We start from the raw sequence: 144,179 nt of genomic DNA, 5'->3' as shown, positions 1-144,179 counted from the left end.
GCAACCTTGAAGGAACACCACATACTGGCTAACTCCTCATGACTTGCTCAGGCTGCTTTCTTATACAACTCAGGATCATCTGCCCAGGGAGGGTTGGTACACCCACAATGGGCTGGGCACCCACATCAATCATGAATCAAGTAGGCACCCTACTGCCTGGCTTACAGGCAATCTGATCAGGACATTTTTTCAACTGAGACTCCTCTCCCCGGATAACTCTAGTTTGTGTCGAGAAGACAAAGACAACAACAAAAACTGAAAAGCAAAACAAGATGAAAGAGAAAAGCAACCCAGGCCACTCTCCAAGGCAGTATCTGAGCAGGGCAGCATGACTCCAGCTCCCTGCAGAAACACTCTAGGGTCTCCGCCTCTCTGGTAAAAGTGTCCTTCCTGGAGACTTCCACGTGAGAAGCAGTCTAGACCCTTCCTGCTCTTGCTCTCCTTGGAGTAGGCCATGCTACTATAACAAAGCCACACCCTCTAATAGTGCTACTCTCTATGAGTTTTGGGGGGCCATTTAGCTTCTGAGCTCTCCCATCTTTTGAACAACCAGTTTCCTACCTTAAATGCCATCTGCTTCAGATACTCACTCTTCTTTCTCTTTCCCTAGTCACTCTTTTCTGCTATGCTGACCTACTCCGTTATGACTGACTTAGGAGCTGAAGCTATTGGAAGCCTACTGTAGAGCCCGTGGCAGAGGCTAAAAGCTGGAGAATTTAGAGACACATCTTTCCCCAAGGAATTATCAGGCGCTGCATTGACCCTTGCATTCCACAGGGTGGCATCTTGATTTTCCACATCCTTAGCAAATCCAGCCTGTCCTGATATGTTCAATGTGAATGACTGGCCTCTGTCTCAAGCAGAGCTTTGAAAGCTGCCAAGCCTGGAGACACCTTCATCATGTTTCCCCAGCTATTATTACAACAGTAAGCTACTGAGCGGATTTCTCCAACTACTGTGTTTTCTCTTCTTTGTTCTTTGGCTCTTTCTTTCTTTATTATTTTTTTGTTTGTTTTCATTTATTTGTTTTTGAGACAGGGTCTTTTTTTTGGGGGGGGGGTATTTTTGGTTTTTTGAGACAGGGTTTCTCTGTAGCTTTTGGTGCCTGTCCCGGAACTAGCTCTTGTAGACCAGGCTGGCCTCGAACTCCCAGAGATCCGCTTGCCTCTGCCTCCCGAGTGCTGGGCTTAAAGGCGTGCGCCACCACCGCCCGTCTGAGACAGGGTCTTATATAGTACAGGCTTGCCTCAAACTCATTGTATAGCAGAGAACAACCACAAACTTGTGATTCTTCTGCCTCTATCTCTGGAGTGGGATCATAGGTTTATGACAGACAGTCTGGGGCTTCAGGCAAGCCAGGCAAGCACTCTACCAATTGAGCTACATGGAAGTTAAGGTTTCTATTGTTGTGAAGAGACACCATGACCACCGCAACTCTTTTAAGGAAAAACATTTAATTGGGGTGACTCGCTTACAGTTTCAGAAGCTGAGTCCATTATCATCATCGCAGGGAACATGATAGACATGATGTTGGCTACATGTTGACCAGAAAGCAAAAGGAAGTGGACTGTGACACTGAGGGAAACTTAATCACAGGAAACCTCAACGCCTGCCTGCACAGAAACACTTCCTCAAATAGGGTCACAGCTACTCCAACAGTCACACCTCCCAATAGTGTCGCTCCCTATGAGCTTATGGGGGCGGTTACACTGAAGCTACCACAGTGGTCCTCCATGTACGTCTTCTCAAAATCCCACTTGCCTGTCTAAACTATCTGGGGAAAGAAGGGTGTAGTCTGGAGGAGTTTCCAGCAGTTTGTAGGTACGGACTAACCTTTGGGAGAGGAGAGAAGAGAGGCGAGGAAACAAAAACTGAGACTTACCTGGGGTCAAAATGCCTGTTGAGTTCCAGGGCCACACATTCTGCCTAAGTGTGACGTCCGTGCTGAGTGGGTTTCCAAGGCTGCTGCATCAGTACCTCCACCTCTAGTTTGGCTATACAGCTAAGCCTTGCCTTTGCAGCAGACGGCAAGCTGCATGGGCAGGCTCACAGCCCTGTGTGCCCAGGACTTCTCCAGCACCACAACAGGTAGGAGTCAAGCATTTTCTCCCTCAGCCCAGCAAGGAGCTGTTTGCCTGCCCAGCTCAGAGAAATGGGGGTGTGGCTTTCAGGTGGTGAAAGGTTACCCGATAGTTCCCATATCAATCACTTCAGTCAGAGAACCACCGTGAGATGACCTGGCAGCTAAGTGGGGGGAAGTAACCCCTAAAAAGAAAAAGAAAGAATCCTGTTAGTCATGGAGCTTTTCATGGGAGCCACAGAGCCGGCTCTTGCTGTCTGGGAGAATAATAAAACCACAGCCCTGTACTGTATCAACTTCTCAAACAAAAGCGACTTCTCAGACTGAAACAGCCTGGGATTTCTGATCTGGATTTAGTTTTCACTGGGGAAATAATTCAAAAAGGGAGCCAGAGCCTCTGAAGAAAGTCAAAGAAGCAAAGAAGCTCACTATTCAAAGAAGAGAACCCAGGGGCTGCCAGGCAACTCCTCTCTGCCAGCTATTCCGTGCCCAGTGAGCACACAGCAGTCTCCGCGACCTGGAATTTTCCCACGGTGAGCCAGCAGCAGCAGAGATCCTGGTGAATGCCTGTGCTGACTTTTAGATATCGGAAAGTAGGGTACAAAGGAAAAAGTGAAAGTGAGAGGCTGTAGAGATGGCTCCGTGGTTGAGAGCACTCGTTCCTCTTGTAGAGGACCTGGATTCAATTCTGGGACCCATGTAGCTCCCAACTATCCGTAACCCCACTTCTACGGAATCCAACAGACATGCAAGTGGTGCAGATACATATGTACAAAACACTCAGACACTTAAAGTAAAATAAGTAAATCTCTATAAGAATACATGGAAGAAAGATTTCACCCCAAACTTAAAAGCAACACCGTAACATTTTCAAGGCATGAACAACAGGCCCCAAAGCACACTGACTACGAGAGAGACATTAAGAATAAAGAAACACTGATTGGAAAATTGTTTAAAGGGGGAAGAAGCCTCAGAAATAAAGCAGTACTACCATACAAGAAAAAGCATGGTTTATCCAAATAAAAAAGTAGATGTGGAGTTGGCTGTCATGCTGCCTGCCCTGATACCAACCAGCACCCAAGGACTTAGGCAAGAGGGCTCTGAGTTCCAGTCAGTCTGGGCTACACAGCAAGGCTCCATCTCAAAGGGCCTAAAACAAAATCAAAAGCATTGCCAAGCCTGATTCAAGTCTCCTAAGCAGCAGGCTGTATGAGGCAGAGTGCTCCCTTAGCCCCCGCCCCCTGTCCGAGTCAGTATTCTAGTGTGCAGTTGCTATGAAGAGACACCATAACCACAGCAAGAGAAACACATTTAATTGGAACTTGCTTACAGTTTCAGAGGTTTAGACCATTATCAGCATGGCTGGGAGCATGGTACCACTCAGGCAGACCTGGTGCTGGAGAAGGAGCTGAGTGTTCTACATCCAGATCCACAGTATCAGGAAGAAGGAGCTACTGGGCCTGGTTTGGACTTTTGAAACCTCGAAGTCCATCTCCAGAGGCACACTTCCTCCAACAAAGCCACACCTCCTAATCCTTCTCAAGTAGTGCCGCTCCCTGATGACTAAGCATTCAACTATATGAGCCTATGGGGCCATTCTAATTCAAACCAGCACACCATTCCTCACGCTGCTTGTGACTTTTGGTATTCTCTTTCTCAAAGGCAGCATGAACACTCAGACTTTGCCCAGGAAAGAGTGTTCCTCTAAATTATTCATGCCACTTCCCAGAAGCATTTCCTGTGTTAGTCCTAGTGAGAGGGAGCAATGCTCTAACAAAGGACTCCTGATAAAACCTCAGTTATGCAGAGATTTGTCTGCTTCAAGCCAGGTACTAATGCCATGAATCTGATCACCTTTATAGTTGCCATTTACACTCTATGGGTTGGATAACAATGTTTTTGAAATGCTGACTTCCAAAGTTAAGGATCTTAACTTTCAACTAAAATATCCATGTATCTAAAAATACTTTTGATCTTACTTCCAAATTTTGTTCTTACATTTGTGTCTTATTTTGTATATCAATAATGACATAAAAAAGTTTATCTTAATACCCAACCCATCTTTCTAAATCGCTGATTTATCTGGCCACACTTTTGTTTGTGCTGCAGATAACTGAGAAAATGTTTTACCCAGACCCTACTCTGGTAGGTCCCACCTCTGGTGGATCCTGGGGAGACCACTGCAGTAATGCCCACAACTGCACATAAGGCACAGGGCATGTAGCCTTGCTCCTCTTCCTACCAGTAGGTGAAGTGGCCTCCCCTCTGTTTTTATCTGGGATGGACTTTGTGTTTGCTTTGGATAGTAGACTGGCAGAAGGGACTCAGAGTGACAGCTAGGCTTAGGCCTCAGGGAGCTTTGGGAGTTCTATTTTCTGTTCTTGGAGACCCCCGGCTCTGTGTAAGGAAAGCCAGACTATTCTACCAGAGTCTTACAGCCAGCACCAACTCGTTGGCTGACACCAGAGACTGTGAGATGGTCACATTAGATCCTGCATTCCAGTCAAGGACAGTCAGCACCTGGAGAGAAGCTGGCCTTTCCATTCTGTCCTGCTCACAAGTCAATAAGGAAATTACTGCTTGTCATGATTGTTCTTAGTTATCCATTTGACTGCATCTGGAATTAGCCAAAACCCAAATGGCTGGGCATACTTGTAAGGTATTTTTTTTTTTTTTCTTAATTAAATCATTTGAAGTGGGAAGACTAACTCCTAATCCAGATCTTTGAGATGGGAAGATCCACCTTCAACTCTGATCCTTTCAGGTGGGAAAATCCACCCTTAATCTGGGCCACAGCTTCTGCTGGCAGCCTATGTGGAGGGCATGGAAGAAGAAGGCTGTCTGCCCTCACCTTGCTAGAAAGTCCATTCCTTCACAAGAATTAGAGCCTATTTCTTTGGAATTCCCGTGTTTACTGAAGACCAGCTGAGACAGACAACCGCATGCCATGAGAAACCTCCTTCAGCCAATGGCCTTTGAGAGGCTGGACCAGGTTGGGCGTGGCCTTGGGTACCAAAAAAATGTACCCCCTTCCCTTCCTCCCCCCCCCCTCCTTCCTCCTCCTCCTCCTTCTTCCTTCTCTCTCTCCTCTCTCTCTCTCTCTCTCTCTCTCTCTCTCTCTCTCTCTCTCTCTCTCTCTCTCTCTCTCTCTCTCTCCTGGATGTTAGATTCGGTTCCTGTTCCCCCTTTGTGCAGAGGACTGTGATTTGTGAGCTCCCTTTTAATTAAAAAAAAAAACCTTATTACTTAATTTTGAGTTAGTGTGAAATTAATTTATTCGCGCTCTACTTCATCTGCCGCCCAGCGTGGTTACAAGCCCGCACTTACTGGAACCGGCATCACCCCTTCCCACCAGGTCTCTCCACATCAGCAGCATGCTGCTGCAACCTCTCCAGCCGCTGGGGGATTTTCCGACAGCGATCCCTGCAGCGTCATATCCACCCGTTAGAGGCTCGCCAGGCTTTGGGTTTCTTTTTTATTCTGGTCACCTAAAAACTCTCCGTGTACCCCATGACACCTGAAAGTAATTTTAGAAGATGACGTCCCTTCTCCCAACAAAGTTTGTTCTCAGGGTTAGGGACATCAATTAGGGGTTGATTATAACTGGTATAAGGTTGGGTCTTGGGGTGGAAATTATGAAGACTCAGGGATCTCTTTGGGGAAAAAAGGGGAAATTGGATGGGATAATAGGTAGATTAGTGTGAGCTTACTCACACTAGTAGTAATAATGAGTAATAGAATAAATACTTGTGAGCTATTGTTTATAGACAATTTATATTGGTTTAGGTTCTTCTATATTGATACAAATTCAATTTATATTTGTTATATTGAATATGCTCCTATTTCTGTTTACAATATTTGTACACCAATGCAAAGTTATTTTGTCAGATTGCATGCATGCATGTCTCTACCTCTGTTTAAGACATTTTATATATTGATACAATTTTAGGATATATTTATCATATTACATTATACATTTCTACCTCTGATCAAGATATTTATACATTGTTTACATCTTGAGGCCATTGTCCTCATTTGTTGCACAGTTGTTTAAAAATGTTAATATTCTAATATGAAGTCTTAGTCTTTAAATTATACAGGTATTAAGTATTATAGGTCAATAGTCATCTATGTTTGTTATACTTATTTATATTAATCAGGTTCTTTAGATACATAGAGATTGTATTCTGCATAGGTAAGTAATCTTCAACCACTTAAAAAAATCTATAAAATAAGGCATTTAAATAACTTAGGGTTCTATTGATGTGAGACATGATTGCTCCTGTCAATTCCCGAGAGAATGTTGAACACTGAAGACACTCCACTTGGAGCTTGTTTTCTTCTTGGCAAAACTGGCCTTTGGGCAATGAACTGCCCATGCCTCAACCACTGACAAAACGCATGATGTCCAGACAGGACAAGCAGGACATACACAAAAACACTGTCAAAACCTTGCCAAGACAGGGTAAGACGGTTCTGAAAAATTTCCTGCCTCTGAAAATGGTCTGTCAGTTACACTAGGCCTTAGCCAAAGTTGGTTGCTCCAACATTGCAAATGAGACTTTGGATGATTGCTCAGGTAGGCAGTTGTCTCTGTCATTTGTTGCACATTTTAGAAGCTTCTTAATTGCACTTCCTGCCTACACAAGTAATATTATCTCCCTTCTCAGGCCTTATCTGGGGTTGAAGACTAGATAGCCATAGTTACTTTCCTCTTATGACCTATCCAAGCCATTTTTAATACAAGAGTTAGACTCCTTAGGATAAAATAATTATTAAAACATTTAACATATGTTTTTTGCTTAATACTGTTTATGCTTGTTATAATTCTAATTTTTATACTTGGTATCTGTTCTTATTGTATATAGTTTTGTATTGGGTTTGGAGCTCTCTTAATTAGACAAAAGTGGGAGGTGATGGCCTTTGAGAAACTGGACCAGGTTGGGCATGGCCTTGGGTACAAAAAATGTGCACCTCTCTCTCTTTCTCTCCTGCCTGGATGCTGGATTCGGTTCTTGTTCCCATTTGTGCAGAGGACTGTGATCTGTGAGTTCCCCTTTAATAAAAAATCCCTTATGATACTTGATTCTGAGTTAGTGTGGAATTAATTTATTCATGTTCTCCTTCATTCATTGGCTGAACAATAACTGGATTCCAGGACCTTCCATTTGGAGACAATCATTGCCGGAGTAGCGGAGTCACAGTCTGCACATTCTGTGAACTATTGTAAAAAATCCCCTTTACAACAATAAAGGACACTAAGAGAGACATACACAGATCTAATCTACATGGGAAGTGAAAAAAGACAAGATCTCCTGAGTAAATTGGGAGTTTGGGGACCTTGAGGGAGGGTTGAAGTGGGGAAGGGAGAGGCAGGGAGGGGAGCAGAGAAAAATGTAGAGCTCAATAAAAATCAATTAAAAAAGAAAAAATCCCCTTTATAATATGTGTGTGTGTAGATACATATATATGTTTTGTTTTTCTGGAGAACGCTCACTAATACAGATTTTTGTACCAGAAGTGGTTCTGGTACAAGGTTTTTTTTGAGTATCTGGAATAGGCTTTCCATTTTGCCAACTCCTACAGTTACCAAAGCCTCTTCGGTTACTGACGTCTCTCCTGGAAGCTTGAAGAATCCTGAAGTCCATGGTATGAACTATTTGCAAACACGTTTTGGTTATCTTGATTCACCAGTTGTGAGAGGCAATGAATTTGTTGACTCTTCATACAGAACTTTTGACAATTTGTAGAAAACTAAGAAAAATGACGATGCATGTTGATTGTTCCTAGCATCTCTGGATAAACTGACAAGTGAACTCTGTGATGAGATTAACCAGCTTCTAGCATCTCAGAGTACAGTGAAGGCTGAAACTGACGGGCTCCAGATGCACAGAATCAGTCTTAGATGTCTAAGTGTGCTCTGGATAGGAGTGTTCTCTCTAGCAGCCAGAGTTCAAAGCTGTGGAAAATCAGCCGAAGCCCTCATTATAAGGTTGACTGAATTACAGAGGAAATTCAAGTCCCAGTTGCAGAGGATGTCAGCAGTTAGAGTGGATTTTAAGGGTGGATGATAATGGCGGAAGAAGCACGAACCTGGACCAGGCTGAGTTTGTGGATATGGACACACTAAGGGGAGATTCTAGGTTTAGTATGGAAACTCGCACAGGAAAAAAAAGTGCCAAATGCTTCTTCGAATGTGGCTGAAGCGTTTGTCAAATGATGGCCTGCTGAAAAGGAGTTTGAGATGCCCTATATCCCTTGGCTTAGCAACGATGAGGGGATTTTAAGGCTCAGGGAAACTGCAATGCTAGAATGCGTAGGTGGTGTGAAACCTAATCCTCCACCATGGCAAGGCCCAAGAAGACACGCCCTTCACTAATCCTCTAAGACACAAAATGGTGAGGGGGCGCCAGCTTTTAGAAAAATTTTGTTGTAACCTCTTTCCGTGTGCCAGACCTTAGGTTTGCAGATGCTGCTGCGCAGTTGGGTGAATTAGGTGCAGTGGGTTTAACTGGGCCCCAAAGTAAGCAGGGACCAGGTGGCAGCACTGAGTTGCCAAAGGTGGTTATCATAATGAGCAGTACAGGTAAAACAATGTCCATAAGGGCCTGCCCTGCCATGGTCAGCACAGGCAAAGTGAATTTAGTGACAGCATGATTCATATGGACCTTGTGCCTAATCAATCATGGTGTTTCCAGGCATGAAATAGACAAGAAGTTTATTGCATTTTTCCTTGATCTATATAAGTGGGAAAATTCTCAAACAAATGAAAGAAAGACCACATTGGACCACGGCAAAAGGGAGCCTCATGAACCAATTTCCAGACTTTAGCCAGCTTGCAGACCCAGTACCCTCTGAATAGAGCGGTGGCTAGGTTTCTCTGAAGAAGGACCTTGATAAAATACCTAATAGTTTTATTATGAGCCTTTTCTCAGCCCTTCCCCAGAGGGACCTTTGGCCATTTACAATGGTAACCGCACACTGCGGGAAAGGAAATAAGCAGACTTTCCGGGACCCATTGGTTTCTGGTTCTGAATGGATGCTGATTCCGGGAGACTCCCAAGAAACATCATGGCCCCCCAGCTAAGGTAGGAGTTTATGGAGGTCAGGTGATAATGGGGTTTTGGCTGAAGTCTGACTCACAGTAGGTCCAGTAGGTCCCCAAATTCATCCTGTGGTTATTTCCCTTATATCATTGGGATAGATATACTTAGAAATTGGCAGGATTCTCCCATTGGTTCACTGAGCTGTGGAGTGATGGCTATTGTGGTTGGAAAGGCTAAATGAAAGTTTTAAATTTGCCTCTGCCAGGGAAAAGAATGAGTCAAAAACAGTATCACATCCCTGAAATAAATGAAGAAATTAGTGCCATTATCAAGGACTTGAAAGATAAAAATTTAGTTCAAAGGGATTTTGATTATCTCTCTCTTACACAAATATATCACATTGGTTTATTATATTGGTGACATTATGCTGATTAGACCAAGTGAGTAGGAGATAACAACCACTCTGGACTTGTTGATAATACCTAAGTGCCTCAAAGGTGCATCACAATAAATCCAGGCAATATTCAAGGGCCACCGACCTCAGTGAAATTCCTAGGAGTCCAGTGGTTTGCAGCATGCAGGGTTGCTCCTTCTAAGATGAAGTTATTATGCCTGGCCCCTCCCATCACCAAGAAAGAAACACAATGTTTATGAGGCCTATTTGAATTCTGGAGTGTGGTGGTCTGAATAGGAATGGCCCCATAGACCCAAGTCTTTGAATGCTTGGCCCTTAGGGAGTGGTACTATTAAGAGATAAGGCCTGTTGACCCAAGCGAGGCTTTGTTGGAGGAAATGTGCCACTGTGGAGGCAGGCTGTGAGGTCTTATAAGCTCAAGTCTGGCCAGTGTGACACAGTTGCTTCTGCTGCCTTCAGATCAAGATGTAGAACTCTCGGCTCCTTCTCTGGCACCATGTATGCGTGCACTCCACCATGAGTATAATGAACTAAACCTCTGAAACTGCAAGTCAGCCCCAGTTAAATGTTTTCCTTTGTAAGAGCTGCTGTGGTCATGGTGCCTCTTCACAGCAATAGAAACCCTACGTCAGGGAGATAGCACATTCCTCACTTGGGTGTGTTGATTTCCGGGAAAGCTGCTAACTTTGAATGGGGCCTGGAACAGGAGAAGCTCTCCAACAGGTCCAGGCAGCTGTGCAGCTGCTCTACCACGTGGACCATATGATCCAGCAGACCGGATAGTATGGCTATTTGGAGTCTTTGGCAGGCCCCTACAGGTGAACCACAGAAGAGGCCTTTGGGCTATTGGAGCAAGGCCCTGGCATCATCTGCAGACAGCTATTCTCCCTTTGACAGACAGCACTTGGCCTCCTGCTGGATTTTAGTGGAAACTGAACATTTGACAATGGACCATCAAGTTACCAGGCGATCATCATGTGCTGGGTGTTATCTGATGCACACAATCACAGACTACAGTATGCACAGCAGCAATCCATCATCAAATAGAAGTGGTATATGCGTGCCTGGGCTCAGCAGGTCCTGAAGGCACAAGCAGGTTGCAGGAAGAAGTCCCCAAACGCCTACAGCTTCTACTCCAGTTGTGATGCTGCTTTTTGCCCAGCATGCATCTATAGCTTTGTGGTGGGATGCGCTATGGTTGGTTGAAGAGATGACTGGGGCCTGGTTTACTCGTGGTTCTGTAAGTTATTCAGGCACCACCCAGAAGTGGACAGTTGAAGTGGTACAGTCCCTTTCTAGGACAACCCTAAAGGACACAGGTGAAGGAAAATTTTTACAGCGGACAGAACTTTGGGCCGCATAGAGTTATAAATTTTGTTTGGAAAGATAACCAGATGTGTAATTGTTCATTGATTCTTGGACTGAAGTCAATGGATTGGCTGGATGATCGGGCCTTAGAAATAGCATAATTAAAAAATTAGTGAGGAAGACATCTGGGGAAGAAGTATATGGATAGATCTCTTGGGTGAAGGATATTCAGACACTTGTGCTTCATTTAAATGTTCATCAAAAGGTGACTTCAGCTGAGGAAGAGTTCAACAACCAACCAGATAGGATGAGTCACCCTATGAGCAATCAACTTCTTTCCACGGCCTTCCTTGCCTTTGCCCACTGGGTCCATAAACAAAAGGGCCATGGTGACAGAGATGGGGGTCTTACATGGGCTCCACACATGGACACCACTCATCACAGCTGACCAGGCTACAGCTGCTGTTAAGGGCCAGGTCTGCCAACAGCAAAGACCAACTGAGCTCCAGCTATGGCACCATTTCCTGGGATGACCAACCAGTGACCTGGTGTAGGTTAGCTACTCAGGACCACTTCCTCTATGGAAAGGACACTTTGTCCATACTGGCGTAGATTTTGGTTATGGGTAATGCTTCTGCCAAAACCACCATTTGTGGACTTACAGAATGCCTTATCCACCATTGGGTATTCTACCAAGTATTGCTTCTGACCAAGGAACTCCTTCACAGCCAGAGAAGTGCTACAAGTGAACCCACATTCACGGAATTCACTGATCTTGTCAAATTCTCCACTATCCCGACAGCTGGCCTGACAGGAAGATGGAACAGCCTTTGGAAGACACAGTGCTAATTAGCCGCAGTAGCCTGGAGGGCTGGTTCTCCAGGAGCAGGTTTATGCTGTGAATCTGTAGCCAATATATGGCATCATTTCTCCTATAGCCCAGATCCATGTGTCCAGGAATCAAGAGGTGAAATAGAGTGGTTCCCAGTGACTCTAGTGACCCACTAGGAAAAAATTGTTTTCTGCTCCTGCGATCTCAAATTCTGTTGACCTAGAAGTTGTGGTTCCAGACAGGGGAGTGGTTCTGCCGGAAGCCACAAGAAACATTCCATTGAACTGGAAGCTCAGGCTTCCCCTGGTCACTCTGGGCTTCTAATGTCCTTAAACCAACAAGCTAAGAAAGGAATAACAGTGTTACGAGGGGTAATTAATCTAGGTAGATTATCAAGGGAAAATTGGATTGCTTCTCCACAGTGGAGATCCTTTAGGGTGTCTCTTGGCACTACTGAGCCCTGTGTTTAAAGTCAATGGAAAAAGGGTGGTGGTGGCGCACACCTTTAATCCCAGCACTTGGGAAGCAGAGGCAGGCAGATCTCTGTTCTGTTCGAAGCCAGCCTGATCTAGAAAGCAAGTTCCAGGGGAAGGGAAAGGAAGAGAGGGGAGGGGAGGGGAAGGGAGGGGAGGGGAGGGGAAGGGAAGGGAAAAAAGCTATAAAAAAAAAAATCTTTGCCAGGCGGTGGTGGCACATTCCTTTAATCCCAGCCAGCACTGGGAGGCAGAGGCAGGTGGATCTCAGTAAATTCAAGGCCAGTCTGGTCTACAAGAGCTAGTTCCAGGACAGCTAGGACTGTAACACAGAGAAACCCTGTCAGGATGACAAAGGGCACACAGACCCATCAAGAATGAAGGCATGGGTCACTTCTCCAAAAAAAGAGCCAATACCTGCTGAAGTGCTCTCTGGAGGTTGAGGAAATCCAGAAGAAGAGCCATGTTGTCCTGGCTGTTCCTGATGTGTTTCTATAGTGGCATTTAGGCCTCTGGGTTGGGGAGGTTATAATTCTAGGTACTGGTATCCAGCATTGCCTTTGTTGGGTGGGTGTTTTGTTCCTTGGTTTCTGTTGCCCTCTGGTTCTTAGGAGAGTGTAGTGGCTGTGTGTTGTGTGGCAAGAAACTCTTTTGGGATCCTGATAGGTGTGGCCAATGGAGTTCCAGGCATGATGTATTTCTAGGTATGGGGAGCTGACACTTAGAAGGGGGGGAACCTTAGGAGGAGAGGCTGAGGTGCTCACAGGAGGGGCGAAAGCAGGGTGCTCCACCAGGGTCTGCTTAGTACCTTGGGAATGGAGACACAGAGTGAGGAGAGGCCACAGCAGTTCAGCTCCAGAGCTGGCGATGAAAATGACAGGCTGATTAAGGTCACGTGACCACTTGCAGAAATGAGGGTTATAATTGATATGAGTGTTTCCATCATATGTTAAGAATGTATTTGGAGCCAGGTGGTGGTGGCGCACGCCTTTAATCCCAGCACTCGGGAGGCAGATGCAGGCGGATCTCTGTGAGTTTGAGGCCAGCCTGGTCTACAAGAGCTAGTTCCAGGATAGGAACCAAAATAGCTACAGAGAAACCCTGTCTCAAAAATTTAAAAAAAAAAAAAAAAAAAAAAAAAAAGGAATGTATTTGGGGTTTTTTGTTTGGTTGGTTGGTTTGGGTTTTTGTTTGTTTGTTTGGTTGGTTTTCAAGATAAGGTTTCTCTGTGTAGCTTTGGAACCTGTCCTGAAACTCACTCTGTAGACCAGGCTGGCCTCTAACTTCCAGATCCCCCTACCTCTGCCTCCCAAGTGCTGGGATTAAAGGCGAGGATCAACACTGCCTGGCTAAGAATGTGTTTCTAATGTAGCATCAATTAAGAGAATATCAGTGCCTTTCTCCAGTAGGATCACACAGATCTTCCCCTCCAAACCTCCTCCCCCAACTCACTGTTTCCCCCCCTGCTGGTGCTGACCAGCAGGCTTCCCCTGGGAACCAACAGGCCACTCCCGCCAGGGCCGCAGGTGGGGTAACTGTAGATCTTCACCTCTCCCTCAGTCCCCAAGCTCAATCCTCCAGGCTCGTCCCCAGCTCTGCAGCAGGCCTCCCCTGCTTCCCTATCCCCATCTCCAGTGAATCACACCGATCTTCCCCTCCTCACCTCCCTTCCTTCGCTCATTGCTGTATCACAACCTCCAGTTGCCGCGGGCACTCCCTAGGAATGGCTGGCCAGGTTGGGCTAGCCAAGACAAACAGAGCGGCAAGTAGGCCGGCAGGTAGGTGGGCTTTAGACCTTCGCTCTCCCTCGGTCCTCCAAGTTCATCCACCATTTTCATCCCCATCTCTAGCAGACCACCTGCTGTGGCCTTCCCTCACCCAGTGGCCCTTTGCTAAACAGACCCAGGTGGAAAGCCCTGCTTCCCTCTTTCCTACAGAACACCTCTGCCTCTCCTAAGCCCACCCCATTCCTAAGCAGCAGCTCCCAATACCTAACAACACACCTTACCTGTAACCCTCAGCAGCTGCACCTATCAGTATCCCAGAAGAATTTCTTACCAGGCAACACAGACCAACCACACTATCCTAAGAACTAGGAGGGCAACAGAAACCAAGGAGCAAAACACCCACCCAACGAAGACAATGCCAGATATCAGCACCTAGAATTAAAACCCTCCCAAACCCAGCCGCCTAAATGCCCGATATAAACCCATCAGGAACAGCCGGGATAACAAGGCTCCACTAGAGCCCAACAACCCTGTCAGAGCAGGCCCCGAGTACTGCAACATAAAAGAAGCACAATAAAAAGACCTTAAAATAACCCTTATAAATATGATAGAGGTTCTTAAAGAGGTAATGAATAAATCCTTTAAAGAAATTTATAAAATCACAAACAGTGGGAGGAAAAGAATAAAACAAAGGCCTGAAAGCGGAAGTACAACCAATAAGACCCGCAAACCGAGGGCAACCTGGAAGTGAAAAATTTAGGAACTGGAACGGGAACCTCAGAGCAAGCCTCACCAACAGAACATAAGAGATGGAAAAGAGACTCTCAGACTTTGAGAACATGCTAGAAGAAATGGACAATTCAGTCAAAGAAAATGTTGAATCTAAAAATTCCAAGCACAGGATGTCCAGGAAATCTGGGACAGTATCAAAGACCAAATGTAAAAGTCATAGGAACAGAGGGAGGAAAAGAAACGCAGATCGAAGGCATAGAAAATATTTCCAACAAAATCATAGAAGAAAATTCCCCAGATCTAAAGGTGATGCCTATCAAGGTACGAGAAGCTTACAGAACATCAAATAGACTGGACCAGAAAAGAAAGGCCCCTCAGCACATAATAATCAAAACTAAACATACAGAACAAAGACTATTAAAAGCTGGAAGGGAAAAAGTTGTTGTTGTTGTAGTTTGGAGGCAGGGTTTCTTTTCTCTGTGTAAAAACTCTGACTGTCCTGGAACTCACTTTGTCGACCAGGCTGGCCTCAAACTCACAAAGATTGGCCTGCCTTTGTCTTTTGAGTGTTGGGGTTAAAGGCATGCACCACCACTGTCCATGACAAGCACTTATTATTATTGAAGCCTGTTATTAATAGGGAAAGTGTGGGTATGGTGGGGCAGAGAGGGTGAATATGAATCTCAATAGTACCTACTCACTTGTTTAGTAAGTTTAAAACTGTTCTTGGCCGGGCAGTGGTGGCACAAGCCTTTAATCCCAGCATTTGGGAGGCAGAGGCAGGCGGATCTCTGTGAGTTCGAGATCTAGTCTACAAGAGCTAGTTCCAGGACAGACTCCAAAACCACAGAGAAGCCCTGTCTTGAAAAAGAAAAACAAAAAACAAAAAACAACAACAACAAAAAACTGTTCTTAAAAATCAGTTTACTGGGGCAGGCAAGATGGCCCAGCAGAGAAAGACAACAGTTGGGAAACATGACCACCTCAGTTAGATTGCCCAGAAACCACATGAAGGAGAAAGCCAGCTTCCATAATTTGTCCTTTAACCCCCACACTCACACTACGGCATGAATGTGTGCATGCACACACCAGGAAACAAACAACTGTGAAAATTTTTGCTTGCTTACAACAGAAGTGTGCCACAAACTATTACATAATTAACTTGTATAAATGTATATTCTCATAAAAACCAATATATGACAAATACTACTTTACAAATACCTTAATCTAAGTCCTGGAGGCACATGCCTAAATATTTCTTCTGAATAAATTTATTTGGCCCAGTCATTTGAATAATATGAATTTATTATTATGTGCCAGCAAGGGACTGCATTTCAGTGACTCTATGAGCAAAATTCCCAGAGTCAAAATTTAGAGGGAAGAGAGGTTTTGCCCTTGTCCACCAAAGCTTAAGAGTCACAGGAAAACTGTTTCACGCATGCAGAAGTCTAAAATATGTCATATTTGCATGTTGACAGCATGCAATCCTTCAATAACTAAAAACCATTGGACTTGACATCTAACTAGAAGGAATAATTACTTATAATGAAATGAACAGGTAGTACCTATTGTTAAGAACAGGTAAATCATACATTTAAGCTAAAAAGCTGGTTCAAAAAAGAGATTTTTTATACCAGGTATCAATATAGCAAAGGCCAAATACACCCATTTTCTAAGGTTAGAGAACACCTTCAGTTAGCGAAATGTGTCATAGAACTCCCCTCCAACAACACCCAATGTAAAGTTTCATAATCTGTATTTCAACAGTTGAGCCAATTCTCCAGCCTCCTGTAACTTGTATTTTGGCATTTCCATCACCAACCACCACCCTAAACAAACAAACAGCACCATAGCTTGTGCAGCTGAAATCCCTGCTGCTTCCTATAGTGGTGATGTGGTACGCTCACACCAAAGGCATTTGTATTTCACTTCAAAGACATTCTGCAAAGGGCATTTTCGTTGAGTTTGACTTCCAAAGTCTGAATTACTATCAATGAGAAGTATTCAGGTTAAACAACCACCTGGGAAAAGACCCAGTGTAATAGACTGAATGTATCCTGCTACCAAGATCATATGCTGAAGTCCTACCTGCCCCCCAATATGACAACGTGAGAAGGTAGTGAGATGATTAAGTCATAAAGGCAAGGGGTCCTTGTGAATGGGTAAGTGGTCTTGTAAGAGCCCCCAGAGATTTCTCTTTCCTTGACAGGAAACACCATAAAAAGGGCATTCTCTCTCAGATGCCAGATGTGGGTCACAGAGCCTAGAGCTTCCTGGAGCCTCTACGACTGGGAAAGTGTTAAGTCAAGCGATTCATGATATTTTGTATTAATAGCCCAAGCTAACCTAGGCGTGGGGGAGTATTTACATTTGTGATTTCATTGCGTTGCATGGGTCCTTCACCTGTTTCCCTTTATCCTATAAAGTTCAACTAAGACCCAAGCATATGCAGTCCTTCTCCCCTGCTCTGTGTGGACCATTTTCATACTCGCCCACGAGCTGCAGAGATCTGCCTATTTCCACCATCCTACAGCTACATGTGTGTGCTATGGCACCCGGCTTTTGCATGAGTGCCAATGATCTGAACTTAGATCCTCGTGGCTGCATAGGCAAGCACCTTACGCACCGAGCAATCTCCCCAGCCCCCAGGCTGTAGTCTTTAATAGGATGGTTAAGGTATGTTTCAGGGAAGACATGAGACAGAAGCAAATTTTAGAAGAAAGTAGGGGAGTTGTCATAGTTACCTTCAGCTGTCAACTTGACAGAGTAGAGTGCCCCGGGAAGAGGGAGCTTCAACTGAGGAATTGCCTAGACCAGGGTGACCTGTGGGCACGTGGTCTGAGAGGCATTTTCTTCATTGTTAATTGATGTAGCGGGTCCATCCCACTGTGGGCGGTGCCATCTCCAGGCAGTTGGCTATGGGCTGTATGAGAACGGTAATTGCTAAACTGGGTGGCAAGCCAGTAAGCAGCGTTCCCTGTGGCTTCTTGTAAGTCCCGGCCTTGACTGTCTGCCTTGCCTTCCCTTGATGATGGGATCGAACCTGTAAGCTGAACTACCGCAATTTCTCCCCAAAATGTATTCAACTAATTTTGGATTTTATAGGAACCCTCTTAAGAGGCATTGAATTTTTAAAGAAACCTTGAACGTTTTTGTTTGTTTGTTTGTTTTTCAAGACAGAGTTTCTCTGTGTAGCTTTGGAGCCTGTCCAGCCAGGCTGGCCTCAAACTCACAGAGATCCGCCTGACTCTGCCTTCCAAGTGCTGGGATTAAAGGCGTGGGCCACCACTGCCTGGCAGGACCTTGAAGTTTTGAAGGGTCTTTTAAAGCTCACTATGTTTTATATTGTGTTATTAATATGACATCTTGTAGAAAAGAAAGGAAATGTTATGGTTTAAAGCTCTGTGTTTGCATGTCAAAATTGACAAAGGGTAGAATATCATAGCTTCAAATTGTCAACTTGACAAAACCTAGGACTCTCAACCAAAGAATTGCCTAAGTCAGATGGCCGGTATCCGTACGGCATTTACTTAATTGCTAATTAACGTCACAGGGCCTAGCACACTATGAACGGTGCCATCCCAAGCAGGTGGGCCTGGGCAATATAAGAGAGGTGACTGAGCGTGAGCTCAGCATGTCATCTGCGCATCTGCTTCAGACTCCTGCACTGAGTTCTGCCTTGGCTTCTCTTAGTAAACAGCTCTAACCTACAAACCTTTCCTCCCCCAAACTGATTGTGCCCAAGGTCTTTATCTCTGCACCAGGAAGCAAACTAGAGCAGGAGTTAATTCTGCAGATGCTGGAAGAAAAATATTCCAAGAAGAAAGAACTAGAGCAATGACCGTCTGGGGGAAATATACTCTTCAAGACTGAGAAATGTCCAAGAGGCCAGTAGGTGTGGAGCAAAGGGTATGAGAACTGAGGAAGAGAAGAGAGGGGAAGCAGGGAGCACGAACTTCATAGAGCCATGGGCCTTGACTGTACTTGACTTTTACTTGGAGAGAAACAGGAAGTGGGAGTTTAAGTAGAGGAAAGCCATGATCTAAGTGTTCTGAGATTTATTCTGGCTAATTCTGAGAATAGAATTGTTGTATGGCCAAGATAAAAGCAGAGAAACCTGTTAGGGGGTAATTATAGTGAGGGATGTTGTGGCTGCCAGCCAGAACAGCATAAACCGTGGAAGGCAGATTCTGGATTTTGAATCTGGATAGGTAGGATACGGGGTGTAAGTGACAAAGAGGAGCCAAGAATGATGCCAGGGATTTCATTCTGAGAGGCCACTACAAGGGAGCTATGAGCCGAGGAGAGAGAACAATGGCATAGGAATGAAGAGCAGTCAGAATGAAAGCATGTAACATTATTCAGACTTAGCGGGTTGTATTTATATGTTTAGGAACACACACACCATCAATTAAGAGAGGAAAAAAAGGCTGTGAATTTGAAAGTGAGAAAGATGGGGATACATGGTTGAAAGATTTGAAGGAAGGAAAGGGAAGGTGGAAGTTATATGATTATAATTATAAAAAATTTAGGAATGCAAATAGCAGGACTTGAAGAAAGTATACAAATGTGGTTGCTTGGCAACCTTCCATTGGCACTTTCGGGTAAGACAGAGCAAGCACAAGGAGAGTAGGTGTCTGTGAACTGAAAGAAACTCTGAATTCTGCAGAGGGGCACATTTCAGATACACTCGTTGCTTTTTTCCAACACTCCTAATGTAACAGCAACATTGGAAGAAGAAAAAAGATGCACAAAACCAACATCTCTGAGACTAAAAGTAATTTAAAAGATTTAAACTCAGAAAAAAAAAAGAAAGAAAGAAATGAAGGGAGGGAGGGAGAGAGAGAAGAAGAGAGAAAGTGGGCAGTGGCGGCGCACACCTTCAATCCCAACATTCAGGAGGCAGAATCAGGCAGATATCTGTGAGTTCAAGGTCAACCTGGTCTATAAAGCCAGCTTCCAGAGAAAATCCATCTCAAAAACCAAAACCAAAACAAGCAAACAAAAAGGCAAATTCTAAAGATGAAAAACTTCCAAAAAATGCTTAAAATGATTTATCTATTCCTATGTATATAAATAAGAAATAGACAGAACTATAATGGTTAATCTTGATTGATAGGATTTTAAATGAGCACTAGACTCGTCCATGAGGTGTTCTCCAGACAAGGGTAGCTGAGTTGAAAAGACTCTAGTTGTAAGATGAAACAAACCTCCTTCACTTAAGTTGCATTGACAAGGTATTTTTTTTCACAGAAAACCAATTAGTTTAATACCTTAATTTTAAAGTAGTTCATTGTTCCAAGTTTCTGATCACTGTTGGAGTCTTTAGTGACTAATAATCTTTTTTCTCATAGAAGGTTTTGCCTGGATATTGAAGGCTGCTGACTGTTACCTTGGTTGCTGAAAGTTGGGTGGACACAGCACTTTCTTCAAACAAGAAAGACATCAGTAAAGTCTGCCCGATATTATGACTTTCCTTCACAAAGTCATTCTCTGTAACCTGTGGGGTTCTTTGACAGCATTTATCCAATTGTTTGTTGACACAAGTTTTCAACCAAGACTGGCGTGGAACTGAGTAATAGCTAAGGACAACTGTGAACACGTGATTGTTCTGTCCACTTTCAAGTGCTGGAATTATGAGAGAGTGTCACCACACCCAGAGATAGATAGATGATAGATAGATAGATAGATAGATAGATAGATAGATAGATAGATAGATAGATGATAGATAGATAGATAGATAGATAGATAGATAGATGATAGATAGATAGATAGATGATAGATAGATAGATAGATAGATAGATAGATGATAGATAGATAGATAGATAGATAGATAGATAGATGATAGATAGATAGATAGATAGATGATAGATAGATAGATAGATAGATAGATAGATAGATAGATAGATGATAGATAGATAGATAGATGATAGATAGATAGATAGATAGATAGATAGATAGATAGATAGATGACAGACAGACAGATGAATAGATAGATAAAGTCAGTATTGTCAAACCCTATCTATCACTGCTTTAACCAACCGAGATGATGTAGTATTCAAATCTGTTGTCATTTCAACATAGTTCTCAACATCTTCACCAGGAATAAACTTCTTGAGGTAAAGCTCAGACTATTTTCTTTGCTCACCTATAAGAAACAACTCATCCACCGAGGCTTTATTGTGAGATTGCAGTTCCATTTCCAGGCCCTTTCCTTCTGCTGCGATTCTCACTCCGTCCGTATGACTTCCTTCCCTGAAACTGCGACACCTCAGACATCTGTGACGATGTTCCTCATGCTAATGGAATAAAATCACCTTAATACTAAAGAGTTTTCTTTTCTTTGACTTTTTACTTTAGACCTCACAACTTTTTGATTCATCCTGTTGACCCGGAAGTCATCAAAACTGGTAAGAAGTGCAGCTTCACCTGTCACACTACCAGTTGGTTTTGACTACAAAATATTAGAAGACTCAGTATGCATACACATACATACCCCCTTCATGAATAAATTCAAATAAAATAGCATGGTATTTCTATTCCTTTCATAAGAGGAATGTGAGCTCAGTAGCAGACACGTGGCCTTTTATTTTCATATTTGTGTGCCACCAAGAGTAGCAAAATATAGCAACCCCGGTTTACTCTTATTGCTGCATAAATTTTACATGATAAAAATTTTTAACGGCTATTGCCCGGCTCCATCAGAGGAATTATTGTCTAGGTCTTCCTTGTGAAATATGTCTCTTAAATAGTAAAACTTGACGTCAAAATCATTCCTTGTTTTATGGCTACAGAATAGCTGTTGAGCTGGCAGGCATGAAAACACGATCCTCTGTGTACACCTCCATCTGGGGCTGGAGTTAGAGGCAGCTGTTAGGTGTCTGATGTGGGTGCTAGGAACCCAGCATGAGCATCCGTTCTTGCTGCTAAACCATCTCTCTGACCAAAACAAACCAACCCCTAGAAACTTCAATCTTTTCCTCTGCAGCTTCCTCTCTTCTTTCTGCCCTTGTAGAACTGAAGAGAGGTAGAGTCATACTATCGATAGACATTGGCTAGGGGAATACAGGACTGGTTTTTGTCCACATAAACCATTCAATCTTTATATCATCAATAAGACGCTTCATTTTTATAGCATTTGGGTGATCGTTTTCATTATATCCACTATTAGCTGTTTGACTCAAGAGGCCTGGCTTTCAGCTTCCTCTGGTCTCTCTACATACTCTCCTCCCTTGACTTCACAATTTCTAAGTTTTGATCTAAAGTGAGAGGTGTGTGACTCTTCCTTTCCCTAGGACACATACAGGGCAGTGGAGAGCTACCAACCGGGGTAATTTCAGTGTTGTGTCGCAGGGGTTAGGGAGGCTGGAGCAGAGGAGGACACAGAGCATGGCTGATCTTTGCAACAGCCCAAACATGATGTTTATTGATTGAGCGACCGATATGAGTAGGGCTCGTGGGCCCAAAGCAGCTGTGATGCTGGCCTCAAGGACCGTTGACTGCAGTTCATCATAACAGATAGGATAATGATGAAAAAGTATGAAATACTGTGAGAATTACTAAAATGTGACGCAGAGTCAGAGAAAGATAATGTGTTTGTTCAGACAAGATTGTCACAAACCTCCAGCTTGAGGCGCTGGGGGTGAGGGATCTACAAAACATAACAAAGCAGGTGCAGCACACTAAACTGAGACATGCTTGTAATTCCTTGCCTCTAAGAATCACTAGAAAAAAGTCCTTAGTGAGGACCTTGCCTGCCGATTCCATCTGTCTCCCCACATCTGGACTCTCTCTTCTCCATGTCAGCCTCTTCCATGTCCTGTGTTTTTCTTCCTCTCTGCTCAGACCGATAAACAGAGAAAGGGCCATATTAGGGCCAAAGAGGGTATTGAGGCTAAAAGAATGAATATAACTTTGTTCCTGGTTTTAAGGTACTTATAGATTATAGATTAGATAATTGCATGAATGGATAACAGAGTGCGTATCACATGGCAGGTGCCTTGCCTCTGATACAGCTCTGACATGAAAAAGACAAGTCTAGGCAAGCCCTGGGGGAAAGAGAGGCGTGTGTTTTAAAGTCTTTTGGCTTCACCTTGTATTATGCATCTTTCAGGCAAGAATCCCTGGCTATGGCGACCCACTTATGAAGCTTCAGCTATAGCTTTCCACATCTCATATGATGTAGGCCACGAGAGCATATGGTATTTGTTTAATCTTGAACTAAAGATGGTAGACCACGTTATATAAAAGTTCTGAAGATGATTCAGTTCCAGCTTCCTGTGAAAAGCACAAGAAATTCTGACACACAGTTACAAAAGCATTCTACTGGTCTAGCTCAAAACCTTGATTGAAAAAAGGCAAAATGCTTAGCACAATGCCAGGGACTAGATCAGGGACAGCAGTGTTTCCATAGCATCAACAGTTACATATTTGCAGGTTTGGTCCATGAATAGTCAACACTGAAAGATCACAGATCTGTTAAGAAGACTGCTTATCACTTTTCTTTATATTTGAGACCATATATGCCCAAGGCTCTCTTATCTTCAAAACAACTCAGAACTGAGGATGTACCTGCTCCAACCAATGGTTTGTGATAGAACAGACTTCTTGAAAGATTTGTCTATCATCTATCTATCTATATCTGTCTACCATGTATCTAGCTATCTGTATACCTATTTGTATATCTACCTGCCTACCTATCTGCCTAGGGGGCGGAGCCGTGTGCCACAGTGAACACGTGGCAGTCAGAGGACAAGTCTGTGAAGTCCTTTGTCTCCTTCCACCACTTGGACCCTCAGATTTGAACTTAGGTTCAGGCTTGACGGCAGGTGCTTTTTCCAGCTGAGCCATCTCATCAGAATTATTTTTATCTGATTCACAGACGGAAGCCCCTTGTCCTGAGGAGGCACAGACATGCATGCTCTCCTCTATGTCTGGTTGTTAAGGAGACATTTCCTGGAAAATGAGACATTGTAGTTTATACAACGTTTACCAGCACAGACAGCAAATCACTGTCATTTTGGACAGGCCTCCTTTAAAGAACATACCAAATAATAAAACATCAAACATCCATTAAGTAGATGTCTTGCTAAGAAAAGTCTACACAGAAAGGGGACATTCATACTCAAGACTGTTGGGTAAGGCTCTTACTTGTTATGGAGTAATCTCTTTGTACAATGTAAAGATATGTCATTCAGATTGGTTTAATAAAAAGCTGAACGGCCAATAGCTAGGCAGGATTTTCAGGGCAGAGAGGATGCTGGGAAGAAGAAGGCAGAGACGCCGAGGACACTGGGAAGAAGGCAGAGACGCCAAGGATGCAGAGCAGCCAGGATGGCACTGTGGAGATACTTAATAAAGCTGTGAGGCAGAAAACAAATTCATAGAAATGTGCTAATTTAAGTTAAAAGATCTGGTTAGGAAACAAGCCTAAGCCATCAGCTGTAGTTTCATAATTCATAATTTCATAATAAGTTTCCATGTCATTATTGGGGGAGCCAACGGTCCCGATGAAAAATCTGTCTACAAATGACATCTAACGTGGAGGTGTGTATTTCCACATAAGACCTGAGAAAGCTTTTTTAAAAAGGTTCCAAACACATTTAAAAAAAAAAAAAAAAAAAAAAAGGAGCCAAACATGTCTCCCAGCCACTGGCTGCAGGCTTGAGACACCAGCACACCATGAGCTAAGCTGCATGGCGCTTTAAGATTTTGCTCATGAAGACACAAAAAAGTCACAGATATGCAGTAAAGAAGGTTCAGACTGAAGAAAACCTCTAACAGGTTGTACAGTGTTTAATAACATGCATAGGTTTAAGAGAAACAGAAGAAGGATATAAACAGTCATAAAAAAAATAAATAGTAGCTGGGCAGTGGTGGCGTACGCCTTTAATCCCAGCACTCGGGAGGCAGAGACAGTCGGATCTCTGTGAGTTCAACCTGGTCTACAGAGCGAGTTCCAGGATAGACTCCAAAGCTACAAAGAAACCCTGTCTTGAAACAAACAAACAACCAAAAACTTTAAATGGCTTGAACACATTGCACAATCCATGCTTGCTTTAATATAGATTGTTTACATGTTACCTTTAAACATTTATGTGTTTTTAGAACAAAAGAACCAGACACCGATGAAAATAAGCAGCCCAGGTGATCTGGCCTCAGAATGTCTCTGTTGCAGTTTCCTCAAAATTCTGCATCCAGAACAACTTTAAAGCTGCTAGCTGAGATGGCCCAGCCTCACAGACTATTCTAGCCAGGACTTGACCTTTATCTTAACCTCCTCAGGGTCCCCCAAAGATGCTAGTGCCCCAAGACAACAGGAAGCAGTTTAGATAACACAATGCCTGTATTCCCAAGAGGTGAGGTGGATGGTTTTTGGTCATTTGGTGGATTATATATGTTTTTTATTGTTTAGAGGGTTTGGTTACAACTTGTTATTGGGTGTAGTTAGGAAAAATGCTAAGCAAAGGAAATTAAATTTAGGGATCTTTTTGAAAAGACAAAGGGAGATATAGAAATGATAGAATAAAAGGATAGGTCTTTGAATCTACTTTGAAACTAAAAAATGCAACTACAAGTCTTAAATATTTTACATTGTATGGATTTTTTTATATTGACACAAATTTAAGGTTATTTTGTTATACTGTATATATGCTTCTACTCTTGTTTAAGATATGTTTGCATATTGATACAAATTTAAAATTATTTTTGTTACACTTTGTTATATTTTTCCATTTCCTGCTTAAGGTATTCTACCTATGTTAGGAGGGAGTCTGCTTGTTGGTTCCCGGCTGCTCAGCCCAGAATATAACTCCTGTGTCAGGGTATTTGACACCTTCACAGAGATATTCATGCAGGCAAAACATGAATGCACAGGAAATAAAAATAAGTAAAATATTTTTAAAAGCACTTCTTTTCAGTTCTAGAGAATGTTTTGTTCAGTTCTAGAGAATGTCTTGTTCAGTTCTAGAGAATGTTTTATTCAGTACTAGAGAATGTTTTGTTCAGTTCTAGAGAATGTCTTGTTCAATTCTAGAGAATGTTTCATTCAGTTCTAGAGAATGTTTCATTCAGTTCTAGAGAATGTTTCATTCAGTTCCAGAGAATGTTTTGTTCAGTTCCAGAGACTGTTTCACACAGCACAGTAATTAGAATTAATAACAATGTATCATTCATAGCAGAGTGAATCTTAACTGTTCTCACTACAATCATTTTTAAAAAGAATGTTTGGTGATGAAAATGCTAACAGCTTATTGAATCAATCCACACACATCAAAACATCACTCTATGCTTTGTAAATATACACATTTTTTATTTGTCAATTATATCTTCACAAAGATCGAGATTATAGAGGTGTCATGCTTTAGTCTTACTATCGAGGTAAATACAGTTTCAAAAAGTAACAACATTGTACTTCTCTCCTCCTACCATCATTTACACACAAATAAGAAACATTTAAATTTTCACCAAGGTGAATTTTAAATACACCTATTCTCTCCTTTGTTCCATCTGTAGATGCTACTGGTGGAAATGTATTGGAAAAAGAAAACTTGAGAAAGTCTCCTTCAGTGTCTGGATACCTCAACATGATGAGTTGGAGGACACATGGGAACGCTACATTACAGGCTAAGCAATCTGTTGTAGTGGGAGCTGTGGTGGGCTGCGTTCCCGCCCAGCTCCGCACGGCTAGCTTTGCACCCGAAATAATTACACGGAAACTGTATTCTTTTAAACACTGCTTGGCCCATTAGTTCCAGCCTCTTATTGGCTAACTCTCACATCTCGATTAACCCATTTTTTTTTTTTTTGGTTTTTCGAGACAGGGTCTCTCTGTAGCTTTGGTGCCTGTCCCAGAACTAGCTCTTGTAGACCAGGCTGGCCTCGAACTCCCAGAGATCCACCTGCCTCTGCCTCCCGAGTGCTGGGATTAAAGGCGTTTTAATAATCTGTGTAGCCCCACAAGGTGTGGCTTAACCTGCGTCTGTGTGTGGGAGAATCATGGCGACTGACTGACTCGGCTTCTTTCTCCCAGCATTCTGTCTGTCTACTCCACCTACCAAATTTTCTGTCCTATCAGGGCCAAGGCAGTCTCTTTATTTAACCAATGAAATTAACACAAAACAGAAGACTCTCCCCCATCATTCTGTTACCTTTTCAAATGCAGAGACTGGCTGTGTCTTCCTTATATTTTATCCCATACCTGGGTTTGAGTCATCAGGATTCCTGTTAGGGCTTGAATCTGCTATGATCTGTTTTCCAGTGTCACCAAGACATCTCCCATGACAACAAAACCTAATACAGAACAGTTTCATCAAAATGGATATGAACTTCTGTGTTTAGACCGAATTGCTGACCATTTGGTCCGTTTTATGTATATACAGAAAAAAGTCTCAAGTATTCTTAAATATTTTCTAGTGTTTCCAAAATGCATCCTATGATGAATTATCGTTTACTTCAATCAACGTAAAGTCCCAGTTCTCTGGTCCAAGTGGTAATCAGTGTGGACTTGGCTCTCTGCTTTATTTCACTAAACTTCGGGTGGCATGGATAAAGCCCTAGAAAAAGGAACAAACGCCCAGAGAGCCACTCGGAAAGGTGAGAACCCCTCTCTCGCTCTGTGAGATTGCTACTAGACTCAGATGATTTGACTCCCAGCATCAGAATGAGAATGGTATGGACATAAGCAGAATTTGGAAAGGATTATAAACCAGAAAAATTGTTAATACACAATTCAACATCTCAGAATTACCAACACTGCTTATGACTTCTTAGAACAGTACCTCTTTCTTTGGTTCCTTTCCAGATGCCTTAGCAAAGGGTGGAGGGAGAGAAGCTTGTTATGAATAACTGCATTATGCGGCTGGTGAAATAGAAATTCATTTAATGAAAAGGAAATCTGATTGGAAATGGCAGTCTCCTGCCTCACCCTGGCCTTGTCTTGCCAGCGCCCCCCTGAAAGGCAGCCGTGTGGAAACCGTGCTTTGGGGCAGAGCTGCAGACGAGAGTGCAGCACCTTTGTTCTCTCCTCCTTGGCACGCCATTCAGAGCCCTTTCCGTTGCACAAACATTCACGTAAAATAAAACTCATAAGATTTAAAACTAATTAAATAACAAAGAACAAGGCGCTAAAACGACCAAGTGACGACCTGTGTACATGAATGACCAGGACTTGGAGACCACTGAAGGTAACTGGAAAGTGAGCAGAAGCCAATATTGGAAGACCGTTCTGCCTTTCTCAGGACAGGAGGAGCTGGATTCAAAACTCTCAAATATTTAGCTAAATGTTCGGTATACATACTCCTTGTGTACTCTTTTTCTGAATCTGGGAATAATGTGCAGGTATGGCCTCCAGTTCCTTCAACAGCTTTCTACTTGGTCAGCTCAGGTGTTTTCCTGTATCCACTTCCTGTCTTCCAAAGGTGATAAATTATCTCAACTGCTATTATTTTTTTTTCTGCCCCTATGTAAGTGGGGGTGGGGGCCTTCATTCATTTCTTTTCTTCTCTTATCTTTTTTGAGACAGGGTTTCTCTGTAGCTTTGGAGCCTCTCCTGCAACTAGCTCTTGTAGACCAAGCTGGCCTCGAACTCACAGAGATCCACCTGCCTCTGCCTCCCCAGTGCCGAGATTAATGGCGTGCACCACCACCACCTAGTTTATTTTCTAATGGATACTATAACTAATAACACAAACTTAATGACTTAAAACAAAACACATTTATTATTTATAGTTCTAGAGGTTTGGAGTTCAAGATCCATCTCATTATGGAAAAACCAAGGTAGTGAGTGGCAAGTCTGCTTACCTTCTGGAAATCCTCCCAGACACTGCTTCTTTTGGCTTTTCTAGCCCTGGGAAGCTGACTGAATTCCCTAGTTCATGGCCTTATCCTCTATCTTTGATGCCAGCAGGAAAGCAAATTCTATTTGACAAATGCCCACCTTTTCCTTTTTTCTTTGTAAGGATTGGTGTAATCACCAAGCCACACATCCCAGGAGAATCTCCCCATCTCAAATTATTTACTTAATCGTATCGACAAAAAATTCTCTCTACCAGATAACACAAATATTTAGGAGTTTTGATCATTAGGACATGGTCATCTGTAAGGAACAATCCGAGGCAGTCACAGTGACCTTGTTCCCTGGACAGGGTTCTGCAGATTGGCAGAGAAAGACTGGTATGGGAGGCGGGTGGCTGGCTGTTTCCCTCCTTTGAAAGGGTGGAGCAAGTCGAGAGATGAGGCCCAGCAGAGAACACACACCCTTTACAGTCAACTACACCTTGGAGCACTGGGACCCTGTTCTTTGGGGTCTGCATTTGAGTCATGCTACTGCCGCTGCTGCTTGTAGTACCACAAGGATCTTTGTCTCTCACTGTCTTGAAAACTGCATAAGTGATTAAAGATACTCAAACTCCCCTTAGAGCTCTGCAACTCCTTTCTTTGCTATCTTCACAGACACTCTGAGGCTTTTGAAACCTTGTGTTTGTATAACAGTGTCTTTGGGGAGACCACTGCTCTGCCACACACAAGGTCTCTTATTCCTTTACTGTGGAGGGTCAGAAAAAAACAGAGCAAAAACATAGGCTCAATCACTTTGACCAGCAACCCAATAGTTTATGTTCTGACTCCAGTCACTGAGACTCTTCTTACCTCTATTTCTGATATAAATATACCAAGAGCATAAATGCCATAATAGAAATAAGCGAATCTCAGTAAAGCGCTCAAGCCATTCATGAGGTTATTACTGGCTTCAGAAGTGTTTTTATAAACCCCACTAGTGCTTGGGAAAGAAACTGACAGGAAAAATGAGAAGAACATGGGTAAAAGTGAAAGAAGAAATAAGAAGAGATGAAACATATTTTAAAAGATGTGCAAATAAATATTATGAAAAAGGTGTCACTTAGTATGTGGGTGCTAGCTGTGTAGCAGTAGACAAGGATGACAAAAAATGGAAAGAGTGAGGCAATACATTAAAAAAAGATGATTTAGAAAGCTAGAGGGAGGGTTCAATGGTTGAGGGCACCTACTGCCCTTGCACGATTCAGTTCCCAGCATCCACATGGTGGTTCGCAACCATCAGGTAATCCCAGTTCTAAGGAAGCCTGTGCTTTCTTTTGGCCTCCCCAAGTACCAGGCACACATACAGGGCATACACATACATGCAGGAAAAATATCCATATGCATAAAATATTATTATGTTATTGTTGTTTGGTTTTTTCAAGACAGGGTTTCTCTGTGTAGCCCTGGCTGTCCTGGAACTAGTTCTGTAGACCAGGCGGACTTGACCAGGCTCAAGAGATCCACCTGCCTCTGCCTCCCAGATGCTGGCATTAAAGGTGTGTGCCATCAATGACTGGTCACAAAAATTATTTTAAAATCTTTTTTAAAAGATAATTTATAGCTGCAAGTTCTACACTCAAATCTTAATTCTCAAACTCATAGTCTGATCTTGCACAAATCCTTTAAGTCTTTTCATTATATAGCAGAGGAAATTGAAGCCCAAAGACATCGGCAATGAGGCCACAACAGGAAAACCCAGTAGCTAGAAGGCAGCCTAAAGAAAAACATCTTCACTGTTTCAAAAAGGGTGAACTAGTCTAGCCACAGAAAATGTGTAACGTGTGGGTATTATTGCAAATATTCTACAGAAATATCCCTTCAATCTTTCAAAAGAATTTGCTGACTCTTCCTACTTGTTAATACCATACTAGGCATGAAGGACATGGTGAATAAGGCGTGAATAATATATGATATCTGCCCACACAGAAGTTAGAGTTACTAGACACTGGACAAACAATAAAAAGTAACTGTGGCAGGAGCTTTGATGAAAATAAAGTTCAGGCACCTAAGCCAAAGTAAATTACTTGTTGGCATGGGGCCAGTGGAAAGATTTTAGGTAGGGGCCTCACATTCACCAGTACCTCTCAGAATTCAACAAAAGAGCAGGGCCTCTTGCAGCCAAGATGGAGGAAGAACTTGGGAAGGGAGTTTCAAGCTTCCTCCTCTTGCTTGGAAGAGGGAAAGGGTCTCTTGGAGGTTTTTCACCTAACTCGAGTGTCGAGCAGGGAAATTGCAAGAGAGCTCACTTGAGAAGACAGTGTTTCAGTTGCTATGGTTCCTGCAAGTCATGGATTAGATTACTTTGCTTACTTTTCAAAGCAAGCTTCCCTTCCCCCATCCCTGCTGTATTTAACAAGCAGGACTTGGAGCCCAGAAGTCAAGTGCACAGACTGTGGACAAACTGCCGCTCGCCAACTCCACAGATCCAGACATATTTCCTCTGTGATGTCTCTGTAAAGTATTCCCAATATCAATATTTTCTTTCACTGACTTGTTATTACAAATAAATTAGATAATACATTAAAGAGTGTCTGGAGCAGTGGCTGCCACAAAGGAAGCATTCAGTAAATCTTTGTTACTATTACTGTTTTTAATTGCCAACCGCTGGCCTTTTAAAAATTTTCAAGAAGGATAAGGGCCATTTGAATTTACTTTAGACAATGTTTTTAGTTGTAGAAACAGTGGAGAACAGCAACAGAACCTTACCCTCTGGTACTTGAAATAATACTGCAAAGCGACCAGAATCTTGCTGATCACTTCTGCAATTCTGACTCCAAGAAGAAAGAAAGAAGATTTGATTGAACAGATAAAAGGCCTGGCCAAGGTCAAAAGTATGAGCAGAAATGACCACAAAACATGATAATGTCCTTGGGTGGACAGCTTATGATCATCTCCTTGGTTGGGACAAGTGATATGCACAACATGTGTGTGTGTGTGCCCCCATTGGTTTAGCCAGTAATAAGCTCATAGCATTAGCCAGTCTTAATAAAAAGGACCCCCAACTTTGACCCTTCTGCACATCTCAGAAAAGGCCACTATAGCACACCACTCAGCAGTATTTCTCTCGTGGGATCCCTTCCACACTCAGAAGTCTTCCTTGCTTTTCCTTAATAAACCTAACTCACTTTGTTGGCTCTTCTGTCTGTTATATCTCACATCAACGTGAGACAACAAACCCAAGAGTCGTTGGCTCAGGGTGAATCTGTCGACTGTCGATCATCTGGTACCCTCATTCTCTGGGTTCTGCTGACCAGCATTCAGAAAGGGCCCCAGCATTCTCAAAGATCTGCCTACCTCAGGATGAATGGTATGGGGGTTTGAGTAAGAATGGCTACCACAGATGCACAGATTTGAATGGTTGGTCACCAGGTAGTGGCACTATTAGAAGGTGTGGCCTCTGAAGTAGGTGTGGTTTGTTGGAGGAAGTATATCACTTGGAAGTGGGCTGTGAGGTTTCAGAAGCCTAAGGCAGGCCAGTGTTTCTCTCTCTTCCTACTTCCCGCTCCTTCTCCAGTACCATGTCTGCCTGCATGCTACCATGCATCCCGCCATGACAATAATGGGCTAAACCTCTGAACCTGTAAGCCAATCCCAGTTAAATGTTTTCCATAATTAGAGTTGCCTTGACCTTGGTGTCTCTTCACAGCAAGAGATACCCTTAAGACAGATGGTGTAACTGAGTCGTTGGCATAGGCGTCGTGTGGATGGGGGCATTCAAGAAGCAAGAAACTGCCTGAGCAAAGCAGTCAGAAACAAGAGCACATGCAAAGTCTGTAGGTGAGGCCTCGGAGAGTTGCCAGGCCTTTACAGTCATGGAGATTGGCTGGGCAGTGAGAGCAGAGGTAAAATGAGGAGATATAAGGTCATGAAGGATCAAAAGTAAGAGTGTTGGCTTTTACTCTGGGCAGAGAGGGGAGCTGCTAGAAACTCTTAAAGAGTCACGGTATAATGTGTGCCTGCTTTATATTCTTTATTAATGACAGGGGAATGGCAGGCACCCAGGCAGAAGTCAGAACACAACTTTGGAGAGTTGGTTTGCTCTGCCCCCATTTACGCTCTTTCTGGGGATCAAACCCAGGCAGTCAGGCTTCTGAAGTGATTTACCTTTAGGAGTTATCTTGCTAGCCGATGCTTTTGTTTTAATATAGCCATCATGGCTGTTATGTTGAGGACAGAATATAGGTTCGGGTTCTTTGTCACATGTAACAGTGGTCTGGAGCAACAGGCTTTCGGTAGAGATGTGGAGTATTGTCTCTGAATTTGTCAAATGCAAATGTACTAGATATCGTTGATGTATTTATTGCCGCTATATATTATATATAGTTAATGTACTTATATATAGTTTTTCTTATATTAGTTATAGCTTTTTTATTTTAGACAGAAGGGGAAATACAGTGATATTTTATTTATGTTTTATAAATAAAGCTTGCCTGAAGACTAGAAGGTAAAATTAAGCTACTAGAGGCCAGGCAGTAGTGACACACACCTTTAATCCCAGGATTTGGGAGAGAGAGGCAGAGGGACTTCTGTGAGTTCAATACCACCCTGGGCTGCACAAGATAATGTAGAAACAGATCCAGGTGGTGTTGGCTCACACCTTTAATCCTAGACTAGGGAGTCACATGCCTTTAATCCTAGTACTACAGAGGAATGTAAGGCGGGAGAAGACAGGAACTCGTGCTCTCTCAGACTGAGGATTTCTCTAGTGGTTTGACTGCTGTGCTTTTCTGATTTTCAGGTTGAACCCAAATATCTGTCTCTGGGTTTTTATTATTTGTACTACAGCAATGGTCATCTATGTTGAAGAGAGAACATGATTTGATTAGGCACCCTATGAAGGTATGAAAGAGTGGTTGAGTAGTAAAGATGTGGTGTGTCCTTGTTAGAGGGGGTGTGATGTGGGAGTCTTCTGTTTTGTGTTGATTTCATTGGTCAAATAAAGAAACTGCCTTGGCCAGAAAATTAGGTGGGCGGAGTAAACAGAACAGGATGCTGGGTAGAAGGCAGTGAGGGCAGTCACCATGATTCTTCTACTTGAGACCGATGTAGGCTAGAATCTTTCCTGGTAAGCCACCACCTCGTGGTGCTACACACATTATTAGAAATGGGTTAATCAAGATGTGAGAATTAGCCAATAAGAGGCTGGAACTAATGGGCCAGGCAGTATTTAAATGAATACAGTTTCCATGTATTTACTCTGGGACTAAGCTAGCTGTGCGGGAGCCGGGTGGGACAAAAAGCAGGCCTGCTCGCCTCATCACTACAGTGGTGTTTCACTGGGTGGGCTTTGAGATTTTAAAAGTCCAGGCCATTCCCAGTAGCGCCCCACCCCCACCCCTGCCGCTGCATCATGGTTGTTGTCTCAACATGTATGTTCTCTGTGATGGAAGAGTGTGTGACCTTGTTGGAGGAAGTATGTCAATGGGGGTGGGCTTTGAGGTTTAAAAGCCCAAGCAGACTCAGTATCTTTCTTCCTGCTTCCTATACAGATCCAGATGTAGAACTTTCAGCTTCTATGTTGTCTGCCTGCAGGTCACCGTGCTCCCCGTGATAAACCAACCCTATGAAACCAGAACCAAGCCCCAACTAAATCCTTTCTTTGATTAGAGTTGCTGTGGTCATGGTGTCTCCAGAGCAGTAGAACAGTGACTAAGACACTCTCAGCTACTGCTCCAACACCACACCTGTCTGCCTGCTGCCATATTCTTCTCCATGATGGTCATGGACTCTACTACTCTCTGGAGCTGTGAGCCCCACAATTGAATACTTTCTCTTAGAAGTTGCCTTAGTCATGATGTCTTCTAACAGCAATAAAAAAGTAAATAAGACATTATACATATAAGAGTCAACAGTATATTATGTAATTTACTATTCAGTAGTGAAAACATTTGAGCCATTCATGGTGTTGAGACTCTTAAAGAAAGATATTTAGGATTTTAATTGCCATATTGGGACTTAAGGAAATCTTAAGGAGAAAATCCCTTACATACTTCATTTTGATTGTGGGAGAAACCAAGAAGGTAAAGCTAGACTCAAAACAGACAAGTTACAGATTAGTTTGACAACAAATAGAGCATTTGTCATGTCAGGGAATGGTTCTAGATATTGGCTTCTAGAATTTTAGCAGGGGACCACCCACCATTAAACATAAAATGTAGCAAATTTAACAGTGTGTTTGATGTCACATCCAGAGAGATTGAGAGAGAGAGAGAACAAGGCAAAGGGATTCCAGAAAACTGATGTGAGGCACATGGGGCATCAAGTTGCAGTTTTAATTTGTATGAGAAAGGCCTCAGTAAGAACTTTAGACCTGCTTGGTGGAAAGATTTGAAGGATATAACAGTGTTGGTTCTCTGAAAAACAAACCTTTTGAGTAAAGAAACAGCCCAAGGTGCCAAAAGCACAAAGTAAGGAATGGCATGACATGTTTCTTAGGATGTTTTTATAACAATCCAGGAAAGAGATGAAGGTCGGTAGTAGGAACCAGGCTCACTTGTACTAGTGAGAGCCAGTCTGGAGACATATTTTAAAGATACCAATGAAGTTTCCTCCTGGAATAGATGTGGGACAAAGAAGGGTCCTATGTTGAGATTGCTGAAGCTGTCTGATGGGAATAACCATTCTATTTGGAGAGATTAAATTTCAAGTCTAGCAGTCATTTGTTCTGCCTTACATCGTCACAGTCTTGCTTGTGGCTCTGTGGGGCCTTTGACTACTTTCCTTCTGCTGCTGGACAATGACTCCAGGCAGATCCAACAGCACTCTGCCTCGTGCCCAGGCAACACGTCTTTAAAGTGTTGAACATCCACACAATGTGGAGGGATGTGTGCGTTACTGAGATGCAAGGAGAATGGTGTAAGCATGCCTTTGGCTCAATCTTAACCTTTCCTCCTGTCTTCTGAGATTCTGCTCTCTAACAAACTAGCACAGATACTTTTGCCTCAGGTCTGCCTTCTGGGAGAACATAGTAGTGACAACATCTAAATGGATATGAGAGGAGGATGTTGTTGAAATGAGTCACAGTTTGGGAGAGTGATTTAGGAACATGAAGATTTGGGTGCTGTGATACTGGTAGACACTGTGGTCAATGGATACCATCATGATATTGGTTGAAAGCACAAAGGAAAAAAAAAAAGAAAGAAAGCACAAAGGAATATCCAAAACCAGACAGTTGAAAGATTTTGGTCCCTGGGGACAGCAGAGACAGTCAGATCTATTTATTGTTACCATTCTGGTTTCTAGAGAAGTGCATGGCACCGAGCTGGTGCTCACTAGGTAATTTTAGGTTGAATGAAGTAGATCATTGGAGCCTTAGGATTAGTTAGGGAAGAAAATCAAGTCACAAGGAGTGATGAACCTCAATAAGCAAGTCCAAGGAACTTGAACCCCTTGAAGCTGAAAAGTAGGTCTAACAGTATAAGCAAGAGAGAAAAATAACAAAAAGGGAAGTTGTGGTTAGAGAAAGGCTCTCAAGTACACTTTCTACTTGAAGCCTTTTATAATTGTCTCATGGGATGTCCCCCACCCGTGTCTCTTGAAGATATTGCATCTTTTACTGTGTCAAGTTATGTCCACGTGGCCTACCTACTTTCCCCTTTCTTCACCCCCAGTATGGACCCTAACTTCCAATAGAGACTGAATTTGAAAAAATGGAGGTGACATGAAGGCCTAGAAACACAAATTGTGTGTTTGTACGTTTGGCATTCTTGATTTATATCTGTGGTGTACAGATGAAGCTAAGCAGAGTATACATTAGAAAGACTGGGTCTCAAATGCAGATTATGCCCAAAGTACAGAACAATAAGTCGCATTGAGTGAATAGAGATGGATGAGCAATGTGGTACAGAGGCTACTAGACGGGACATGACTCAGCTGTTTCACCCCCATGCGCTAGTGCAATGCAGGGAGAAGGGCAGAGCAGGCCCGCTGCTAAGACACACTTTAGCACCAGCCAATGTGCGGAAATGAGGTCTAAATGAATGCCAGTGTGAACAAAGGGGAAGGAAGACACAAAAGCAAGCTCCATCGCTGCTACAAACACGGTCCCAAAACAACTTGGAGCAGAAAGGGTTTACTTCAGTTCACAAGGCAGGAACTGAAGCAGAGGCCACAGAGGGATGTTGCTTAGTGGCTTGCTCTCCATGGCTTGTTCAGGTTGATTTCCTATACAGTGCAGGGCTACATGATCAGGGCTGAAACTGTCCTCAATGCCCCCATCAATCATTAATCAAGGGAATGCCCCATGGACTGGCCAAGAGGCCAAGCTGATGGAGCCATTTTCTCAGTTGAGATTTCCCTGTCCCTTACGATCCCAGCTTGTGTCAAGATGACAAAAAATAATAATGAGCACAGAGGGTAACATAGGACACAGATGGACAATTCTAAGATGTTAGTACCGTATGTGAGGTAACACAGGACACAGATGGACAATTCTAAGATGTTAGTACAGCGGGTAACATAGAACACAGACGGACAATTCTAAGATGTTAGTACCGTATGTGAGGTAACACAGGACACAGATGGACAATTCTAAGATGTTAGTACCGTATGTAAGGCCAGAGTAAGAGGAAACACTGCTCTTAGTGCATCTCACATTTACCACCTTATTTCATCATCATAACAGTTTGAAGAGGTAGGTGCTATTTTCATTATTTTACAGATGGGGAAACTGAGTCATGCTGAAATCCTACCCACCAAAATGTTGGAGGGTCTTTTGGAGCTGAATGAGCCATGAGGAGCCTATCTGAATGTCATACCTAGTTTGTTTCTCTATTGCTCTGATAAAATGCTGACCCAAAGCAATTTAGGCAGGAAAGGCTTTATTTCTTCTGACAGCTTCTTCATCAAGGGAAGCTAAGGTAGGAGCCTGGAGGTAGAAACTGAAGCAAAGACAATGCAGAAATGCCGCATACTGGCTTGCTCTGCATGACTTGTTCAGTTTCCTTTCTTTTCTTTTCTTTTTTATTATTTTATTACTTTAAAAAATACCATTCCAAATTCCTACTCTCTCCCTTCCTCTCACGCCCTCCTTCCCTCCCCCCTCCAATCCTAAGAGGACAAGGCACCCTGCCCTGTGGCAAGTCCAAGGCCCTCCCTACTACATCTAGGTTGAGCAAGGTTGATCCAAAAAGAATAGGAACCCAAAAAGTCAGTACATGTAGTGGAGACAAATCCCAGTGCCACTATCAGTGGCTCCTCAGTCTGCCCCAACTGTCAACCACATTCAGAGGGACTAGTTTGTTCCCATGCTTGTTCACTCCCAGTCCAGTTGGAGTTGGTGAGCTCCCTTTAGCTTAGGCAAACTGTCTCAGTGAGTGAACCCCTCATGGTCTTGACCTCCTTGCTCATATTCTCACTCCTTCCTCTCTTCAACTGGACTTCGGACCCAGGACCGTCTGCCCAGGGGTGGCACCAACCACAGTGGGCTGGGCCCTCCCCCATCAATTGTTAACGAAGAATATGCTCCCAGACCAGTCTGATGGAGGCAATGCCTCAGCTGAGCTGAGCTCCCCAGGTACGTCTAGGTTTGTGCTGTTGATAAAAATAACCAGTATCTATCCTTACAGATTGATTTAATGTATCTTTGCCTGGTGCCCATGGATGCCAGAAGAGTGAGGAATGGATGAAGTCCTAAGTGAATGTGTATTGTTGATACAATCACAGCCATGTCAAGGATACCAAAGCCTCAGATCCATGGGAATGGTAAGGCCTCCCCTTTGTTTTGAGTATGGATATTGACTAACGAAAGATTGTATTTTAGCTAAGATCAGAATATGCATAAGGTACCTACTGCAGCTTTCTCATCCCCATGACTACAGCCTCAGACTGCTCCCCTACCGGCCTCCTCTTTTATGCTATATATAATAAGCATGCTGTTTCCCCTTGTTTGTGGTGCATTCTCCATCCAAGGGCAAGACCTAGCCCATCCCAGCTTTAAGTTACTTGTGCCTGTTTTTTCTTCATTCCTTGTCACTCCATACAGGTCAACTCTTAAAGCCATTCAGGTTAAGGTAGAAAATGGCAACAGATGCCCTGGAACTCGAGTTACAAGCCATTGCAGGCTGCCAAGTGGGTGCTGGCAATGAACCCAGTTCCTCTGCAAGTGCTCTTAATCGCTGACCCATCTTTTCACCCAGTCAGTACCCTTAAAAAAGGAACCTGTGAGTTCTTGACCGCTTTTTCACATTGTGGGACTGCAAGGAGGAAATGGCAACTTGCATCCTAGAAGACAGACAGGTTCAGAGTCTAGCCATACACATAGTCTGCTCTGACTTCCAGAATCCAGAATTGAAAGAAGCTTGTTCATAAGCTACTAAGTCTAATGTTTTATTACAGCATCCCAAATTCACTAAGAGTAGTATTTGAATCCAAAGATGTTATTAAAAAGATAGTCTGGGCCGGGCGGTGGTGGCGCACGCCTTTAATCCCAGCACTCGGGAGGCAGAGGCAGGTGGATCTCTGTGAGTTCGAGACCAGCCTGATCTACAAGAGCTAGTTCCAGGACAGGCTCCAAAACCACAGAGAAACCTTGTCTCGAAAAAAAAAAAAGAAAAAAGATAGTCTGGAACCACACAGAAATCAGTTTGTTCAAAAAATATTTAATGAACACTGTTATATTCTAGACATCATCTTGCTAGGATGGGGAGAAAGAAAAGCAGGCAGTAAAAAGACGGGGGAATCCTGCCCTGTACACACATTACAAGGAAAACGAACAAATAAATTATAGATATGATGAATCAGAAAAGAAAGTGATCGAGTATGACCTGATAAGAGTATTCTGGGGCAAGGGGATGGCAGTACAAATGCCCTTAGGTGGGACCTACCCAAGAAGGAAGGGGGAAGCACCTATAAAATAGAGACTAGTTAATATGGCTGGGGAGCAGAGAGTAAAGGGAACAGCTGGAGAAGGCGGGAGAGACACGTCCAGATAATGAAGCATTAGCCAGTGTGTACTAAGCAAAATGAAACCACTGAAGGTGACTGCAGAGTGACAAAGGCAGTCTGGAGTGAGGCGATAGCAGTTTGGAGAACGTGGACAGTGGCTCCGGCAGGATTACAAGAGACGAAGGTAGCTTAGCAAAGGGATGGTGAGTGACATGGGGACAGAAGTCGTACACCCAAGTTTTCAGGAAGCAGACAATCCAGGCAGTGCTCACTTGTGTCAGAAATGTGTTAGGTTTCTGGCGTATCTGAATGGGTGTCTTTACTTAGGACTGTGGGGGGAAGGACAGGAGGGAACCTGACAACTCAAGCTCAGTAAGACCGGCATATGCTGGTCATCCATCCACATGGAATGGAGCAGAGGGTGCTGGAGACAAATTCAGAGTTCCAGGGTGAGACCTAATGAAGACCGGAGGATAGGAGAGAAAGCATTTAAAGCCAGCAGAAGAGGATGAAACCACCTAGGAAAGAGACTATGGTGGGACTCTCTGAGCTCAGATGATTCCAGCTCAGAAGCTAGCTAAAGGAGAAGCTAGTTGTTGAAGAGCAGAGGTAAGAGAAAGCTGGAAAGAGAAGAAGGAAGAGTGTATTTGGAAGAGGCCCAGGAGGGTCAAGTGCTGGGGCAGGACAATCTTCTAACAGGAGAAAACTAGATAGACAGGAAGAGTGACTATTCATATAGTAGACAGGTGGAGCTCTGACAAGAACTTTGGGAGGAAGCTTTTTTTCTTACATTATTTATTTATTGGCTACATATACTACTGTGTACTATGACTAAGTGCTGAGGTCAAAGGGCAATTTATGGGAGCTGGTTCTACTATGTGGGTCTGGCAAGCGACCCCAGATTATCAAGCTTGGTGGCAGGAGCCTTTATCCACCTCACCAGTCCCTGAAGAATGTTTTTAAAGACAGGAAGAGGCATTAGCATGTTTACAGTTCTGGTTAGAAGCAAAAGGAAAGTCGATACTCCAATGCAATGTCCCTGGGAAAGCAGGCAGGGATAGGACACAGAACGAAGGCAAACTTCATTACAAAAAGCCAGTAAGGGCCAGAGTCCAACAGGAACAAAATTATATGGAGAAGGCTGAGCGGTTCAACATTAACAACAACAAAAAGTTGGAGAGCTGGTGGTGGGGCACCCCAGAGAGCAGTTGCAGTAGCTTTAAGGCTACGGAAGTCACACCGTCAAGTTCTAGAGGTGTAAAGGGTGGAAGCCGCAGCACCGCGCTGCAGCTGCACGCTACCGCTGCAGAAATGGCTGAGAAAAGGCAACACAGGATGTTGTTTGAAAAGAAGTCAGGCAGGTAGGGCGAGGGTCTACTTCGAGAGTTAACAGCAGCATCGGCCAGAGCAGATCACTTCTCCGGCCTCAGAGGGAGGACAAGGTACCCTCTGGCTTTGGCTGTACGCTCAGCGAAGCTGAAGCTCAAGTGCCACGTGTTTCGTAGCTTTCATCCCGGTTAAAAAAAAAAAAAAAAATCAGTTCGCGCCCCAGAAGGCAGTTTCAGCAGATTCCCCCGGCCGCTGGCCGGCTTCTGCCTGCCCTTCCAGCGCCGGGCCCTCGCGGCAGTCAAAGTTCCTGGGCGGTTTGCTTCCGCCTCAGGATCAGACCGTGTGGGGGTTTCCATCAAGCACCCGCCACCCCGGGAATCCCCCCATCTGGCCACACACGAACCCCGCTTCCTCTAAATCTCCTCAGCCGGCGTTTGAAGCCTCCGCACGCCCGATTGAGGTTTGGACGTTCCTCCCGAGCCGGTCTCAACCCGCCTACACAGACCTTCCACCGTCAATCCCTCGGCTGCGCCCGAAAGGAGCCGAAGGCCTTCGGCAGGTTCCGCCGCCAGCGCGGAGGCGGGGCCTCTCGAGCGGCTCCGGGCCGAGCTCGGCTATTTCCGTGAGTGGCCGCTGCGCACTCGGCACTGGGCGGCGCTGGCTGGCTCCCTGGCTGCGGCTCCTCAGTCGGCGGCGGCTGCTGCTGCCTGTGGCCCGGGCGGCTGGGAGAAGCGGAGTGTTGGTGAGTGACGCGGCGGAGGTGTAGTTTGACGCGGTGTGTTACGTGGGGGAGAGAATAAAACTCCAGCGAGATCCGGGCCGCGAACGAAAGCAGTGACGGAGGAGCTTGTACCACCGGTAAGAGGAGCAGGAGGAGGAGGCAGGAGCCGGAGAGAGCCGGGGGGACGGAGGGGGGCCGGGGAGGCGCCGGACACCAGCGCTCGGGGCCTTCCCCTCGCAGGAGGGGCCGCGGTAAAGATGGAGCCTCCGCCCGAGCCCCACAACACCGCCGCCGCTCGCAGCGAACAAAGAATAATGGCGGCGGACTGGAGCCAGCGGCGGCCGGGCGGCAGCGACTCTGCCTGCAGCCAGCGGCGGCGCTCATGGCGGGGGGCGGCCGGGGCGGGGTGCGAGCGAGCGGGCGGCCGGCCGCGGCAAGCTGGCGCCCGCGTTCCCGCCGCCGGCCGGGCCGGGCCAGGCGCGGAGCCGGAGCCGGAGCGGAGCCGCCCCGGGGGAGGCCGCCCGCCCGCCGCCCCCCGCTCCCGGTTCGCCGCCGCCCGCCCGCCCGCTCGCCTGCCCCGGCTGTGCCGGGCTAGCAGCCCGGGCCGCCGCCTGGGTGCCCGTGGGGGGTGGAGGAGGAGGAGGAAGAAGAAGGCGACAGTTGAGGGCAGAGGAGGTGAAGGTGCTGCCGCCTTGGCGGCGGAGCCCGCTCGGCGAGCGGACGAGCCGCAACGTCCGACCTGCTTTCCTCTCCGCTCTTGGTGCAATAAAGTTCGAAACCCAAGGTTTTCTCTGGTGCTGTATTTTGTTCTTGCCCCTGTCCCCTACTCCCACGCGGTTGGAGAAAATGCTGTTTTCTGCCCTTGGCTACTCGAAGGGAGATTTTTGGCTATTTTCTTCATTCCTCGGTTTTGTGGATGAATAATTAAAACAAAAAAACAAAAAAATCAGTAGTCATGGAAATGCATTCTTTTGGGAAGGAAAGGGGTGCTAAGAAAACATATTTGTAATAACTTTTTACAGAAACTGTTGGGATCTTGTAAAAGGGAAGCTGGTGTTTGAAAACAGTTTCGGTTTTAACCCTTTTCAATAAGATAATAATCACTTGAGGGCCATCACTCTGAAACTCTTCTAAGAAACGAATATTAGCTGAGGTACTTTTTTGCTTGATATCATTGGTGGGAGGCAGTCTTGCCAAGCTTTGAGTCATCGGATCTCCCCTTAATCTTGCTCACTCCTTGCTGTGTTTCTCACACACTTCTGTCTAAACTTTAATAGAGGGAGGATCGAAATAATTCTCACTCTAAAAATAGTCATTATTTGTGTATTGCAGTAGGTAATCCCAGTCTGAGGTTGTGGTGTATCTTTTTTCCCTTCACCTAGAACATTGGCAAAGGGGACTGTCAAAAAGTCATCGACACATTAAAGATTGAAAGAGCATTGCAGTATGACCTATTTAAACCTGCCATATCTTCTCAAAAGTTACAGTGGGATTGTAGCCTCCCCTTGCATCACATCTGCCTTCTAAAGATTTAGCATAAGATATATATATATATTTTTTTTTTTTTTTTGGATTTTTCGAGACAGGGTACTATTGTGCCATCTATTAAAATTTTGTGCACCTACTCATTATTTCCTGACTTCAAAGCAAAATCCCAAGTAATTATTTTAGTTACTTTGAGAGATGCACAGTTTGTTTTTAAATAACCAGTTGTGATTGATGCATGCAAGACCTTTGGTTAGGAATAAATACTGATTGATAGTAGAGTCATTGTGTTTGATTTTTCTGTGTCAGTCAGGACTCTGAAACTTTGTTACATTGTTAGTCTTTAGCACTTCAACAATTTGCTATTGTCAAGAAAATTAAGATGGGGTGAGGGGATGTTCCCATAGGATTAAGAAGACAGTTCTGTGTCCACACAGTGAGGAATTTACACATGGTAATGATGTTGGTAAAGTAGTTCTTACAAACCAATAGAGATGATACATGAAAATGAGTCTTTCCTTAGAAAAATAAGATTTTCCCTGGTGTGTCCTTTCGTCAATCTTGACCAAAAGATATTTTAAATTTTATCTTTGGAGAATCAGATTGACTGAGCAGTTGCAGAGGAAACTTGGGACACTTTTTGTCTGCCTTAGTTTTCAAGCATTCACCTGGAACCTGGCCTGCATTGTAATTCCATTGGCTCCTAGGGGCCAGGAAAAATCAAGCTGTGCCTTCTTCCTCTCATCCATTCATTCACTTACTTTTTATGCTGTTTATTCATGGACATGTGCATGTAGGAACTAATGAATTAGCCTGGCAAAGGTGGCATACACCTTTAATCCCAGCACTCTCCAAGGCAGAGACTGGCAGATTTATGAGTTCAAGGCCAGCCTGGTACACCAAGTGAGGGAGTTCCAGGACAGGCTCCAAAGCTTGTCTACAGAGAAACCCTGTCTCGGAAAACCAAAAAGCAAGCTAATAAATTATTTTTTGAAAGAATGTATCTAGTGGATACTAAAGGAACATTTTCTTCTGGAGTTTGAAACTAGTATTAGCCACTTATGAAACTTCACTCAAGAGGCTGAAGAAACAGAAACCCAATCCATAAATTTCCTTTTTCCACTTTCAGAAGCTAATGTATCAGCTCTAAATTAGCAATTTTTATTTTCTTAGAAAAGTAAAAGTGTCTCTTCTAAGGCATTGTTTTTGTTTGTTGTGAGTAGTTGTGGAGGATCAATTATGTATTTTTAAAATATCATCTCATGCCCTTTTTAATCAGAGATATTATTTGTGACAATGCTTACACTGAGTCACTGAAAAGTAAAATGCTGATTCCATAGACAGGTAGATTGGCAGTTGCAGCCGTATAAACTTTGCAGTTATATATTCATATAACCATCTTTCTTGCTGTGTTACTTCCAGAACTAACTTTTGTATTTTGAATGGTTAGAGCTCAAATCTGAGCTTAAGACTACAGCAAATATCAGAACATAGATAATGACACCAATTCCTTGTGCATGTGTGAACGTGGCTGTACTGTTGTGACACTTGACGGTAGTCCATGGTGATTTGAATATTTGACACTTGCTGTGACACACATTTGAAAGTGTGTCTATTTGGTGTGGAAAACTACAAGTCTGGGTTTGGATCCCAGCGTTGCCAGTCCTGTCATGTGCCTACACTTGGGAATTTTGTGACCAGGGGAAAGTGTCTACTTTCTCTGCCTCAGTTTCCTCATTTGTACAGTTAGAATAATAGCGTATTCTTTTGGTATTTTTAGATAAGTAGAAAGGACTTTTCCTTCAGCAAATTGTAATGTTCATCTTACCTTTAACTTCTACCTTTGGGGCCTTTCACGGGTGTCTTAATTTCTCCAGACTTACTGTGTTTAATACACTGGGCCAGAAAGTCCCACAAATCCAATGAGGAATTTCACTCTTTACTCTCAAGGAACTGCTGGGAACAGTTATTTATCATTAGAAAATAATCAAAGAAAAGAGAGCACTCTTGGTGAAGTAAAAAGCAGTTCTTTTTTTGTATTTTCAGTTTTGTTTTTAAATTAATTATTCAGATGGTTATAGTACAGAACATAAAGTATAGCAAAAATAGCCCATGTGTCTTCAGAAGCACTCTCCATACACAAGTAAATGTGTGTGTGTTCTTCACACAAATAGTAGCACACAATGCAGACCTGTCCGTCCCTCTGACACTCATTGCCTAGGCTAATTATAATGACTGCAATTGGTTTGTATAAGCACTTAAAGACCGTTTTAAAAGATCTTTAAATTTTATGTGTGTATGTATGTATGTGTATGGTTGATTGTATGAATGGGCACTGTGTGTGTTCAGGAGCCTGAGATGGTCAGAAGAGAACATCAGATTGATCCCCTGGAACTGGAGTTTCTTGTGAGCCACCATGTGGATGCTGGAACCAAACCTGGGTCCTCTTCAAGAACAGTAAATGCTCTTAACAACTCATCTCTTCAGCCTGGGTCTTTTTATGAAAGTATTTTTTAAATCTATTAACCTTTAGGTGAGCTGATTCTTTTTCTAGATCATACATGACCTTGTACATTATAATGCCACCAAGCTTGGTAGTAGTAGTGCACACCTTTAATCCCTGCACCCAGGGGGCTAAGGCAGCTGGATCTCTGAATTCAAGGCCAACCTGTTCTACAAGTAAATTGTAGGCAGGGCTTCATAGTGAAACCTGGTCTCAAACAAAAACTTTATTTAAGCAAGAATTATTTGAGTGAAAAATAGTGGGGTAGTTTGTGAGAGGAAGTGACATTTAAACTGCCTTATTTCTCAGCTCCACTTTATAAAAGCCATTAGTTAAAGATTAAGATGTATACAGGGACATGCGAGATGTGTAATAAGTTGATTCAAAAGGTGAGTGTAATCTGACTTTGACTTTGTTTCATTAAAATTATTACCATCCTGACCTTTCACTTATTATTTTAATCAAAAAAGTATTGGCAGTTTTCTCTATTGATAAAATAAAAGTGTTTCATTTAGTGTTTCTGTTTTGTTTGGAAGGCAGGCTGATTCTTTTATATTTATTTTGGTTGTCTGAGAGAGGGTCTTGTGTGTAGTCTAGATTATGCTAGAACTCACTATGTAGCCCAGGCTGGTCTCGGACTTGAAATCATTCTGCCTCTTTAATTTCTTAGTTGTAATTAGTATTTCTTGCTTAAATAGAAAATGAATAGTTTGACGCACAGCTGTCTCCTGAGAACCACGTTCCACACCCCTCCCCCCCCCCTTTGAAAGTCCTAGTTGGTTAGCTGGACTAAGTAAAATACATTTCAGCCTCAACAGAGAACGAGTCTTAATATCTTTTTGTTTCCTTCTTGGCTCCTAAGAGCAGCATTAAGCTATATTGCATTTTATGTGTTCATGTGACAGATTTTCTAGACAGCGCATCCCACTTCTTTCTTTAGTTATTAAGTAAACCTGTCATGATAGACTTCATTGTTTGTAGATATAAGTTGAGAATGAAAGTGTTGTGGCCATACAGCCTACAGTTTTATAAGACTGTTACTGTCACTTGGAGGTTTCCTTAGTATTATAAAATATTAACATGCTATTTTTACCTGCTGCATGATTAAGGTGTGCCCAGGGCGTTTATACAGATTTGATGATGAGAATAGGTAGAGTTGTTGAAGGTTCTAAAGGCGGATGACTTCTGAGTATTTGCAAACCATCAGTAAGGCAAATGTTTTCTCAGTGTGTTTGAGTTGTTTCCTGGGGTAGAATCAGCTCATTGATACACAAAAACTGATAACATGAAATGGCTATTTTGTTAGTTCTTCCTTCATTTTAATGTTTCATTAGAATCATTGTTCTTGGTGTTGTTCTGTTTGTGTTTGTTTTGTTCTTGAGTCATGTTCTCTGTAGCCCTGACTGTCCTGGAACTTGTCCTGTAGAGCATGCTAGCCTTGAACTTTGCTTCCCAAATGTTGGGATTAAAGGCATGACTGGCTTAGAATTGTTGTTTTAAAATAAGTGTAAGCTTATTACATCTATAAATGTAGTTTTTTGAAATTATGAATAAGGGTAGCCATTTAGTTTTTTCCAAAATTCATTTCTTCCCTTAATTTGTACACACTCTTAAGTTCTGATTTTTTTGTCTTATGTTTTTCTCTTAATTCTTTCAGACAAAAACATTGAAAATACATTTTATTATATTTTGCCTAGATATTTGATTATCTATTGAATTACCTAAAGAAAAAAAATTAACATCTTTCATATTCTCATTCATTTTAGCAGATAAATATAAAGTGGTACCTCCCATAATACATACTTATCTATAATTTATTCACACATTAGACATTCTAGCCATGAAACATTATCCAGAACTATGAAGTAGTTCTAGTGGCTGTTTACACAAATCTCAAAAGAGTAGTTAGGACTGGCCGTGTAACTCCATGAGAGCACTAGTCTGTCATGAATAGGGTTTGATCTAGACAAATCAAAGCAGGGTTTGGGGAGGAGGTCATCTAGGGGATTTACAGAATTTTTTTTTCCTGAAAGGAGAAAAGATTGATCCTTGGGTGAAGAACAGTAAATTAAAAGCTGGGCAGTGGTGGCACAGGCCTTTAATCCCAGCACTCTGGAGGCAGAGGCAGGTGGATCTCTGTGAGTTCAAGGCCAGCCTGGACTACAGAGTGAATACCAGGACAGGCTCCAAAGTTACAGAGAAACCCTATCTCCGAAACCAAAACAACAACAACAAAAAAAGAAAGAGTAAGTTGATTGGGAATAGCTAAGTAATGACCTTGATGCAGGAGTCAAGGGTAGATCAGAAAGTAACCAGCCAGTAATGATGGAAGCTTTCTTTCCCGAAAGTTAATGGATCTTCTTTGATACTAGGATTTGTTTCATGAGTTTCAGTTGTATCCTAATAACCTGGATATTTGCTTGTGAGATTCTGGTTGCAGTTATGATGTAGATGTAACAGACAATGTTTAATTTAACCAGGACTTAATAAAACATTATTGAGAGATTTACCCCTGCTTGCCTTAGCAATGACAGGAAGAAACATGGAGGCATCCTATTTTTCATCACAAAGTGATAATTATTGCTTATTTAAAAGCATTTATATTCTTAATATTTTCTTTTTTGTCTCTCCTTGTTGCTTGGCTGGCCTGGAATTCACTTTGTAGACAAGGTTGGCATTGGATCTAGAGATCTACCTACCTCTGCCTCCTGTGCTGCTGCCGGGATCGAAGGCACGCCTCACCACTAACAGCCATTATTACTCTTAAGGAGGTTTCTTGATTCAGTAGAAGCATTATAGTTCACTGCAAATAACAATAGTAATATTCTGCTGTTATGTGTTGCTGTTTATCAACCTAATTTGTTCATGGAACATTTGCTGATCATCAATTCGTAGTTGGTAGAATAATCACAGGAAAATGTATTCAGGTACTTAAGAAAATTCTTCCTGGATAGCAAGTGAAGATTGTTCAGGTGCTATAAGTAGAATGTACATGTTCTGTCTCTCACCCACAGAGAGCTTGAAGTGCACACTGTAGGGGATGGTGGTACAAGGACACCTCACTGTTGTCATGAAGAACTACAGAGTTTTGAAAATTCATGTGGCAAGTTTTGGTGGGCAGGCAGCATTTCGATGGAATATTGAAGAATTTGTATAGGTGGAAGTGAAAAGAGTATATTCTAGGCAGTAAAATATACTACAAAATGAGGACAGTGGTGTTCAGTGAACTTGCTATATATACAAATTGGTGAAGAGAGTGTTAGGTCACTGTGGATTGACAGTATAAGGAATCCTGAATATGAGTCACAAGTTTAAGTTTTATATAAGAAACAAGAAAGATACATATTCAGATAGAAAATACATTGAATTATCTTAAAAGGCAGATTTCTTGACCTCCAGTGTATTGTAAAAGATATTATAGCTTCTCTATCAGCTTTATTGAAATGTTATTTACTATATATAATCCACCTGTTTGATAGATATAATTCAGTACTTTTTAATGTTGTTACCAAATTGTGCATCTGTTGCCACAGTCAGCCCTGGAACATACTCATTACTTCAGAAAGAAACCATCACCCTCTAAAGTCCCTACACAGCAGCCTTAGACAACTGCCAATCTGCTCTGTGCTTTATAAATTATTTGTTTTGGACATTACATATGAATGAAATCATTTGATGCATTCTTAATAGTAGCGAGCTTCTTAGCATAATATTTTCAAAGTTCACCCATATAGTATTTATCAGTATTAATTTTTATTGCCAAATAATAGTCTATATTGTACTCATTATTTTACTCATTAGTTCTTGAACACTTTGACTAAATGATACAAAGTAGACATAGTTTCATTATCTTGCCTAGATACCAAGGAAAGTGTTGGACCTTATGTCAATCCAGTTGCAGCTGTTTGAGGAACTGTCAGGACATTTTCTAAGGCTCCTGCACATATTCTATATTCCCACTAGCAGTGTATGAAGGCCGTAATGTCTCCATGTCCGTATTAACATTTGCTATTCTATTTTCTCCATTATATCCATTCTGGGTGCCAAGAAAGCTATGTCATTATGGTTTTGATTTTTATTTCCCTAATGATCTTAGACATCATTTCATATGTCTTTATTGGTTCTTTATGTATCTTTGAGAAGTATCTATTTAGATCCTTTGCCTGTTTTCAAAGTGAATTATTAATGTAGGTATAAGTGCCTTACTAGGTACATGATTTACATTTTCCTCTCTCAGTCTATTGATATCTCTCTCCTCTCCTCTCTCTCTCTCTCTCTCTGTCTCTCTCTCTCTCTCTCTGTCTCTCTCTCTCTCTGTCTCTCTCTCTCTTGATCTCTCTCTCCCTCTCTCTTGATCTCTCTCCTTTCTTTCTTTCTTTCTTTCTTTCTTTCTTTCTTTCTTTCTTTCTTTCTTTCTTTCTTTCTTTCTTTCTTTCTTTCTTTCTTTCTTCTCCTTTGTCTTTTCAAGACAAGGGTCTTACTGTAGCTCTGGCTGCCCTGGAACTCATATGTGCTGGTCTCAGATTTATAATACCTTTCCTGTGCCTCCCTAGTGCTGGGATTAGAGATGTGTGCTGCTACATCCTACTTTATCGCTTTCTTCATGTTATTATTTGAGGCATGGATAGTTTCATTTTTATTTCTAGTTCATCAGTTCTTTTCTTCTGTTGCTTGTGCCTTTAGAATCTTTGACTTGTTTTTTCAAGATGGAGTTTCTCTGGCTATCCTGGAACTGCGTTTGTAGACCAGACTGGCCTCAAACTCAGAGATCCATCCGCCTGTCTCTGTTTTCCAAGTGCTGGGATTAAAGGCGTGTGCCATCACCACCTCGCTGAATATTTTTCCTTCTTTTTCTTTTAATTGTCATATTTTCCAAATAACTCTGAAAGCCCAACAAACAATACCATTGTTTAATGAAAAGCAATTGAAGTCTCTAATGTATGTGGAGCTATGTTCTGCCTCCTGCTCTTCTCCATTGGTCTGTGTCCATATACCTTTTTTGGAGTGACTGGTGAAAGAAAACGAAGAACCAAGAAGTGACAATTTTGAACATAACATAATAATTGGCTACTTTCTGAGTGAATTTATGGTGTCAGCTTGGATTAGTGTATTTACTTAATTGTTCTATTTGGGAAATTCACTTTTAAGCTTACATGAGGTGAGTGATACTGCGTTCGTTTTCTTTTAGAAATACTGAACTGTCCTTTGAAGTGTAAAGGATGAACTCACTGTCATAGGAAAGCATTTTTTTTTGTAGCATTATCTCTGGAAGAAGATTTCAAAGCTTTTATTTTATTAATAACTACTAAAGTTTGTCTCTAAGAAATTTCAGTTTTAATTTATAAATAGATCAGTTGGGGTAAAACATTCTAGCGTAGGTCATCGAAAAATGAATTAATTTTTTATTTCATTACTCAGATCTGTATCAATAGAGAGATAACAATAAGTGCCATGTCATATAACCCCCTCCCCAATTTCTTATATCCCAGTCATCATTTCCAAATGGAAGTTTGTGGTTTTAAATAGCTAATTAAATAGTAATATTTGTTTAGAGGGAATATTTATAAGGAACTAGGCCATAAGTTTGCTTTATACTTGCAGAATTTCTCTGTGTAGCCCTGGCTGGCCTGGAACTTGCTCAGTAGACCAGGCTGGTCTTGGACTCAGAGATCCACCTGCTTCTGCACAACCACACCCGAGTACTGAGATTAAAGGTGTGCACCACCAGGCTCGGTTTAATTGCAGATTTTTTTTTAATCCTTTTTTTTTTTTAACTTAAAGAGGAAATTTATTTTTTGTGATTTAAGGTGTTTTGTACTTTGAGTTTTTATTAATTTTGATGTTTTATATAGTAGTGTCTTCCTTTAAAGAATAGTATTGAAGTTGTGTTAATCAAAATAATAATGAAAAAGTATGTCTACCTGGAAGGTTGGCTTGATGTCGATTATTTCAAGACTAAAGATAAAAATACTGAACTTCAAATGTCAACTCAAAACCATACATAAAGAAAATACCTTGTATAATAATACTATAATGGTGAATGAGTGACATAATGTATTTGTCCACATTCAGTGTGTTACACCAAAAATAAACCCACATGTAAAAAATAAATACATACAATACAAATACATAAAATTTGTGCCATTGTCTACATGCCATTTGTCAGCTTCACAGAATGTCCGTGTCTGCTTTAAATATAGTCTTCTAGAGCTTTGGGTTTTGTTTTGTTTTGTGGGTTTTTTGTTTTTTATTTTTTCCATTTACTGACGGACTGGTAAGCAACATATAATTAAAGTGATTTGCATATTTCTTTATATTCTGTAGGGTTTCAATGTTGGCTATGTTTACAGTTCTCCACTTTTATAATACTGATGACTGAGAGGATAGCCCTGAAGCCTGTAAGTTCCTGACAGACCTCAGCATCTCTACCTGTCTGTGAGCCAGGATGTGTGTCCTATGACCCACGCCCTAGCAGCGGTCTAACCTTAGGGGACTGAGTTTTCATTGTCCGTATCTGACTTGTAAACATTTCACCAAGAAAAGCATTTCAAGACCTACTTCAAAATAATTAACACTGCTCCTTCAACTTACAGACCTCTTAAAAGGACATGACAGTCAGTGTCCATTAAATGTAGTGGTCTCACACATCCACATCGAATAGAATACTGAACATTTAACTTCCCGTCATAACTTTGGGGTCTTTACAGTTTGGGAACTGAATTAATTTATAAACCAGAACTTCAAATGTAAAGACTGCTTCACTCTTTCAATATGGAAACACTTTTATAAAAGTATTTACTTTTTGAAGGTGTATAGTCCTTGTTTCTAAGAAGTGAGCTTCCTGCTCTGTCTTGTGGCACTTTACCTTTAGACGTTACCTAAAGGGTCAGCTTCATGAAAAGCTGTATGAGATGAGTGTTTGCAAATGAAGTTCACTGGGAAGAGGTGGGATGAAAATGTTGCCCTGGGAGACCAGGCCAGTGAGATGGTTCACGAGTAAAGGTACCTGCTGCCAAGCCTGATGACCTGAGTTCAGTCGCAGTGACCTGCTAACAGAAGGTGAGAATCCACTATAGAGTTGCCCTCTGACTGCATTCTTGCGCATGTACATGGTAAATAAATGTTTTTTTTTTTAAGTCACTAATACCATCATTTGAAAAGAAACCAAGGCCTTAGCATGTCACTTGCTGCATAGTTGCAGCTGCCTGCCAGGCAGCACTGGTCTGTTGTTACCCAGACAAGGAAGCTTGTTCTCAGAGCCGCATGGAGGCTCACCTGAAAGAAAATGAGAAAGCAAGATGAGAAACTTGGAGTTTTCAACTTTCTTCTTGAAAAGAACTATATACTATATATTCATAAATGACTGCTATAAGTTACACAGTGTTTACACAAATCACATAACACTTCCCTAGTTCACTCTTGCTGAATACTCACTTTGAGAACTCTTTTTCCTAAGCTATGAAACTTTTTAAGACTGGCACTTCCATAACATGGTAATTACAAAACTGCAGTAAGCCATAAATACTGAAATTAAAATTCCTCTGAGTTAAGCAAATAAATCGGGATTTATTAAATAGTATTGCAGTGTTGCTGTCTGCCGTGTCCACGTGGAGTGGTGGTTAGGTTATGCTGGTGTTCACTGTTGCTACAGATTGTCTTTGAAGTATGAAAAGTAAAGCCTTTCTAGAATTTATTCAAGGATTTACCGGTGTGATGTGGTGTGTGTGTGTGCCATGTGTTTCTGGGTACCTGCAGCAGCCAGGCGAGTGTGTCTCATTCCTAGAACAGGAGTTACAAGCAGTTGTAAACCATCTGATGTGTTGGGGGTAGCTAATGCTGACCATGGAAGAGTAAGCAAACACTTTTAACTGATGAACTCTCTCTCCAGCCCCTAGAATTAATTTAAGTCAATATGTTACAATCGCCTTCATGTTACAACTTTTTTTTGTCTTTTGGTATCTGGAGAAGAGATTTAAGTGTAGATTTATTTTCTATTTAAAAAAGACCTTGTTTTGAAGGGCTCAGAAGTTTTGAGAACAGAATTTAATCAACTTGGTGTAGGTAGCTATTTATTTTAGTTGATCTCATTGCCTGTCTTCACTCATTATTGAATCTCGGCTTTAGACAGTTGGGGTTAATGAGTATTGAGTGGGGTATGTGTCTAAAATGGTGTGCATATGATGACTGAACATGATTTTTTGTTGAAATAAGAGCGGCAGGGTTGCGTCCCCGTCACCCGGCCGCCCGCATGGCTTTACCTGAAATAATTACACGGAAACTGTATTCTTTTAAACATTGCCTGGCCCATTAGTGCCAGCCTCTTATTGGCTAGCTCTTACATATTGATCTAACCCATTTCTAATATTCTATGTAACATCATGAGCTGGCTTACCAGGAAAGATCTTAACCTGCGTCTGTCTGGAGTGGGAGAATCATGGCGACTCCTTACTCGGCTTCTTTCTCCCAGCATTCTGTTCTGTTTACTCCACCTATCTAAATTCTACCCTATCAGAGGCCAAGCAGTTTCTTTATTAATTAACCAATGAAAGCAACAGACCCACCTCCATCATTTCCCCTTTTTCTGTTTAAACAAAAAAGAAAGGCTTTCACTTTAACATAGTAAGATTACATATAGCAAAACAGTTATCAAGCAAGAATTACAGTTACAATATTTATATCTATTTTATCTTTTATCATAACTAAGGAAAACTATAATCATTATCTATTCTTCAACTCCATCAAAGACTCCAGAAGGATATAATATTACCTAAGCAAACAAGAAATCCAAAACTCTAGAAATGACAGAGACATCTCGCTGCCTGTACAGTCACCCAAAGTTCTTTTGTACCGTTGGGGCATCCATCTTCAGCCTTCAGGCCCATAGTTTCCAGCAGACATTTTCATCAAGCAGGAAATTCCAAAGACAGTTCAGTCACTATCTGCTGTGTCCTGCAGAATGTCTCACAGACTCTTTCATGAGTCAGGAACCCCAAAAGACCATTTCACCTTCAGGCAAGTTCAGTAGTCCTCTCTCTGCGGGTTCTCTGTGTCCAGCTTATGCATCAGTCCAGGCAAGAGCAGTTTCTTACCCAAATAGCTATCAAACTCCATAAGGAGCCTCTTCGATGCCCATCTTCCTCTTGAAGTAGATTGGTGCTGCCAGGAGCAGACATGTCTCATTGTCATGAAAAGTCCTAAGTTATTAAAACATTTAAATGCCATATTCTGCAGTCTTTGAAAGATATGAAGAATGCCTATCTAACTGAAATATATCTCTATATATCTAGAAAATCTAACTAACATGACTACAAGTTTGACTATTATTGATGATTATCCATTAGCAACCTATATTTCCTAATTATACATTACATTTTAAATGAACTATACAATCACAATACAGTAATCAAGATCAGAAATACATATACATATAACAAAATTGACCTTAAAATCCATACCAATGCAAATTATTCATATCTATATCATATCCCCCTTTAAATGTAAAAGAACATTTATAAACCATATTTGGGAACATGGGCGCAGTTTTTCTCTCCAAACTGCTTCATGCTGAATGGGGGCGCTGTTATTCAGATCTTTCATAGTGTAACCTGTGTGTCAGGGTCATCTCGGTTGGCAGTTGAGTGAAGTAATTTTCTGAAGGTGTTCACAGCAACCTTTCAGGAGGGCGTGGTCTATCATACCATATTGGTATAGACGCAATCCACAGAGTCTCATCCTCTGTGAAAACAAAAGAAGACCCTCTCCAAAGCATCATATCCTTAGACCCATATTCTGAAATCATAATACCCTTATGTCCATTCTGGTTTAGCTTGACAGCCCCATATAATGAAATGTCTCTCTGTACTTAGCTCCTTCAGAGTCAAAAATTTTAAAGAAAACACAATAATACAAAGAATCTAGACTCTCTGTGAATTTTCCATTTTTACGTGGCTTATTTTTCTTTATTTCTTTTAATCTATAACTATCTGTACTCTGTCTCTTTAAAGACTTTACCCTTTTTTTAAAGACATTAACTTTATTCTCTATATTTGTTTTTTCTCTCTCTCAAGCCTATGTACAGTCACCAACACTGTGGTCTTTTATGTCTGAATCTGTTTTATTGTGAATCTATAATTTTTTTACTAGCCAGGAGCATTTCTTAAAATGTTAAGCACTTCTTAAAAACTTAAGTTGCACCATGTACAGGTAATACCTCCGGTGTCCTGCTCAGTCTAAACCTTAACTGTGCTGTTATTATGGTAATTACGGTAGTTCCTGCTGAGACCAGCACAGTTCAGCATGGCGGAGCTAAGCCGCTCCTGCCTCAGAACCATTTGGTGCCCCTGAGCCACACACAGCTCCAGGCACACAGCACACATTGCCATCAAGCAAGCCATAGCACTTTACTCCAAATGCTCCATTCAAAAGCTCTGTCTCCCGCAGGAGCCAGACAGAGATCGCAATGGCGGCACAGCCCAGAAAGCCGGCATTTTAAAACAGCCAGTTTTTTCCTGCTGCTGAGTCAGGACAATTTCTTTGCGGCACGCAACCCACAAACAGCAAAAAGCTGTCTTAAATTCTCTCTGTGTCCTTTTTAAGCCCTCTCAGGTTTTACGTGGAGTTCATTAGCACGTTGGGTGCCACTCTGTTGAAATAAGAGCGGCAGGGTTGCGTCCCCGTCACCCGGCCGCCCGCATGGCTTTACCTGAAATAATTACACGGAAACTGTATTCTTTTAAACATTGCCTGGCCCATTAGTGCCAGCCTCTTATTGGCTAGCTCTTACATATTGATCTAACCCATTTCTAATATTCTATGTAACATCATGAGCTGGCTTACCAGGAAAGATCTTAACCTGCGTCTGTCTGGAGTGGGAGAATCATGGCGACTCCTTACTCGGCTTCTTTCTCCCAGCATTCTGTTCTGTTTACTCCACCTATCTAAATTCTACCCTATCAGAGGCCAAGCAGTTTCTTTATTAATTAACCAATGAAAGCAACAGACCCACCTCCATCAATTTTTTCTTACCTGGTTTCAGTGAAGGGCGCTGTATTCACCAGGAACTAGTAGTCTCCGAAACTTGGAACATTGCTCAGTTTTGAGTATTGACTACATACATTTCAATTCTGGTAGACTAGACATATCAAAACAGACAAATAGCAAATGTTTTGAGGTAACAGCCAGGAAGAACTTTACAGGGGTAAAGCACTTTAGAGGAGTGCAGGCAGTACCATACCACATGGTTATTGACTGTGAGATAACCTCTGTCATACAGAAGCTGGACTTTTTACCATTTTTCAGTAGCACTTCAGGAAGAAGCACCTATCAGAGGTGGAAGAACAGGTTGGCAAGACTTTTAATTTTAAATTCTTTGAAAACCTAAAAACAAGTACAAAACAACTAGAAATTACTGTATCCCATGTAAGAGTGGGTATACTTTTGCAAAACGTTTTTAGTTAATGTATTTATAACAACAGAATTGTAAGGTTTATTTTAAAGATCTCTCTCTCTCTCTCTCTCTCTCTCTCTCTCTCTCTCTCTCTCTTTCTGTGTGTGTGTGTGTAGGTGTGTGCATGTAAGTGCAGGTGCATGCTGAGGCCAGACATGTCAGATCCTAGAGCTAGATAGAACTAGAGCTGAGCGTGAGCTGCTGGAAGGCAAGTGCAGGCCTCTGAATGAGCAGTGCACACTCTTAGATGCTGAGTCATCTCTAGCCCTAGACAGTTTTAAAATTGCCCCAATACGCCTTTTCCTCAAGTTGCCCTGGAAACCTCAGAGTTCTGTTTATGTGGTTCCCTTAAATCCCTGGAATTTTAGGAGATGAAAATGAGTTCATGAGCTTGTTCTTCTGCTGGGGAATTTTTTCTTGTTTTTAATTGAGGTCATTTCCATCTTAACAAACAGCATGTGTTCCATTAGTTAGAAGTTCATTTCTTTGAACTTTTATCTCATGTCTTGAACAGAATTAAATTTGTGAATTTAGAGGCTTAAATAGCCGTGTTATGAGGATGGATTTGTTCTCTTTTTATAAAGATTTATTTTATTTTAAATACATGCCTGCATATGTGAGACAAACATGTTTGTGCAGGTGCTAGCAGAAGCCAGGAGCCAGCCTTGGGTCACTGACGTTGGAGATACAGGTTATTGTGAGCTGCCTGATGTGGGTGCTAGCAACCAGATAGGGCTCTGCAAGAGCTGTCAGTATGTACTCTTCACTACTCAACCGTCTACAGCCCCCTGAAAACGGATTTGCTTTCCAAAACTTGTAGACTATTGAGGATTTAAAGAATTGAGGTTGTTAGGAAGATGAGAATAAAAATGAAGAAAAAGTGAAGGTTCACAACCGCCTTTTCCCTTAGTGATTGTAAACGTGGCGTTGATGAGCTTTCATTTGTGTTAACTCGGTGTAGACAGAGAGGTATTGCTGCCAAAGTTATTTCTGATACAGCACATTTCTGTGTAGGTGCCGCTTAGAACTAAATGCTACTTGTTAGGACAGGTTCAGTGGTCAGCCTTCGTAATACTGAAGAATATACCACAATATACCCAAAATACTGCCACTATTTTTACTGGTCTGGTATTCCTGCACACTTCTACCATCTGCCGGGGTAGATATTTTATTTGCCTGCTCTCTTGCCCTGCTTCTGCACAGCAGAATATAAACTCTATGGGGAAAAGTTGTCTAAAATTTCATTCTGTTGTTTTCTCTTAGTAGTTTGATCAATGCTCAGCACAGTCAGAAACAATGTTTTCATATAAGAATAATGTATATAATGTAAATTGATAAAATTTAAGGCTATTTTTAATAAAGTATATATCAGTAAAGGGAATTATTTTGTTGTGAGTTAGCCCGTTGCACTTTAAAAATTCCTAGTCCAATAATTTTAAGAGTTATGATTTTAAAAAATACCACTGTGCCCGTGGTGGGGTGGTAGTGATGGCAGTCAGAGGATGACTGTGGAGTCAATTTTTTTGTTTGTTTGTTTGGGGTTTTTTCTTGTTGTTTTTCCTACCTTTGAGAGGGTTTCCAGGGATCAAACTAAGGTTGCCAGGCTTGCATGGCAAGCAGCTTTCCTGCTTTGTCTCCACCCCAGGGCTAATTTTTATGTTCTTACTTGTTCAGGACCCCACAAATTGTTTCTGATAGGTTAATCTGTGTCTGGATATGACAGTTGGGGTGATGAAAAATGTGAAGATTGTACACATGTTGCTACACAGTCTGTTCTTCCCATACTAGAGGACATAAATAGGCACACGTTTTGAAGTGGGACATGAATGATCCTGTCAGCTCAGTCCAGCTGGCAGGTTTCTGCTGTATGCCTTCAAGGTGAAAATCAAAAGAAGAATATCTGTTGTAGTTGAGTCCAAGAACCTTCTCATCTGCATGAAAATTCTTACCAGCACTGTTTCCTTATGAAAGACACAATTTTGCGTTGCCAATTTGGTTGGTATCTGTTTAAGCTAAAAGTTAACAGTTTAAGCTTGATCGCTGCCCTGAGTAAGGGCTGGTAGCCATCTGCATGAAGTGATAATAAAATGCTAGCAGTTTAGTTGGGGGCTTGTAGCCCTTGGAAAAATCATAACTTCAATGAGAAAATATTATCTAATTAGAGTGGGGAAATAAGAAAATCATAGCCCTGTTTTGAGTGTCTATGGCTGTAACTACTTAAATTTTCTGTTCTTTTATTATGATTTAGTACTGAATCCTATTTTCTAAGCCAAAATCTCATAAAGAAGCCTTATACTTTAAGTTTTTTTTTTTAAAAAAATAAAGTAGTCTCAGTGTGTTGTAAATAGAAACAGAAAATGTGACCCATGTGCAGATCGCCTTTGATCAGGTGGTAGAGTGAAACTGTGTGTGGATGGCAGCGTAGCTGTAGAAGCACGCACGCTTGGGGTGAAGTCTTTATGAATGATTGTGTACATTTTGTCCGCTAAGGGAGCATTATAGTGTTCATTTGTTGCTCCTGAAATGAGTTCTTTGTTCCACATGTCATTTCCTCCAGGTCAGAAGTATAGATAAATTTGGGATAGCTAAATTGTTTTAATTGTTTTATTTTTACATACTATATTTTTAAAAAAAAATTTAGAGTATAACTGTTATGATAATTTAAAGTTTCATGAGGGATAATAACCAGGTTATTTCAGGTTTTTTTCCTCCATTTGTAAATAGAGCAAACAGTCAGCCAAAATGGTAATTTTAACGTGAGATCTGAGAAAATGTCAGTGGGTATCTCCAAATCACTATTGAAATACAGTTTTAGTCAATAGCTCAGAAATGTTACTCATGATGTTTGATGTTGATATTTTTTCTTTAAACTGTGCAAACACTCTTGAATTTTTAGAAGGAAAAAAAACTCTCCAACCAGTACTGTTAGTAAAGTATGTAAAAAGAATGCCAGACACTTGTCACCCTATAAAAGTCCTGTAGTTGCCACTTCCAGCTGAGCGTTTATTTCTCACACTCTTCCCATGGATGCAGCTTGACATCTATTGTTTTCCGCTTTGTCTGTGTGTGTGCTTTTAACGTAAATGAGATTCCTTTCCATTTAATGTCATAATGTTGTAGACAGTTCTCTTTTTACTAAAGTAATTCTTTTCATAGGTCTCTTAAAGATGATTTTATGGTCTTAAAAAACAAATTCTACATCAAATACCTTTTAACTGCATTTTTGTAAAAATTTCATACTGCCTCAGTATTTCAACTTTGATGATTTTGTGGCGCTCATAGCAGTTATTTTCCCAGTGTCTTGAGGCTTTATGACTGTTTTAAATAACCATTTGTCAAGTCTGTGACCTTTTTACTTTGTCGTCTGTGTTTTATGGATGCTAGTATTTCTAACTTTGTATATTAATTTCTGAAGAAACATTTTATCGTCATTTTAAACTTATAAATAAATAATGATGTATTAAATATTTGATACATGTTGATAGTATTATAATGATCCTAAGGATGTGTCAATTTTGATTCTTAGTTTTAGAGTTGTTTGGTAAAGCATTGAGATTTTTCCGTTATGTGAGGAATGAGTATAGATATTGCTCATAGTACATTCATTTTTGTCTGGTAATATGTAGGCCTTGAGTTAGAAGAGGGATGCACCAGGAGTATTCCCTTCCACCACCAAACAATATTTAGAAAGGGTTGCTTCTTGTTACCTGAACATTTACTAATCTATTGTACCCACTGCTGCTAGGGGCTCTGCTCCACTGACTTCTGCTGCCGTTAGGTGCCAGAGCACTATACAGATCTGCAAAACTCTTAGCAAAATGGGCTGTCCATGTGCTAGAGTTCAGTATTGACAGTAAAGTATTTCAAAATGTGTTTTGCTTCTGTGTTGCACTCTGCCATGACTGAGGAGTGGAGTCTCTGATGCGGCTCTGGCTTTAATCTTACCTTTTTACCTCTGTAGTCCACTGTATGGGCTTTTGAAACTTGGGCTGATTTGCCTTGGTACCTTTTGTCTACTAGTGCGTGGCTTACAGTTGCTCTGCTTCTTGCTCTGACAGGAGGAAATGCCTAGAGGAGGGACCTGACGCTCGCCCTGCTCTCTACCCTCTTTCTGAACCTGACCGGTGCAGCTTGAGAGAATGAGCTTTGCTGCCCTCTGCCCTCCTCGTTAGTAAAGGAAGAGTCATGAGAGGGACCATCCCTATTTCCTGTTAGCAAGACACATCCAAGGAAGACTTTGAATTTCTTCATTGTTTGTTGTTTGAAGGTACTAGGTTTATAGCTCGGCAGATTTGAACAAATTGAGTAAAAGGTCAGCCCTATTCTGTTTTAAATAGATTTCTAAGTGCATTTACTAACCTAACCATCACATAGACCTATTTATAACTTTAAGTTTGCCTTTAAAGTCACGAAAGTACAAAGCACTGTAGTGCTTGTAACGTTCTTCCATATTATTGTAGGTAACTAAATGACCATGGAATCTGGAGCAGACAACCAGCAGAGTGGAGATGCTGCTGTAACAGAAGCTGAAAACCAACAAATGACAGCTCAAGCACAACCACAGATTGCCACATTAGCCCAGGTATAAATACACGGAGAGATCCAGGCGGTGTCTCTTCCAAGAGAATATCAGAATGCCGAGTCACTGTTAGTATTAGCGTATGTTTAGAAATGATAGTAATGACTAATTAACAGTAAAATGCATCATTAAACATTAATATAGTTTGTGTAGTGACATGATCCAGAAATAATTACTTTTTTACTAACAAATTAATTGGCCCTCTCAAGGCAATAAAACCTTCATTATGACAGCTGCCTCGGTTTTTTTTGTTGTTGTTGTTTTTGTTTTAATACCACACATACTTATTTTGGGACCTGGAGGTGCAGATATATTTGGAAACCTAAGTTTATATAGTCTGATACTAAAAAGCAGATTAAGCAAGCAAATTGAATCAGTCCTAAGAATGATAGCAGTCTCTCCCCTGTGCATTCTAAGTACATTTAGTCTGGTTTTGTTTTAAGTATCCTGTTCTTAAGGCCATCATCTCTATACTTACTGTTTTTCTCTCACCTGTTTATTCTTTATTAACAAATCTTTACCTCAATATTCATGAAAACAGTGCTTAATATAAAAACCAAATATATATAAACCTGTAGGGTAAGACCGATACTTCCTTTCCCCATTTTTGGAGACAGAATGTCTCTGTGTAGCCCTGGCTGGTATCAAACTCGAGAGATCCACCTTCCTCTGCCTCCACAGTGCTAGGGTTAAAGGTGTGCACAGCCATGCCTGGCTGGTTCCTCTCTAAAGTGAAGCTCCCGAGAAAAATAATCCTGCCAGAGGCTTTACTTTGCCCTAGCTCAGCTAAGAATCTGCAGTGGAAATGACTGATCAAAATAAGTCCTGAGAAATAAAGGGCTCACCACAGGTGGGATGAGGGTGGGTGTGAGTCAGGTATTGGAGCTCCAGCAGGAACAGAGTAGGCAGGCTGCCTGTCTTTTCTCGTAAGAAAACACGGTTTCCCCTGCAGATCTCAGGTAAGACAGTTACTATATCAGACGAGGCAGCACTTGGTGAATACAGGCTTAGTACAACATACTCAGAGAAGTTGGGGCTCATCTGGGCATTTAGCTAAGCAGGTTCCTTGATGATGACAGCCTCCAACATGTGTTCTTCTGGCCTGGTTGTTCCCTCAATATATATATATTCATCTTGGGAGTTCTTTCTGTTCTCATGACTTTCTTCGGGAATTTGTATTCTTGATAAGGTAGAGCATGAAAAGATTAGCTGGCATAAGAATTCTTGGTAAGAAGACTTTCTTGAAAATTATCTGTTATTTTCTATGGTCCACTTAGTGTTGTTTACAAAATTTGAGATCAAGTTCATTTCTTATATCTAGCATATTATAAAGTACTTTAGGTCTCTACATATAAAAAGTATTAATAAATTGGTTCATTTCTGTTCTCTGTATTTAATCATCCCCTCTTACAGTGAAAATTCACATCGTCACTTTGGGGCAGTTTCTTTCAGTTAATTGGTGGTTGTTTTGTATGTCTTTTAGGATCCTTGTGATCCAGTTATTATGCTTCTGGAACTGTTTTTGTTTGTTTGTTTCTTTATTTTCCTCCTGTTTTCTTTGCTGCTTTTCATCCTTTTTGCTCTGCTTTTTGGGAGGTTCTTCTATACACTCCATCCTACCGTTTGAATCTTTATTTTGCTAACATGTTTCCAAGAGTTGTGTTTGCTCCCTGGGTAGTCCTTTGGTGTTTCCGTAGTGTCTCTCCCTTTTCATAGAGCAGTGTCTTCTTTTATCCTCAGGGGAAGGGGTTTGTTTGGGATGTAGTTTTCGTTTTTGTCTTGTTTTGGTGATTATTTTTAGTTTCTCTTTTTTAGATGCTCATATAGCTCTTCATCTTCATTTCCATTTGTTTCGGTCTCCATCTTTCCCAGTAGAGGCATCCACCAAATTCTTAACACTCTGGATGTCTGTCTAGGATTAAAGTGGGGAAAGATGAGGAGATAGAATTGTTTGGTAGAACTTGTACTTAGCACATGCAAAGCTTTGGGCTCATGCCTCAACATTGAATGATAAGTAGATAGGTATAAATGACTAAGAAGCTACTTTGGAAGCTTCGTGGATATATTTGGAGTCCAACAGCTTAACTTAACTGTAGGGAATGGTGATCTTAACTGTTAGTGTCTTGAACCTTCTCCTTGAGTTTGACTAGGCCCCCAGAGGCAAGGGAGAGAAAGGGCTGGGATTTAATAGTGACCAATCGTTCTGGTGTTACGTGGTTAAGACCCATTATCTGTAGTACTTCTCCACTGTTCTCCTCTTTGGGCCAGACTTTTCTTCTACAGGGATTGAAAGGATCCATTTCTTCCTTAAGAGCCTCCAACCCCCCTTTTACTCACTTTCAGCCCTTCTCTTCATGCCGCCTCTTACAGTGTTGGAGATCCTCAGCACCTGGTTTTCTGTGGTACAAATCAGGCTTTCTCTTCCTCCATGAATTGGCCATCTGTGGTCTTCTTAGTTTGTTACTATTAATCCATGTGCTCTTCAGCCTAGAAAACTCTGTTGCCTCCTTTCCTAGTTTCTACATTTATATGATTATACATATAAAAGTGAAATCAATTTCATGAAATATAATTTGGAATTCAGAAGGGAACATGCTCAGTTTATCATTAGGCAGCCCTCCAGCATTGAAGACTTAAAAGTGAAATGTGTAGTCAAAAGTGAACTTTAAGAAAGCTTTTCTCCTTTCTTCTTGTCTTGTTACAATTACATTTTTTATTTGCCCATCTAAGTTCCTTGACAAATACACCACACTTTAAAAAATTTTTTCTTTTAGTTTTTAACAGTTCGATACAGTCATATAATATATTTGGGTCATGCTCATGACCCCTTCTTTCCAAGGTCCTTCCACTCTGATGTCCTTCTGTTGTTGTTACTGTTGTGACCCACCGAGTTTAATTATGGCTGCTTACATGAGCATGAGGGGGGCGTTACTGAAGTGTGGACTTGCAAGTAGTTGTACTAGCAAAGAAAATAGCTGTCCTCCCAGCAACCATTAACTGTAACTAGTTCCTCAGAGAGCTTGTGAAGCCCCCCCCCCATTCTCTCCTTGATAGAACGTTATAGGCTCCATCCATCCATCTCTTATGCAGGTAAGGAGACCGTTTTGAGTTTGTTAGTGTAACAGCAATGTGCTGTCCAGAGCCAAGGGTTTCACAGCACTCCTTCCCTCCTGACTCTTACCGTCGCTCCACCTCCTCTTGTACTGTGTTCCCTGAGCCTTCGAGAGAGGTGTGTGTCATAGATTTTAACATAATTTCCTGTTAATTCTGACTCCGTATAAATTTTTAATACCAGCTTTTAAATGCTAGGAAAACATTGTAAAGCTAAGGCAAGATAAGATGATTATGATTTTGTCAATGAATAGGAGGGGCAAGAAAACAAAATCAGTGTAAATAAGAAAGATAATCAACATAAAATAATACATCTTATTTTCCTTTTAGAATTTAAAGTTTAAAGAAACCTGTGGTTTTGATCATGAGAATGTGCAGTTTTAGTTTATTAAGACAGTGCATCACTGTGTCCCTAGACTGGCCTCACACTGGAGCAGTCCTGCCTCACCCTCCTCAGTCTCAGGGTTACAGACATTCACCACCCAGATGAGAATGTAAAATTTTAATAAATCCAAGTAAAAAGTAATATAAGAGTAATATAAGACTTATTAAACAAATTCTATAATACATTCTATTATGTAGTCATATTTTTAGTAAATATGCAGAGCTATTTATAATAGATTTTAAAACTGAAAAATAGGTTCCATGATAGAGTGTTGTAAAAACTGAATGCGTCTGTATGCCTTGAGAACCACCTCTCAAGCGTATTTCACTTGGGACCAGGCCACATGCTCCCAAGATAGTTGTGAATGTGGCCCAACATATTTGTACATGACAATACCAAAGGTCGGACACCTGTGATAGGAAAGTGCCTCACAGGCACAGCAGGCACAAATAACAGAATAAAATAAAGACATGGCAGATGTGCTATGGTGGTGGTGGTAGTAGGAATACATGGGAGTTTTAGCCAGGCCTTGTAGTAACTGCTGTTTGGGAGTCTGAGGCAGGTGAACCCCATGTTCAAGGTCAGCCTGGATAATAATTGAAACCCTGTCATAAAAGTGACAAAAGGAGAGCTGGAGACAGACCCCGCGTTAGAGCTAGAGTACTTGTCTGTTTCCCGCCCACATACACAAGAAAGCAGTCCGGCTGTTTGGTACTCTGTTAGACTACATGTCTGTGGAAAACTTAGGGATAGCTAGGGTAGAAGTCACTGAGCTAGCTTGTTAGCTTCTCCTTTAAAGGGTGCATGGAAAAAGACAACTGGGGAGTTAAGATGAGACAACTCAGAGTAACGTGAGGGACCGCACCCCTCGTTCACTCTTCGATTCTGATGTTACGGATAGACTACCTGTGTTACTCTGCATGCAGAGTGCTCGGCACATTTAGAGAGCCTGGTAAAATTACACATAACTGCAAGTGACCAGAGAGAATAGAACTAAAAACAAAGATTTTGTAGCCATCTAAGAAAAGAAAACTTCTAGTTTTAATCTTTGTGCTAAAGATAACTTGTCTTCAAAAGATCCTTTTCCCAGCTTGATGGAAGCATCCCCTTCCTGCTGTGTTTCTCTGCAAATTCATGTTCAGTACTGCACCTTTCACCACAACCCCAGCTCTCCCAAACCTGTTTGCCACTGCTAGCATCTTTAATTCCCCTCTTGCACTGGTCATTCAGAAAGCCTTTCCTTACCACCTGCTGCCCTCTTTCTGGCCTTTATCACCTGCCCTAACTATTGTGTAGGCTTTCTCATGGCCCCCACCTCCCGTGCTCTCCCACTGAAGTGTCTCTGTTATTCAGCCTCTAGAGCGACTGATCTAAAATGGAAACCTTACCAGGCTATTCCTCCTATATTCTCAGAATAGAGAAGGTTGTTTTTTCTTTTTAAGACAGGGCCTCAAATGGTAGCTTAGGCTGACTTTTTTTTAAAATTGCAGCATCCTTCTGCCTCTACGTCTTTAGTATTGGTATTATGAGCATATGCCACTCTGATTGATGAAAATGCAAGATTTTTATTTGTTTTGAGCAGCGACTCACTGTACCCCTGGCTGGTCTGGAATTTGCAGAGGTCTCCCTACATCTATGTACTGGGTTTAAAGACATATGCCACTGTGCCTGGCTTGAAAACTCTTAATGTGTTGTAGAGAGAGTTTTTTTTATGATTAGACCACTGAAGCCTTTTGATCTGTTGTATCTCTGCTTCTGACATTGAGCAGTGGTATGTGTCTTTCCCTGTATTACACACACACACACACACACCACATATCCTAAAATACCACCTGTTAACCAGTTTAGTCATTTTTTTTTTTAGGAATGGGAGGAATTGAAAGTTTTAATTATAATACTTTCTTATTAATGAAAAGACATGCTTATAATTAGTATAAACTAGAATATTATATTTTAGAATGTGTTGTTCTAAACTTAGTAAGTCCTATTTGCCCAAATTTGAAAAGTTAAGGTTTTAAAACATGGTTTATTTAACACCAGGGTATTCTGAAAATTTTGATGCTTAAGGTCAGCATGTCTGTTGTTGACCTTGGGTGAATTAATCTCTTAATATGATTTTGTCTTTAAGTGAAGATAATTCTTATTACTTTGCCTTTAATTTTATAAAACAGCAAAAGTAGATATCAAAGCAGGCCAGAAACTGTAAAGCAGCATATGAAGGAAGTATTCTGTAGCCTTGAGAGGATCACTAGGATGCCTGGGTAGATACCACATAAGATAACTGACTGTTTCTGTTTCTCGGGATGGGCTGAAAAGTAGAGGGGAAGAGGGATTTGTATATGGTTTAAATTTTTTAAAGAGTATTAAATCATTGATTTCTTTCACATTGTTGAAATACTTACAATCAGGAAGGTCATACTTTTGCTAATTATAAGCTACTTCATCTTGAACCTGGGAGGTTTCTGTGATGGTAATTGCTTTCCATGTTTCCGTAGGTATCCATGCCAGCAGCTCACGCGACGTCTTCTGCTCCCACCGTAACCCTAGTGCAGCTGCCCAATGGGCAGACAGTCCAAGTCCATGGAGTTATTCAGGCTGCCCAGCCATCAGTTATTCAGTCTCCACAAGTCCAGACAGTTCAGGTATGTGTATAAAAAGTTCTGCATATACTTTAATAACTTGTTTATAGCCGTTTCTGTCTCCTTTTATTAGTTGTGGAAATGAGGACACATCTAGCGTAGATTTATTTTATTCATAGTAAAGGAATGTGTTTTTCTGTATATTTCTGCCATATATGCAGGGACAGACCTAAGGAAAATTACTTTTTTTTAATCTACAGAAGAAAAAGCATTTATTTAGGGAGATAGTAAATCCATGTGATGAGTGGAAATGTTTGGGAAAGGCCTGTGGGTCTGATGTGCCTCACTTAAGGGAAGTTAACCTGCAGTGAGCCTGAGTTTGTGTGGGGAAAGACTGGGATAGGGTTTGTACTTAGAGGTCACATCAGACATAATACTGGCTGTGTAAAAGGTAGACTTTATAACTTGGAAATAATAGTATATTCAGGAGGTCCATCATAAGACTTTAATTGTATCACATATACTGTCTGACTCTTTGGAGAGTTTGTTCCTTTGGGGTAAAAGGGAATAAAGGCACTCTTTCTGAAGGTGACTACTTAGGCCTAGGGACCCAGGAGCAGTGGCAGTGTATTTCTTTGCCAATTCAGCCGATTGAAGAAAAAAAAAAAAAACAAAGACTGAACATTCATGCAAGTAGGCCATAACCCCAGCCTCCCGTTTCATATTTTTTACTTCACAGTCTTCCTGTAAGGACTTAAAAAGACTTTTCTCCGGAACTCAGGTGAGTCCTAGGTCCTAGATTTGAAGAAAACTATATTTAGAAAGGAAGGTGAGAAATTATTTATGTCTTTGTCCTTCTCTATGAACGTGGATTTCAGGGTCACGTCAATCTCAGCCTGAGTGTTGTACCTACTCATTACTTGGTTATTGCTTAACCCTCTGTAACATTTCTCCCCCAGCCCTAGTCCAGAACTGCGTAAACACTTTGACAAAGAGGAGGCTGTACCTTCTGGGGACTGTACAGTTAGAGGGGAAGTCCAATGGCTGAAATACTGTGAGCTTGCCAGAATTATGCTTTTCTGGTGTTGTGACTTGGTGACCCTAAGAACTAAACAAAGTGGATTCTTTTCACTCGAACTGCTTTCTCTCCCTTCTTCCCTCACACCCTTTCCTACTTTAAGGAAAATTTCCAGATTCAACAGGCTTCTCCTTTTCTTCCGCACTTACTATATGGTGTATCTTTGATTTCTCTTGCTCAGCCTTAATTGTTTTTGATGAGAGCTGTTGCATTTTCCATGCAGGGTAGCCAAAACTGACTGATAATTGCATGGGGGAGGAGTGCTTCCTCCTTTGTCCTAGAACAGCCATTCTGTTACTGTCATCCAAACCCATGTCAGGGTGTCAGCTTATGCGGAGGTATTGAGATGCTGTTACCTCTTCTACGTTTTCTTTCCTTTGGTTTGCTTGACCACTGAAGGGGGTAGAAAGCTGTTGTCGTGTGAAATCCTGAAGACACTGGGAATCGACTTTATTAACAAGTCGGTGACAATATTATTCAAATAAAGGCTGTTTCTAGAAACTACAATCATAAGTAGTCTTTTGACTTAGTTTTTGTTCATTGAATGCTACGTTGTCATCCTCCATATTATCTCATTACTGATTTCGTACCTGAATTCTTCTCTAGAGCAGAATGGAGAGAACATGGTCTGCTAGTCAAGAGTTTTAGAGATTGGACCTTCTTCACATAGTAATAATCAACTGACATTGAGCACATTGGCCCTTTCTTTCTTTTTCGCTTAAGAAGGTTTTATTTTAATTAAGAAATAAAACTAGGATACAAAATGTGTATTACAGTCCTTAAGAAAATATGATATTTAATTGTTGCTTGTATTCTTAATTTTAATCTTATTTTGGGGCAACATAACTTAAACCCAAGTAGTAAATGTCCTTAACTTTGTTAGAAAAATATATTTGTCTTTTCAAGAATACATTTTCATCACAGTGAGCTATATAATTTTAAAAACATTTAAAAGAGAAAAGTTGGACTCCTTGAAACCTGAATTATATGGAAATGTATCTGTATGGTTTTTTGTTAAATACTCTAAACCAGGAGAATGTGTTAAACTTAGTTATTTCAGCCAGTTAGCAATGGTTAGTGTTAATAACTCAGTGATAGTGGTTTACAAGAGGTTATCAAACAAAGAGTGTAAGTGTCCCTCAAACTTCTAGATGGTAGAATGTTAGTATTATAAAATAAAATTCTCAAAATATCCAGGGTATGTGTCTCTCAATGGGAGAATAAGAACAGTGGTACTTCTGTTGATACGTCTTAATATAGTACTATCAGAGATTGAGCTGTATTAGTATTCCATGTACAGCTTCACTTTGCTGCCCCAATACATTCTTCCATGTACAAATCACATCTCATTGTGTACAGGGTTGGTAGTGGCACTTACCATTTTGGGCCACATATCAATATAGTACAGTCTAAAAATGTACCAGAAAGGATTTATAGATTTTATTACTTTAAATTATTATATCCATTTCTTCAGCAAATGTTTATTGATCACATGCTGTGTGCAGTCACTGTTCTAGGTGCTTTCAGAGACAGCAGTGAACAAACAATACCTCTGTTCTCATGAAGATCACATGTGAGTGGAGAGACACACTATGAGAAAATAAAATATGTCAGGTGAGGATCAGTGCTCAGAGGTTAATAAAACAGGGGAAAGGGCAGATCAAGATGCAAAGGGAAGGGTGCTGCAATTCATTTAAGGTGGTTGGGGAACACAGAGAGCAAATACCAGAAGACAGGAAAGGCAGCTGAGCCAGGCCAGTGATAAAAACAGTCCAAAGATGTAGAAATGAACATGTTTGAAATTTGAAAGACTAGCATGTTAGTGCTGGCTCCCTAAGTAGAATAAGGAGGAGGAAAGCAGCTGGAGACTCGGTGTTGGAAGACACATTTTTTTCATGCTTTGTGATAAGACGGGGACAGCAGTGAATCTTTACATAATATGGTGCTTTTGTGGCCCTTACACAGCATTGCTGTCATCTGACTTAAGGGGAGGAGGGGTAGCTTTTGTTTTGTTAACCCAAGACAAGTGTTCCAAAGTTTCTGATTTTGGTGGTGGCAAACGAGGGCTTTGAAGGGATATTTTACTCGGTAGATTAAAAAAAAAACGAAACAAACAAAAAATTATACTATCATTTCTTGGTGGTGGTGAGGAGGGTGTTAGCCACAAGTGAAAGAGTAATTACTTTTTAGAAGAAACTTAAGCTGTGGAGAAATTTGTAGATGCTTTCTTAACCTTTTTCATGGTAAACATTGTAGGTTTGTTTTCTTTAAAAACTCCTATCTAAAGCCTTAGGCTTTTCTTAGCTTTTTTCAGAAGTCTCAGTCTCAGTGCTGCTGAACTTCCCTGTTAATATGAAACTAGCTGGATATGGAGACCACGCCTTTAACACTGGTGTCAGAGGCAGAGACGGGAATGGATGTCTGTGAGTTCAAGGCAGGCCTGGTCTCCAAGGCAAGGTCCAGGCCAGCAGAGCTATATATATAATGAGATCTTGTTTCAAAAAAAAGAAGAAAGCCATACCTTTTTGCTAGAAGACAATAACCAGTTTAGATCCAGAGATCAAATACATTGGATAAATGACACTGACAGTTTACCTCGTTGATAGATGGAAATGAAAAAAAAATGTTTTAAGCACAGCTAAAAGGTGCTTAGTTTTGCTAGTCTCTACATTTAGAATTCTCTTTTAAACTAGTAGGTATCCAATCACACTTCCAAAACCTTAAGCCTAGGTGGATAGGGTAAGTGCTGATGTATAAACAGCCCTTGCAGGTCCTGCCTCAGTGCTGGGTGGGATTAAAGGCATGCACCTCATCCCTGACCAGAATTGCTGTTGAAAGATGTTAATGATCTTTCAGTGAAGCACATTTAAGGACATTGTTCTCAGTTAGTAAAAAACTTAATTCTACTTGAATAAATTAAATATTTATGCCTATCCTAAGAACTTTTTTATAAGTAACATTTAAAATTTACAAATAAATATATAAGCCCATGTGAAAATGTCTTAGTTGCTTGCATACACAAGATGTGTGTGCCTGGTACCTGTCGATGCCAAAAGAGGGTATCCTTGGGACTGGAGTTTGAAGGTGGTTCTGAGCTGCCATGTGGGTGCTGAGAATTGAACCAAGGTCTTGTGAAAGAGAAGCTGGTGCTCTTTTCTGAACCATTTCTCCAAACCCCAGTTCTCTTGTTTGTCAGGGAGATAAACAGAGCAAGTTTTAAGATCAGTATTCTAGGCTTTACTAAGCCTTTTTGAGTGAAATATTATCTAAACCAGGAATCTTAGCCGTAGTTAATCAAAAACACTTTAAGTTTGCAAAAGGTGTATACTTTTAACATTTCTTTATTTCTAACCACTGTATAGTTCTTTTGAAATGTCAAATTATAAAAATAAATAATTGGGCTTTTAAAATGTCTGAACTGTTGCAGATGGCCAAAGATAAAGACATGTTTAAGGAACTTGGGGAGTCAGACATTAAGGGACATGTCAGGAGGTGTGAGGATAGGGGAGGGAGTTCTGCTGGAGTGTGAGATCGTGGAGCCTGCTTCTGGATTTTAACTTTTATGTGTTATAAAATTGGATTTTGATATTTTTGAGTGTAAAAGTCATAGATCCTATATGATTTTTTTAAGATTTCATTTTTCAGGAGCAGCTAGTTTCACAGCAAAATTTAGAGTTAGAGAGTTTTCCCATGTATCCCTGGGCACCACATACATAGCATCTCCCATGTTGACAACCCACACACCAGATTGCTACATCATAATCACCTAATTCTAAGTGTAAAGATGGTACACAGGTTTCTCTCGGTGTTAATACATTTTATAGCCATGTGGTTTTTCTCATTTTAGTTAATTCCATCTAAATTGACAAATCTTTTAGATCGGAGAAGGCCAACAAAATCCACTGATTTGGTATAGAAAACAAAACTATAACTAAAAAGGCAGTATTTTATTTCAAACCAGTCTGATTAGTTTACTTATTTATATATTTTGTCTTGTTTTTGTTGAATTATATAGCCCAGGTTGGTACCTATTATATGGCATGGATAACCTTGAACTAATTACTGACGGGTCCTCCTGTCTGCACCTCCTTAGTGCTAGCTTTGCACACATAAGCCACCAGACCTGCTTTTATATGGTGCTGGGGACCAAACCCAGGCTCTTGTTCATCCTTAGCAAACATTACCAACTGAGCTACATTCCCAAGCCCAGTATGTAAGTAACTAGCTCATAGAGCTTGTTTTAGTGAGTTTCAATGTCAATGAAGTCTTCTGTGTGCAGTGTGTGTCCTTAAGATCTTGGTAGTTGTTAAGAGCAAGGTATGGTGGTACATAATAACCCCAGTACTTGGAAGCAGAGCTGGAAGAATTGTCTGTTTGGGGCCAGCCTGGGTGACCAGAAAATACTCATCTGCCTTCCCTTTCCTCCAGGGAAAAATAATAAGATAGTTATAAGGGTGAGGTATATCATATGTAAGAGTCAGATAGAAAGAAAGCCAAAGGGGAACTAAGATTAGCAGAAATAAGTACCCTTGCCACAGTACTGCCCATTGAATTTACTGGTTACTGATTTCTCATGTTCTTTTAGTGTTTTTCCTAGTTTCTGATCTTCTTTTAATCTGTGAGAACATTGGTGTAGAGACAGTGAACAGGCTAGGTATAGTGGCTAAAGTGTTCCTTATTTCTCTCTGAAGTGAGCATACATATCATGTAGCACTGTCAAAGGGGGTGAGTGCCCAACCTAGAGTCCTTAGTGTGGACTGAATGTGGAGTTCTCTTGGAATTTCTCTTTGTCTGAGTATAGTTTTCCTTATTGTTGTTGTTAACTATTTTGAGGTGGTGCTAACCCACACAGGCCCTCTTGTCTTCTTTAAGTCTACTTCTCATAAATACCTCATGGAAGAAAGCACATGAGGCCCCTGCAATATAGACTAGAAAAAGTTGATATGAATGAACTTTGAGTCCAGAGTGATAAAGCACCACGAGGTTGTTGCTTCTGATCGCACTGACACTGGGACCACCAGGATTTTAGTTCTGGTAAAGTCTAAAGTGAAGTGCTGACTGTGAGCAGGGTCCACATTCCTTAGCTTCGTGACCCCAGTGAGTTGCCTACCCTATTGTGTCTCAGTTCTTCTATATTCTGTGAGCATAAGACCAGGACTCATCTGGGATCTGATGTTTACTGTGTGAAATAATTAACTATATGGCTGTGTTAGCATGAAATCTAAGTTCTTAGTAAATTCCAGTTTCTGCTACTCCACATAGTCTTTATCCACTCATCCTCATTTTCCAGTCTAAGGTCTCTTAACAGAAATGCATAGCTCATTCATTACCTTGAAGTTTTACCCAAAAATAATTGTAGAATGCCAACTTTGAAGCATATTTATGAATAGTAGAGGATGTTTACTGGCTTGTAGGAAAACAACAGTCAGTGTCTTCGTTAAGCTTGCTATTGCTGTGATGAAGTACTATGGCCAAAGCAACTTGGAGGAAAAGGTTTATTTGGTTTATACTTTCTTAGAACTGATCATCGTCAAAGGAAGTCAAGACACTAAACTCAAGCAGGGCAGGAACCTGGAGGCAAGAGCTGATGCAGAAGCCATGGAGGGGTGCTGCTTACTGACTTGTTCCCCATGACTTGCTCAGCCTGCTTTCTTGTAACTGAGGACTACCAGCGTAGGATTGCCCCACCCACAGTGGGCTGAACCCTCCTGCATCAATCACTAATTAAGAAAATGCCCCTACGGACGTTCTTACAGCCAGATCTTATGGAAGCATTTTCTCAGTTGAAGTCCCTTCCTCTCTGATGACTAACTTGTGTCAAGCTGACATAAAACTAGCCAGGACAAACAGTCTACAGCATGGTAAAGAATCACTGACTTAATTGTACAACTGTAAATATGTGTTTGCAGAACAATTATAGGAAAATATATTGTTAGACACTTAGGGCTATTTGTTCTTGTCCTTATGTTGGAAACCTTATTTTGGTTGGCAGTTCTGTTCTAACAACTGCAAGAAATAATTGCTGTTTGTAATATATTCAGGATTGGTTGCTTGGGAGAAATTAAAGACATTTTCAGGACAAATGTTCTTGTTTCCATTACATCATTTTAGTCTGTAGGAGATGAGTTGTCTCCATTAAAAACTGAAGCGTGTATAAGAGTTATATTTGTATTGGACTTAAATATTTTCTAGGAACTAAATTTGATAATCAAGATAAAGTTATTCTTTGTTTTCAGATTTCAACTATTGCAGAAAGTGAAGATTCACAGGAGTCTGTGGATAGTGTAACTGATTCCCAAAAACGAAGGGAAATTCTTTCAAGGAGGCCTTCCTACAGGTATGTGACTTTAACTAGAGTCAGGAACATGCAAATAGGCTTAGTACTTGGCAGATAGTAGGTGTCAGACACTGAGAAAGCTGCTCAAGCAAGTACCTTGTAGATGATTTCTCTTGAGTTACTTTTCAAATAAGTTGACATTTACTATACAAAATAAGACTATGCCTTACTCTAAACCATTGGTTCTCAACCTGTGGGTCATGATTCCCAAAGACTATCGGAAAACACAGATATTTACATTACAATTCATAGCAGTAGCAAAATTATAGTTATGAAGTAACAACAAAAGATTTTATGGTTGTGGTCATCACAATATTAAGAACTATCTTAAAAGGTCAAAGCATTTGGAAGGTTGAGAACCACTGCTCTCAACAGCTCTGGCAAAACAAAACATTTTCCCCCTCATTCTGTTTTTGTAGTTGTGCTGACTGCTGCTTTTCCTTTTAAAAGTTTGGAATACATTTGAACTATAGCATTGTTCAGCGGAGACACTAGTGATCTATTAGCTATACATTTACAGGTTTTTATGTCATGATACTTAGCAAACACTTGTATTTAATAGTTTTCAGAGCAGTCCTTTGCTCACATCCTCTGGTTTGGGTTCAGTCTTTCCTTGCCTCCTTGAAGAAGGTCCAAACAATGTGTTTATCAGTCGACTTCATGTTAAGTATATTTAAAAACAACGTGCCTGTTAATCTCTTAAGCTGACTTTAGAATTCAGTAAACTTCAGAATTTTACAGTTACCTTCCCTGTTATTTTCAATTATGCCTATTTAAGCTTCTGTTGTTTTTTTTTTTAATTTTATTTACTTATTTATTTATTTATTTATTTATTTATTTTTTGGTTTTTTTGAGACAGGGTTTCTCTGTAGCTTTGCTGCCTGTCCTGGAACTAGCTCTTGTAGACCAGGCTGGCCTCGAACTCACTGAGATCTGCTTGCCTCTGCCTCCTGAGTGCTGGGACTAAAGGCGTGCGCCACCACCTCCCAGCTAAGCTCCTATTGTTTATCATTTATTTTAGATTTATTTTGTTTTGTGTGTATGGTGTTTTGTCGGCTTACGTCTATTCACCAGTTGTATGCCTGGTGCCGACAGAGGTCAGAAGAGGATGTTGGACACCCTAGAACCAGAGTTACACATGGGTGGGAGTTGCTCTGTGGATGCTAGGAATCAAACCTGGGTCTTGCCTGCTGAGCCTTCTTTCTAGCCTCACTCCCTTTTTTTTAAGGGAAGTTGATGTCTCCCCTTCCTCCGTGTGCCTACTTACAGTCGTTACTATGCTCTTTTTTTTTTTTTGGTTTTTCGAGACAGGGTTTCTCTGGTTTTGGAGCCTGTCCTGGAACTAGCTCTTGTAGACCAGGCTGGTCTCGAACTCACAGAGATCCGCCTGCCTCTGCCTCCCAAGTGCTGGGATTAAAGGCGTGCGCCACCACCGCCCAGCTTACTATGCTCTTTTTTATCCTTACAGATTATGAGTTCTAAATATTATTAGTCAGTTGATTTTGAAATCTTAAAAATTTTATGTTGTGGTGTAGCACAAATAATAAAAGACCAGAGACGGATATAGGGGGTAAAGATGAGAGAAGCAGAGCAGTAAGCCACTAGAGAAATGCTCAGACTGAAGGGGCGATCCTCTGACTGCCTAGACTGCACTGTTCTCCACCAGACCTCAGACTCCACACTCCAGTGAGTCCCTGTCTCTCTCCCTTTATATGCCTCTCTCTGGCCAGCCATATTGCTCCTGTCTCCACCTCCCCAGTGCTGGGGTTAAAGTGTGTGATCCCAAACACTAAGATTAAAGGTGTGTGCCACCACTCCCTGGCCTCTAGTGGTTTAGCTTTGCATTCTCATCTTCAGGTAAGCTTTACTTATTAAAATACAAATAAATTATCACTGCATCGTGGAGTATATATTATAGGCAATATGTCTAATCTGTTACTTATTTTTATTTTGTGTATATGACTGTTTGAATGTATTTCTGTGCACCATGTGCATGAAGTACCAGCAGGGACTGAAAAAAAAAAGATGTCAGATCCTCTCTGACTGGAGTTACAGTGTGAGTTGAAGCTAGTTACTGCTGAGCCATCTTTCCAGCGCTTCTCTTTTGTTTTAAATATAGCAGGTATTAGATTTTGAGACGTTAAAGTATATCTCACGTTAGTATATAATATCATTGATCCTGAAGCGTATCCCACAAAATACTAAGAAAGAAATCACATAACTTCTGTAAACCGACAGATGCAAGTCGGCCAGATGGCTCCAGCAGATAAATGTGCTTGTTCAAGCCTAGTAACTTGTTCAAGGGTGGAAAGAACGAGCCAACGCCACAAAGTTGTCCTGTGGTGTCCACACACATGCCTCTGACCACAGTCACACTCAAAATCCATGGAGATACCAGCTTTATATTGACGGCAAAATTTGCCTTAAATTTTTTCTGGCCAAAATCCTATATGCTTATAACATGCTTGCAAGTGTGGAGAAATGAAATTGATAATATAAAGTAGATTTTTATTGGAACAGCCTATCCTTATAAAGCAGTTGCCTTGTGTGCAGCAGGAAGGTGCTCCATTTGCTCTCACTTGGCTTGAATTTTTACCAGTAATTGATCTGAACAAACAGAAGCCACGTGTATTAAATTTCAAAGGACAGAATCATGGGGCTAATAAGGGTGTGAAGAGAATGAGTATTTTGAAAGATCATAGCAGGCAAAGAAAGCAGGCTGAAACAAATATGGTGATACTATAGTGATAGTTGTAAAGTCTCCAAAACTGATTATAAAAGAGGTGTTCAAATATTTGATTCTGGATTAAGAATTTATTTCAAAAAAATTGTTTATTCTCTTCTACCAGTATGGTCTAGAGCAACCAGATATAGAATGTGAGCAATGTCTTAGTCTGCGTGCTTGGATTCTCATACAGAAGGGAGCTAGATCAGATTGTGACACTAAATGATTAATTTTTAACCTTTAACCATAATCCTCAGTAAAGGATATATCTTCATGTTACAGGTTTGTTTAATTATCTGTAAATATACATATTTAGAGCCATGGAATGCAGAGTAACTGGGGAAACTGAGGCAGGAGAGTTTTGACTTTGTCAACCTGAAATTAATAAATAATAAGACACTTTTTGTTTTGCTTTTTTCAAGACAGGGTTTCTCTGTATAACAACCCAGGTTATGACTTTAAACTCACAGAGATATACCTGCCTCTGCCTCCCGAGTTCTTGGATTAAAGGCCTGTGCCACCTCGCCCAGCAAGATACTGTCTTAAATTCAAATTAAGTTGGATGATGGTGATGCATGTCTTTAATTTGAGCACTGGAAGGTAGAAGCTAGCGAATCTCTGTGAGTTCCAGAACAGCCTGGTCTACACAGAGAAACCCTGTCTCGGGGTGTGTGTGTGTGTGTGTGTGTGTGTGTGTGTGTGTGTGTGTGTGTACACACACACACAATAAATATATATGGCTTGTGGAAGCTGGATAGAGATGGCTCAAGATTAAGAGCACTGTCTACCCTTCCAAAGGATCTGGGTTCAATTTCAAGGACACGTATAGGGGCTCACAACCATCTAACTCTGGTCATAGGCTCTGCAGTGCCCTCTTCTGGACTCTGCAGGTACCAGTCATGCAGACAAAACACCCAAAAGTATTTAAAACAAAAACACCAAGGTAGTTTTATTTATTGCAGCCCCCTCTCAACACACACATACACACACCTACTTCTTATATTTAAAATTTCTGCTTTGTTTGGAGTTTATATATTCATGTTTTTTAAACTTTTGTCCTGTATGTTAGCAGTTTTCTGATGTGTATAATTTATTCTTAGTGAATTTTATTCTTAATTAAAATAGCTCCTTATTTTTCTAGGAAAATTTTGAATGACTTATCTTCTGACGCACCAGGGGTGCCAAGGATTGAAGAAGAAAAGTCAGAAGAGGAGACTTCAGCCCCTGCCATCACCACAGTAACGGTGCCAACTCCAATTTACCAGACTAGCAGTGGGCAGTACAGTGAGTAATAAGTTTTTCTGTTATGAAAACTGTTAGATTCTCTCTAAAGAAGTGATAAATGCCAAGGTTTTTGCCGCCATTGTTGTTTGCCCTATTGTCAGAAACCTGTAATGAAAAGGCTTTCGTTTCTAGTGTTAGAAGTACGTAAGTGTTTAAGTCAGTTACATTTCTTCAGTTTAGTACAGGTTCATGAAGCAGTCTGAAAGTCTTTGAAGGACTAAATAGCTAGATTTAGCTCTCACAATGTTAAGATGTGTACTCTTCAGATAAAGGAACACTATGATGAAGACCAAAAATAGCTCCAGCAGTTTAACTGTTTATCTAATGCTGCCTTCTAAAAATAACATTTAAAAATCTTTGTGTTTAGGGTTTCAGGTGGGAGTGTCGTTGTGTTCAGTTATTGTTGTTGTCGTCTAAAAGGTGATGCAGTGACTGAAAGTAGGAACATAGCTGCTGAAACTGACATTCTGTCTGTGCCAGGGTTGTGCTGCACAGCTTCAATCCCAGCACTCAGAGGTGGAGCAGGAACTCTCTGAGTTCAAGGCTAGGGACACTTACAGGACAGCCAAGACTACACAGAGAGATCATGTCTCAGAAAAAATGAAAATAAAGCACTGTGTGTATTAATGTTTTGCCTATGCACTGTGGTTGTGCCTGGTGCCTACAGAGGTCAGAAGATGGAGTCAGAATCCCCTGGAATTAGAGTTATGGATGGTTGTGAATCACTATGTAATGCTGGGAATTGATCAGAGTCCTTTGAAAGGACAATAAGTGCTCTTAGCTGGTCCAGCCCTGCTGTGTTTTTTTTTAATTTTAACTTTGACAACCATTAATTTCCATTTCATATCTGCCCTGATTTTAATTCTGTCATACCTTTTCCTTTTTTTTTTGTTTTGATCTTTTACCTGGATCCATTAGAAGGTACTTTTGACTTGATAAAAAGCATTTGTGTAAATGTCACTTTGTTTTTTCCCCTTTAGCCTTACCTTCCAGTGTATCTCTTACATGATTCACACACAAATTACTAGATTTTTAATGTCAGCATAATGTTGGCTTGCCTGCCGGCAATTTATATTCTAGCTGTATTAAAAATAGATACCTAAAGCCGTATTTTTAGCTTTTCCAAAACTGAAACTTTTGATATTATTTATAGGGAATTTTTAAAATATTAATTATTTTTATTTATGTGTGTGTGTGCCTACATGAATTTAGGTGCATCTCATGTGTGCAGCTGCTCTGGAAACCCTCTGGATCAGATCCTTTGGAGCTAGAGTGGCAGGTGGCTGTGAGCCGCCTAATTTGTTACTGGGAATCAAGCCCAGGTCCTCTACAAGAGGAGTAGAGTAAGAGCTCGCTCTTAGCCACTAAGTCATCTGTCTGATGTTTCTGATAAACTACTTTACTATCTATGTTAACTAAGCTAAATAAGCTTAGATGAATCTTTTTTCCTTTATAAATTCTTTATTGGCAGCTGTAAAGGATATCCCCCTCTCTGTGTTTAGTTTTTTGTTTGTTTTTTCGAGACAGGGTTTCTGTCTGTGTTTAAGATAATTTCATACCCAGATAATTTTAAGTATTCAAGATGGTTCCATAAGCATGAACATACTGGGGTATAACACATTCCTATGAACAATAGATTCACTGTTGCAGAGAGTCTCACTTGAACTAGAAAGGATGAGTTTTAGACAAACCATACAGAAACTGAAAAGAAGAAATAAAGTATACGATTAACTGCCGTCCGGTCCCCTTAGATACTTTACTTTTCAAACCCCTCCACAACTGAATGTTTCATATTAAAATTAATAGTTAGTATTTAATTATTAATATTTAAATATACTAGTACTTTGAGTTTTTCTTAAGCTTTATTCATTTTATCCACTGTCATATTTGTATGTGCACGTGTGCCTTTGATGAAACTGATTTAGCATTACATTCTGCATTTTTCCCCTAAGAAGCATCATAATGAACACTCATATATATAGCAAACTGTGTATTTTGTAACTTGTTGATTTTTAAACTTAATATTTTATTATATATGTATGAGTGATCTACATGTATGTCAACACCATATGTATGTGGTGCTTATGGAGGCCAGAAGAGACTTTGGATCCCCTGGAGCCATTGTTACAGATGTTTGTTAGCCGCCTTGTAGATGCTGGCTTGAACTCGGATCTTTTGGAAAATTAGTCATCTAAAGCCCTATATTTTTAACCTAGTTAACATGGTTATCAAAGATAAGGGTTAGAGGTTTATATAAACTATAAACTGTAAACTTCTCTCGTCCTTTCCCTGTAGGAAGGATTGTATATATCCCTCCTTTTTCATTTTTTTATATAAGTTGTCCTATACATGTAGAAAAATCTCAGCCAATAAAATGTAATTGTGTTTAGATTAAGTTAAAATATAACATAATCTTTCCTTAGTTTGTATTTCTTGGTAGTCATTAAGTTCACTTAGAGATAAGTTACAATTATCTTTCTATTCTTGTTTTAATGAATTTTGTTTTGCTGAAACTATCTTACTCTTTTATTTTTTATTTTATTTTTTTTGGGGGGTGGGGGTTCGAGACAGGGTTTCTCTGTAACTTTGGTGCCGGTCCCGAAATTAGCTCTTGTAGACCAGGCTGGCCTCAAACTCCCAGAGATCTGCCTGCCTTTGCCTCCCGAGTGCTGGGATTAAAGGCGTGCACCACCACCGCCCAGCTATCTTACTCTTTTAAAATAATCAGGTGAACAAGTAAATATTACACAGTTAGAAAAACATGTTTAAATCTTATGAAGCATTTTCAAAGAAATGTTTATGTATGTGATCTTATTTAATGTTTATAACAACTACACATCTCTACAATCAGATGTTTTTAGATTGCGAAGAAAAGTAACAGAATCGGCCAGGCGGTGGTAGTGTACACCTTTAATCCCAGCACTTGGGAGGCAAAAACAGATGGATCTCTGTGAGTTCAAGGCCAGCCTGGTCTACAAGAGCTAGTTCCAGGACAGGCTCCAAAGACACAGAGAAACCCTGTCTCAGAAAAAAAAAAAAAAAAGAAAGAAAGAAAGATAATAATTTTCGTTCATTTAGCTTTTTCTGTGTAGTGTTGTATAAAGGTGATTTAGGTTTTTTAAGAAGGAAATGTCTGTTAGGTATGTATTCATTAATTTCCAGTTGCCAAATAGTGGCAGATGTGTTTATTCATCAGTCAGTGGAAGACCTTATATGAGGACTCAGAGATGGAGTTAAAATGTGTTGAGATACTTTATCTAAATGATGATCTTGGGCTTTAATTTTAAGCTTTAGGAGACACTCATATTACTATGGTCCAGGCTATTTCGTTTCTTCCGTTGATAAAATTTTTGGTGGGGATGATGGGTAGCATGTGCTAGCGACTGAGCCCAAAGGTCTTAAACATTCATGGCCAGCAGCGTATTACTTGATTCTTCTTTTTCTTTTTTTTTTTTTTAAATTACTTATCTATTTTTTAATCTAAAATTATTTATGTTGAGATGGGATCCTACCACTTTTCTCCAGGTTGGTCTCAAAAGTCGTAGTCTCAAGTGAGTTTTCTGCCTTGGCCCCTTGAGAAATAGCATGCTATTCACATGGCTGTTTAAGTGCATTACTGACAGATTTTATAAATTGCTTTAAGAGTTAGAAAACATAATTCAGTGACATGATTCTATGAATTATATTTAACAAGCATTTATTGGGTGCCTCTTACATTAATTTCCGCCCACAAGAAATGCATACGATTAGGGCAGCAGATATAAAATAGTAGCCGAGGCAGTGAACGGTGCTGTGAAGGAGAACCTCCAGTGTAAATGAGTTCACTATTATCACCATGCATTATTTATTGTAGGATAGCTCGTGAGTACACTTCTCTTGTGAAAACTGGATATGCTTTCCTGAGTACACATTCACTTGAATATACCGAGTCTTGCTTAGTGATGATTTCACATTATGCTTTGCCAATTGCATGGGTTTAGTGCGTTTTAAAGGTTATGTGGTGTTAATTAAACTTGTAACAATAAAATTCATTGGGTTTTAGTTGCCATTACCCAGGGAGGAGCAATACAGCTGGCTAACAATGGTACCGATGGGGTACAGGGCCTTCAGACATTAACCATGACCAATGCAGCTGCCACTCAGCCGGGTACCACTATTCTACAGTATGCACAGACCACTGATGGACAGCAGATTCTAGTGCCCAGCAACCAAGTTGTTGTTCAAGGTAATGGAATTAAGAATTTATATATGTGGTATATTCTTTTAAAAATTAATGTGTACATTCAGGAAAAGTAAGTATATTGCAAAGCACTATTAAAATAGTTTATTCAGTATAGATTAGATATTAAAGATTTAGCTATGTATGCACTTAATACATAAATAAAATTCTCATAAAATTTTCTATTTTTTCACTTGGACAAAAATGTCATGGCATAAAAACAACTATCTTTTAGCTTTAAAAGGGTATTACCTATCTTTAGTCCCTTGAGTAGTCAGGGATAGGAGAAATAGGATAAATTAAAAAAACTCAAGAAATCACAGCTAGGCTATATGGACTCAAGTAACACCCAGCTACTATGCCCCCCCCTTTAAACCCCTACCTCATATGTGCTAAGTCGATATTAAAGCGGTTTTAGTGCATTCTGTCCTGTTGTTTATATATGCATATGTATGTATATATGTATACACACATGCACACATATGAAACTTAGATTGTTTTCCTAAGGTCATCAATTTTGATTTCAAATAAAAAGTTCCAAAGAACATAGGTCATTATGTAAATTTTCTGCTCTTTGGAGAACAACTGTTCTTAAGTCCTCAATGGTCTAGAGGATTTGGGTTGTTCCTCCGTTTACTCCCTTTATTTCAGGAGTCTGGAGAGTGTTAACTATTCTCCATTAACTCATTTGGACAGTTCATAGTATAGACCAGATTAAAAACTGATAGGCTGAAAAAATAATAACATTTGCTTCTAAAAATATTTTTGTTAATAACAAATGTTGCCTGTGTTAATGAGTTATATCCCTTTACCATGGATAATTACTTTTAAATGGTACCAAAATACCAAGAGAAAGTCTTTTATCTAACCAATCCCTAATATAGTTATACACTATATCCTGTTAGTAGACCAGTGATATTTGAAAATATATTTTGCTTATTAATGGGAGTAAAACACCTTTTCACTTTACATGCAGGTACTCAAAAAATTGTAAAGCAGGATGTCAGTGAATTTGAATTCTCAACGTCAGTTTGAAGATGGTAACATGTTTAGTATATAAATCTTTGTCACTCAGATGATACAACTGATATTTTTAACTGATGGATGATTTTGTAAAGACTTTCAAAATCTCTCACATAGTATTAGGTTACTTATTAGGACAGTATTTATCATTAAACTGTTTTTAGAAGCAAATAATAGACAAATTGTGATTTCTTTTCATATATTGTAGATTATATGGTTAGAAAATCCTTAATCTCAGCCCTTGGGAGGCAGAGGCAGGTGGATCTCTGAGTTCTAGGCTAGCTTGGTCTACATATTGAGTTCCAGACAGCCAGGACAACATAATGAGACCCTGTCCCAGAAAACCAACCAAACAAACAAAAAATCCAGCTTGAGTTTATTTATTATCACTTATATTAAAGAATAATATGTTTACATATACTATGATTGGCACCCAGTAGCCCACTTTTTCATACTTTGAGTTTTGTTTGAATTAGAAATTTATAATAGTTGACCATATGCTTATTTTCTCTTCCATTTTGCTATTTATGAAAAATCATGGTCGTTTTTATGTCGTGGCAAGAGTCTGCTTGAAATTTTTTAATATGAATTTATCCAAATCAAAGGAAGACACTGAGGACTATATCTAGGAAGATCATCTATGCTGGGCCTCACTTTCCTTTTAGACTTAAGGTTGGTAAGCATGTTAATCACAGAATAGATCTCTATTCCAATTCAACGTAAACGTAAGACCCAGCAGAGACACTCAGACATCCTTACCTGTACCTGTACTAACAGTACAGTAAATTGGCATCTTCTTCTTAGCCAGAATCATCTGTTCCGTTTCCCTTCTAATCCAAGTATCTTTAGATTGATTGACGCACAACTCAATCAGATTGGTTATCTGTATCTCATACCTTGTTTGCTCTTTTTCGCAGCTGCCTCTGGCGATGTGCAGACGTACCAGATCCGCACGGCACCCACTAGCACCATCGCCCCTGGAGTTGTTATGGCGTCCTCTCCAGCACTCCCTACGCAGCCTGCCGAAGAAGCAGCGCGGAAGAGAGAGGTCCGGCTAATGAAGAACAGGTACCTATTCCCGATGCTTAAATGCTGTGTTCACATATGTCTCTAAATTTGAAAATATGAGTATTTGAAAATATGAATTAAATTGCAAGTTAATGTGTTCAGTTTTAAAGTATTTGTTAAGAAATGATTGACCTTTTCTAAAATAAACCATTACATTTAAGAAGTCTCAAGCAAAGACATTGTTATAAAATCTAAGGCGGAAGCACTTATAAAGAAAACAATTCTAAGTAGACACAGTAATCAGAATTACAAGGCACTTCAGATCATGTCTGTAATTTGTCTCTGTTGAGCAGAGATCCATCCCCTTAAAGAAAAAGATGGAGAGGCTGTGAGGCCATGTTGAGGAGGAGTCAGTGCTGCAGCTTCTTTCCTCCCCGTCCCTTCCTTGTATTGGGGGTTGACCTTAGGGCCGGTTTCCTGTTAGACAAGCACTCTACCACTGATTTGGACCCTGACCCCCAGCCCTCTTTTAAAAAACAGGGTCTTTTACCTAGTCTGTTACCCAGACTGACCTGAATTCACTCTGTAGCCTAGGGAGGCTGCTTTCAGTCTTCTTGTCTCAGGCTCCTGAGCAGCTGAGACAAGTCTACTAGCATTACAGCTTCTTACCTGCTTAGAGGATTACCCGTTACGAGCGCTTGTTCCTTTACCGTTATGGACACAGTTTCACTTCTTCTCCGTTTATTTTCTTTTCAGATTTGAATTTTTCTATGTTAGTGTTCTGAAAGTTACTGTGACAGAATACCTAAGAAATCAATTTAAAGAAGAAAAGATTTATTTTGACTCAGTTTCAGCAGTCTGTGGTCACATGGCACGATTGTTATTAGGCTGTGGTGAGGCAGAACATCATGGCCAGGATCCTGCAGTGGAGCGGATTGTCCTGCCTCATAGCAGAGAGGAAAGACATGTCTGGAGACTGGTAGTGGCTCACATGGTGGGAAGAGAGAATGGACTCCCCCAACGTCCTGTGTTCTCCTTCTGTGTGCTGCTGCAGCACACACATGCCCCCAGCTACCTCCCCTACACACACTAAAGAAATAGTGTAGGAAGTGATTCCAGTAGACACTCATTGACCTGGTTTCCACAAGCATACATGCACATACCTGTACACATATGTGCACATGTGAACATTACACATGCTTATACCTCACACTGATACAAATGCATGAATGTAAGTTGTGAGTGATTGGAAATTACAACCTCGTCTCGAAGGGCACGCTGTAATGACCGTTTCCCCTCAGCTGAGTTCCACCTCCTAAGTTTCTCTTCATCTTGCTATGCAATTATGACCCTGTCCATTGAAAGAGGTCAAGTCCTCATAATTGACTAACTTCTCAGAACCTTGCCATATTGGCAGCCAGGCCTTCTGAGGAGCAGTCCATGTGAAACCATACCACTCCCCTACTGCCACCACCCAGCACACAGGTTAGGAACAGGGCCGCCGTCCTCAAGACGTTTGCTTTCATGAGGTGTACAAAGGTGTACACATTTTAAAAACATGAACTGTAATAAACTGCTTTTGCATGGATTTAGTTCTGTTCGTCAGAGGGAGGTTTTCCATACTCTGAAGTAGTTCCCTTCCTTTTCTGCAGGTTACTTTTTAGACTTTACTAGAATCTGGCTTCTGTGACAGTCAGACCTCTTACATGTGTCTAGAGAAGTGAAGCCTCCCATATACCTGTCTAGTAGCTCCTCTCATTTAATTTACCTCTGTGAAGTATCCGATTTTTGAATGCTTATTACCCTAATACTCTTTGGTTAATGCTAAGTTATAGTATGTTTTAGCACTAAACTAATACACACACTGTATTTGTGTGCATAGGTTTTACCTCATAGCAAGGTAAAATCTTATTCCCACTTTGCAGAGAAAAAGGAAGGTAAATTTCAGAGAAAAGCTAAATATGCAGTCAAAAGTCTGTGTTTTAAGAAAGTAAAACAAATTTGAACTTGTATCTGGCGACAAACCCAATGAACATGTCACTTCCCTGACGGTCCTCTGAGCAGAGACATGCAGTGCCAGGAAATAAGTGTAGAATGCTAGCCTGGGGTGCCCATTTTGTTTAAAGAGTCAGAGAAATAAAATAAACTCCAATTTCAAGGTGAAATACAAGATTCAAAAGAAATTGATACTGCAGTGGTTGCTTTAAGCTGTGCCTCTAGGACCACCACCATGTTGTCCTCTTTACTGTAGGTGCTTACTAGAAAAGTTAGAGCAGCCTTCAGCAGAATCAGTGACCCTCATGTACACCGAACACAGCCTGTCTTATACCAAACTGGATAGGAAAAACTTGGGGAGCCCCAAAATTCTACAGTGTCCAAATTGTCATATTTTGCAAGCATTCTGTATTACTACAGCAACAGTCACAAAATGTCAGTGTCATAGGACACGGCCTCTTCTCTCACTTACAAGCTGTGCATTAACCACTCTAGATCAGTTGCCATGGCTTGTCTTCATAACTCGTCCTCATTGCCAGCTGCTTCCTGGATCCCTGAGGAAGGAGCAGAAGCACTTCCGGGGCATAGCCTTCCTGTGGCAACAAGGAAGGGGCAGTGCTGCTTTGATGTCTGCATTTGAGGGCAACGCCTGAGTGTATAGAGATAGGGAATATTTTTTGTTTTGGTTTTTTCCAGGAGTAGATTCTCTGCTTCTCCCTTGTTTAGAGAGGCAGTCCCTCATTTCTACCACTTCACTACGTTAGTGCTGGTCCTGCAGATCCAGTGTTCTGCATGGAGATGGGACGCACTAGTAGGCTTACTCCACAGTGCTTTTATCCCCTGAGACATCTCCTCAACTGACCACTGGGGTAAATCATTTGCTTTGGCTCTGGGGACCATTTGTGTTCCACTAGCTACCACACTGGAAAGGACAGGCAGAGTCAGTGGGATGTAGATGGGATTCTTCCCACAGAGAGGGCATGATTCTGAGGTTAATGAAGTTTATTTACTTCCCTTACTGTTACATAGCCTACCGTGTAGAGGATTTGAATAGGTTTTCAAAGATGGAGGTAGTAAACAGTTAAATAGATTTGACCTGATTAAACTTAAAGACCTTTGTACAATGAAGAACAAAAGAAAAATAGCAAAATAAACATTAAACTAGGCATTTGAACAGTGTCAGGTTAGAATTGAAGATATGGGTTGCAGATTTATAGAAAATAAATATTATAAAAAATATGAAAAATTCCAAAAAATATAAATATTAAGGTACCTCCATCCAACTGTGTACAGCTTGCCATTAAAAATAAAAATATAGGGCTGGAGAGATGGCTCAGCGGTTAAGAGCACTGGCTGTTCTTTCAGAGGTCCTGAGTTCAATTCCCAGCAATCACATGGTGGATCTCACAACCATCTGTAATGAGATCTGGTGTCCTCTTCTGTCATGAAGGCATACATGCAGGCAGAACACTGTACGTAATAAATAATTAAAAATAAATCCATAAATAAAAATATATCTTAGAATATTTTTTGTAGATCAAGTTACAAAAAAATTAGTCATTTTTACATATTGCTACAAATAAAAAATTACAAGTAAAACATGCTTCTTATAAGTAACTTAGAAAGCATAAGCAAAAAAATTAACTGCCTCTAACTGCTCCATCTAAAATAGTAAAATTTTGCCTTGTCTCGTGTGCGTGCACGTGTGTGTACGTACATGTACACATACACATTTTGGTATGTAAAAGTTTTAACCTTTTATTTAAAGTACTTTTAGATTTACAATAGAATGAGAAAAATGCTCTGGAAAATACCTGTGAAAAATTTAAGGAGGGTAGGTAGGACTTATTTTGTCCATGGATTCAGAGGTTTTAGTGCCTTGACAGTTAGGTCCACTGCCTTAGACCTGTATCTGATGCCAGTACACACATGTGGCTGAGGCTGCTCACCTCATGGTAGATAGGAATAATAGGAAGGGGTCATGTCCATGAGACATACCCAGAAACCTACTTCCTTCACTTAGATCCAACTCTACACAGTCCCTGCCACCTCCCAATAGTCTATAGAGTTTGAGTCCATCAGCACTGTCTGTTCTAATCATCTCTTAATTCATTCTCACAGACAGATGAACACAGTTATGATGTAGCAAACCCTCCCCTTTGCTCCACAAAACCAACGGCAAGGTACAATTGGTAGCCTTGTGTAAATAAATAAGATGTTGTCTAACAGGCTGGTGTGGTGCTGGCTGCATGCCTGTAATCACTGCCCTGGAAGGCTCAGGAGGAGGAGCAGGAGGTGTGGGTTACAAAAAAAACTTCCCATAAGAAAAGACCCTTTAATAACCTTTCCTAGATAGCTCTCTGAATCCAGACAATTTAAGAATCAAGATTAAGTGTGCTTCTTCTAATACTAATTTTCTACCACAGGTTCCTTTTAATTAATATTTACAAAGTATATCCTTAGATAGCCTTTTGATCCTCATATATCTTTGTCTTTTGAGATAGGCATCTTTAAGAAAACATATAATTAAGACATTGCCTGGGGATTGGAGAGATGGCTCAGTGGTTAAGAGCACTAACTGCTCTTCAAGAGGCTCTGGATTCAGTTTCCATATGGCAGCTCTGTCTGTGACTTCAATTCCACAGGATCTGATACCCTCACACAAGACATACATGCAGACAAAACACCAATGCACATAAAATAAAGATAAATCATCAAAAACTTAAAATTTCTTGGAATCAGTTTGAGTTATATATGTCCATGCGTGCTTATATGCCAACAGACCCTAAAATATGTACTATCTAGCGTTTTATAGAAAAATTTTGTCGTCTTCTGATGTATATTCTCATTCTCCTTCTCCTCCTCCTCTTTTCTTCTTCTTCTTCTTCTTCTTCTTCTTCTTCTTCTTCTTCTTCTTCTTCTTCTTCTTCTTCTTCTTCTTCTTCTCCTCCTCCTCCTCCTCCTCCTCCTCCTCCTCCTCCTCCTCCTCCTCCTCCTCCTCCTCCTCCTCCTCCTTCTCCTTCTGTGGGAGGTTGGTTTTTGGGGGCAAGATTTTTTTCTATGTAGCGTTGTTGGCTGTACCAGGCCAACCTCGAAATCAAGAGATTCTCCTGCCTCTGCCTCCCAGGTGCTGGGATTAAAAATACCCAGCTTTGGTTTATCTTTTTTTTAAAAGGTATATGCATATTATAGATAATTTTTTATGTGCAGGTGCTTACACGGGTCGTCCTTGAGCATGCATACAAATAAATGTGTAGGCCAGAGAATGACAATGGGTGTTCACCTTACCTGCCTTGTAGATAGCTTCTTATATTGACCAGAGTAGCTGGCCAGTGAGCTTGGGGGATCTGTCTGCCTGTTTTCACCTTCCCAGCGTAGGTATTATAAATCCAGGTTCACCCTCTTCCCTGACTTTACATGAGTATTAAGAATCCAAATTCAAATCCTCAGTGGTGCACAGCAGGTGTTTTCTTGACTGTCCTACCTTTTGACTTTACAACATGACATGTACATCGTAATGTACAGATGTGTTAGCTCATATTTATTTATAACTACCCTGGGACACATGCGGCCTGTGGGTCATAGGTTGGATACATCTGTTTTGGAATATTTTTTAATTGGAAATTTTTAGTACATTCAACTTTTAACTATTTCTTTTTTAGTCCATGGTTTAGACTGGTGTATTTTTTTTACCTCAAAAACTAATTTTAAATCTATTTCTCAGAAATATGTATCTATTGGCAGTGAATTCTTTCCAGCTCTGAAAAAATATTTGATCATATTTAAGATAGTTTTGCCTCCCTCTTCTGTCTTTGGTTTACCTTTGATTTCTAGAAGTGCCCGTTGTTATATCTTTACCCCTGCCACATTTATTATCGTTAATTCTGAAAATTTCTCAATTGCATTTCTAATAGTTTGGTGTCTTAGATTTCATTTCACGTATGTTACAATGTTTGAGGCTATGACACAGCCCTTGGTTACTTTCACCTTGCTTTTTAGTATGAGTAATTTCTAGTGTCCTGTCACAACCATACTGATAACTTTCTTCAGCCCTGTCACTTCTATTCATATTATGAGATCAAAGGAATTTTTTATCCCTGTTGCTATTAGAGTCCACCGCACTGCTGAAATAATTATTTGTCATGCACCTTTTCTGTGACATCACCTAACTACTAGAGTTACCTTGTGTTGTCTATGAAATATATCCAACATTCGTGTCACAGTTTGTTTGCTTACTCAAATCTGTCTAGTACTTGAAAGTCAGACATAAGGCAAAGTGCTGTGAGTAATACTCTTGTACACTGTAAATATGTCATTTATATTAGTTTAATAAAACACTGATTGGCCAGTAGCCAGGCAGGAAGTGTAGGCAGGGTGACCAGGCTAAGAGAATTCTGGGAAGAGGAAAGACAGTCACCAGCCAGGCAGAGGAAGCAAAATGAGAACTACTCACTGAGAAAGGGTACCAAGCCACATGGCTAAACATAGACAAGAATTATGGATAATTTAAGTTGTAAGAGCTAGCTAATAATAAGCCTGAGCTAATAATCCAAGCATCTGAGTGTTTATTTGGGACTGAAAGACCATAGGACCAGGTGGGACAGAAACTTCCATCTACAGCAAAGGACTTTAAATAACAGGGTGGGATGGGTCATTTTATAAGCCTGGAAGTAGGCACATTTTTTTCTTTGTGGAAGGAGGGCACCGTTGGCATCTAGGGAGGAGTTGGATTATTCTGTTAGGGTCATTGTCACTCCACCTCAGGCTTCAGGTGTGTGGAGAGCTATCTTGTCTTAAGGGTAAGGAATGGTTTCCAGAGCATCAGCTGTTTGGAATTTGGTGTCACCTTTTATACTGTGGCCTGCATAGGCGGTAAGTATTTAGAGCGATTTTCCAGGAATCGTAGGGTGTCTGTTCTGATTAAGGCTTAGCCTCAGGTATGTTTCTTTTTGCTGTCAAGATTATGAAACTTCTTTCTCAAAGAGCTGGACCACACACATTTCTCTCAGCTACAGTGAGTGCTTACTGATGCCCTGTCCAGGAATGTTGTCCTTCCCTTCATCCTTTAAGCCTTACTCCGCCACAGTGTGGTAGGCTCCTGCAATCCCAGCACTCAGGTCAGAGAACTGAGATTTTGAGGCCAACCTGGTCTACTTAGCAAGACTCTGTAAGGAGGAGGAGAACCATGCTGTCGTGCACATAACTCCTCCCAGCTTTTTGTTCCTCCCACCTTACTGTGTCCCTTCCTTCATGACATAGAGTTCTTTCCTTACTACCTGATGGGGTTCCTAGAGAACAAAAATGTAAGAACATGCAAATTCATCCATTTTCTATACTCTTCAGAGGTTAAAACAGCCCTTCTCTGTAAATTTCATGTATTTTAGAGGAAGTGATAAAATACATTTTCTGTTATCCATTTGCCACTATCCCAAGTGAGGATGTGCTTTTTGTCTCCTTAAATTTTAGCAACCCTCTTTATAACAGAGTAGGAGTAACTGCAACCTTTCACTGCATCCTAAGCCAAAAGCTAGAAACAATACATATTTTTTGTTTGTGCGTGGAGCCAGAAAACAATCTGGTGGTGTTCTCAGATGTCACCCATATTTCTCTCATTGGCCTGGAGCTCATCAAGCAAGCTTGACCGGCTGGCAAGCAAACTCTAGGTACCCACTATCTCTGCCTCCCCAGTGCTGGAATTACAGACGCATACCATCATGCCTGACATTTCTACTTGACTCTGGGGTCATACTTGTGTGCCCATATATGTAAGACAGACCCTACCAACTGAACCATCTCCCCAGTCCCCAGTACACATAGTTTTTAATTCAATAATTAATGCAGGTTAAGATTGGAAAGCCTGGTATATTTTTGATGGATGTTATTTTGTAGCACAAGTTGGCTTGGTCTATGACTCAGATGTACATTCTTCTTCTTCAGCCTCGTGTGCACTAGATTTTGTAAACAAGTATCACCATCACAATACCAAGTTAAAACTTAGGTAAATTTGTAGGCAAAAGAGGGAAAGTGGGTAGTGTGGAAGGATTAAAGGGAATCACGGACTAAATTGACCTCTAACTCATCCCCCGTCATCCTTTTTAGATCAACACCTTCCTCTACACCCTAAAGGACTCTACTTGACTTCCTTATTGTGTAGTGGGATGTTGAATTTTCTGAGTCTTATTTCTGGAGAAAATTTCTTCAGTACTACTGTAATGTCCGCATCTATCATAAATATAGTACCACTTGAAATATCTAGAAATAATAGCATAGTAGGCAGTATTTTATGTCTTTTATATATTGGTTTATGTATTCTTGTAAAAGCTTTTGAAGTATAAAACATTGTCATCTTTTATACTCATTAATAAGGCTGAGTACTTTACCTCTTCCTTGATAATTTATAAAAGGTGTGTGTATGTGTGTTATTTTCCATTACAAATGATTGTTTATTAAAATTGCTCAGTTTTTCTTGTTTTACAAAGCTAGAATCTTTTAACTGTTAGGATCATTGAACAATAGATGTAGCTTCTTTTGGGTTTGTTTTGAAGCCTGCTAAAGATAAATTTTTATTCTCTTAATCTCTCTCTCTTCTCTTCAAGACAGGGTTTCTCTATGTAACAGCCCTGGCTATCCTGGAACTCCCTCTATAGACCAGGCTGGCCTTGAACTGACAGAGATCCGTCTGCCTCTGCCTCCTGAGCAGTGGGATTAAAGGTATAAACCACCACTGCCCAGCCTGTTAAGGTTTTTCTAACCTTTATTTTAATCATTGTAAAAAAAAAAAAAATACCATAGCAGAATTTAATTTCTTGACCATTTATAACTTTATACAGTTCAGTAATATTGTGTATATTGTCATCATGGTTTAATAATAGATTTCCAGAACATTTTTATCTTGCAAAACACTCAATCTGATGACTCATGCCTGTCATCCCAGCTACCCAGGAGACTGATATAGAAGGTTTGCTATGCGTTTGAGACCAATCCAGGCTACATACTGAGTTCCAGGCTATCCTGAGCTGTAGAGGAAGAGCCTATCTCAAAACAAGAACCCTAAAACTCCCTCTGTACTTAAACAACTCCCCACTACCCCCATCCCTGTCCCTTGGCAGCCCTGAATAGTCCCGTGAATTTCTCTCCATTGAAATGATGTTGGCCTTGAGCTGTAAAGCCCTCTTTATATAAAGATATGTCCCTTGTATCCCTGTTCTCTCTAGAACTTTAATTGTGAAGGGGCGTTGGGTTTTGTCAAAGGCCTTTCTGCATTTAATGAGATGATGATGTGGTTTTAGTCTTTCCATTTGTTTGTATGATGGAGTATATATATATATGTTTACATTTGTTGAACCATCCCTGCAGCAGTGGGATGAAGCCTACTTGATCATTGTGGGTCATCTTTTTTATTTGTTCTTCGATTTTATTGGTTTATTGTTCTTGTATTTTATTGATAATTTTTGCATTTTTGTTCATAATGGGGAATAGGACTGTAATTCTCTTTATTTATTGAGTCTTCATGTGTTTGGGGATTGGTAAATATGGCCTTATAAAACAAACTGGGCAGTGTTCCTTTTTTCTCTGTTGTGTGGAGTAATTTGAGAAATGTTGGCATTAACTCTTCTTTGAAAGTTTGGTAGAATTCTATGCTAAAACCATCCTTAGTCCTTGGCTTTTCTTTTCATTTTTTTTATTGGAAGGCAGTTAATGACTGCTTCTATTTCACTACGGTTTATAGGTCTACTGAAATTGCACATGCGATCTTGATTTAACCTTAGTAAGTGGTACCGATTGAAAAAAATTATCCGTTTCTGTTAGGTTTTTCCAATTTAATAGAACAACAGCTTTTCAAGTATGTCGTAAACCTAAAATAAAATTAAAAGCCTTTAGCCTGGTGGTGGTAACAAATGCCTTTAATTCTAGCACTCAGGAGGCAGAGACAGGTAGATCTCTGAGTTTGAGGCCAACCTGGTCTACAGTGTAAGATCCAGGACAGCCAAGGGCTACCCAAAGAAACTTTGTTTTGAAAAAAGCAAAAAATTATTAAAGTATGTCCTTAAGATTCTCTTTTTTTTTTTTTTTTTTTGTAGACACTTAGTAGTATGAACTTGCCTTCCCCCCAACCCCCGAGACAGGGTTTCTCTGTAGCTTTGGAGCCTATCTTGGAACTCGCTTTTGTAGACCAGGCTGGCGTCGAACTCACAGAGATCCTCCTGCCTCTGCCTCCTGAGTGCTAGTATTAAAGACTTGTGCCACCACCACCCAGTGATGAACTTGCCTTTTATAGAACCACCTTCATTGTGTTCCATACCTTTCAGTATGTTGTTTATTCATTTTCATTCAATCAATTCTAGAAAGTCTTTAATTTCTTTCTTAATTTCTGTCTTGACCCATTTTTCATTTAGTAGTGAGTTGTTCAGTTTCCATGAGTTTGTAAACTTTCTGTTGTTTCTATTGTTGATGTCCTGCTTTAATCCATGGTGGTCATAGAGGATGCGGGGTTATTTCTGTTTTTTATACCAGATTTGCTTTGTATCCAAGTCTGTGGTTAATTTGCTGAGAAGAAGGTATATTCTTTTGTGTTTGGGTGAAGTGTTCTCTAATTATCTGTTTGGTCCATTTGGTCTATGATGTTTGTTAGCACCAGCATTGCTCTTATAGATTTTGCAGTCTCTCACTATCCAGCTATTATGAGATTCAGTATGTGATTTAAGCTGTAGTATTTCTTCTATGAACTTGGATGCCCTTGTGTTTGATATATAAATGTTGAGAACTGCAATGTCCTCTTGGTGGGTTCTTTCCTTTGAGTATATAGTCTCCTTCCCTATCTCTTCTGATTAATTTTGGTTTGAAGCCTATTTTGTCAGGTACTAAAATGGCTACACCAGCTTGCTTCTTAGGTCTGTTTGCCAAGAGTGCCTTTTTCCATCCATTACCGAGACAGACAGACAGACAGACAGACAGACAGACAGACAGAGAGGGGGAGAGAGAGAGAGAGAGAGAGAGAGAGAGAGAGAGAGAGAGAGAGAGAGAGAGAGAGAGAGAGAGAGAGAGAGAGACCACGCCCCAATGGTCTGATATCTCAGCGGCTATTGGTGGAAGGAGCAGAAGGAGCTCCCGCAACATTAGAGTGTGGTTGCTCTGTGTTACCTCGTAGGAAATTCTTCTGGGATTATGATGGATGTGGCCACTGGGGGTTCTGGGTAAAATGTATGTGTAGGTATTGGGGTCTGACACTTAGGATGGTCAAGGATGGGACAGTGGCAAGGTACACAGGAAGGAGGAAAGCAAGGGTGTTCCACCAGGATCTGCTTAGTCCTCAGGGATGGGGCAAGGAGTGAGGAGAGGCCCTAAGAGATAGTCTACTACAGAGCTCTGGATGATATTGGGGGATGAGGAGATGGGTGGGGGGCATGGAGGCCTCAGCAGGTGATCTGCTATAGATGAGAGTAGGGGATTAAATTGGAAGAGGAGATATGGGTAAAGATCTACAGTTAACCTACTTGTTTTTCTGGTCAGGATGGTCTGTGGATTCCCAGGGAATTCCCAGGAGTTGGTGTCTAGGATGCAGCAATGAGGTGGGGGGAGGGAAGTAAATGCGGGAGGGGGAGATCTGTGGGATCCAGTGAAGATGGGACCAGGGGTGCAGGGAGCCTCAGCTGGTATTCTATACAGAGCTGGGGATGAGACTGGGGGGTGGATTTGGAGGAGATGGGGAGATCTGATCTGCAGTTAGCCTACATGCTTTCCACCAGCCTTCGTTTTTTTAATGTGTAGCTCAGTGACTCACTCCAGATCCTTCTGTCTTCTATCCCACCCCATTGTTGGCTCTTTACCAGGGTGCTAGGGATATGAATCCAGTCCCAGTGCTAGTATATCTGGCCCTTTGCCTACTGAGTGAGCTATTTCCCTAAATAGCTCCCAAAAACATTTTTTTAATTAGTTGAAAGAATGTTTTTACATTTCATGTGTGTGTCTCTCTGTGTGTGCGAGTACATGTGCAAAAAAAAAAAAAAAAAAGAATAGGTTCTTACCTTCTACCATGTAGAATCCAGAGGTTGAACTCAGGTTGGCAATAAAGGCCACTATATACGTGCCATCTCACCAACTGATAGCCTCAACACCATTTATTGAATATTTGTTGTATGTGCAGTACTGACTATTTGTTCATTTCAGCTGTTTCTCTGGAAAGCATTATATTCTAAAACTAGTGAACGTAAATTTTTGTGTGTCTTCATTTTTAGGGAAGCAGCAAGAGAATGTCGTAGGAAGAAGAAGGAATATGTGAAGTGTTTAGAGAACAGAGTGGCAGTGCTTGAGAACCAAAACAAGACGTTGATTGAGGAGCTGAAAGCACTTAAGGACCTCTACTGCCACAAATCAGATTAATTTGGGATTTAAATTTTCACCTGGTATGGTGGAAAATGGACTGGATTGGCCACAACCAGAAAGACAAAATAAACATTTATTTTCTAAACATTTCTTTTTTTTCTATGCGCAAAACTGCCTGAAAGCAACTACAGAATTTCATCCATTTCTGCTTTTGCATTAAACTGTGAATGTTCCAGCACCTGCTTCCACTTCTCCCTCAAGACTGTGCGGCACCAGGAATCATGAAGACTTCTGCTCCCCATCTCCTGCCCTCCTCAAGAAGTAATAATTTGTTTATTTGTAAATTGTTGGGGGAAATGAGGAAAATGAAATCTTGGCTTTTTGGTTTTTAGTGGGTTTTGTTTTGTTTTGTTTATTTTTAATGATTTCAAGGTTTGTGATGAGGTCCATGATTATCTTAGGGTAGAACTACCCAGCCTCTTGAACTGAAGTAATGTGTGGGGCACATGAGGAAAGTAAGTGAGGTACAATGAGGTGTTGATTGCCAAATTGAGGTTTTTTACAGTTTCATTGTGAATTATGTAAAACTAACTGTTCAAAGACAGGCCCTCTAAAAACAAATTTTAGTTTGGTGTTGAGGAGTAGACGGTGTTCTTTTCTTCCATACTAAAAGTTGTCCTTGGTTCCGAGAAGCATTTTGTATTAGCCACAGCTGTCCTGCAGGGCAGTTGTTACTTCTGAATCCAGTTCTGTGTGTTCAATAATTTGAATACATTCAAAGAAGTAACCAACTGAAAACAAGGACGGTATTTGAATTTTGAGTTAAGTTAAAATCCAAGTACAAAGCTTATTTTGGTTAGTACTAAATCTTAATGAACAGATGCTGGACAGGAAGCCAACTCCTTAGTTATATAAGAAAGTTTGAATAATTAAAGCTTTTGTCCTTGCTTTCAAAACCCTTATATTGTCCCTCATTTACCTAAAGAGCTATTTCTAATTCACTGTTGCATTTACTGTGCCACCAACAGGAAAACTTTGAAGCTGCCCAAGCAAAGTGATTACTTTAGAGAAGCTACCCAGTTATATATCAGGAAATCTGAGGTGGCTCTAAAATGTAGTATAAATGCACACAAGAAAAGCGGTTTTCTTCAGACATTGAATTGTCTGCTGTGGCACAGCATTTGCCAAAAATCTTTTTCTCCCATAAAAAGTGGTACTGCCTTAGTTATCCAGTAGCCATTCTGTTGTCTCTAAAGAAGCTCCCTCCTTAAATCCTGACTCAATGGTCTGCATTTATGTGTAATGTTGTTTCTGATAAGACTTAGTAATAACTCATTTTAGTCACAAAGTCTGATACGATCTAAAAGTTACTCTTTAAAGGACAAACATGAGGAAGGTGGAGGCTGGTATGCTAGATTACTTCATGTCTGAGGAAGAACTTGGACTCAGAAGGTTGTTTTATATTTTCTCATGGGATATTAAGAAAACTGGTTTTAATGTCAGTATATACATTTGAGCATGAAATATTTGGCCCATTTTTTTAAATAAGACTTTAGGTTACTATCTGTAAATGTTGTATGTTGTTTATAACAAACCATTGTCTTTTTTAAAGGATGAACAGTTTGTGAAGGAGCATCATTCTAAGACTTGAGTGATGTAATCCTTGTGTTTGGACAGTTCACCAGAGTCTCAAGAAGGCTTTCAAACGGCTGTAAAGTTTGATGTTTGTCCTGCTGAGCTTACTGGGAAGGAGATAGCATACAAACGGTCTGGGTACCAGCATGTAGATGTATCATTTGCTAAACTTGGTTAAACAGATATGACGCAAAATAACAAATCTGTTGACAAGCCGGAACTACTTCACATTAAGTCAAAATGTCAGATTGAACATTTTAAATGTCACAAGTGAAAAACTTGCCTAGTGTGTAGAACTTGTATTCTTTTCTAGGTGTCTGTCTTCAAAAGTTGAGGCTTTCTACAGTGGTCTCCTTAGTGCTTTATAAGCCAAGGCAGTCTCAGGCACACTTACTAGCTGGGTGAATTGGAAGAGGCTTGGGCCCTTGTGCCTGGAGCACGGCTGCACTGGTTTGAAGCTGGTTACTCAATAAGGTGAGAAATATGTGATGTTGCTAAATCTGACTTGAAGATTTCAGTTTATACAGAAAGAAATCATGCATCTTTAATGCAAGCTGTTTTTTTAAATATGAGAATTAGAAAAAAACTTTGTTTTTGAGCTACTTGGAGAATCTTTATTAAGAAAATAACATAATTTTTTAAAAACGCTTATATCCAAGATTGTATGTGGCCACATTACCAGTGATGTTTTTCTCTTGATATTGGCCAAAAGGGAATGAAAATGCTGTCATAGGAATCTGTACATATGCTACTGATTTGCCTAGAAAATAGCAAGTTTGGTATTGCTCACTTTGCATATTTAGGGCCATATGGCACTTTTATCTATAGGACAGATTAACTCTAATAAAAATGAAATGGGGAGGGGTTTATTTTTGATATATTACTCTTCTGAGTTTTCAAGCTTTGATAGTGTTTAACGGAAAAGTGGTTTAGAAAGGGCTAGATCCAATATGTTCATATTAAAAAAATTAATGAGATAAAATTTAAGTTCTTTCTTTAACAAAAGCAAGTACCGTATTAGTAACCATCATATTGTCATAGGTGCTGTGCTTGTTTAGATGTTAAAGAATGGGTGGGGAAGTGGCATTTTGTAATATATATGTACATATATACATACATACGTACATACATACATACAGTATATCATCAGAACGCTCTGAGAGAGCTGTTATGTCAGGAATGCTGAGTTTTGTAGCGTATTGAGGTCAGATAATATTCCACATTTCTGTGCATTCTCCTGCATCTCTTCTGCTGGTTTCAGTGACTGTATTACTCCAGCACTCATATCTGGTTTTTATCCTTTCTTCCAGTTTTTTATTAGTTTTCTTTGGCTTGATGCTTTTGGGTATGTTACCAGTCACTTGAAAACTCCTGACCCCCAAAGCTTTCTCGTGTTTGTTCTTTCCTGCTTTCTTTCTGGCAGCTATAAAATTGGTAAGAACATTGTAAACATAGCTTTTAAAAGATTTTTTTTCTCTTTTTCTTTTTTTTTTCTTTTTTTTTTTTTTTTTTGAGAATCATATTGGGCAAAGACTTCTGGTGTTTCCTTTGAACAGGGAATTTGTCAGGAATGTGTTTTGATGGCAGGTCAGCAAGCAGTGCTAGTGTCCAAAGCACAAAGCCATTCAGGCAGGCTGTCTGTCACAAGTCATCTGGCTGAAGTTTGTCTGTCTCTCAGGACTCCTCCCTGCTAGTTTCCACCATTTACGGTGACATGGAATCAAACAAGGACCGGGGCTTAGACACCAGTGGAGTTATCTAACCCGTGTGACTTCAGTCTAGACTCTGTCTTCTTTCCCTCTCTGCCAACTCCAATCAAGCTAGTAAGACGAGTTTGTTTCTCTACCAATAGCTGTGTCATTTTCAGCTCCTTTCAGAGGCTTTATTTTGCCTTTGTAACACTGAAAAACTATTGGCAGATCATTCCCCAGGGCCCAATACAAAGGTTGTATATTTCCTTGGGACTGTACTTACATTAGTTCTTTGTAAATGGTCACTGTCACTTGCACTTTTTTTTAATGACCCAATTTGGGTATCAGCAACTTGGGAAATTCCCTCATTGGTTAGCTGTCCAGTGACGCTTCTGTCTTCCTCCTCTCTTCAGACATGACTCCTTAATGGAAGCTCTTTGTTGACTACAATATCGTAGCTAGTCTAAAGCATGTTATAAAAGCTAAATATCTGGGAATTAGATGTGGCTAGGCCAGTAAATTAAAATGTGAGCTGAGACTTTTTTCATCATGAGTAAATATTGAAGGAAAAATAAATACTTTAAATTTCATTCTCACCCCAACATTCTATGTAAAGTATACCAGAAATTTTTCCAGAATATTACAAACTTTGTTAAAGCAGTTAACTTATTGTTATCATGGGAAACCCTGTAATAATCATTGTTACTAAATTATTTTCATATTAAATTTGGCTTTAACTTCAAAGAAATGCTGCCTAAACCTGACTGGTTTCAGATGGGGCCTGCACAGGTGAAGTGCTATAGAATAAGTGTGTCCACAGTTGTACAAAGCACAACTAAGTCTCTGGTGGGTGGCTTGTGTGTGTCTTTATTACTTTCAATGTTAATAATGTTGACTCTTCGGTTAACAGTCACTGTTATGTACCAGGAACTGGTTTCCTTGATTTTCTTTATCAATGGCCGAGAGAGGCGTGTAATCCTTGAGGGGTCGAGCATATCATGAAGTTGAGTCAGTGTGGAAGAATTTCAAACAAATAAAACAGGGTGCTGAAGTTCCGGCTGACTCACCCTCACGTGGTGTGCTCCTGGTGAGTGAATGTAGCCTGCAGCCTTTGTGTGTCCTGAGGGGCAGACACACTTTCATAAGGACCAGAAACATTTGAATGGAGGAATTATATTTCAGGTGTTTTAGCTTGAAATTTATTTTTTAAAAAAAGAAAAATTAAAAAAATAAATAAGAGAGCAAAGTTTGGGAAGCAAGTTGTCAGTGTAAGAACAGGCAGGGCAAATGCTGGCCAGTCCTCGTTCTGGTACTTGTGGGGGCAGGTCCAGAGGAAGATGAACAATCTCTAGGAAGTATGTGAGAAGGCCCACGGTGGCCCCGTACTCCCAGGCATGAGGCACTACTTGCCCATAGAGTACAGCATTTCTAAGCTTCCTTCTGCGGAGCTTCAGAGATGAGAGGAAATCCGAGATGTTGACAGAGAGAACAGTAGGGAGGAAGAGTCTGCAGATCATGATCTATGTTGGCCACATGAAATGATTTATTATATTTGGGAGGTTTTATTTTCTTATGTTTTTTAAAATTAAATTGGTAAATGCTTTATAGACGTATTTTTACCCAGGTGCCACTTCAATATGTATGTAATAAAGTTATTTATATTAAAAGTGGGAAATTTGTCAACATTTTTTCTGTGCGTGTAGATTTATTAGGATGACGAAGTGTGTTAGTTAGCAGTTTTCTGTGTAAAGCTGTCTTCAGCTGATCTGTGCACATAGGTTATAATACCCCCAAGGGATTACAAGGAAGGATCATTCCCAGCCTGGACATGTCACTTGAAGTTTTTGAAAAGATAAATAACCAGGGAAGTCCTAGGAGGATGTTTGGCTTTTTGGTTTTTCCTTGAGTACCGGAGAATACCTCCCTAGAACTGTCAGCACAAACAGGGTATCAGCTTTTAACTCTATGTTTCTATTGGAGTTGAGTATTAATAACTATGAGGAGGAAAATACATTTCTAATAAAAATTCCTTACAATCTAGAAACATCCCTGTTTAAATTTTTTTACCTAAATCTTTTTGTGCTTTATGTATAAAGAATAAAAATACCAAGACACCATGCATTTTATTAACACTATGTACATACTGGATGCTTTGTGTTCAGAATGGTAGCGGTTGCTTTGTATATTGAAGTGATCCTTGTGAATTTGTGAAATATTGTCATAAAGTGCTTTTCTTACTGTAATCTTTGTGGTATCAACTGTCATAATGCCCTTTTTACACAGACATCTATGTGCAGACACATAAACATGCTTTTAAAACTCTGGAAAGTCTCTTTTTTGGGCCGGGATCTCTCTCTCTCTTTTTCTTCCCCAGCTAGTGCGTGTGTTTACCTGTTTTTTTTGACTTGAGTTTATTAATTTTATCAAATGAGCAAAGATCTCATTGAATATATCACAAGCTTGCAATGCTTAGCAACAGAGCACTGTAATTCACACAACACACCTAGAGTCGATTCTGCTGAACTCCTTACTTGACCTGTTGATTTGCGAGTGCTGCTGTCCTGTTGAGTAACTCATAGAGGCATGTCCAGCAGCTTACAGTCAGGAAACGTGTGCTTTAATGAACAATAGCGAACTTCATAGACCACCTTTATTCTGAGTACGTAAACTGCAACAGAGGGTGGGTACAGCAGCATGCTCTTGTAATTCCAGGCTCAGGAACACGGGAGGCAGAACCAAAGGCTAGGTTGGGCTATCTCCAGTGAGGTCCTGGGGGGAAGGGTATGAACAAGGGGGTTCTGGGGTGGGTGTGGCTACCATTGCCAAAGAACTAAGAATAAAAGATCCCTGTAATATTCTGTGGTAAATTCTGAAACTTGTAAAAAGTTAACATTTTAGTCCTAAATTGTGTAATGTTTCCTGATCATTAAATGCAGTCTTGAAGCTTGAGTCACTTGGAGTTCTGTTTCTCCCTTCTACAGAACCACACTTACTAAATTGCTCAGATTTCAAGAGTGAAATGATGGAACCTAGTGTAGGGGTGCACACCTTTAGTCCCAGCATTTGGGAGGCAGAAGGAACCTAGTGTGGGGGTGTACACCTTTAGTCCCAGCATTTGGGAGGCAGAAGGAACCTAGTGTGGGGGTGCACCCCTTTAGTCCCAGCATTTGGGAGGCAGAAGCAAACCTGATCTACATAGTGAGTTCCAGGGCAGTCAGAACTGCATAGTGAGCCCCTTTCTTAAAACAAGAGAGAAAAAGAATGCTGTATCAATGTTATGAAGACAAGTATATACCAGAGTTGTGCCAAGCATTTCAGCCCTGTGATTACATTACTTGGAATGCTTGTCTTCATGTTGGCTGTACCAGACATTCATTTGCGGGCACACTTCTAGAAACTGAAGTGACTCCATTTTTTCTCAAATTCTAAAGCATTCCTCCAAGAATGTAATTGTAATAACTTTGTATAGTGGGCAGCCCTTTCCTCTGCAATGAATTCTAGACTCATTGCAAAGCACAGATCCCAAGCAGAACTTTTCATTTCTCCTCCAAATCTGTTGCTTCAGACATTCTTCATGTCATAAATGCTGCCACTGACCATTAAATTGATTGTCAAGCCCTGGAAAGTACTGTCTTCATACGTGCCATCTTGCCCATTAGATACTGTGTTTTCTCCACGTTTTAAGCCACCATCAGATGAGGACTAACATCAAGTAGGAGGCAGACTCGTTTCCAGGAATGAATATTTTTACTTTTGAGATACAAGTAGCAAAATTCTGTAGAGTGAACCACTTAGCTGTAGCAGCGTGCTTGGCGCTCACGCTTGTGCAGCTGCCCTTTCTGTGCAGCTCACAAACATTCCCGTCGTCTGGATGGAATCCTACTCCCACTAAATAGTTACCTTCTTTTTTTCTTCCTGCCTCTGGCAACCCACAGTCTGCTTCCTGTGAATTTACCAGTTCAGAGTATTTCAAATATTCACATGCTGTGTATGACCCTGTGCCTAGCTTTTTCCATTAAGCATGTTTCTGTGACACTGGAATTGAACCCATACCCTTTCCATACTAGTCAGTGCTCTGCCAAATTCTTTATCTCCAAGTATGTGGGAACTGAGCCCTGGGTTCTTGCAATGCTAGGCAAGGAATTGCCACTGAGCTACGTCCCTTAACGTCTTTCATACCCGACTCCACCATCTTTGTTGGTTTTGGAAGAAAAACTGGAATAGCAGAGCCACTTGCACACAAGGTAATGGTGTTGGTGGATTTTCCGGTCTCAGTTTTCCCTTCTACCCTCATAATTAGCATCCCATGTTGATAGTATTTCTCTGCTGTGAATTATCAGCATTTTTAAACTTAACCCTTTCCTGGTTATACTAAGAAGCGTTTATGATTTTACAGCATTAAAGCCCTTTGAGCTGACAAGCCGCCTAATGTTGGAGCACAACTGAAGACTGCCTAGATTGCTTGGCTTGTGCAAGTGGAGAACGCCTCTAGTCTGCTATGCAGCCTCACTACAGTGACTCCCCTTGCTCTTTAAAGAACGTGGGTGTGTTTGCTATGGGGTGGTTATGGGCAGCAGAAAAGTTACAACACAGAAACACATGCCTTCTACCAACTCAAGTCAGGTGCTGAATCCAGCACAAGTTACCAGCACTGCAAACTTTGCTTCTGTTGGTTTTCGTGGGTTTTTTTTTTTAAGTACTCTTAAGGTTTTGCTCTGTTAAAGAACTAGTAGGAAATGCTTCCAATAAAGTATAGCAATTATGTGGGTTAATATAACAAAGTGTGTAAGAGCCTGAGACAGGAGGTTCAATTTAAGATCATCCTGGACCAGGTCTCAAGGGGCAAAGAAAAGTATAGCAGTTAAATGGCATTGGTTATTGGTAGATCTTATATACGTTCATATAGTTTCATTATTAAGAGAATGTTTTATTATTTAATAGTCCGAGAATCTGTTTCTTGGGGATATACCTTGGGGAAGGAGAGGGGGGAAAAGCAGAAATGAAGTGATTCATTTAGGTAAATCATCCACAGTGGTCTCTTTGTTTATGGATCAGTGTTATCGAGCTGCCTTTATGACCACCTAAAATTTAGTGGTATGCTGTACTTCCAGAATAAATTGTATTTGCTGAGAATATCACAGGCAAGCTGGGAGTGATGGCACACATCTGTAATCCTATTGCTGGGGAGGTGGAAGGAAAAGCTGTCCCTGGTCAGCCTGGACAACGTGGCTAGGCTGTCTAAATGTAATGACAGTCATGATTCTATCCCCCAAAGAATCTAGTGTTGAGGGCTGGAGAGGTGGCTCGGGTAAGGAGCACTTGCTGCTCTTTCAGAGGACCAAGTTCAATTCCCAGTACCCAGGCAGCTCACAATAACCTGAATTCTAGCTCCAGGGAATCCAACAACTCCAGCCTCTGTACACACTAGCATGCATCTACCTGTACACAGACACATATAATTAAAACACCAGTTATTAAAATCTAGTATTCTATCCATTTACTTGGACAAATTACAATTCTGCTATCTATGTAAAATAATAAGTTTTCTGACAATTGCATCTCCCTACAGGTATTTTCTTCAGCCCAAGGTTTTGCCCCTTATAGCCAATGGCCAGACCACACAGAGATGTAAAGGCACTCACACACATGTATGTGCCTGTGTGTGTGAGCGTTCGTGTGTGCGTGTGTGTCTGTGTGTGTCTGTGCCCCCACAGAATCTGACTTGGAAAATGTTCCAAACCTAAACCAATAAAAGAGCTTGACTTTCACTTATAATAACCAATCTCTTTCTCTACTCACACACTCTATTTGTAGAACAAAGGGAGTGGAGGCATGGCAGTACTGTTGGGGATATTATCTTCAGCTGTGTGACTTTTGTTTACGCTGCATTTGTTTAACTCTGTGAAGCTGTGTTACTGTGCCTGTCTAAAACACCTGCTGGTCTAATAAAGAGATGAACGGCCAGTAGCGAGGCAGGAGCAAGGATAGGTAGGGCTGGCAGGCAGAGAATATAAATAGAAGAACTAGAAAGAGAGACCAGCCACCCAGTCAGTCATGGAGTAAGTCTGAAAGTAAGATATACAAAAGTAAGAAAGATAAAAGCCCAGAGGGAAAGGGTAGTCGGGAAAAGGTAGTCGGGTTAATTTAAGGAAAGATGGCTAGAAACAAGGCAGCTAAGGTCAAGCGTTCATAACTAAGAATAAGCCTCCATGAATTTGGAAGCTGGGTGGTGGTGGGTGCCCCAAAACCGATAGAACATCACACAACACAGTACTTTCAACCTTTTCTGACCCGTAGATTTTATGAAAACACCATGAAGCCTGCTAAATGCGTGGCAGACTTGGTAGAGCAGCAGGTGTCTCAGCTACCCAGCCCGTCCCACCTCGCTTTATTATCTTTCCCCAAAGTCTGCGATCTTAAAGGACTGAACGTCACTATTGGCAGCACTGGGTTCTGCAACGGTGGTGACGCTGTCAGGTTCTCATTGTTTCAGAGAGCGTCGATGTCATGGTGCAGGAGTGTTTCAGTCAGTCAGCTATGGATCTTCCCAGAAACAGGACATCATCAAATGCCCATAGCTTTTAGCTCACCTCTATTAAAATAAAACTTTAAACTATACTTAAAATTAACTAAAACCAAAGGGGCTGGGTATAGCTGTGAGGGATTTTTCTCAGTTAAATCATTTGATGTGAGAAAACTCATCCTAAATCCGGATATTCTGAGGTGGGAGGATCCACCTAATCTGTGCCACAGCTTCTGGTGACTGCCTGTGGAAGAAGGCGGCCCTCTCCGTCTCTCTGCCTGCTTGGCGTCAATCTCACCGACAAGTTCACTCCCTCACTGCCATTAGAGCCTCCTGCTTTGGGATTCTGGCATGTACTGACGACCAGATGAGACATCCAGTCTTGTGCACTGAACAACTAGTGGATTCTTGGGCTTTCCATTAGTAGATAGCTACCGTGGGACTAGGTGGACCACACAGCCTGTAAGCCACTCTGATATCCTCTCCTCTCCTCCCTCCCTCCTTCCGCACCTTCCCCCTCCCCCGTTCTGTTCTTCTAGAGAGGACCCTGACTAATACGACTACCATTTTTAAAAGATATAGAAGACAATGTAAGATATTCTCATATCCAAAATATTTATTAAAGGAAAACGAGGCCTTGAATAGTGTATACAAGTTCAACACATTTCTATTACCAAATGCCATTGTCTAAACTGCTTAAATTTTTAGTTAAATGTAAAAGAAAAGCTTGTTTTGATAACTTTATTCATAAAGTCTACCCAGAGAAAACTCAAAAACCAGTAACCTCTGGCTCGGGATGTAGTAACTTGGGGTTAGTGTCTGCCCAGTGTGTGCACGACCTGGGTTTGCTCCGTGCCACCACACAGCATCAGCAGCCTCTAATGGACTTTACCCTGGTCACTTGTTATATGCTTCTTACTGGGTAAAGGGAAGGAAAGTCAGAGAGGCCTCCAGCAGCTTGCAGCCTACAGGGAGCCCGAGATCCAAGCAGTGATTACAGGCACAATATAGGTTTGTACCTTGGGAGCTAACCTTCGTAAAATGAGAGTTAACTTTTCAGAACTGACACATAAAAGACGGGGGAAACACCTAAGAAACAGAGACAACCACAGCAAGAAACAGCAAAGCTGAAACAAAGCATTGTTTTGGAGGAAAATTTCAGGCCACAGTTTTATGTAATTTTAAATGTAAAAATTTTTATTCCTTTGCTTACATTCTTACCCTTGAAATCTGCTGACAGAATGCATCCTCATCTCAAGGTGCCTAAGGACTAAATGGTAATCCAGGTGCCGTGGCACACCTGTATCCCAGCACTCAGAGACAGAGGCTGGAGAATCACTGTTTGAGGTAGGCCTGGTCTACAGTTCTAGACCAAGCCAGGGCTGGAGTAAGGCCTTATCTCACAAGAAGAGTAGGAGACTTCAACTTGGTTTACACTCAGCAGATGAGAAAACCGAGACAAACGTACAGCCCAGAATGCACTGCTGAATCTCACCAATTTAAAGACACCTCTGTACGATTCTTTTCAGAGTGTTAGTGGGAAACGCTTACCAAGTGCGCACACTGGCTAAGGAAAGAACGCCAGGCAAACCTCCCATGTGCATTCACTGCTCAGCAGTGAGCAGTCGTGACACACAGTTATGGCAATGTGACAAGGTGGATTTGTCTGCAAACAACACATGTGCTGTGCTCTTTGAGCAGCTCTGGTTGGATGGACCTGCAGTCCATCACACAGGAGTTCTAGTTCTAAGATCTTACCTGACACATTCAATTCTCAGGAAACAGTGCCCACTACAAGTCCTCCCTCTGGCTTCTCTTCTGTGCTCTGTAAATATGGACGTCCTTCTCAGGATCGTAGTGAACCTTCCGCACAGCAAACTGCCTCTCCAGCATCATTAGGAAGTTACTATCCCGTTCATAGCGAATTCGGCAAGCTAAAAGAATCACAGAGTGGTTGCCACAGAGGTACCCCAGGGTGTGAAGAAGATCTGTGAAGGTATCTTCTAAGTATATGATATCAGCTCCAAGTATGAGATCAAATTCTCCAGGCGAAAAACTTCCCAAATTTTGTCCCCAAGTCAGCTCCTTAACAACAACTTTGGGCTGGATATGGGGAGGTAAGTTGGCTTCAACATTTGACTTGAGAAATTCTAATGCTACTTGTCGGTCCGTGATAGTCACATGCGCACCTACAATGTGGACAACAGAAAATAAGGTGAATATCATACATCTGCAGTGGGCAGAGAGGGCCTGCTTCAGTTAATACATGCATCATTTAAAAGTCGCAGTATGGGGAATACCACAACCTTCCACAGGCAGATAACCAGACCCAAACAGAACTCCTTCTACTGTGTAAAAAAGTGAACCTTCAGCTTGCTTCTGTGGCACACCTACTGATTGCCAAACTGGTTCTAGCAAACCCTAGAGTCACAAAGTGACACGCGGATGCTCCGGAATTCTCCACGAGAGCTGGTCCAACCGTCATGAGTATCTACCACTCAACTTGATTCAACAGGCCATAACCTTCAAATCAGCAATGCTCAGCATAAAACAAAATCCAAGAATGAAAAATTGATAAGCAGAGTATGACTATCAAGATCAGAAGATACAAACCAAAAGTCTGCTTTGGAGGAACCAACATTAAAACAGAATCACAAGAGAATGTGCAGGCTGCATTCATTTACACTCTTCAGAAGCGGTTGGGCTGTCTGTGTGATACATATATTACTGGAAACCTGTCCTCTGCATTAGTGTACAGACTTAGTATGTACTGGGTAACAGGCTAAAAGGCTAATTCGTGTGCTCCAAGTGCTATTCCATACGCAAATGAGGAAATCCAGGGCACAGTAGCTTACTCATCTGTCTTTATGTGTTACTGACAGTCAACTGCAAGATCTATTTTTTTAACCAATGTGGGTAAGAGAAAACTGAACAACAGCCAACCACAGTAGGTTATTCTCACTGCAGCCATGGCGGGTTAGCCTCACTGCAGCCATGGCGGGTTAGCCTCACTGCAGCCATGGCGGGTTAGCCTCACTGCAGCCATGGCGGGTTAGCCTCACTGCAGCCATGGCGGGTTAGCCTCACTGCAGCCATGGCGGGTTAGCCTCACTGCAGCCATGGCGGGTTAGTCTCATTACAGCACAGGAGGTTAGTCTCATTAAAAAAAGTGTAATCATGTCGAGTTTTGACATTAGAAAGTTTGAAATTTAAAATTGTTTAATTCCTTCATAATAGTATCTTTCCTTTGTATATTTTTTTCTAATCTCCCAAAGGATCCCAGCACCTTTCCGGTGGCACTTCCACCAGGTGTCTCTTATCTTAAACACTAAGGTAGCATGTAATTAAATCTGAGGTTGACAGTTCTAGATGGTGATACCGATAAAAACGCTCAAGCTGCTGGACTCTGCAAGCCTGGACCCACTACTCCAATGACTCACTGGCACAGTGTGTTGCCCAGTAAGCAGAGTTCAATGACTGTTCTCTGAGAATGAAAACTGCAGGCAGCCTTCCCAGTTTGAATCAGTACTTTTATTTGTGTGTTTCTGGGCAGGATACAGAGCACCACTACTGGCAATCCCTGAGTGATCGTAATCATTGAAGCTTCACCTGGGTATGCACTCAGAACTTCTCTAATGCCTATCCTGGAGAAAGAGCTCTCCCCACTAGGTACTACTAACTTACTAGGTCTTCCAGAGCTGCCATAGGCTCTTAATGTCACCCAAACAGTACCCTTTACACCTCCAGTTCTACAGATATCTAAGAGCCCACTGGCAGCCAGGGAGTCAGCACCGTGCTCACTCCAGCCATACTCTACTGAGCCCGCACAGGCCTGGTAGGAAAACCTGCATTTACCAGGTTGGTTCCAGCCTAGTGAGCAAGATACGGTAAGGAAGGGCATGATATTGGACCAAACACTAAGGTATCAAATGACTTCCTGTAAGATAAATACTACAAGTAGAAAAGCAAGTTAATATTGTTCACAAATGATAAGGGAAATGGAAGTGGACCTAGTAAAAACAATGGCTGTCACTCAGGAATGGAAAAACAATATGTAAACCTTTGTCATCACTTTTAGTTTCTGTTTTGTTCTTTTTGTTTTGTGAGCTGGTTTTGGTTTTTTGAGGAAGAGTTTCTCTGTGTAGCCCTGACTGCCCTGGAACTCACTCTGTAGACCAAGCTGGCCTTGAACTCAGAGATCTGCCTGCCTTTGCTGCGAGTCCTGGGATGAAAGATGCGCACCACTGCTGCTGGGCTTCATTTTCATCTTATAAGCACTGCTCTACTGATTAAACATTCAAGCATAACCATGTGCTAGAAACATAAAGCTGAGCAAGAAAACCCTTACCTGGAGCAAAGTCTCACGAGAAGGAGAAAGCCAAGAGTAACCATGATGCAGTGGGAGGCAGAGCAGCAGGGATGTGCTCAGCACCAGGAACTACACGTCAGAAAGAAATTCAAGAGAGGGAGAAGCCAAAGGAAGGGAAACCTGAACTTACACGGAAGAGAAGGCCATGAGCTGGGGAAGGAGAAAGGCCATTCAAGGCAATAGGCACCAGGCATAAGCAGTGTGGGTCCTGGGAACTTGTCAAAACATGAAAGAAGCTGATGAGCTACTGTACAGGAGATAGCCAAGCCTTGCCCACAAGTCTGGGATGTGGTCTGCAGCAGCAGAGAGGCACAGGATGTTTAAACACAGGCCACACCATCAATTAATTGACATTCTAGATAAGGGTCTGGCAGCTACTTCCGGAAGTGAAATCAGAGAGACCAAGTGAGAGGAGGCTACAGTCATGAAGGGCAGATGGTGGGAGCTTGGGTCAGCCTTAGAGAAATACAGAGTCAGGGCTGCTGAATTTGAAACCACAACCCATGAACTATGGTCCCATTCATCAGACCACACAGAGAACAGTGAGTCTACCAGGCCCACTTGTCATGCAGGCTGTTAGAAGAATGAGACTGACCGTTCAGCCTGTCCCTCAACGCTGGGTGACCCCCTGGATACTGATGCTAACTCAGAACCAAGGAAGAAAGAGAAGAAATGCTGGCAGGAGCTAGCCAGGGTGTGATGGGAGTTTTCAGGACCACGGGTCCAAGGCTCAGCAGAGTCGTGGGGATGGCAGCAAGTCAACAGACAGTATCTTCCTGAGCTCTGTTATTTCAGCACAGGAGTCTCCAGGCCTGACTGGGCATCAAATTACACAGACGATTTTTTTAAGTGAAAATTCTCTAACATATCCCAACATACAGAATTCTTTCTTCAAAATGGGATCACCCCACCCCAACCCCATGTAGCATAAAGACTCAGGATTTTCTAACTAAAACTCCAGTTTGAAAGTCAGAACTAGATCAAAAGTCTCACCACAATCCATAGCTTTACAGCCTTGGGCAAGTTATTTACTCTCTATTAACACCTCAAGTGTCAACACTGGAGGAAAACCCGTGACTGAGTCTACTTCCGATACAGGTCTGCTCTGAGAATGGCACAGCCCAACCACACACAGGAACTGCTCCTCTTACTGACATTCTGCATAACATCATCTACTTTTTATGCAATCTGTCTTTACCTAGTCCTTCCCTCTGGACTTAAACTGTACGTAGCTTCCTAAGATGTGGATCTGCCTTCCTGGTCACTGGGTGCTACTCACACTGACCCAGGAGACACTTGGTAGGGAGGCCATGTACTTAGGGGTAAATGACTGAGTACCAAAACATGAACTTGAAAAAGAGAACAACCAATCCCTTTCCAAATGTTTCAATCACTACATGTTTTAATTCTGTTTCTATTTTCAAAACTTTTCTCTTACTCTCAGTTTTTAACCTCAAAATTTCTCTAATCTAATACTTTATAGTGAATATGAAAATCATGCAACAACACAAATGCGTATACCAGGGATTAGAAACACACACGTACACACACGTACACACACGTACACACACGCACACACGTACAGACGCACAGACAGAAGATCATGACCACTGTGTAGTGGGGAGCTGCGGGCCTCTTCCCACAGCCCGGCTCATGGCTGCCTGTACAGCTAGCTTTATACACAAAATAATTACACGGAAACTGTATTCATTTAAACACTGCTTGGCCCTTTAGCTCTAGCCCTTACTGGCTAATTCTCATATCCCGATCAACCCATCTCTAATAATCTGTGTAGCACCAGTCTTATTGGGAAAGATTCAGCATGTCTGACCTGGCAGCTTGCTTCATCGGGTCTGCCTCTGAGAGGAGCTGCCCTGCATCTGCCCGGGAGAGGGGAGCATGGCGTCTGAGCTCACTTCCTCTTCCTCCCAGCATTCTGTTCTGTTTACTCCACCCACCTATGTTCTAACCTATGAGGGCCAAGCAGTTTCTTTACTTTTAACCAATGACCTTCCTCCATCACCACTGTGATTATGTAAAATACAGACGGAGAAAAGACAATGAAAGGAAATACATAAAAATGTAAATAGGAATTCTGCTGCAATGATAAATATTTTGTAATAGAGTCTTATTAATTTTCATGATTTCCAAAAGTCATCAATCTAGTTAGTTCATGCTTATTTGATTTTTAAATTTTAAGCTATGTGTACATATGTGTGTGCATTTGTGAGGGCAAATGCTCACAGAGTCCAGAAGAGGGGCTGGATCCCCTGGAGCTGGTTCCAGTCAATTGTGAAACAGCTGATGTAGATGCTGGGAACCAAACTCAGGTCCTGTACAAGAGCAGTACACACGCTCTTCACTGCCTAGCCATCTCTCTGGCCCCAAGTTCCTTCATGACCTATTCCCAAACTATCCAAGTATCCAGTGTCTGAGTAGCTGGTACTGTTCAAGGGTCAAGGACACAGAACAAGTCATGGTTTCATTTCTCAAGAGCCTCAATCTGAGACACAGACACATGAAGTGATTGTTATCCTTCTCTCAAACAGTGTTTGAAGAACCTTATCCTGAATTCTTCAACCCCATATTTTTAGACTTCTCATTAGAAAAAACAGCACTGGGGCTGGAGAGATGGCTCAGCGGTTAAGAGCACTGGCTGCTCTTCCAGAGGTCCTGAGTTCAATTCACAGCAACCACATGGTGGCTCACAGCCATCTGTAATGAGATCTGGTGCCCTCTTCTGGCATGTGGGCATACATGGAAGCAGAATGTTGTATACACAATAAATAAATCTTTAAAAAAAAAGAAAAGAAAAAACAACACTAAGAATAGCAACATGGGTGCATGACTATATGCACACAGGCGAATGCGCATACACCCACACACATACCCCACAGCACATCTTTTGTCAGCTAATGAGCTAATTAGCTAGCTATGTGTGATGGTAACTATGTATGCTGGTAACTAGCTATGCATGATGGTAACTATTATGCTGGTAACTAGCTATGCGTGATGGTAACTATGTATGCTGGTAACTAGCTATGCATGATGGTAACTATTATGCTGGTAACTAGCTATGCGTGATGGTAACTATGTATGCTGGTAACTAGCTATGCATGATGGTAACTATTATGCTGGTAACTAGCTATGTGTGATGGTAACTATGTATGCTGGTAACTAGCTATGCGTGATGGTAACTATGTATGCTGGTAACCAGCTATGTATGATGGTAACTATGTATGCTGGTAACTAGCTATGCGTGATGGTAACTATGTACGCTGGTAACCAGCTATGTATGATGGTAACTATGTACGCTGGTAACCAGCTATGCGTGATGGTGACTATGTATGCTGGTAACTAGCTATGCGTGATGGTAACTATGTATGCTGGTAACTAGCCCATCTTGAGCCTCACTGTGGAGCAAATACAGAGAAATCATTGTTAGAGGTTAAACACTGTGCCCAAGATCAAACAACAGAAACAAATGTGGCAAAATTAATCCTAAGTACAACTATATGCACATGTACTGACATAACATGTCTCTATACCCGCCAACAAAACTTGGCCTGTGCTCACAGCAGAAAACGGGGTGAGGAAGCTAGTGGAAAGCCTGAGCTTCTGTGTCTTGACATCGCTTGCGAGCCTCAGATTTCTGCTGATAAGGACCCTGGAAGTGGTTTACTATCTCAAAGCACCGGTACCATTTGAAAAAAAAAAAAAAGTTAAAAGTAATATATGACATAAAGGCAATGCTATATCCTCTAAGGATAATAAAAGATGTGGGGCCACGCAGAGTCTTACCAATGACTGATGGTGTTGATGAATAAAGTTTTCCTTGAATCAGGGACATGGAGCTAGAGACTAGCTGATTGGAACTGGTCAAAGAAATACCAGAAATTTGGATAGAGAAGATGCACAGGAGTGGAGAGAGGTATCTCTTGCAGTGTTTCTGGCCAAAAATCACAGTCACCTGGTTGCTTCTAAGCTACTCTGATCTAGCAGGTTTTCACCCCCACATCTGACTTCTGAATTTTTGTTGGTAAATAGAATGATAAAGACTTAATTTATACCTACAGGATCGTGGGATCAGAAGCCCACAGGGGAAGCGGGCTGACTGCTGGGTTGGGGGCTGCAAACAATAATTAAATATCATAGATTCATATGCAGTCCGTAAGCCAATAGAAAAACACCATTATGGTTTTTGCTAATAGACAGACCAATTAATATATACCTTAAAAACTTTTTTTAAGCCTTGATTTTTATTGACATGTATGGGTGTTCTGCCTGCATGTATGTCTGTATACCACTTGCATACAGTTTCTACAGAAACAGAAGAGGGTGCTGGGTCCCTTGGCACTGAAGTTATAGGCTTTTGTGAGCAGTCTGTGGGGGCTGGGAATCAAACCCGGGTCCTCTGAAAGAGCAACAAGGGCTCTTAACTCCTGAGCAATTCCTAGCCTCTAAGTGTACTTTTATCCACTAGCCCTGCCATTGCTCTCCAATCAAGATCAAAGAAAGCAACACAGATTACAGAACCAAAACAGAAAAAGGAATACTGAAAAATAATAAGTCGTCGGAGAAAAAGGTGGGAAAAGAGTGGCTTAGGTTGAGCCTAAAATAACCGTAGCGTATGAATAATTCAATGTTCTGCAGTTCCAGGCATCCCCTGTCAGTTTCCTCTGAGAACCAGTAGTGTTGGGAGTATTAGCCTGGGAGCTTCTCACAAATGCAAGCTCTTAAGTCCCCTCCGGAGCCGTGAATCAAGACCACGCTGTAAGAGGAGCCACAGGTGACAATACTGAGGTGGTTGGTGTGACAGATAACATATGACAGGGTAACTTGAACACTGAATCAGAAGTTGTAGAATGAAGTCAACAGTAAGAGAAAACATAACAATGAGACTTAAACGTGTTCTAGGGGAAAAACAACACTCTAAGCAGCCCAGTACCGTGGTGCAACACGCCTGTAATCCCAGCTGCTCAGCAAGCTTACAGTTCAAGGCCAGCCTGGCCAACATTGTAAGACGCCATCTCTGACAAGAACAAAAAAACAAAGAACTAAAGCCCATATCAGATGAAGGCTGATAGATTGATAGGTAGGTATCAACTAATTACAGACCATTGATATAATTACAGACCATTAATATAATTTCTTAAGGTGTCAGAGTACAATTGAGAACCCATCAACCCTAGAAGGGAAAAACCAGCCATTTTCTCAACAATGAGGGATTAAGTCTGGTAGTCTATGGATTTAGCACTTTAAGACAAAGAAATTGTACATAATTCTACCTCGGCATCACAAGATCAAAGAGAGCAAGGTGATCTCTCAGTAGAAGTATGAGTAAGAGGATGAGAGAAAGAGAGGAAATTGCTGTCAGCCCCAGAGCTGAGACCAGCAGCATGGGAAAAAGAGGTTAGCTCAGGAAGGCAGAATCCCAACCACGTGCTTTCCTCGAAGGAAACAAGTGTACCTCCAGTGAGTTCCACTCACAAGGAGGGAGCCAGCCCACTGTACTCACCTAGCAGGGCAGCCACTATGCCCACCAGCCCTGTGCCAGCACCAAGCTCCACAGCAGAGCAGCCCCCGAGCTCCACGGCCCCCATCTCCAGGTACATAGAAAGAACAATGGCCTGAGTGGGGAACACAGGGTGATTAAGGTCAGCAAGTGTCTGCAAGATGCCAAATGCTGGCCGGAAGAAACAAGAACCTAACACACACACTGGAACTTAGCTGCTGCTGTAAGATAACCTATTAGAGCAAACACAGGTGCAGCGTGGCCAAAGGCATGCCAGTCAGGGGGCGGCTATATCTAAAAAGCGTATTGTTTTACTGTGTCACAGCCCACAGTTACATACTAGGAGTATAACACAAATGTCTTCATGCCGGCCTTTTATTTAACAGCTGAAGACAGAGCTATCAGAAGCAGAAAAGCAAGAATCTTTTCAAACTATAAAACCCTTAAGACGTGATGTTAATTTTGGGCTATGTCTCCACACGTTCTTTGTGTGGTATTTCCAGAAACTAACTTAATGAGTGACCAGGGCAAACAGACTCCTGTTTTCCTTCCAGTCTCCTGATACTCTGGGAGCAATCACTGGTCAGTCATCCCACTTCCCTCGGCTTTCAAAATGTAATGTATGTAAGGGGCCGCGGGGATGACGAAAAACTTGTAAACTGGGTAGTAACGGTGCACTGCCATGAACATACTGAACAACCCAGGGCTTTTACATACTTCACAATGGACAACATATGTGAAATATATCTCAATAAAACAATCAACTTTCTTCTTAAAATGATAGTCTAGCCTTAGTTCGTGGACGTTTCCAGAGGCTCTCCAGAACTGACTTACCGCATCCCAAACCACTGCTGCGACTCCCAGTTGCCTCCAGTCCTGACGGATCTGGATGGTGTGGTTTGCAAAAGAGAAGGTGGCAAGAGGCTTGTGGAACTTCTGGAGCCCTATCTCCGCGCTCTCCTCATAGGGTACCAGGGCCATTTCTCCTGGGACCAACTCTTTGCTGGGACCTGTCATGCAAGAAGAATCCTGAGTGACTTAGTAACTTCAGAAAGCTTGTTGAAGCTATTCTACAAGTTCAAAGTAAGAAACAGGCTGAGGTGTATGCAATTTCTTCAACAACTTTTCCTCTGAGTCTTACGAGAAGTGAAATTTGGCTCCGAGTTCGTGACAACTGATACCTCTAGGGGAAACACCTAGACCTCGCCTACGCGCCCCTGCTACTCCTACGTGGGTTTGGAACTGCAAAAAGGTGAACGAAGTGGCAGTGACAAGCCCTGGGCACCTGCCCTTTCCCAACACGACAGAACAACAGCTCCCGGCTCCCCAATTTTTTTTTTTTTTTTTTTTTTTTTTTGGTATTCCCGCCTACATCCCCAAGTTCAGCTGGGGCAAAGGAGCCAAATATGTAGGCTGAATCTTAACGGTTCGCCCTGACTTTTGGTCCTCGCTGGCTATGGCAGAACAGAGCAGTCGCTCTGCAGGCTGGGGTCGACACGGGCAGAGAAAAGCAGCACGGCTGGGGAACCCCAATCCCGCCTGCCACCCTGGGGCCAGAGATGCGCCTCGCTCACGCCCACGACAGAGTCCTGGGACCCTCCGCGAGTGGGAGCGGGACTCCGCAGGACGCTCCACCCGGCCCTTCGGGACCTTGATAGGAGAGAGGAGACTTAGCTCACCGGCCACCCCGCGGCCCCTCAGTGCGGAAACTCACCGGGCTCTCGGGCCGCGCAAGCGCACTAGGCTTCCTCCGCAGCGCAAAGCTCCGCCTAAAGAGGGCAGATAAGCCGGAGGAAGTTACTTCCGGGAAGGGAGGCGCGAGCTTCCGGTCCGTTACTTTAATAGTGCTGCACTTGGTGGACCCGGGTTATGTCGTTCCCAGCTAAGTAGGGCAGCTTGGTCTGGGGCGCGGGCAAGAGAGGGCGATTGCGCAGGGGCGCTGGGTGCCCTGCGATGGAAAAACGCCACTGCCTTGCACCGGCTGCTCCTGTGCCGGTCTTATTTCTAAAAGTGGGCAGTTAGTGGGTAGAGTACGAAGCGAAGTCATTGTTAGCATCGCACAGCGCGGTGGAGCGGGCAGCGGCCCGCGGCGCCCGGCGGTTTTGAGCCGGACCACGTGCAGCTGATTCGGGCGCTCGAGTTGCCCCAGACACCCAGCCGCCCGTCAGCCTGGGCTGCAAACCCGGTCCCCGACCCCACCACCCAAGGGTCCCCGCGTGCCTGGCCCCTCCGAGTCTCCGCTGTTTAGCCTCGGCCAGCCGGCAGGCGGCGTGCCCGACCTCCGCATTTTCAGCATAAGCCAGTAAGATCCCTTCCCTCGAGTTACTAAATTTTCTGTTTGGGTCATTCCTTCCTCTCCATTTTTCTCTTAGTAGGTCCTTTCTTCTTACTTGCTCCGTGGATCTTTGCTGTCTCAGACCCTCAGCTTCCCTTTTTCTTTTCCTTATTTTTAAATCTCAGGTTTTTTTTTTTCCCACTAGAACTGTTAATTACTCCGATTTAAACAGTGAATACTTTCATGAATACTTTATTTACACTGTGCTGTGTCCCCATCAGTATGCACAGTTATTAAAAGAAATCCCTTCCTTGAGATTTTTTTTTCTCATTTCTTCCCTTTGGGAACCCAGCACTAAGCACAAGAAAAAGTGTTTTGAGGCCAGAAAAACGTTCAAATTTTTAACTGGATTCAACTCCCCAGACTCCTGGAATCTGGCTAGCCATTCTGTCTACCTGTTCTCCATCTTCCCACAGAAGAATGTATACAGACACGGTGCCGGGGAGGGGGGGAATAAGAGGGGGGGTGAGAAGGGCTGGCGAACGATTGTATACATATGTATATAACTTTAAAACTTCCCTAAACTCTCCAGCACTCTGCTGATAAGAACATTTTCAGCAGTACAGTTACTTACGGTATCCTTTTTGCCCCCTCCTTAGCTCCCAGTGTGGTAACTATTACCGACTTACTCAGAAAGGGCACACATACGCTTAGAAGAAAATATAACTTACATAGTAGTGTAGACATTAAAGGGAGCTCACATTTTATCAAACCAAAACAACCAGGGGCCCTCTCAATATCTGAAAAAAAATAAAATTTTAATCCTTGAAAAAAAAATGAGCACATGAGAGAGGGCACATACTTAACTGCACAGCCTGCCACGGGCCTGTTTAATGCCCCTTCAAAGGGATGCTCCCCACAGCCTTGCATCATAATCGACCACATGAGCTGCTCTGGCCATTAGAACATGGGCGAAAGTGCTTCTCACAGCTGTGTTGTTGCTCCCTCCCCACGACCCCAGGACTTTAAATATATATATGGTCTGTCTTGTCTACATAGCCTTGGCTGTCCTAGAACTCACTGTGTAGACCAGGCTGACTTTGAACTTAGAGATCTACCAGCTGCTGCCTCCCAAAGTGCTGGGATTAAAGGTTGTGTGCCACCAGGCCTAGCCAGGACTTGTATTTTACATTCAGGAGTCCTTAGCACAACCATTTGGAGCAGAACTGAATCAGGAGTGAGAACAAAACCTTTGTTGTAATTGTGACAATCTGGGGGTGCTACAGCATTACCTAGGTGGCAGACAGGGTGTGAACAAGCCAAGAGACTTCAAAAGTGAGGGAAAGGGTCCTGGAGAGATGACCTAGTGGTCCAGAGCACCTGTTGCTCTATAGAGGACACAGGTTCAGCACCCAGCACCCACAAAATGACTCACAAACATCCAAGACTCCAGTTACAGGGTCTAGTGCCCTCTTCTGACCTCTGCAGGCACCAAGCACACATATGGTGCACAAAATGTGTGCAGTCAAAAGAATCATACAAAATAAAAACTGGCTTAGAAAAGAAGATTAAATGAGGAAATGAGGTAAATGTTTGAGTGTGGGTGTTGAGCCTTTTGGCAAGGTAGGAATTCTTTTGGAGACTCGCCGGGCATGTAAGAACTTTCTCATTGTCCTCTTGACTCTCAGTGACAGCATCAGCTGAGGACCCCTTAATTAAACCACAGTCCTAAAGACTGAAAGACACTTCCCTGGCAGTCCCATTTTGTTGGGATTTGGTTGTGTTGCAGAACATTTGTTTAACTATACAAAGACTCATATTTGTTTAACTATGTAAAGATGTGTTGCATTTGTGTAACTGTAAGGTGTGTTGCATTTGTGTAACTGTGTAAAGGTGTGCTGCATTTGTGTAACTGTAAAGGTGTGCTGCATTTGTGTAACTGTGTAAAGGTGTGCTGCATTTGTGTAACTGTGTAAAGGTGTGTTGCATTTGTGTAACTGTGTAAAGGTGTGCTGCATTTGTGTAACTGTGTAAAGGTGTGTTGCATTTGTGTAACTATAAAGGTGTGTTGCATTTGTGTAACTGTAAATGTGTGTTGCATTTGTGTAACTGTAAAGGTGTACTCCATTTGTGTAACTGTGTAAAGGTGTGCTGCATTTGTGTAACTGTGTAAAGGTGTGTTGCATTTGTGTAACTGTGTAAAGGTGTGTTGCATTTGTGTAACTGTGTAAAGGTGTGCTGCATTTGTGTAACTATAAAGGTGTGCTGCATTTGTGTAACTGTAAAGGTGTGCTGCATTTGTGTAACTGTAAAGGTGTGCTGCATTTGTGTAACTGTGTAAAGGTGTGTTGCATTTGTGTAACTGTAAAGGTGTGTTGCATTTGTGTAACTGTGTAAAGGTGTGCTGCATTTGTGTAACTGTGTAAAGGTGTGTTGCATTTGTTTAATCATGTAATGGTGTGTTGCTATTTTACCTTACCTGCCTAAGGCACCGGATTGGTCTAATAAAAAGCTGAACAGCCAATAGCGAGGGAGGAGATAGAGGCAGGACTTCCAGGCAGGGAGGGTAAGTAGGAGGAGTAATTAAGGCTGGTGGCAGGGAGAAAGAAAAACAGAGGACAGAGAGACGTGGAGGAAACAAGAAAGTAGGACCTAGGGAGCATAAGGTAAAAAGCCCCAAGGCAAAATGCAGATGAGTAGAACCAGGTTCAAGTAAGCATAGGGCCTTCTTAAGTGTGTATTGATAGCAAGCTGTGAGAGGGAGAAGTGGGGGGGGGGGGGTAGAGGTGCATAAAGATCTTGTTAGGAACAAAAGCTCTCAAGTAATGACAGCTATCTTAGGGAGGTCCTGTGTTGCTTTCTGTAGCCCTGGGTCCTGCAAGTTTCCAGAAATCATACATAGGCTTAGAGGTATTCACTTTCCTTTCCCACCACTGCCCAGCGTTCTTCTCTTAATCTGTCCACTGTCTGTTCACTCAAAGACACAATTATTAAACCTTCAGAGATAGGTAAGTGGAAAGTTCTCTCCCTGTTGCAATAGCTGCCTGTATGCATTTGTGTGTACACATGCGTGTGTGTGTACGCATGCGCATGTGTGTGCGCTTTCGTGTGTGTACGTGTGCCTGAGTATAGGTGTGTGTGTATGCGTGTGCGTGTGTACGCGTGCATGTGTGTGTACATGTGCGTGTGTGCGCGCGTGCGTGTATGCTATGGCACCTCTGTGGAAGTCCAAGGACTGTGTAGTCCTCAGTCTCCTCATTTGGGACCGGATGTCACTGTGTCCTCAGCAGCTCATGCCATGCTAGCTGGCCTGCAAGCTTCTGGGAGTTCTCCTGGCTTCTGCCTCACTGTGGAACTCTGAGACTGCAGACGCACAGCCTTAGTACTTGTGGGAACCTAAATTCAAGCCCTCACACTAGCATGGCAAGTGGTTTACCCGTGGAACCATCCCCCAGCTCTGCAACACCTTTTTATTTTTATCAGCCAAACAAAGACTGTCTGCTTCCATCATGCAACAACCCCAAGAAGAATTGAAGAGGACACTCCTGTTTTCTGGATTCTTCCATGTTTGAGGTCACAGAAGCAGCAGTCGCATTGCTGCCACTTGGTTGCTTGCTCTTCTCACCTCCCACCAAGTGGAAGCCCCACCCGAGGCTTTCTGTAGAATTCATAGTCGCTGTGGGCAGCTGCTGTTGTTACTTCTTAGAGTCTATTTTCTGTTTTCCTGGAGCAGTTCTTTCCTGCTAATTGTCAATCTGGGATCCAAGCTCTGAGTCAGCTCCCAGTCTACAATTTACAAATGCCCCTCTACTTACAAAGTGTTTACATTCAGATAAGCCCAGTGTCAGTCAAAATTGTTGGGAGTTGAAAATGCTTAGGACACACTGAACCTAACAAACATCATATAGCTTAGCAACACAGAATGCTGCAGTCCATTGCTTCTCCTTGTGATCATGCAGCTGACTGGAAGCTGCAGCTTGCTGCTGTTCAGCATCCCAAGGGAGGTTTGTGCAGCATATATCACCAGCCTGGGAAAAGCGCCAAGCTCAAAGAATGGTTTCTGTTAAATACACATCATCTTTACACTGATGGAAGGTCAAACTATTACAAGTTGGAGACTGTATTAGCTGTGAGGGGCTTCTGTGTCAGTTTTCCATATGTAAAATAAGGATAATGAGATGGCTGAATTAAAAAATGAGTACTGAGTTCCTACTGAGAACTGACCTCCCAAACAGGACAGCACATGTAATAGTTGCTGTTTCTGTTCTGTATTTGGGGTGTATTATTTTCGGACCCAGTTCTATGACTAGACATAGGTCCCAAGCCTGGCTGTTGGGCACATTCCTTCCATCTGAAACACACGAGTTAGAAGTGAAATGGCTAAAGCAAGGCTTGGCCAGAGCCCAACCAAAGGCTGTTGGCACTCTCAGAAAACAAGGCTGTGGGTGAAGGGGAGACGCTGGAGGTGGTCCCAGGGGAACTGAAGCAGTGGAGCGAGTCCTGGTAGAGGGAGAGGAGACTTCTGTTAGTGCCCTCTGAGCACCTGGATCCAGTCAGCCTTGAACTTTCCATCATGTGAGCCATCAAATTCTTTAACTGGATTAAGTCCTTTGAGTTGGATATTTGGTGTTGTTTTCTACAGAAGGAAAACAATCCTAATCCATTCAGTCCAGCTGATCCCTTGAACAAAGCTAATCCATTCAGTCCAGCTGATCCCTTGAACAAAGCTAATCCATTCAGTCCAGCTGATCCCTTGAACAAAGAAGACAGAAAACCATGCTGTGGGGGCAGTTGTCAGAGAGCTGAACAGATGCCTGCAGAAACCCTGGGGCATAGCTGCCAGGTTGCCAAGTATTTCTAGTGCTAAGCCCTTCTTGGGTACATGTGGGCTCCTGGACCCCAGGGTACCAGAGTAATGGGGAAAAGTGCCCTTTTTGCTTTCTGTTCCTTGAGTGTCTTATACATACAACGCAGGGTCCTAATGAATAGGTGAATTGTGTTTTTTTTAAAAAAAAATAAGTCATGTAGACAGACTACAAATATTCTGTAAGTTCCTCATACATGGTTTAGTGATGCTAACTGACCATCACATTTGCCAAAACAACCCTGTCCTAACTGATGACGGCAGAGTGTCAGGAAGACATCCGGTTCCTACCACACAGTCAGCAAATGGCTAGAGTTAGAACAGGCTCCATAAATATTTATGGTATGGCAAGCCAAGTGTGACGGCACACGCATTTAATCCCAGCACTCAGGAGGTGGAGGCAGGTCAGTTCTCACATACACAGTGAGACCCTGTCATGCCGCATGATGGCTCCCATTTTCCCGTCCATTCTAGGACAGAATAATGCACCGGCACAGATGCTCTAGAGGTTGGCTGGGTCTCTTCCCTGGTCCCGAGGAAGCTCACACTCCAGCGGTTTCCTGTTGCCCTACAGCTCTCTAGCTTCCTCTTCTCCTTTCCCACAAGCAGGACTGTAAGTGGCCCAGACTTGCCTCACAGTGCTTGTGGCCAGGTCCCCTACCTGTAGTCTATCTTCTGCTCTCTGAACAGCCTTAGATCCTGCCTGACCCTGCCTCATCCATCCGTCACCCTCAGACTTTTCTACGGCACGTAAAGAAGCCCTTGTGGCCTCACAGCTTTCTTCTGGGCATTTGGAGCAGCTGTCTCTGGTCTTGATTTCTCCCGCTTCCTCGACATGGCCTCTAGGTTCTCCCTAGGCTGCTGCTTCCAAGGAAGCTTGCTTTTCATTTTTTCCTACAACCCTGAAGATGTGGCCACTTTACTAGAATCCAGCTTGTTCAAAGGTCCCTCTTAAAACAAGCCAGGTCCTCAGCAGCCATAGTGATGCCACAGAAAGAATGAGGAATTTGCTGATAGGCCTTGAACGTGTACTGTTCTCTATCAGCCTTGATAGAGAACACTAAAGCTCTGTGAGCTTCTTTCCTCTTCCACAAAGGACACTAGTGATGAGATCCATCCCGCACTATAGGGGGGTTAGTGATGAGATCCATCCCGCACTGTAGGGGGGTTAGTGATAGGGTCCATCCCGCACTGTAGGGGGGTTAGTGATGAGATCCATCCCACACTGTAGGGGGGTTATTGATGAGATCCATCCCGCACTGTAGGGGGGTTAGTGATGAGGTCCACCCCACACTGTAGGGGGGTTAGTGATGAGGTCCATCCCGCACTGTAGGGGGGTTAGTGATGAGGTCCATCCCACACTGTAGGGGGGTTAGTGATGAGATCCATCCCGCACTGTAGGGGGGTTAGTGATGAGGTCCATCCCGCACTGTAGGGGGGTTAGTGATGAGATCCATCCCGCACTGTAGGGGGGTTAGTGATGAGATCCATCCCGCACTGTAGGGGGGTTAGTGATGAGATCCATCCCGCACTGTAGGGGGGTTAGTGATGAGATCCATCCCGCACTGTAGGGGGGTTAGTGATGAGATCCATCCCGCACTGTAGGGGGGTTAGTGATGAGATCCATCCCGCACTGTAGGGGGGTTAGTGATGAGATCCATCCCACACTGTAGGGGGGTTAATGATGAGGTCCATCCCACACTGTAGGGGGGTTAGTGATGAGATCCATCCCACACTGTAGGGGGGTTAGTGATGAGGTCCATCCCACACTGTAGGGGGGTTAGTGATGAGGTCCATCCCACACTGTAGGGGGGTTAGTGATGAGATCCATCCCGCACTGTAGGGGGGTTAGTGATGAGATCCATCCCGCACTGTAGGGGGGTTAGTGATGAGATCCATCCCACACTGTAGGGGGGTTAATGATGAGGTCCATCCCACACTGTAGGGGGGTTAGTGATGAGATCCATCCCACACTGTAGGGGGGTTAGTGATGAGGTCCATCCCACACTGTAGGGGGGTTAGTGATGAGGTCCATCCCACACTGTAGGGGGGTTAGTGATGAGATCCATCCCGCACTATAGGGGGGTTAGTGATGAGATCCATCCCACACTGTAGGGGGGTTAGTGATGAGGTCCATCCCACACTGTAGGGGGGTTAGTGATGAGATCCATCCCGCACTGTAGGGGGGTTAGTGATGAGGTCCATCCCACACTATAGGGGGGTTAGTGATGAGGTCCATCCCGCACTGTAGGGGGGTTAGTGATGAGATCCATCCCGCACTGTAGGGGGGTTAGTGATGAGATCCATCCCGCACTGTAGGGGGGTTAGTGATGAGATCCATCCCGCACTATAGGGGGGTTAGTGATGAGATCCATCCCGCACTGTAGGGGGGTTAGTGATGAGATCCATCCCGCACTATAGGGGGGTTAGTGATGAGATCCATCCCGCACAGTAGGGGGGTTAGTGATGAGGTCCATCCCACACTGTAGGGGGGTTAGTGATGAGGTCCATCCCACACTGTAGGGGGGTTAGTGATGAGGTCCATCCCACACTGTAGGGGGGTTAGTGATGAGGTCCATCCCACACTGTAGGGGGGGGTTAATGATGAGATCCATCCCGCACTGTAGGGGGGTTAGTGATGAGATCCATCCCGTACTATAGGGGGGTTAGTGATGAGATCCATCCCACACTGTAGGGGGGTTAGTGATGAGGTCCATCCCACACTGTAGGGGGGGGGTTAATGATGAGGTCCATCCCACACTGTAGGGGGGGTTAATGATGAGGTCCATCCCACACTGTAGGGGCTAGTGATGAGTCCATCCTGCACTGTATGGAAAAACCCTCTGGATACTGTGGCACATACTACTGATTCTAATCCAGATTAGCAATAAAACTTAAGTAAATACGTTTAAACAACTGACTGTCTTTTTCTCATTGTGAACCTTAACTGGGGACTTAGCATTTCTTTATGTCATTTTCCTCATCTGCAAAGTGGGAACAAGTACCAGGCCCCGAATGGCACTTGAGGAGGAAGGTGATTCACGCATGCTCAGAGATTAGAAGAGAGCCCAGCACGTGATGAACATCCGTGTCCTTTATTTTCCCACGCTTGACTGTTGGGCCAGCTCTCCCCTAGAAAACAGGATTTTCAGCCCGAGAGTCACACTTCACCCCTTCTTGCCTTTTGGTGGCAACATTTTACATCTGCTTAGTGTCAGCTTGTGTAAGCCCAGGTGGCCTCTGTCCTCAGAGGGACTCTCCACTGAGCCACCTCCAGGAAAGTCCAATTTCCCTGTCCCTTGGCACCTCCTGCAGCCCTGGCCATGGAGTCCTGAAAGTCCTGTGAAGGACTTAAGTCATCTGCCAACTCTTGGCTTATTCTGAACTTGATACTTCATGCATGACAGAGTCTGCTTGCTCCTCCTTAGACCCGTATTTCCCCTCTGAGGCAAACACTAGTATTTCTAGACTAACCACCTTTCTGTCTGTGTGCCAGAAGCGGCAGCAGCTAGGGGCAGCCAGGCTGACCCTGACCTATGGTGACCTGAGGGGGCATAGCCTCAGCTGTCGGGGCCTCACAGGGAGTTGCAGACCGTTGGTCAGTGTTCTAGCTGTCTAGGTCACCCCCTCTGTGGGCCTCTCCTGTAACAACCACTGACCCGCCTCATCCCCACCCTACCCCCTCCCTGTTGCCTGCACACCGTCCCTACTACTATGTTGTTTTCAAGAGTTCTTCTTCCCTTTAAGTTTAATTTAATATAGCAGTCTTTACCTTACACCAGCAAAATACCTGCGGCAGTATGTCATTCTCCATTTTAGGATTCTCAGTGACCTCACTCTATAACTAGACCATGAAAATCTGCTCGGAGTCAGGACCGGATGCAGAGCAGCTATTTCCTCCAAATTAGAACATTCCCTCTTGGGACTGGGAAAGACTCGGAAAGTAAACAAAACTTAACAGTATTGGTAAAGGCCCCGCCTCGGGGTTACAAAAGCAGTAAGAACTGCTCAGGAGAGGAGTCTGTCCCATCGTGGAGTTGCCTTCAAGCTGGGCAGCAGGCTCCGAGGATGTGGCTTTGGTGACTCACCGCTCAAGCTGGGCGGGCTTCTGAGTGCTACAGCTGCCTTTTTGTCGCCCGGCTCCCATGAGTGACCCGGCAAGCTCACTGCTTCTCCACACCAGGTGAGTGGAATCGTCCTTGTGTCTGTTGTCAGTGCTCTATCTGGGGTGTTTATGTCTCCCCCAGGAAAGTCATCCAGCACCAGATTACAAGTTCAGTTCATTCTAGTTATTGCTCATTCAAGACCATCTCTCCAGAAGAATCCACTTGTACAGGGTTATGACCCCATTCTTAGGAACTTATGTTCAGCTGGCTCCAAGCCAGCAGGCCACTATATTAATTCCCAGGGCTGCCATTGCAAAAAAAATGACAACAAACTAGTTAGCTTGAAACATGTACACACAAAGAATTTTGGAAGTCACAAGTCAGGGGGCCGTGTTCCCTCCACAGGAGCCAGAAAAGCATCCTCCCTGGCCTCTGGTGGCTTTGGATGTGTTCCTTGGCTGTAGAATGAGAAATCTGAACTCTACTGCCACCTTCCTATGGCATCTTCTCCCTGTAAACAAGCTCCCTCTTTTCCTAGGACATCAGTCACTGGGTCTTGGACCCCTCCTAACCCCATACTACCTCATCTTTCCCATCTTTCCTTGATTATATCTGCAAATGAGTGTCGATGGTCCTGGCACCGCAGAAGGAAAAGGGATGTGCACTCAGTAGAGCTGCACTTTAAAGTTTGCACATCATCCTTTCCAAGGCTGGTGGTGTTGGTCGGTAACTTGAGATGCTGGCCATTGTCTCCCAATCAACCTCTTGATCTTAAGGAGGAACAACATCCACAACACAGTGGACTATATTCTCAGCTATGTTGTTCCATAGCTTAGGTACTAGTCAATGCCTCACGTTTTTCTAGTTCTAGGCATTAACTTTATGGCTTCAAGCAAGCAAGGCAAGCACTCTACTACTGAGCTGTATCCCAGCCCTCTTTTTACTTTTTGGAGACTTGGAGACAGGGTTTCACGAAATTGCCTACAGTTAGCCTTAGACTGATTCTGTAAGCCTAGGCTGGCCTCTTGCCTCGGCCTCTCATGTAGCTGGGATTCCAGGCCTGCACCACCATGTCATCTCTTCAATACATTTTTGATCTAAAATGTTTTCAGCTTATGATTGATTTATAGAGAGCAAACCCCATACAGTAAAGAACATTCATATCTGCAAATAATGCCACATTCACAGGTCTGGGTGTGTTGTGCTTTGAATGAGCAATGCCCCCTGTAGGCTCAGATATTTTCCAGTTAGTGGTGCTCTTTGGGGAGCTTATAGGACCTTTGGGAGATCCAGCCTTGCTGGGGGAAATAAGCCAACTATGCCACTGGGGGCTGGCTTTGTGAGATTATAACCTGCCCCACTTCCGGTTTGCTTTCTCTGCTTCCTGTCTATGATTCAGATGTCTCTGTCAGCGAAGCTCTCTGCCACTATGCTGCCCTCACCACTGTGGACTCTCCTCTAAACCAGAGCCCAAATAACCTCTTTTTCCCCTAAGGTGCCTTTGTCATGATGTTTCCTCACAGCAGCAGAAAAGTAACTGATACAGAATTTCAGCTTCTTTCTACAAGGACAGGAGACAAATAGCCAGTAACCCAAACTGCAAAGACAAGTGAGGAAGGACAACAATCTGATGAGAATATTCATAAACAACTTCATACTGAAAACAGGCTTGGACCAGTGTTGGGGCACGCGGGAGCAAGTCTTCAAGATCAACTTCTTCACTTTTGGAAAACATAACAGTAACATCTACATCATTGGAGAAATGGAAAGTAATGGAAAACCGGATGACCCATGCCAACCGCCACACAGAGCCCCTACACAGTCATCACTCACTCTGTTGACTTTGCTGTTACTAACTTAGAGAGCTAGTGGACAATACTGACTTATTGCTTTGTGTTTAGTTTGCCACTCAGAATCAGAGTTTTTTTTTATAAACTATCTTTTTTTATTTTACATACCAATCCCAGTTCTACCTCCCACTCACCTGCCTGCTCCCTACCCCACCGCCATCCTCTCCTGTAAGAGGAGAGAGGGCTTGCTTTTTGTCCAGGCTGCCCAGCTAGCTTATACCCAAAATAATCACACAAAAACTGTATTAATTAAAATACTGCTTGGCCATTATCTCTAGCCTCTTATTGACTAACTCTCACATCTTGATCTAACCCATTTCTATTAATCTGTATATTACCACGTGGCAGTGGCCTACCGGGAAAGATTCGGCATGTCTGTCTCTGGCAGCTCCATGGTGGCTCTCTGTCTGCCCTTCTTCCCAGCATCCAGTTCTGTCTACTCTGCCTATCTAAGTTCTGCCCTATCAAAAGACCAAGGCAGTTTCTTTATTCAACCAATGAAAGCAACACATAGACAGAAGAATCTCCTATACCACACTCCTCAGAGAGGGTAAGGCCTCCCATGGGGAGTCAACAAAGTCTGTCACACCACACTGAAGCAGGACCAAGGCCCTCCCCGCTGTAGCTAGGCTGAGCAAGGTATCCCTCCTTAGGGAGTGGGCTTCAAAAAAGAATCAGAGCTTCAAAAATACTTTAGAATACTTGTTTAAAAATCCCTCATTGCCGGGCAGTGGTGGCGCACGCCTTTAATCCCAGCACTCGGGAGGCAGAGGCAGGCGGATCTCTGTGAGTTCGAGGCCAGCCTGGTCTAGAAGAGCTAGTTCCAGGACAGGAACCAAAAAGCTACAGAGAAACCCTGTCCCCCAAAAAAAAAAAAAAATCCCTCATTATTAAACCCTAAGCCCAGCATTATGGTGTCCTTGGGAAAATCTTACCTGTTATTGTAAACTATATTCTAGGTTAAGGTCACATGAGTATAAGCATCAAGCTACTGTGACAAGTTATTGCAATGGGCTATAGGCAAGTGATTATGCTTAAGCCTGAGTGTGTGTGTGCGCGCATGTGTGTGTTTCTGTATGTATGTGCGTGTGACTGTGTGTGTTTCTGTATGTATGTGCATGTGAGTGTGTGAATGTGTGCGTGTTTCTGTATGTATGTGTGTGAGTGTACACTGCCATCACTGTGATCTCACATGTACACACGTACACTGCCGTCACTGGGCTCCCACATGTACACATGTACATATGTACACATGTACACTGCCGTCACTAGGATCCCACATGTACACACGTACACTGCCATCACTAGGATCCCACATGTACACATGTACACTGCTGTCACTGGGATCTCACATGTACACTGCTGTCACTGGGATCTCACATGTACTCTGCTGTCATTGGGATCTCACATGTACTCTGCTGTCATTGGGATCTCACATGTACACTGCCATCACTGGGATCTCACATGTACTCTGCTGTCATTGGGATCTCACATGTACTCTGCCATCACTGGGATCTCACATGTACTCTGCTGTCATTGGGATCTCACATGTACACTGCCATCACTGGGATCTCACATGTACACTGCCATCACTGGGATCTCACATGTACACTGCCATCACTGGGATCTCACATGTACTCTGCCGTCATTGGGATCTCACATGTACACTGCCATCACTGGGATCTCACATGTACACTTCCATCACTGGGATCTCACATGTACATTCCCATCACTGGGATCCCACATGTACACTTCCGTCACTGGGATCCCACATGTACACTTCCGTCACTGGGATCTCACATGTACACTTCCATCACTGGGATCTCACATGTACATTGCCGTCACTGGAATCTCACGTGTACACAGCTGTCACTGGGATCTCACAAGTACACTTCCGTCACTGGGATCTCACATGTACACTGCTGTCACTGGAATCTCACATGTACACTGCTGTCACTGGGATCTCACATGTACGCTGCCATACCTTGCTTTCTATGGTTTTCACGTGGCTGCTGGAGACCAAACTTAGGTCCCCATCCTTGCAAGGCAAGTGCTTTACCGACAGCCACCTCCATGTCCTAAGCCCTAAACTCACCGTAGTGAGAGCAGCAAGATCCACCATCATTCAAAGTTTAAGAACTGTTTAGAAAATATACAGTTAAAATTAGTTTTGCTACCAGAAACTTTAGGCTGTTGTGAACTTTCGTGAGTGCAAGCCCAGGTAAATTGGTTAGGCCAGGAATCTCCAATCCACAGAAAAGTGAGATGTCTGAGTCACTCGTGTTTCAGAACTGGAACCCACGCTGTTTGCTGGGTACACTGGTCTTTATTGACAGTGCCCTGCATTATAGTAAGTATGAAGAATATTCTGTACTCTCAGTTTATAAACAAAGATACTAAGATATAATGCTTTTAAAAGGATTTCTTTTAACTTTTGAACTATTTAAATGTAGCACTCCTCCTACAGTTTGGTCTAGGAAACCATTACTCTGTAAAATTAAAGGTCCCACAGAACGTTTATTTATGTGGGTTATAACTGTTGATGTGTATTATGTCAGCAATGTTGATTTTATGAAATTAAAACTTAAAACAATAAACCATTAATTCAGTTTAAAGTTAATATGTAGGGACTTGGCAGAAGGCTGATGGGTAAGAGTACTTGTTCTGCAAGCATGATGATCTGAGTTCGAATCCCCAGCACTCGTGTAAAAACCTGGGCACAGCTATGCTTGCCTGTATGCTTGTCTGGGGAGGTTCGGAGACAGAAACAGGCTGATGCAGAGAGATAGCTTTCCAGCCAGGCTGCCCTAAATGGGAAAATCCTGGTCCTGTGAGAAGAGCACTTCAAGGCAATAAGGTGGAAAGCAACAAAAAGAATGGATGTCCAGTTCTTGCCACCACATGCATGTGCACAGGTACAGAGTCACATGCCTACACACGCGTGCACACAGGCACGCACATACATGCACACACACAGAGTTAACTAGCATATGCCTGCAGCTGGGCCAGGGAGGCAGGTAGGCTAACTGAAGATCTTCACTTTACCCTTCTCTCCTCCAAATTCAACCCCTCAGTCTCACCCGAGCTCTATAGAAGAACACATGCTGAGACCTCCCCTCCTCCATGACCCCTACCTCAAGTGGATTACACACATCCTCGCCTCTCACATTCCCTCCCCCACTCATCACTTTACCCCAGGCCCCAACTCCAGCAAGAACTGCCTGGAAACCCAAAGGCCACTGTGACCAGGGACACAGGCTACCTGCGGACCTTCACCCTCTCCCTCCATTTCTCCACTCTAATCTCCCATTCTCACCCCCAGCTCTGCAGTAGATACATTCATCAAAGAAAATGTTAAATCTAAAAAAACCCTGGCTTGAAACATCCAGGAAATCTGGGACACTATGAAAAGGCCAGATTTAAGAATAATAGGAATAGAGGAAGAAGAAAAAACACAGGTCAGTGGCACAGAAAATATTTTCAACAAAATCATAGAAGAAAAATGTCCCTAACCTAATGAAGAAGATCCCTATCAAGGTACAAGAAGCATACAGAGCACCAAATAGACTGGACCAAAAAAGAAATTCCACTCCACACATAATAATCAAAACACTGAACTTTCAGAGCAAAAATAGAATATATTAGAACCTGCAAGGGAAAAAGACCAAGTAACATATAAAGGCAGACCTATTAGAATAACCTGACTTTATAATAATGGATACTCTAAAAGCCAGGAGGGCCTAGACAGATGTTCTACAGACGCTGAGAGTCAGAGATGCCAGGCCAGACTACTATACCTGCAAAACTTTTAGTTATAACAGATGTAGAAAACGAGACGTTCAAGGATAAAAACCAAGTTTAAGCAATATCTGCCTACAAATCCAGCCCTATAGAAGACACTAGAAGGAAAACTCCAACCTAAAGAGGTTGGCCACACCCAAGAAAACAAAAGAAATAAATAACCCTAGACCAGCAAATCAAAAGAGGGGACACACATACACTCCACATAAAGGATAAATAACGGGAATCAACAAACACTGCTTATTGATATCTCTCACATTCAGTGGTCCCCACTTCCCAACAAAAAGATACAGACTAACAGAATGGGTGCAAACACAGGTTCCAATCTTCTGCTGCATCCAGGAAACACACCTTGACATTGAGGATAGACATCGCCTCAGGTATAAAAAGATGGGAAATGCTACTCCTGGTAAATGTAGCCAAGAACAAACCAGTGTAGCCATTTTAATATCTGACAAAATACACTTCAAACCAAAACTAATCAGAAGCGATAGGGGGAAAGACAACATACTCATCAAAGAAAATTCACTGAGATTACATTGCAATTCCTAACATCTATACACATCTATAATATCTATCAAATTCATAAAAGAAACACTTCTATAACTTAAACCACATATTGACTCTCACACAGTAATAATGGGAGACTTCAATACCACACTTTTGCCAATAGACAGGTCATTCAGACAAAAATTAAACAGAGAAATTTTGCTGAAGCTAACTGACATCATAAAACAAATGGATCCAGCAGATATCTATAGAACATTTCATCTAAACACAAAAGGATATACCTTCTTCTCAGCACCCCATGTTATGTTCTCCAAAACTGATCACATGCTTGGACACAAAACAAGTCTCAACAGATACAAGAAAACTGAAACAACACCCTGCAGCCTGTCTCACCACATGGGTGAAGCTGGATATCTTCAACAGCAGAAATAACAAAAGCTTGTAGACCCATAAAAAAAAATGCACTACTGAATGAAAAATAGGTCAAGATAGAAATTAAAAAATTAAAGACTTTCTAAAAATAAATGAAAATATACACACAACATACCCAAATTTATGGGACATCATGAAGAAGGAGGTTAGAAGAAGCAAGGTCATAGCACTAAGTAGGTACATAAAAAAAATGTAGAGATCTCATGCTACTAATTTGACAGCACACATGAACGCTCTATACAAGAAGAAGAATTCAAAGCCCCAAGAAATAGAGGGCGAGAACGAATAACTTTGGGCTGAAATCAATAAAACAGAACAAACGAAGGGATAAAGAATCAGCCGAGGGTCTGCCTCTGGTCCTCGTCTTTGGTCGGCGCGCTAACATGTCTCTCTTGACGCCACTGCTGCTGAGAGGCCTGACCGGCTCGGCCCGGCGGCTCATGGTGCCGCGCGCTCAGGTCCACTCGAAGCCGCCGCGGGATCAGATCGGGGTCGTGGATGTCACCGTTGGGCTCACTTCCTGCTTCGTCTGTTGCCTCCTGCCTGCGGGCTGGGTCCTGTCACATCTGGAGAGCTACAAGAAGCGGGAGTGAAGGGAGCTTCCTCCCTCTGTGACTAGACCACCCTTGCCAGCCCATCTTGATCATGTTTCCTGCATTCCTGGCTGGCCTTCCCTGGGATCATGCCATTCAATTCCAGTCACCTCTTCTGCAATCATGACCTCTCGATGTTTCCATGGTGACAACTGGGACCACATATATTGCTGCTGCTTGGTGGGGTCCCCCTTGTAACAATAAAGTCTGTTTAAACCAAAAAAAAAAAAAAAAAAAAAAAAAAAGAATCAGCCGAGTGTGGTGGCACATGTCTTTGTCCCAGCATTCAAGATCTCTGTGTTTGCCGGGCGGTGGTGGCGCACGCCTTTAATCCCAGCACTCGGGAGGCAGAGGCAGGCGGATCTCTGTGAGTTCGAGGCCAGCCTGGTCTACAAAGGGAGTTCCAGGACAGGCTTCAAAGCTACAGAGAAACCCTGTCTTGAAAAAAAAAACAAAAAAAAAAAAACAAAAAAAAAACAAACAAACAAAAAAAAAAAGATCTCTGTGTTCTAGGCCATCCTGGTCTACAAGTGAGTCCCAAGGACAGCCAGGGCTACACAGAGAAACCCTGTCTCAAAAAAACAAGCAGAAAGACAGATAAATAATCAATGAAGCAAAGATTTGGTTCTTCGAGAAAAACCAAAAAAAAAAAAAATGACAAACTGTTATTCAAATTAACTAAAAGGCAGAGATTATACAAACTGACAAATTAGAAATGAAAAGCGGGGCACAACAACAGGCTCTGAGGAAATCCAGAGAATCTTAAGGACCTACTTTTACAGTCTGTAATCCATCAAATTGGAAAATCTAAAAGAAACTTGAAACTTTCTCAATACATAAACTTACCAAAGTTAAATCAAGGTCAGATAAACAATTTCAACAGTCATATGACTCCCAGTGAAATGGAAGCCATAATTAAAAGTCTTCTAATCAAAAAAAGTCAAGGACCAGATTGTTTTAAACACAGAATTTTACCAGACTTTCAAAGAACAGTTAATGCCAATGCTCCTCAAATTATTCCACAAAATAGAAACAGAAGCAACATTGACAACTTTGTTTTATAAGGACACAGTTGCCCTGATACCCAAACCATATAAAGACTCAACAAAGAAAGAGCATTACAGACCAATTTTCCATTATGAGCATAGATGCAAAAATTTTTAATAAAATACTTGCAGACACATCAGAGACTATCCCCCATGATTAAGTAGGCTTTATTCCACTAATGCAGGGATGCTCTAACATATATTATTGATAAATGTAACCCATCAAATAAATTAACTAAAAGACAAAACCCACATAATATTCTCATTAGATGCAGAAAAGGCCTTTGGCAAAATCCAACACCCTTCATGATAAAAGTCCTGTAGCTATTAGGGATACAAAGAACATGCCTCAACATAATAAAGCCAACACCAACTTAAATGAAGTAAAACTCAAAGCAATTCCCCTAAAATCAGGAACAAGATAAGATTGTCCACTCTCTCCATAGCTATTCAGTTAGTACCTGAAGTCTTGGCTAAAGCAATCAGACAGCTAAAGGAGACCAAGGGCATACAAATTGGAAAGGAAGAAGTCAAAGTATATGCTCACAGATGATATGATACTATTATACATAAGTGACTCAAGAAATTCCACCAGGAAAATTTTCCACCTTACAGATGAGAAACACTTTCAGCAAAGTTGCTGGATATAAAATTAACTCATAAAAAATCAGTAGTTCTCCTACACAAATGACAAATGGACTGAGAAAAGAAATCAGGGAAATAACACCTTTTGCAATAGCCTCAAATAATGTCCGATATCTTGGGATAACTCTACCAAAGCAAGTAAAAGACTTGTGTAATCAAACCTTAAAGACATTGAAGAAAGAAACTGAAGAATATATCAGAAGATGGGACGATCTCCCATGCTCATGATCAGCAGGATTAACATGGTATAAATAATCATCCTCTCAAAAGCAATCTAGAGATTTAATGTAATCTCCCTCAAAATTCCAATACAATTTTTCATAGATCTTGACAGAACAATTTTCAGCTTCATGTGGAAACAAAGAAAACAAAATCAAAAAGCTAATATAATCCTGGATAACAAAAGAATTACGGAAGGCATCACTATCCCTGGCCTTAAATTCCATGGCATAACTATAATAATAAAAACAGCACAGTAGTAGCACAGGAACATACACAGTGATCAATAAAATTGAATTAAAGACCCAGACATAAATCCACACACCCCTGATATTTTATAAGGAAGCCAGAAGTATACACTGGAATAAAGATAATATCTTCAGCAAATGATGCTAGTCAAACTGGATGGTGCATGTAAAAGAATTCAAATAGATCCATACTTACCACCCTGCACAAAACCCAACTCCAAATGAATCAAAGATCTCTAAAACCAGGTACTCTGAACCTGATTGAAGAAAAAGTAGAGAATAGTCTTAAAATCATTGGCACAGGAAAAGATTTTTCTGAACAGAACACTGTTAGCACAGGCAATATGATCAACAATTAATAAAGGATCCCTCATGAAAAAAAAGCTGTGCATAGCTAAGGTAACTATCATTCATACAAAGCAGCAACCTACAGAATGAGAAAGGATATTTACCAAATACACACCAATAAAGGATTAACATCTAGATATTAAGAAAACCAATAACCCAATTTAAAAATGGGGTACAGATCTAAATAGAAAATTCTCAAAAGAAGAAACTCAAATGGCTGAAAAATACTTAAAGAAATGTTCAACATCCTTAGTCATTAGAGAAAGGCAACTCAAAACTACTTTGAGATTCCATCTTACACCAGTAAGAATAGCTAAAATAAACAAAACAAATGACAGTTCATGCTGGTGATGATGTGGAATAAGGGGAGCACTCATCCATTACTGGTGGGAGTGCAAACTCTGTGTGTTGGTTCCTCAGGAGGATGGGAATCAGTCTACCTCAAGATCCACTCTTGGGCACATACCCAAAGGATGCTTCATCCTACCACAAAGATACTCAACTGTGTTTGTTGTGACTCTATTCATAATATCCAGAAATTGAAAACAACCTAGATGCCCCCAACAGAAGAATAAATAAAATGTGGTACAATTAAACAATGGAGTATTACTCAGTTGTTAAAAAAGTGACATCATAAAATCTGAGGTTAAATAGACAAAATTAGAAAAAATCATCCTGAGTGGGGTAACTCTTACCTAGAAAGACAGATATTGTATATATTCACTTATATGTGGATATTAGCTATGAAGTCAATGATAACCAAGCTACAGTCTGTAGAACCACAGAAGTTAGGAATAGAGTAAAAGACTGGTAGAGAGATCTCTCGTGGAAAGGAAAATAGAACAGTATAGATGGATGGGGGTTGTAACAGGAGGACCAAGTGGGGAACAGGAGAGGACAGAATGACAAGGAAGGGAGTGCAGGAAGAGATAGCCAAAAGTAAGGGCCATTTGAGGTGTGGTGTGGAAACCTAATATAATAGGAACTTCCTAAAATGTAGTAGCACCAAAGAGTTACACACTAGCCTTGAATGGAGTATAACAAAGGTTTATTTATTTGGGGATAAACTCACAGTAAGGGTAACGATCTGCAGTCCTCTGTGTGCCCTGGGGACTAGAACCGAATCCAGCAGAAAAAGGGACCACACATGCTTCCTGTCTGCACTTATAGTACGTAAGACCATAAGAACAAATATCAAGTATTGTCCAGGGAAAAGAAGAGGCAAAACATATATAAAAATTAGAATTACAACCAGCACAAACTACATCAAACAAGAAACATATGCTAAATGTTTCAATAGTTATCCTATCCTAAGGAGTCTAAGTTTTATATTAAAAATGGCTTGGCTAAGTCATGAGGGGAAAGTAACTATGACTATCTTGTCTTCAACTCCATCAAAGACCTGAGAAGGGAAATAATATTACCTGAGTAAACAGGAAGTGCAATTAAACAACTTCCAAAAGGTGAAAGAAATGACAGAGATAACCGGCTACCTGGGCAATGATGTGGGATTCCCTCTGTATGCTGTGAATATGTTTTATTACCATTGGTTAACAAAGAAGTTGCTTTGTCCTATGATAGGACAGAATAGAGCTAGGTGGGAAAGCAGGGAGAAGGAAGGCAGAGTCAGGCAAATGCCATGTAGCTGTCAAAGGGGAAAGACTCAGGAACCTTGCTGGTAAGCCACAGCCTCATGGTGATACACCGATTATTAGAAATGAGTTAATTTAAAATGTAAGAGATAACTAGAAATACACCAAACAGAGTTGTAATTAACATAGTTTCTGTGTAATTTTTCAGGTCTGGGTGGCTGGGAAACTAAATGCAGTCACCACCTACACTAAAATACATAGATGAAGATGATATAAATGAAAAATATATATAATGGGGGAAGACAGAGCCCCAAATGAATTTCTCATTAGCAAATGAAGTTTCTGGTACTGGGAATGGGTTACATCTAATTAACTGTTGGCCAAGCAGTCCCATAGAAACCCCCAAACAACCCAAGTGTTCCCAAGACTATAGGCTGCTCCACAAACTGATAGTAGGGACTCATTGCTGAAACTAACATCTATACTATTCATTGACTATATGGAAGCTGAGCTGTTGCCTAAATACAGGCTTTGTACCTACGTTCTAGCATCTTTGGCACAGGAAGGTATTCTGCATCCTACCTAAAGAGAAAAGTAAACAGCAACCCAGCCACCAACCCTTTGAAATACAATGGTGTCCTGTCTGCAAGATATGCTATGTCAATGATGGAACAAAGTTTGTGGGAGCAACCAGCCAACAGCTGGTTTGACTTAAGGTCCCCTTCACAAGCTAGAATCACACCCAACACTACTTGGGTAACCAAGAATCTGAGACTAGATAGCCCAGGGACCTGGGGTAAATCCAAATACTACACTGTTCTACTAAAAGGAAATGGCAATAAAATGACTCCTAAATGACATTCTGCTATACTCATAGATCAGTACATTGCTCATCCATCATCAGACTTCCTTCTGCAGCAGATGGAAACAAATACAGAGACCCACTTGGAACACTCAGTCCTAAATGGGATTTCTCTACCAAATCCCTTCCCTCAGGGTTCAAGGAACCCAGCAGAAGAGGAGGCAGAAAAAGTGTAGGAGCCAGAGAGGATGGAGGACACCAAGGGCCCTCTAAACTAACAGGACTGACGAACATCTGAACTCACAGAGATTGAGGCAGCATGCAAAGGAACTGCACAGGTCTGCACTAGACAGGGCCCTAGAGCTAAAGGGAGGAGTGAACACACATTCCCCATTGCTAAACCAGAAGCTATGTCTGGTTGATAACTACATGCAAATAAAAACTCATTTTTCTCCAAGGGAGTCTCACTGAGGAAAACATTCTACTCTTAAGGATAGGTTGATGCCGAGCAGTAGATGACCAACAGAAAAGGGATTCATGGCATCTTTGGACGTTTCTTTTCTCATAGTGTCATATCAGGGCTTTTTAGATCATACATACGATAGATAGATAGATAGATAGATAGATAGATAGATAGATAGATAGATATAGATAGAGATAGATAGATGATAGATAGATAGATAGATAGATAGATAGATAGATAGATAGATAGATGATAGATAGATAGATAGATAGATAGATAGATAGATAGATAGATAGATAGATGATAGATAGATGATGATGATAGATAGATAGATAGATAGATAGATAGATAGATAGAGATAGATAGATGATAGATAGATAGATAGATAGATAGATAGATAGATAGATAATATATACAAATATATACGTGTATGTGTATCTGTATATATATTATCTTTTTACCCTGCAGGTCCTTTGTGTATACGTTATAGCTTTCAGTTTAATTTTTCACAGGATTCCTGAGTGTGCAAAAGAGTAGGTCTCTGCATCTATGCTTGTTTCTTGTCCCTTTTCTTGGGCTTTTATTCCTTCTGTTTGTCTTATCCTTTTTTTATATTTATTTATTTATTTTTATTTTTTTTATTTTTTTTGGTTTTTTGAGACAGGGTTTCTCTGTAGCTTTGGTGCCCGTCCCGGAACTAACTCTTGTAGACCAGGCTGGCCTCGAACTCCCAGAGATCCGCCTGCCTCTGCCTCCCAAGTGCTGGGATTAAAGGCGTGTGCCACCACTGCCCGGCGCTGTTTGTCTTATCCTATTCCAAAGTGTTAGGTATTATTTTATTTTCCTTAGAAACCTGTTTATTTTCTAATGAGAGGCAGAAAGTGGGCGGATCCAGATGGAAAGGGAGGTGATAGGAGTAGAGGGAAGGAAAAACCATAATCAAGACATAATATGTGACTAAAATAACTTTCCAATAAAAGGAAACAGCAGCTGTATGTCCATTATGTATTACATCACAGCAATGGCATCATCGCACGTCTGGAAGTCTCTGGAAAACTCCACAGTGAACTCATGCAAGCGTGAGCGTGAAAATGGCAGATACCACCTCAATAAGTTATAAGAACAGCTCTAAAATTCCAGTCCTCTAGAATAGGGTCAGGACCCCCCCCCCCTGCAGGTCACATCAGAACTACTGCCCTAAACTGTTTCCTAGACATCTTAGCAAAACTATGTCCTCTGTGTAAGCTACCATTCAGGGAACACAGGAATTCTTATATACACGTCTGTGTTCAGTAAATATAGAGCTCATTCATCAGTTACATATATGCTGTCACTACTGAGAATAAGTTCAGAGTATGTTGGTACCCTGCCTTCAAACACAGTTTTTAACTCTGACCCTGGGTGAATCTAAGTCTCCACGTTATACCTGAAATTAGTGTATTACCAGTTTCCTCATAGACATACTATGAAGATTAAATAAAATATCCTTTGTTTAAAAGGGCAATTTCTGGGGCTGGAAAGGTGGCTCAGTAATTAAGAACGCTGACTGCTCTTCCAGAGATTCTGAGTTTAATTCCCAGCAACCACATGGTGGCTCACAACCACCCATAATGAGATCTAGTGCCCTCTTTGGGCACGTAGGCCTACATGCACAGAGCACTCATACCTAAAAAATAATACATAAATAAAAAAATTTTAAGGTACAATTTCCTAGCCCCCATTTACCATCACAGGGGAGCAAATGCTTGGATTCTGTCCAGTGAGGTTTGTGACTGATAGCCCTGGCTTGAACGCTTTCTCTCTACATATGCACACCCTTGGAGGTAGGCAGTCAGGGGGCTGGGTCTTTGAGTCACTGATTGGTGAATAGCTGCTCAACCCACACTGATTATTTCATGAGCAGGAAATAATAACTTGGCTTATGTTACTGAGATTTGGAGTTTATTACTGCTGCAGTGCAGTGCAATCCACGTTCAGTGTGGCGAGTTCAGGCTGCTTCAGCGACAGGTGGGTTCTAAAGGGGTGATCTTTAAATAGAATTTTAAAAAACCGCAAAGAAAAGAAATATCTAAAGTGCTAGAGGGAAGACATTCCAAGGAAAAGAGATCAGACTATGCAATCTCCACCCCCTGCAGAAGAGAAGAGCTGCCAGCGGCCCTGCCCCAAGGCAAGCTTAGCCTGAAGTAGAAGTTCCGAACTGAGAACCCAAACTCCTCAACAGCCTTCATCTGGGAGAGAGGAATTTCTACAGCAGTGCTCCCGACCTGCTCTGGACGGAGACGCTAGGTCTGGAGAACCTTGATGGCATCAACCTGTAGTCAGACTTGTCCTAAGGTGTCAAGAAGTCGGAAATAATCCAGTTCAAGTTGATGCCATACAAGAACCCTATGGGGTCTGTCTAAAACACCAGAGCCACTACCTTTCCTAAGCTCTTCAATGATTCCCCAGTGCCCCACCAAAGAGAAGACAAGTTTTCAATTTCAGAAGGAATGGGTGTCACACACAGGGACATGAGGGTTCTCCATTTGTTGATGAAATCAAATCTGCTCCCAGCTGCTTGATGGCTGCTACCATGCCCCACCATGCCCCACCATGCCCCACCATGCCCCATCCCCCTCTTTGGCAGCACAGTGGAAAGCAGCCACTCGTGGGGTGTCCTGTGCTTGTGTGCTGGTGTGGTTTACACACACACACATCTGTGACTTTTGGATGTGTGAGTGAGTGAGTGAATGAATGAATGAATGAAGACTCTAATATGCAACCATTACTTACCTCACTGCAAGAATTTTGAAATTCTAACTGTCTCCAAGAAAGTAAAATCGTGAGTAAGGGTCTGGTATCAGTCTGGTGGCCAAGCAGAGTTTAGGCCAAGCTGAATTCTTGGCTCAGTCCTTTCCACTTCTAACCCTGCAGAATAACATTAGTGCACTAGTACACATGACAGAGTCAAAACTTATCATGATTCTCAAAGGCCAGGGGAAGGATCCCAGGCCAGTACATTGAAGTCTTTTCCTGTCTTCTAGCATGCTGTTCCAGTCAAAAGTAAGTGACTTCCCTGAGCACAGGTATAGCCTGAGGCTGGCCAAGATCTCTTCCCTAGTGAAGACTGTTTCTCCCGCTCGCAGCATTCCTTAGTGGCCTGTAGTTCTCTGTGGAGGGATAAGGACTCCTGTTCCCTTACCCACATTA

The 144,179-nt window shown here is 41.8% G+C and overlaps 3 protein-coding genes across 9 annotated transcripts; 2 read left to right on the top strand and 1 right to left on the bottom strand.

Annotated features, from left to right (window-relative positions):
* Positions 1 to 41,341: 41,341 nt before the first annotated feature.
* On the top strand, positions 41,342 to 103,111 carry Creb1 (cAMP responsive element binding protein 1). Of its 6 annotated transcripts, XR_009055977.1 has the most exons (11): positions 41,343 to 41,520; positions 60,876 to 61,084; positions 61,278 to 61,399; positions 67,388 to 67,534; positions 68,211 to 68,252; positions 74,786 to 74,886; positions 78,753 to 78,895; positions 82,938 to 83,120; positions 85,055 to 85,205; positions 97,376 to 97,784; positions 99,076 to 103,111. XR_009055977.1 is itself a non-coding variant. In XM_057754536.1 (10 exons), the coding sequence occupies exons 3-10, from the start codon at positions 61,286 to 61,288 to the stop codon at positions 97,518 to 97,520; spliced, it is 1,026 nt and encodes a 341-aa protein (XP_057610519.1). In that variant the 5' UTR covers positions 41,343 to 41,520; positions 60,876 to 61,084; positions 61,278 to 61,285; the 3' UTR covers positions 97,521 to 103,111. The 6 variants fall into 6 exon arrangements, 5 of the variants coding, with proteins under 5 accessions (XP_057610559.1, XP_057610519.1, XP_057610529.1 ...); XM_057754536.1 differs by having other exon boundaries at positions 97,376 to 103,111; XM_057754546.1 differs by lacking the exon at positions 60,876 to 61,084 and having other exon boundaries at positions 97,376 to 103,111.
* Positions 103,112 to 107,914: 4,803 nt separating this feature from the next.
* On the bottom strand, positions 107,915 to 118,980 carry Mettl21a (methyltransferase 21A, HSPA lysine). Of its 2 annotated transcripts, none has more exons than XM_057761603.1 (4): positions 118,911 to 118,980; positions 118,031 to 118,206; positions 117,200 to 117,311; positions 107,915 to 109,501 (listed from the first exon to the last, which is right to left on the bottom strand). In XM_057761603.1, the coding sequence occupies exons 2-4, from the start codon at positions 118,175 to 118,177 to the stop codon at positions 109,104 to 109,106; spliced, it is 657 nt and encodes a 218-aa protein (XP_057617586.1). In that variant the 5' UTR covers positions 118,178 to 118,206; positions 118,911 to 118,980; the 3' UTR covers positions 107,915 to 109,103. The 2 variants fall into 2 exon arrangements, with proteins under 2 accessions (XP_057617586.1, XP_057617588.1); XM_057761605.1 differs by having other exon boundaries at positions 118,876 to 118,933.
* A 16,404-nt stretch (positions 118,981 to 135,384) lies between these two features.
* Positions 135,385 to 135,845, top strand: LOC130870272 (cytochrome c oxidase subunit 8A, mitochondrial-like). The gene has a single exon (XM_057762917.1). It carries the CDS (start codon positions 135,418 to 135,420, stop codon positions 135,625 to 135,627), a length of 210 nt encoding a protein of 69 aa, XP_057618900.1. The 5' UTR covers positions 135,385 to 135,417; the 3' UTR covers positions 135,628 to 135,845.
* The last annotated feature ends 8,334 nt before the right edge of the window (positions 135,846 to 144,179 follow it).

This window comes from Chionomys nivalis, chromosome 2, assembly GCF_950005125.1.
Source record: "Chionomys nivalis chromosome 2, mChiNiv1.1, whole genome shotgun sequence".
Lineage (NCBI taxonomy): Eukaryota > Metazoa > Chordata > Mammalia > Rodentia > Cricetidae > Chionomys > Chionomys nivalis.
This window is presented reverse-complemented; position numbering and strand designations above follow the sequence as displayed.

Bases quoted from the DNA above. Each gene is read 5' to 3' on its own strand.
- Mettl21a (XM_057761603.1), bottom strand. From the start codon at position 118,177: ATGGCCCTGGTACCCTATGAGGAGAGCGCGGAGATAGGGCTCCAGAAG. The intron at 117,312-118,030 runs GTAAGTCAGTTC...TTCCCCACTCAG, and splicing joins CAGCAGTGGTTTGGGATGCG to GCCATTGTTCTTTCTATGTA. The intron at 109,502-117,199 runs GTGAGTACAGTG...TCCACATTGTAG, and splicing joins CATAGTGGCTGCCCTGCTAG to GTGCGCATGTGACTATCACG.
- LOC130870272 (XM_057762917.1), top strand. From the start codon at position 135,418: ATGTCTCTCTTGACGCCACTGCTGCTGAGAGGCCTGACCGGCTCGGCC.
- Creb1 (XM_057754546.1), top strand. From the start codon at position 61,286: ATGACCATGGAATCTGGAGCAGACAACCAGCAGAGTGGAGATGCTGCT. The intron at 61,400-67,387 runs GTATAAATACAC...ATGTTTCCGTAG, and splicing joins AGATTGCCACATTAGCCCAG to GTATCCATGCCAGCAGCTCA. The intron at 78,896-82,937 runs GTGAGTAATAAG...ATTGGGTTTTAG, and splicing joins GACTAGCAGTGGGCAGTACA to TTGCCATTACCCAGGGAGGA.